The 144,179-nt window shown below is 42.6% G+C and overlaps 3 protein-coding genes across 5 annotated transcripts; all 3 read left to right on the top strand.

The window, feature by feature from the left end:
* Nucleotides 1-39,119: 39,119 nt before the first annotated feature.
* On the top strand, nt 39,120-41,203 carry LOC112251135 (GS homeobox 2-like). The gene is made up of 2 exons (XM_024421899.2): nt 39,120-39,565; nt 39,869-41,203. The coding sequence occupies exons 1-2, from the start codon at nt 39,193-39,195 to the stop codon at nt 40,207-40,209; spliced, it is 714 nt and encodes a 237-aa protein (XP_024277667.1). The 5' UTR covers nt 39,120-39,192; the 3' UTR covers nt 40,210-41,203.
* Nucleotides 41,204-44,541: 3,338 nt separating this feature from the next.
* On the top strand, nt 44,542-45,770 carry LOC112251133 (pancreas/duodenum homeobox protein 1-like). The gene is made up of 2 exons (XM_024421896.1): nt 44,542-44,958; nt 45,187-45,770. The coding sequence occupies exons 1-2, from the start codon at nt 44,598-44,600 to the stop codon at nt 45,447-45,449; spliced, it is 624 nt and encodes a 207-aa protein (XP_024277664.1). The 5' UTR covers nt 44,542-44,597; the 3' UTR covers nt 45,450-45,770.
* Nucleotides 45,771-54,393: 8,623 nt separating this feature from the next.
* LOC112251129 (platelet-derived growth factor receptor alpha-like) lies at nt 54,394-117,982 on the top strand. Of its 3 annotated transcripts, none has more exons than XM_024421881.2 (28): nt 54,394-54,675; nt 57,317-57,395; nt 57,582-57,869; nt 57,985-58,248; nt 58,785-58,915; nt 61,251-61,413; nt 61,912-62,104; nt 62,212-62,327; nt 62,481-62,807; nt 62,902-63,302; nt 63,438-63,606; nt 63,751-63,940; nt 64,176-64,291; nt 64,495-64,621; nt 64,834-65,030; nt 69,471-69,565; nt 69,918-70,050; nt 70,815-70,919; nt 111,509-111,619; nt 112,327-112,480; nt 113,053-113,210; nt 113,516-113,631; nt 114,900-115,022; nt 115,181-115,292; nt 115,444-115,543; nt 115,816-115,921; nt 117,010-117,245; nt 117,484-117,982. In XM_024421881.2, the coding sequence occupies exons 2-28, from the start codon at nt 57,338-57,340 to the stop codon at nt 117,623-117,625; spliced, it is 4,431 nt and encodes a 1,476-aa protein (XP_024277649.2). In that variant the 5' UTR covers nt 54,394-54,675; nt 57,317-57,337; the 3' UTR covers nt 117,626-117,982. The 3 variants fall into 3 exon arrangements, with proteins under 3 accessions (XP_024277649.2, XP_024277651.2, XP_024277650.2); XM_024421883.2 differs by having other exon boundaries at nt 62,508-62,807; XM_024421882.2 differs by having other exon boundaries at nt 57,320-57,395.
* The last annotated feature ends 26,197 nt before the right edge of the window (nt 117,983-144,179 follow it).

Consider the following 144,179-nt stretch of genomic DNA (forward strand, 5'->3'; position numbering starts at 1 on the left):
CTTCTTGCAAATAACTGGGATGTTGGCCTTGTCGGGTGTTCGGAGAATGTCCTGTGGCCCCTCCCTGCTTGTTGAAGAAAAATCTTTGTCTAATCCGAGGTGAGTGATCGCTGTCCTGATATCCAGAAGCTCTTTTTTTACAGTAAGATACGGTTGCATAAACATTATGTACAAAATAAGTTACAAATAACACAAAAAAAAGCATAATAGCACAATTGGTTGGGCGCCCGTAAAACTGCTGCCATTTCTTCCAGCGCCATTTTACTCAAAAAATGTTGTAAACGCCTGGAGTTTGCTAAACGACATTGACACATGGATTGGAACCAATGCAATGGTCAGATGACATGAAAATAGAGCTCTTTGGCCATGCACACCAGTGTTGAGATTAGCGTCGAAAGATGGATGCAGAAAAGAACCTCATACCCATTGTCAAATATAGTGGTAGATCATTGATGTTATGAGGCGGCTTTGCTTCCACTGGTTCTAGGGCCCTTTTAAAGGTCAACAGCATCATGAACTGTAGCCTCAGTGATGTAAGTGCCAGGATATTTTAGCCAAAAACCTGGTTGCCTCTGCCAAGAAGCTGAAACTTCCAGCAAGACAATAACCACAAGGACACATCAAAATCCACAAAGAAATGGTTAACTGACCACAAAATCAACTTTTTGCAATGGCCGTCTCATTCTCCAGACTTGAACCCCATTGAAAGCCTGTGGTTTGAATGAAAGAGGGTCGTCCATAAGAGCAGACCGATGGAAATTAAGGATCTGGAAAGAGTCTGTATAGACATAGAGGAATGGTCTAAGATCCCTCCCAATGTGTTCTCCAATTTCATAAAACATTTTTGAAAAAGGCTGGGTGCCATTATCCTTGCTAGGGGAGGGTGCTGGAGTATTGAAAACATCCTTCTGAGATGTTTTTTAATACTTGTTACTTGTTTCCCCTTTTTTTGTATACAATATTTTGCTCATTTCTTTTTATCAAGGGTGCCAATCATTTTGGACCTGACTGTATGTGTGTGTGTATATGTGTCTTTGTAAATACTAATGGCTGACAAGCAAGATAAATCCGTTTAGGGGAGGCATGCCATGCATTCCTAAAATAACTGTGTTTTAGCTTACAATTTAGTCCCTCTTGACGTCAACATAAACATACAAATACACACACACACGTTCATCATCTGATTAGGTTTATATATCCCCCCATGTAAATCAAACTAAATGACCAGCTTAAAGCGATTAAACGATCAAATGTTTTATGATAATGTGCGTGTGTTTGTGCATGTGTGTGTGTGAGTTGGTTTGCGAGTGCGTTCATGTGGTGTGTGTGTGTATGTGAGTCTCTGATGAGGGGTGATGGAAACTGCAGATTCCTACTCATCCGCTCCATGTGCTGTCTGGGAGGACAGGCCAGCTCTGTCAGCCAGAATCAACTAAAGTCCTGAATTCATTTTCATTCATGTACATTTCTAAATGGCTTCTGCTGTGTTCCTCAAACAGAGACATCACTGTGAGGAGCTGCATGTTCCTGAGTGAGCTGGGAATAGAAGGAGATACAGGGAGGAAGATGAATGCAAATAGCATGAAGTATCTATGGAAAGGGGTAGAAATTCTAAGAGGGATATTGATGGACACAAGAAAGAGGGACAGCAAGGATAAAAGGAGAAGGGAAGAGCGAGAGAGGAAAACAGATAAGATACTGATATAGAGAGAAGAAGGTGGGTTTAAAGAGAGGACGAAGGGAGAGATAAAGTCAGAGTGAGAGGGGAAAAAGAGGGAGGGCTCTGTGTTAGTCTTGGGAGACGGATGTGACACAGCGATTAGTCATGTCCCCTGTGGGGTCCGGGGGCCAGCGGCCCCTCTCTCTCACTCTCTGGGTCTGCCGGGCGCACCGCTCCACTCTCCTCCCCTCTCCTTTCTCTCCTCCACATCTGGAGTCTGTTAAACGTCACCAGAGCCAGAGCCCACGCCATGACACCTCCCCCCAAAAATGCACAGGATCAGAGCTTTTAGAGAAAAAAGTATAAACAGTCAGCATCGAATGTTCATCTCTGACAGCATCTTCATATCTCTGGAAGGAGAAAGGAGAGTGTGTGTCTGTGTGTGTTAGTCTGTGCAAGGCTTGCATATAGGCACATGTATTTCTTTATTTTTGCATTTTGTATAGTGAATGAGATAGGTAGATAAAATAGATAGGGTTTAGAATTGCCTGTTTTCTCTGCTTTATAGTTTGTGCTACAGTACACACATCTCTGACTAGGTAACCATGGCCACATCACCACAGGGCAACCACTTCGAATTGGACAAGCTGAGATGTTCAACTGAATATTTATCCAAAGCTGGTTGCATAACCATCCAAATAACCATCTGAAATTCCAGGAAAAATGAATGCATATGACAGGAGGAAAATGTATTAGGCTGCCTATACAGTATGCACTTATATGTGCAGTATATGTTTATAATGTGCATGTGGCTTTACATAAATTGTTTGTTTCTGTGTGTGTGTGTTCATGTGTGTGTGTTCATGTGTGTGTCTCTGTGTCATCAGTGTCCCGGGGGATTAAGGGTTTGCAGACACCTCTGTGAAAGTGGTTAACCTCAGGAGGCGCTGATGACAGATTTATGCACTGGTCATTCACCGGCGGAGATAAACATGACATTAATCTTGTGTTGTCAGGGAGATGACCCCAGTGTCCACCCAGAGACTGTTCCCCAACAGCCCCACATGGCAGTGAACCCCCACCAGGCAGGCTGCTAACCGGCTACAGGTTACAAGATCCAATACTTTGAGATGATCAGACAAAGTAGTGCATCAGCCATGGGGGACTGGGGAGATAAATGATGGGTTCTGGGGTTGTAGGTGCTGATCACTGTAAAATTGAGGCTTGTGTTGATGTGGGGCCATACTGTAAGTGTGTGCAGGGAGTGTCTGATACGTTATGCTTTGGGTGGGGATGTGTTTTGTATTATAATTTGTAATGGCTAGAATTTTAATGTGTGTGTGCTTTAACTTTGTCTATGTGTGTATGTGCCATGAAAGTGTCTGTGTGTGTGTGTGTGCGCGTGTATGCGTATCGCGTACGTGCATGCATGTGTGTATTGGACTCTGAGATATGTCTGTGGGGGGTCACAGGGGAGGGCGGGAGTTCCTCGGCACCAAGCCTTTAACAGTAAAACATATCAGAGGCTCTCCGTCAGAAACCTAATGACTTCAGCAGACTGAGCCTGGATTTTGGCTTTTCCTCACTGCTGACACCAACACCCATAAAACGCTGCATGTTTGGAATGCAGAACATGATTCTGTGGAAAAGAACAGCAACAGACAGATCACAGAGAAGCTTTGAACACTGACTAAAGCAGTTATATGATGATTGGGTTAGACTCTATCTCAGAACCAGACCCAGAGTAGGTTACAGTGCTGTGGTTCTGGCTTGGCTGGAGACTGAGCCCCATGTAGACTCAGAGACATAGACAGTGAAGGGGTGATGAATTAGGGCCCTGTCTTTGTGTTTGACAGGAGGCCTAGTGGTTGGTGGGTGTCCCAGGCCCGGAGGGGCCTGGACAGGAGGCTGGATGATACATGGGACGATTACTGTCAGGGTGTTTACACCATGTCAGCACACCGAACCAGTCCCCCTGACCTATAATCCTTGACCTCCAGGGCGAAGTTAGGGTCGGTTTACCAGGCTCAGAAAAAGAGGAGAACCCAAAGCCCAAACAGCCTATCAGTGATGTCCCACAGGCCTGAAACAAGTCTGAGAAGGAGGGAAAGAGAGAGAGAGAGTGACTGAGGGACTGAGTTAGTGAGAGACAAAGTCAGAAGAGTTAGCCTACTTGAAAACTGAAGAAAGTTTGTTGAGAGACTGAAAACAATAAAAGAGAGAGAATGTTTTCAGGATATGTTAGAAGAGTAGAGTCAAATAATATACAGTAATCAAGGTTTTTCATGATATCAGATTAACGGTAACATAATAGATTAAAGTTATAATCAAGATGTAATCAAGGAAAAGTAACTGAAAAAAGACAGAAAGGTGAGGGAAAGGGTGAAGAGAGTAAAATAAGGCAGGAGGAGTGGTATGCCTAAATTAGTTAACCTCCTAATAAGCAATGGTAGAAAAAGTATCCAAATGTGTACTTGAGTAAAAGTAGAGATACCTTAATAGACTCAAGTAAAAGTGAAAGTTACCCAGTAAAATACTACATGAGTAAAAGTATTTGGTTTTAAATATACTTAAGTATCAAAAGTTAATGTAATTGCTGAAATATACTTAAGTATCAAAAATAAAAGTATAAATCGTTTCAAATGCCTTATATTAACCAAAGCAGACGTCACACTTTTCATGTTTTTTAAATTTAAGAACAGGCAGGGGCACACTCCAACACTCAGACATAATTTACAAACGTGGCATTGTGTTTAGTGAGTCTACCAGATCAGAGGCAGTAGAGATGACCAGGGATATTCTCTTGATAAGTGTGTGAATTGGACCATTTTCCTGTCCTGCTAAGCATTCAAAATGTAACAAGTACTTTTGGGTGGCAGACAAAATGTATGGAGTAAAAAGTACATTATTTTCTTTAAGCATGTAGTGAAGTAAAAGTAAAAGTTGTCAAAAATATAAATAGTAAAGTACAGATACCCCCAAAAATGACTTAAGTAGTACTTTAAAGTATTTTTGCTTAAGTACTTCGCACCACTGCAAATACGTCAAGAAAGATGCCCCAGCATTGGTACATGGATGTACACCTCCAGTTCATTAAATAGATGGGAGGGGTGGGGTTTCTTATACCTCCCACTTGGTCCCTGCAGAGTTGTGGGATTTGGCTCAGGAAGGCACTGTTTTCAGAGCCACCAGTGTCATTTCAGCCCATAGCTCATTATTAGGATCCTGTAGCAGTGGGCCTTGAGGCCCAGTAACACCTGGCAAATAACACATCATTACTTCTGTCTCTATTTAGACAAGCAGCAGAGCCACAATCATGGCTATCATCATCATCCTTAGTTGTGGTATCCAGACAGCACCCTCCAAATCTTCACTCAGAAAGTTGACTAGCAGATAGACCTTGGTAATTATCCTGGCCATACCTTTAATAGGGCCATTTGATGAGATCCTGTACAGTAGGCATGATGTTAATCTCAGTAGCACCTGGCTCTGGAAGAGGAAGTTGGCAGGCTGATGGGAGGGAGGGGTGATTCAAATCAAATCACATTTTATTGGTCACATAAACATGGTTAGAAGATGTTATTGTGAGTGTAGCGAAATTTTTCAGTCTCTTGCTCCCAGCTGGGATGCACCTGTACAGACCTCGCCACTGACTGACAGAGAGGTCATCTACATTTCAAGCGGGTCCCCATCACACTCCTCGGTTCTGGGATGGGTCACCTCCTCAGGAGTCACCACAGACAGCCCCTGTCTGCAGCCTGGATCCTAGATCCCGGCCCATCTCCCACCATCACCATATTATTGGTCTGATGTTGGTTCCTACTGTCAGCTTGTCACATGGGATGTGACTTTTGGCACGATTGAAGTTAAGACTTTTGATAATGATTAATCTCTCGTGGACAGAGTCTCGAGGACAGATGAAACGGCGAGAATCGGTCAAGGCTCACGTAGAATTATGGTGCAGTAATTTTCAAGCCTGTGTGTGGATGATAAACAGTTTCTACTAAAATCCACAGGCACAAAGTAAAAATTGGTTATATTGGAAAAATGTCCTTTTTGACCATGATAAACACAGGTGAAATTAGCAGAAGGGAGGGGTTTGGTGTAGAGCGGGTATTCCCAAACTGGGGTACACTGCAGTCAGGGGTACGCACAATAATAATGTGATTCACATTCAACCCTCCTGTTATGTTACGGGTCAATTTCACCCATTTCCACTTTTGAATTGTCTAAAATACTAGTTAACCTCTCGTTTTCTCCATGAAATTAAATGACTTTTCCTCATTTAGGGTCATGAACCTAACGTCAAAATGTGGACACACTGATGTGTTGTGGAATGTCTGTGTAGATTTTGTAGACAAACATGAAGTTACGGGTCATTCTGACCCGGAGGCTTTCATGTGTATAGGTATTTGGACAGGTCCAAAATGTGTATTTAGTTTTGACTGGTTCTGGATGCACTTTTATAATTCTGTTTGGGTGAAAAGGAGCTTTCCCAAGCTTCTCTTTCTCAGAGAGAAAGCAGCAGATCTCTGACACAGACATTCAAAATGAGAACCAAACAGAAAATGTTTGTGAGAAATGAAATATGTTTAGCAAATAGTTCTTAAATATAGAGTTTTTGGAATCATATCTTCTTGTATTTCTTTCTTTCTGAAATGTCTGACAAGACAACATCAAGTTTAAGCTGTTTTTACTTGATTCTTTGACTGTCTAGAGTGTGTTTAAACTGCACGGGTCAATCTGACCCATACCACAATGGATATAATTTTTTTTCAGCAAAGCACAACCCTATGCAATGAATGTAATGCATTTTAAAAGCATGTCATGCTTTTACAACATACAGAAGTGCGCTGGTTATCAAGGGGCAAAGTATTGACACGTTTTTTTAAATTGAGAGACAAACTTAAAGTTTTCTTTACTGACCATAATTTTCACTTGTCTGACCGCTTGCATGATGATGAGTTTCTCACACGACTGGCATATCTGGGTGATGTTTTTCACTTGTCTGACCGCTTGCATGATGATGAGTTTCTCACACGACTGGCATATCTGGGTGATGTTTTTCACTTGTCTGACCGCCTGCATGATGATGAGTTTCTCACACGACTGGCATATCTGGGTGATGTTTTTCACTTGTCTGACCGCCTGCATGATGATGAGTTTCTCACACGACTGGCATATCTGGGTGATGTTTTTCACTTGTCTGACCGCCTGCATGATGATGAGTTTCTCACACGACTGGCATATCTGGGTGATGTTTTTTCTTGCCTGATTGATCTGAATCTAGGATTACAGGGACTCTCCGCAACTATATTCAATGTACGGGACAAAATTGAGTCTATGATTAAGAAGTTGGAGCTCTTCTCTGTCTGCATTAACAAGGACAACACACAGGTCTTTCCATCATTGTATGATTGTTTGTGTGCAAATGAACTCAAGCTTACGGACAATGTCAAATGTGATGTAGCGAAGCACCTGAATGAGTTGGGTGCGCAATTACGCAGGTACTTTTCCGAAAAGGATGACACAAACAACTGGATTCGTTAATCCTTTCATGCCCTGCCTCCAGTCCACTTCAGTCCTCCAGTCCACTGATATCTGAACAAGAGAGCCTCGTCGAAATTTCAACAAGCGGTTCTGTGATAATTGAATTTAATCAGAATCCACTGCCAGATTTCTGGATTTGGCTGCGCTCAGAGTATCCTGCCTTGGCAAATCGCACTGTTAAGACACTGATGCCCTTTGCAACCACGTACCTATCTGAGAGTGGATTCTCGGCCTTTACTAGTATGAAAACTAAATACAGGCACAGACTGTGTGTGGAAAATGATTTAAGACTGAGACTCTCTCCAATACAACCCAACATTGCAGAGTTATGTGCATCCTTTCATGCACACCCTTCTCATTAACCTGTGGTGAGTTATTCACCATCATTAACCTGTGGTGAGTTATTCACCATCATTAACCTGTGGTGAGTCATTCACAATTTTCGATTAACAAAAAAAGTTTTACATGTAAGATGATTAAATAAAGAGCAAAATGATTGATTATTATTATATTCTTATTTGTGTCCTGGTCCTATAAGAGCTCTTTGTCACTTCCCACGAGCCGGCTTGTAACAAAAACTCACACTCATTCTTATGTTTAATAAATGTATTGTATAGTGTGTGTGTGGCAGGCTTACAATAATGGCAAAAAACAACATTTGAGAGTGCTCTGACCCTGGTGCTAGAGGGGGTACGCAGCTGGAGGTTGAATGTTTGAAGGGGTACGGTCCTATAAAAAGGTTGTGAACCACTGGTCTAGAGTTTCCGTTTGCGAGGGAGGAGACTTCACATCATTCCTTTGCACAAAGGTAATCACAATTGTTAACGGCATTTGCCCGCAGCAGTTAAACAGGAAATGACTTTCGCTGGAGAATTGTACTTCTGGGTAACCGAGATTAGATTATGATTTAATTAACACACATACATTGACCATGATTGACCAAGACATACTGAAGTAGCTTACATCAATGAAACTTGAATAATAACTGTTTTACAGTTTTACACATCAATTCCACAGATCTGCAAAGAGAAAGTAACTCAGTCCTTTCAGTCAAGTTATTTTGGTCCTAAAACAATACTCCCTGGCACCCTAATATCATCCCCCAACATATCGGACTGTTGTATATTGTTTAAGTTAACAAAGCAGTATTGTCTCTGCATTTATAATCAGCGGCAAATTTCCATATTTCCGCTCCACTGCGATCCTTAAATCCATTAGGGTTACAAGGGGACAAATGCTGAATAATCATTTTATCTTTGAAGACTGCTTGGCTGTTTAAATTCTATATTAATCTGTGCCTAAAATGTATTTAAACGTGTCAGTAATCGAGTGAATCAGGAAGATTATAAAATCAAACAAACCAAAAACTGTTGCGGCACTAAACTTTTGAAAAGGAAGTATGCTATATATTGAAATTGTATTAAAGAGTGTTTTGCTGACCATTGGATTCAATCTGGTTGCATCACAGGAAACAAGCCCCCAGGTGTCCTCTCTCACGCATTAAAGAGGTTTCATTGTCGGGTTTTTGTTGGGTTAAAGAGACCTCATTGTCGGGTTTTTGTTGGGTTAAAGAGACATCATTGTCACGCCACTGGTAATTACTTTTCAATGGCTCTCTCTAGGAAACAATTTAACATTCCACTGAAGCACAGCAGCATAAGCCCAAAAAAATCAAATCAAAACAAAACAGTGCACAACCCAGGAAAATATCCCACAAACCCGTCATAATCAGTCGTTAACAGCTAGGTGTGTCGTTTGTAGGTCAACTTTTAGTAATGATTTATCACTGTCTGTGGTTAAAGGTTAAAATATTGTCAATGAACAAAAGCTTAGCTAGTGAAGGCTACAGAGTTGTTTACCTTCATGCTCAGATCCTGTCTCACAGAATAACGATAGAGGGCAGTGTTTCCTTTTCCAATCCAGCTTTGACTGTGGTGGTCTAAAGTCAGGTATTTTTTAACCAAATGTTTTTGCATATTATATTTTTAACTTTATAACTTGAGTGTCATAATATAATATTTGTGAAAGTGTTTATAATTTTGTTCTGACTAATAGGTCTTTATATTTCATTTGTGTGAGCCATTATAATCAGGTTGCAAAGGATGTTGCAATAGATAGATTGAAACACACCAGGCTGCTTACATATAACATATTTATTACAGACGTCATTGTTTGCTTTATTTCCAATGCAATGTTTACTGGCTTGACAGGTTCACAAGGTCACACAAACAGAGCTGTCCACGTCCATGTGCTCCTCTGTGTGTGGTTACCCAGTCATTTGATTATATGTGCTCAGCCAACATGAAAAATAGCGAATGACATGTAGATGCAGATACTATATAGCACAGTTAGCAACATGCTTGACAATAAAACAATCCACTAATAATGCTCAGTGGAAGCAGATATTTTCCGATAGTGAATGAATCAAATCAGTTTGAGTTTGAGTACATCATAACACCGTAACTCTAATGGGTCTTAACCTTGTTCAGACAAGCTTGTCCCTCACTGAATGTATCGATCATGGCTTTTCTTTATAGCGACCCCGGACAGTCTGGTTGACAGGTATAATCAGGAGGTTGACACCAGATTGTGTTCTTACTAGGATGAGGACGTCACGACTGTCCATCTTATTTTGAAGATGGATTCTTGATATCCCCCACTCTTTTCCCCTCTTCGCATTCTGCTCATTATGACTCACTGCTTCCATCTGTGCACTGCCTCTCTGAAACAACATCATTAACTCACTATTACCTCAGTCAGAACTACTGCTTGGTGTGTTAAACACTGCCCGGAAACATAGCTGTCAACAGTACCACTTGAAAGTGAAAAATGTTAAGACTTTTATCTTCATGGTCAAGGACAAAACATGTTCCTTCTCATACAAGTGTGTGTGTGCTGCTCCTACCCCGACTGGTGGAGTTAATGAACTACTCTTACTGATTTAGTACCCTAATGGGTTTAAACCTTTCTCCTGAACTGAGGATGAGAACAATTGTTCTTTAGAACCTTATTCCAGCTGCAGGTCCTTCATATGATCCATTTTTTTATTTGATGTTTCAGTCTCTCGCTCGCTCTTCAGGGTGTGTTTTTGTCTTGAGTGTGTCTGTCTCTCTTAAGGAACTTGCTATGGGTGCTGCAGTCTTTGTAAGCTGCCTCATTTACCAAGAGTGCCTCTGTCCCCTCCTGGCCCTCACAGCCATGAAAGACACAGTGCAGCCTGGGATTGATACAGTTATGGAACTAGAATTGTTATGAAAACAAAAAATATACCAGAAATCTGATCAAGAATCATGACTGTAACTGCTCAAACGTGTCTCACACTGTTGAAATTCCCTTTCAAAAGATCTTTGACAGGCCGTGATACGGCTTTGATTATGTAAAAATTGCATTATCAGACAAATGTGTATACTATACTAGCCCTCCAAAAGGGGACACAGTCAGCACATTGGATGTAGAACTTGGTCCTATCGCCTTGAAGGTAAATCAGTTATCATCTCTTCTCAACCATATTTTCCACATCTCTAATGTCTCCCATTTATGAGATGGATGGTTGTGTCAAAATATTTTACTGTAACTGTAGTTAAATTGATAGATATTTTGACACCCCCTAAACTCAAATAGTGCAGAATAATGCCTGGCAGAAGGTGGGATAGGCCACATAAACTCATGTAACTGTCACGCCCTGGCCTTAGTTATCTTTGTTTTCTTTATTATTTTGGTTAGGCCAGGGTGTGATATGGGTGATTTATGTGTTTTGTCTTGTCTAGGGTTTTTTGTAGATTTACAGTGCCTTGCGAAAGTATTCGGCCCCCTTGAACTTTGCGACCTTTTGCCACATTTCAGGCTTCAAACATAAAGATATAAAACTGTATTTTTTTGTGAAGAATCAACAACAAGTAGGACACAATCATGAAGTGGAACGACATTCATTGGATATTTCAAACTTTTTTAACAAATCAAAAACTGAAAAATTGGGCGTGCAAAATTATTCAGCCCCTTTACTTTCAGTGCAGCAAACTCTCTCCAGAAGTTCAGTGAGGATCTCTGAATGATCCAATGTTGACCTAAATGACTAATGATGATAAATACAATCCACCTGTGTGTAATCAAGTCTCCGTATAAATGCACCTGCACTGTGATAGTCTCAGAGGTCCGTTAAAAGCGCAGAGAGCATCATGAAGAACAAGGAACACACCAGGCAGGTCCGAGATACTGTTGTGAAGAAGTTTAAAGCCGGATTTGGATACAAAAAATATTTCCCAAGCTTTAAACATCCCAAGGAGCACTGTACAAGCGATAATATTGAAATGGAAGGAGTATCAGACCACTGCAAATCTACCAAGACCTGGCCGTCCCTCTAAACTTTCAGCTCATACAAGGAGAAGACTGATCAGAGATGCAGCCAAGAGGCCCATGATCACTCTGGATGAACTGCAGAGATCTACAGCTGAGGTGGGAGACTCTGTCCATAGGACAACAATCAGTCGTATATTGCACAAATCTGGCCTTTATGGAAGAGTGGCAAGAAGAAAGCCATTTCTTAAAGATATCCATAAAAAGTGTCGTTTAAAGTTTGCCACAAGCCACCTGGGAGACACACCAAACATGTGGAAGAAGGTGCTCTGGTCAGATGAAACCAAAATGGAACTTTTTGGCAACAATGCAAAACGTTATGTTTGGCGTAAAAGCAACACAGCTCATCACCCTGACCACACCATCCCCACTGTCAAACATGGTGGTGGCAGCATCATGGTTTGGGCCTGCTTTTCTTCAGCAGGGACAGGGAAGATGGTTAAAATTGATGGGAAGATGGATGGAGCCAAATACAGGACCATTCTGGAAGAAAACCTGATGGAGTCTGCAAAAGACCTGAGACTGGGATGGAGATTTGTCTTCCAACAAGACAATGATCCAAAACATAAAGCAAAATCTACAATGGAATGGTTCAAAAATAAACATATCCAGGTGTTAGAATGGCCAAGTCAAAGTCCAGACCTGAATCCAATCGAGAATCTGTGGAAAGAACTGAAAACTGCTGTTCACAAATGCTCTCCATCCAACCTCACTGAGCTCGAGCTGTTTTGCAAGGAGGACTGGGAAAGAATTTCAGTCTCTCGATGTGCAAAACTGATAGAGACATACCCCAAGCGACTTACAGCTGTAATCGCAGCAAAAGGTGGCGCTACAAAGTATTAACTTAAGGGGGCTGAATAATTTTGCACGCCCAATTTTTCAGTTTTTGATTTGTTAAAAAAGTTTGAAATATCCAATAAATGTCGTTCCACTTCATGATTGTGTCCCACTGGTTGTTGATTCTTCACAAAAAAATACAGTTTTATATCTTTATGTTTGAAGCCTGAAATGTGGCAAAAGGTCGCAAAGTTCAAGGGGGCCGAATACTTTCGCAAGGCACTGTATGGGGTTGTGTTCAGTTTAGGTGTCTAGGTAAGTCTATGGTTGCCTAGATTGGTTCTCAGTCAGAGGCAGGTGTTTATTGTTGTCTCTGATTGGGAACCATATTTAGGCAGCCATATTCTTTGGGTATTTTGTGGGTGATTGTTTCCTGTCTTTGTGTTTTATGCACCAGTTAGGACTGTTACGGTTTTCACGTTTATTGTTTTGTAGTTTGTTCATGTTTGAGTTTTCTTATTAAAGAACCATGAACCAAACCACGCTGCGTTTTGGTCCGCCTCTCCTTCCCAGGAAGAATGCCGTGACAGTAACACAATATTGCAAGTTCTGATATTGCTCAAATTTGTTAAACAAGTAGTCAGTTGTCTGCCCTACATACAGTACACAAACAAACATCATTGGGATATCTTTAATCATTTTGGAAATATAGACCTGTAAACACAGAGATAGAAATATCAACTAATAATATAAATATCAACTCATAACTATTGATGAACGTAAGCTTAACCTTTTGGTAGCTGATTAATAGACAACTTTCCATGTCTGCCTGCCAAAAATACATACAGCTACACATGTATTTTTAATGTTTTTGTTATTGTAATCGGCTCTAAGGATAACAAGTGGGCTCAGACGTTGAAATATATTTTTTTGTATCTTTAGCTTATACTCTTTGCAATTTAGTCAGGGGGGCACCACAGATTATCTTTGGTGCCTCAAATCCAATATGGCATTCAAAATCGAATAGGGCTGCCATAATACCATTTGATGGAGGTCAAATCACATGTAAATATGAATTTTGTAGATGAGAGACATTTTTTAAAAATTGTGTACAACACTAATGCCTGTAAAGACTGTTTTGGTGTAAATAAATGTTATTCTGAATCCAATATGGCCAACATAATCACACTCAAACAACTTCTCCTGCATATAAATTGCCCTAGTTTCTTTTATATAGTGCTATTCTGTCTTTAAAAGGGTTTCATAAGGCTCTTGGTATAACTAGGGGCTCAGTTCGATCCGCATCGCAGAAGTTCAGCTTTACAACATGTTTGAAATTTAAAGGCACCGTTCCCACTTTAGCGGAGACTGCATTCATGGTAAATGCTGCATACGTCAGCTCAATCAGAAATGACCTTAACATTCATATCGCAGAATCTGTTACAGATTTAATAGAGCCCTAGGACTAGAGTGGCACTACCATGCCTCTGTTGTGTTTGAATAGCTGAAGCCAACTAGCTATTCAATGGGTGTTCAAATTTTTCACGACACAAGCACACATTAGTGTAACCAAGCTCCAGGAAAGCAATCTGTAGTACAACAGTCAGCTATTCTAGTAGCGTATATGTACAGCTCTATTTCCCCTCGTTTCTCCACTGAAACTAAGTCTTTGAGATGACCAGGACATGAGTGTGTCCTGACAGCGTGAGGAGACAACGTAGCCAGTAGTGGTTGTAGATCTTGGATAAAATAAAAAATAAAATACAAAGGTCAACTCAGATAGTCCGTGTAGCGATTCTGTTAGTTATTTAGCAGCCTTATGGCTTGGGGATAGAAGCTGTTACGGAGCCTGTTGTTGTCAGACTTGATGCACCGGTACAGCTTGCCGTGCGGAAGCAGAGAGAACAGTCTATGGCTTGGATGGTTGGAGACTTTAACGATTTTCCAGGCCTTCCTTTCACACCGCTTGATATAGAGGTCCTGGATGGCAGGGAGCTCAGCCCTGATGATGTACTGGGCTGTCTTCGCCACCCGCTGTAGGACCATGCAATCAAGGGTGGTGCTGTTGCCATACCAAGCAGTGATGCCACCAGTCAAGATGCTGTCAATGGTGCAGTTGTAGAGGGCCCATGCCAAACCTTTAGGGGCCTCTTGTTTGCCGTAGATGGAATTATGTCCTTATAGGGATGTTGGGATTACTGAACAGTTTCCCAGACTAATACATGACCCACCACAGCATAAGAGCTGATTCTTCACATGCGAGTCACGTTCAGGTGTCACATGGGCTGGCCAGACTTGGGTGGAAGCAAAATAGATACAGTACATATGAGGGCAATGCATGCCAGCACATTCCAGATGTAACTTTGTCTGTTGAATGGCCTACTGGCATGTGGCAGTCCAGTTCCATGGTGTCTCTATTAACTGCCAGAGGGGGAACTGATGGTGGAGTGGACCTATCAAGGACAGTTCTGGGCTATTCAGAATGGCATTGACAATGGAGAGGCATGTTGGTGCAATGTGGTGAACACCTGCCTTATAAGCTTGTCATCTATGTGGTCAACAAGTCAACATGTTCGGTAACTCCAGCACAGACTGGAAGATTCAAGATTTCATTGACATTGGATAGGCACAATTCCTATGATATGTGAAGGCCCACTAAGTTGATGGCATTCTCTTTCCTTTTGTTGGAGCCTCCAAGTTGCCTCACTGGTCCTCAAAGAGGATTGTAACTTGGAATATTTGGTGTTGCCATGCAACGCAGTCTGCTGCCTTTTCCATATCTAGACAATGGTGTTTGAGTGTCATTATGGCAGGCCTATTGGATTTCCAACATACATTCTTAGAAAAAACCCTCCACACATGGAACCCAAAAGAGTTCTACCTGTAACCAAAAGGGGTTCTCCTATGGGGAGAGCCGAAGAACCATTTTGGAACCCTTTTTTCTAAGAGTCTAGTTGAATTACACAAACATTTTATTGAGTAGAGGTCATAAGTACAGTACACATATATGAAAGATATCTCTCATTTAAAACATGTATAGGTAATTGAACCACCATTTAACGGTATTCTGGCAGCCATATTTGATTTTGGACACCATAATGGATGGGGGGGGTAAAGCAATTGCAAGAGGTTGAAAACATAAAATCAACAGGAACATTTGACTGAAAAGAAATGGCAGTTTTCACTGTCTCAGCCCACTTGTTTCCTTAGAGATGATTAGACTACAAAAGCCACAACATCAAAAAACATGTGTAACTGCATGTATTTTTGTCAGGCAGGACCATACAGCACTGAGTGGGAGCAAATTTGACTTGAAAAGTTGTCTATTAACAAGCTACCTAAAGGCAAAGCTTACATTCATCAATAGTTAATTGTTTATATTTCCACCTATTGTATCTCTGTGTTTACAGGTTTATACTGTGCAAAGTATTCCGACCCGTTGACTTTTTCCCACATTTTGTTACGTTACAGCCTTATTCTAAAATGGATTCAATTGTTTTTTTTCCCTCATCAATCTACACACAGTACCACATAATGACAAAGCAAAAACCAAAACTGAAATTTGACATTTACAGAAGTATTCAGACCCTTTACTCAGTACTTTGTTGAAGCACCTTTGGCAGTGATTACATTCTCTAGTCTTCTTGGGTATGACGCTACAAGCTTGGCACACCTGTATTTAGGGATTTTCTCCCATTCACATCCCTGACCAAGGCCCTTCTCCCCCAATTGCCCAGTTTGGCTAGGCAGCCAGCTCTTGGAAGAGTCTTGGTGGTTACAAACTTCTTCCATTTAAGAAGGATGAAGGCCACTGAGTTCTTGGGGACTTTCAATGCTGCAGACATTTTTGGTACCCTTCCCCAGATCTGTGCCTCGACACAAATCTGTCTCGGAGCTCTAAGGACAATTTCTTCTACCTCATGGCTTGGTTTTTTCTCTGACATGCACTGTTAACTTTATATAGACAGGTGTGTGCCTTTCCAAATCATGTCTAATCAATTGAATTTACCACAGGTGGACTCCAATCAAGTTGTAGAAACATCTTAAGGATGACCAATGGAAACAGGATGCACCTGAGCTCAATTTCGAGTCTCATAGCAAAAGGTCTGAATTACTTACGTAAATAAGGCATTTCAGTCTTCTTTTTTTTTTGCTCAAATTTCTAAAAACCTGTTTTCGCATTGTCATATGGGGTATTGTGTGTAGATTGATGGAGAACATATTTTATTTAATCCATTTTAGAATAAGGCTGTAACATAACAAAATGAGGAAAAGGTCAAGGGGTCTGAATACTTTCCGAATGCACTATATTTCCAAGAGCGTTAAGATATCCCAATGCTCTTTGTTTGTGTATGCATGATAGACAACTACTTGTATTACACATTTTTGCAATATTGTGTTACATGAGTTTATGTGGCTCACCCCCCTCCAGCCAGGCATTATTCTGCACCTTTTGAGTTTAAGGGGTGTCACAATATTTATACATTTAACTACTTTTGCAGTGAAATACTTTTCACAACCATCCATTTAATAAATGGGAGACATTAGAGATTTGAAAAACTTGGTTGTGTTTTGTTCTACCTGGGGTAGGGGTATCTAAAAAAAAATGGAGGATTGGCCGTTAGCCTAATTCTCGTGTTTCTTGAACTCACATCGTAGTTTTGTGTGTTATTTATTTTTTATTCTGTATTTTATTACTATGTATATTATCTATATTATTATCACTGCATTGTTGGGAAAGAGCTCTCAAGGTAAGAATTTCATTGTAATGTTTTACACTTGTTGTATCCTGTGCAAGTGGTGAATAAACGTTACAACTTAAAACTAACATGATGATGACATCACTGCACAACGCTAAGCTTGCTTTGAAAAGTTTCCATCCGCTGGACCCATCGAGGCCCACATCATCATTATAGTCCGGTATCCAGTATGAGGGGGAGGTCACAGGGTAAAAGGTCAGTTCAGGATAAGGTCAGCCAACAAGGAATGGGTTTCACCTAGCCGCGACCTTTACAGGCAACCAGGAGAAACAGCATCACTCCAAGAGATTAGGAGGCAAATCCCTCTCCTCTTGGTAACTTGCCTCTCCCTCTGACTCTGACAAGACAAATGTGTGACTGTGACAGCTTGTACCTTAACAGGGTTGCTTCTCTGGTGTGTTTAGTATCAGTGTCCCCGTGCGTGTGTGTGTGCTGTTTTCTTACTCTGCCTCACTTCAACATCCAGAGGAGCAGACAGGACAGACAGAAAGGACAGGATGGATGACAGGACCCAGGTTGGGGCCGTGCTCTCAGGATAGCCCCAGTCCAGACTAAACAACAAACAGACTCCTCACCAGACAGGGACAGTGTTTACACAACTGCACAAGGCAGAGACAGACATATACAGTACAAGAAAAATATACACGTGCATATGCCTTGCACGTAAACACCAACACGTCACGCTAATAGATAAACAAACCTACATGCATTCATATTTGTAGGCCTACACACAAACACATACATGTAGGTAGAGCAATGTTTCCTTTGCATAATCGGCATAATTGCTTCACCATTTGAAGAGTTTTCATCTGTGACTATGTGTTTCAGTCTTTGAGAGTATGTGAATTCATCTGAGTGAGCATGTCTTTGTTGCCTAGTTGGTCTATCTGCGGGGTCTGTCTGTGTAGTCTATGCGCGTGGTCTATCTGTGTCGTCTGTCTATGTGGTCTATCTGCGTGGTCTGTCTGCTTGGTCTATCTGCGTGGTGTATCTGCGTGGTCTGTCTATGTGGTCTATCTGCGTGGTCTGTCTATGTGGTCTATCTGCGTGGTCTGTCTATGTAACTCTCTGTGGCTGTCTGGTGTGTGATGTACTAAAGGAGTCTCACTGTCATGGTAACTGCTCTGTGTCCTTGCACTCTGCCAGTAATCCAAAATCTTTGCTGTTGGTTTAGCCGTTGATCCCTGGAAGTGGTGCGGGAGGATCAGCGGTGCATTTGGAGGTACATAAATCAATGGATATGGTCATTTTTATTGTGGTTGCATTTTTCCTCTACCTCTGGAGTGGGTTTAGAGTGGTCCAGACTACTATTGTCTGCTGCTCTATAAATGCATTTCTGTATTTCCCCACGCTAAAAAAGGCCTCTTCTGAAAGTCCTCTGTGTTTACAGCCTCTATCAACAGACCACACCACTACCTCAAACCTCTATTTGCCATATATAAGAGATTTAGCCACAGACACACAGAAAAGCAGTGAAACTCTTTGCTTTGTCTAATGACAGCGAAGGTGTAAAAATAATAGTGGTTTGTGTGGAGAACATGTTTTAACACATGGAGAATTGAGCTACATTACTTAGTTTTTGGTGCTACCCAAGGATTCATTTATCTGTATTTTATTACTCATCATGGGTAATAAACTTTCTCTTTAGGGACAGTTACATTTTACACACAAACCCTCCTTTAACTGTGGTTTTGCTACGTTCCTGTGACTGTGGCTGCAGTGCATGCACTTTTCTAAAGCTACTGTATCTCTCTGAAAATGGGAGTTGCAGAAAAAGGCAGAAAAAATATAGCTGTTTGAAGTAAAGACCATTTACCTGATTAAGTTTCAGTTTAAAAACACCCTGAAACAACGCTGTTGGCAGCGTTCACACAGAACAGACAGAACAGAGATCTTGTTCCGCCACATCAGTACCAGCATGTGTCTTTGCCTGCAGCGCTGTCACTCTGTGTGGGGGCGTCCAATATACCCCAGATACACCCCTCCACCCCATCCTATCCCGACCCGCCTGTAATAAAAAGCGTTATGAATGTATGTGTCTTAATTCTGTTCTACTCATGTCTGTGGGTGGCAGAATTAGGCAAGGGGGTAGAGAGGGGCCATTTAAATAGAAAACCGTGTCCAGTTTAACCGAGCTGCTCTAAGCCGATTTTTTAGGGTCACATTGGCACCAATGGGGGATTAGTTTTGTTCAGATCAATGTCTGATTGAGATCTTTCTCTCTCCCATTGCCTCCCTCTGTCCTTGGAGAATGCTTCCAAAGTCGTGCGATTTGTACTTGGGCAAGAAGAAAGGCTCTCCCCTCCTACGGAGGACAAAGACACATTAACTCAGTTTTGCTGATTTTCTCTCCTCCAGCAGTAAAGCTCCCGGCCTAAAGGATCAAACGTATGAAGATATGACGAATGACGAATGCACCCCCACGCCTCCCTGTCCTGACTGGAGATCAGCTGTTAGTTCCACAGCTACTGTTGCAGAAGTGCAAAACAGGTGGCTGCAACAAGTGTGTCGGTCTCCAAGTATGCCTGTGAGTATTTTGTCTGGTGAAGGATGTGTGTAAGTATATGGTGTAAGTATATGTGTGATATGCCGTTATATGTTTACATGACAGTCTGTCAACCATGTGGTGTCACATTGAGGGAAAGTTTGGCATTACTTCCCACGGGGTCGTCAGACAACTTGAAACCATACCTCTGCTGTCTAGTAATGGCAAGTAGGCACAGTCCATGACATAAACAGAACTCTATACACTGGAGGGAGCAGAATGAGATCAAAAGCCCATAGTTCATATTGTTCAATATCTAAGGTATAGGTGGCAGTATAGGCTACATCCACTGGTATGTACTGTATGTTGCCATAGTTAAAGCACCAGGGTGTGTTCATCCATACTGTATCTCATAGCTCAACCTGTCATCATCCAGTCAGAAACAAACAAATAAACAAACTAAGGTAAACTAAAGTAAACGTTAATTAACGGTGGCATTGTTTTTCATTCCGTCTGTCCTCCGACCAAACACTCTCTCATTACCAAAATAAAAGACTAAATCCTAAATGTGTCAGATGGATCGTCCACTCTCAGCATTGTGTACACAAACGGACAGACTGAGACGGAAGGCATGAAAAAAATAGTTTACTCTGAAAGTTTCCCAGCAACGCAAACATCAGCAAGCTGGAATATTTGAATAAAAATGTACCGATTGTTAATCTCAGTAAATATTAAGCTGACGGGAAGATATGTTGTATAGTTTCAAAAAATGATGACTTAGTAAATGTAAAAATATCAATTTAGTTTATATTTACGGTTGAATATAAATAGTATTTCACACTATTTCATGTCAAATTATTTGAGCTTTAGCTCACAATGTTCAAAGCAGAGCATAGACTTAATTAAATTAAGTCACACATTTCAAAAGCTGCAGCTGTTTGGCCATTTCTGTCCTTTGAATGACATTGTTTGGTGACACTCCCAATTAACATTTGTGTCTGGAGTATCTTAATATACTTGTGTCTTAAACTAGTAACTCAATCAAACCTTTTGAGAAAAGAGTTTGAGAAACCGAAAGCCATTGCATGTTGAGGTGAGGTGTTCGTATTTTCCAGTTAATAGCCAGTTACAGCATTTGGAAATCTGGAAATGGTTGACCACTGGCGTACTGATAGATCAGGGTCAAATGTTAGAGGTTAAATCAGGCCGGGTCTGGAGGAGATTTGGAAAACACCCCCAGGCAATCACCTGTAACCCCAAAGTCAGGCAGCGAAACAGACCTCCTGACTAACTAGAGAGCAGAAAAACAAAGACACACCCATTCTAAAGTACAGGAAAAACCTACAGGAAAGGGGTATAAACATGGCTTCAGGTGCAAGGAACATGTACTCAAAATATATGGGGTCAAAACAAGACAAACCAAGGTGCCTCACAGGAAAACCACAACCTCAGAAAGGAACAGGAGCTAAACAACATCTCTAGAATTAGGCAACCCTTGATTAAGAGCAAGCATGGATAAATTGGCCCAAGAGGTCATTATGGGTGCGGGGGTCATTTGCAATCTGCTCACAGCTGCAGGGTTGGGTAGAAGCCAACCCTGCGTGTGTGTGTGTGTGTGTGTGTGTGTGTGTGTGTGTGTGTGTGTGTGTGTGTGTGTGTGTGTGTGTGTGTGTGTGTGTGTGTGTGTGTGTGTGTGTGTGTGTCTGTGAAGGAGATGAGGCGGCATTCAAAGACTGAAGAGAGGACACCCTTTCTGTAATTATACTGACACCACACCATAACTACTAAAATGTAATATGTATTGGTATGTAACTCAGTCAGCAGGTTCCAGTTTACACAGGGTTCAGAGTATACACAGACATTAGATCCTATAAAAAGGCTAGTCCAACATCCATACATGATCTCATTCACTTCAAAACTTCCCTTCCACTCACTTCAAATGTATATTATACAGTATATATACAAAAGTATGTGGACACCCCTTCAAATTAGTGGATTCTGCTATTTTAGCCACACCCATTGCTGACAGGTGCATAAAATCGAGCACACAGCCATGCAATCTCCATACACCAACATCAGCAGTAGAACGGCCTTAGTGAAGAGCTCAGTGACTCTCAATGTGGCACCATCATAGGATGTCAACTTTCCAACAAGTTTGTTTGTTAAATTTCTGCTCTGCTAGAGCTGCCCCGGTCAACTGTAAGTGCTGTTATTGAGAAGTGGAAAAGTCTAGGAGCAACAAATCAAATCAAATGTATTTATAAAACCCTTCTTACATCAGCTGATATCTCAAAGTGCTGTACAGAAACCCAGCCTAAAACCCCAAACAGTAAGCAATGCAGGTGTAGAAGCATGGTGGCTAGGAAAAACTCCCTAGAAAGGCCAGGTAGTCCTGGCCTGCACAGAGCCCTGACCTCAACCCCATTGAACACCTTTGGGATGAATTGGAACGCTAACAGTGTGCCAGGTCTAGTTGTCCAACATCACTGCCCAACCTCACTAATACTCTTGTGGCAGCAAGTGGAGGCAAGTCCCCGCAGAAATGTTCCATCATCAAGTGAAAAGCCTTCCCAGAATACTGGAGGCTGTTATAGAAGCAAAACGGGGACCAACTCCATATTAATGCCCATGATTTTGGAATGAGAAGTTTGACGAGCAGGTGTCCACATACTTTTGGCCATGTAGTGTATTACTGTATATAGTGGAGCCACTTATAGCATAACCACACACATCTATCTGATGGGGCAGCAAATCAGCATTTGTTTTGACTTATCTAGAGCTGGTTTTCAGTGAGAGAGAGGGGAGATGGACAGTGCACCTGTGAGCTGTCAGTGGACCAGACTCTAAGGAGAAGTGAGGAGAGAAGGGGGGATGGAGTAAAGACGACTGAGGGAAGAGAGATTGGGGAGGGAGGAGAGAGGGAAGGGGAAAGAAGCAGGGAGGGAAGAGAGAAGGGGGAGGAGGGGAGGGGGGAGGGAGGGAGGGAGGGAGGGAGGGAGGGGGAGGGAGGGAGGGAGGGAGGGAGGGAGGGAGGGAGGGAGGGAGGGAGGGAGGGAGGGAGGGAGGGAGGGAGGGAGGGGTGCAGTGAAGGAGGCGGATGTCTAAGGGGTTCCTGGGCTCTGCAAACCACTTCATTTCTCACTTGAGTGCCTCTCTTTGGGCATTAACCCCCCACCTAACCGCTTCAGATTGAAATTCCTCCACTCAGCAAGACCCTGTGCCCCCCTCGTCCCCCCGCGCTCGGCACACACCAAGGGGCATTCAAAACGCATTAACACCAAATCAATGGGAAACAGTGAAAAAAGCAAAAAATCTCCTTAGCAACATAATCTAGATGGTCTGACAAGAAGAGAAATGAAAAGACAGGAATAAGAGGGGGAGGCAGTGGCGTTTAGGAAGGGAAGAAGAATTGGACACAAAAGCTGGGCACACAGACAGCAACAAAATAGAAAATTAACACAGAAGAAACTGTTCCTTTTTCACAGGAGCACAATCAACGCCATTAAATCCCAGCCCCCCTTAAACAGCCATTAGACGGAGAAGGGAACAGGAGGGGATGAGAGGGGTGCTGGACTCTATACAGAGCTCTATAGGGAATGTAAAGTAACTGATCCCTGGAATAAACACATTTAGCTATGTGTTATGCATGCAAAGTAAATATATCAAACTAAAAACAAGTACATTAATTCAGGCTTGAAAATGTTTGATTGACAAATATTTTATTTTTATAAATCTATCAATAACTTTTGGGAAATTGGAAGTGATTTAGTGAATATATAAATTTGGTCTTGACCAAAGAGTTAATTAATTTAAATGTTTATTTATACCATTATACAATTGCCCAGCTGGAACTTAGACATAAACCATGGGAGCTTCATGGGGTGGTTCCCCGGACATGAAATCATGCAATAAAATCCCCAATTATCTTATTAACCACACACAAATGGAACATACACCTGTAAATACTTCAACTACATTAGGGAGATCCTGGAACATATCCAGTATTTATACAAACACTTTCCTCAAGTTGAAGTGCTCATTGTCTCTGGCTCTTGTCTAGCCTTTATCCAAACACACTGCCTTACTTTATGAGCTCATGGTCTGTCTCCTACAGCACAATGCGCTGGTCTGAAGCATCTCTAAGGACCTAGTCTGTCTGGGAAAGATAGAGAGGGGAGAGTAGGGGAATGGAGGAGAGATGCACCTGGGATCAGAGATGGCAGAATGGAACATCCCTAGAACTGGTTCTGACACACCAAGTTGGGCTAGTTTCGGCTGAAGAGAGGAAGAGAGACTGATGGAGCGGGAGATGGAAGGAGAAGGGGAGGGAATATTGTAGACTAAATTAATTGTGGGTTAGAACAGACCTATCTCATAATCGCGTGGGTGTGTGAATGTGTTGGTGTTATAATATGCGTTTGAATCTTGGTGTATTTCAGACTTGTGGTTTATGCATTGGTGTTTGTGTTTCTATGTGCTTCTGCTCTCTCGTCTATCTGACAGAGTAGAGGTGGATCTACTATGCTGCTGTGCATCTAACAGGGTAATTAGCATGGAGCTGGAACACTGGCCACCAGAAGCCCTGTAAATGACCCTTGACCTCCAGACATGATCAGGCCATTAAGAGGAGGGGCAGGGCTGCTTTAATTAGGAGGTCATTAAAGAGACGCCCCAGCCCCACATGGGAGCATATAAAGCCATCTCAGCACATAGACTGAATGACACATATACATACACTCACACTCAGAGGCACTTTTGGAGCTATTTATTTACACACATTTGCACTCATACATTCAACAAGTAGGGACAAAACCACTCACCTGGACACAGATACAAAATTTGACCTCACTACACAGACTGTCTGCAATAAAAGGCCTGATTGCTTGTGAATAGCAAGTAGTGAAGGTAAATTATCATTATTTCTATTACTTTTATCCCGAGAAGGTCAAACCAAAGTGACTGTCTTCTCAGAGAGAGAATAACAAAAGAACTGTTGGACATAAGTCAGCTGTAAGAAGCCGTAGACTGCCAATACTCCCAGGAACCGCCAGTGTGGGGGGGGAAGAGTAGCAAAAAGAGTGCAGAAGGGTGAAAAGGGGAGGGAGAGAGGGAGGAGAGGAACAGAGAGCAGGATTGAGGGTAGAGAGAGGTGAAACAACAATGTCAAATAAAGTATAAAGGTGGGGAAAAAATTGATGACAAGGCGAAGGAGGGAGCGAGAGAAAGAGAGAGTCCAGGGCCCTCTTTGTTCAAGTCTCTGATTTCACACTTGCACAAAGAGCTTTGGGGACGTTTCATCCTTTTCACGTTTCTTCTGCGTTTATTCAGCGTTATTCTGGAGCACAGGCAGTGTCTCTCCTGTATGAGAGAGGGTGCTGCCTGGAGAGGAGTCAGCTCCATTCACAGCTTTATAAATCACCTCAGCATGCACGGACCGTGGCCAATCGGCCAATTACACCCCCCTGACACACCGGGGCCGATAAAGAAGGCCCAGGACAATGGGATCACAGGCCAGATAAACGACCCTTTAATGAAGGCGTCCACAAAACAGGCCAAAACCGCGCGCCCCACTTACGTATTCCATCATGCTGTTGCCCTCACATTTCCTCTTGCTCAGCCGCCGCGGCAGACACAGCTGGGTGGAAGGAGAGGGAGAGAAAGAGAGGGAGAGAGAGAGAAAAAGGAGAGAAAAATGACTCTGCGCACTGACACTGCTAAGCCCCCCACCCATGGCCCCTTTCAGACTTTTGGCTGAACAAAAGCATCTGTTGCCATACTGCCCCGCTCAGACCCCCCCGTACACACACACACCCGGGTCGGCCGGAGAGCTAGCGGACGGGGAAAAAGGCAGCATTGGGCCTTATGCAGCTGCGGCTGCTCACCTTGTGGCACAGGCCATTGTTCTACCATTTCCAGGAGCTTCTCCATCCATCTTCGTGTCTGGGGGACAAATGAGAGAGAAAGTGTGTGAGAGAAAGAGTTAGAGAGAGAGAGGGGCACAGAACTGCAGCTGCCGAATGAATAGAAGAGGGGATGATGAGGGGATGAGAGAGGTGGGATTGAGAGACGGGAGAAGAGAAGGGGGGCAGCTGCAGGGTGGTCCTGCCCTCTGCTCCCCCACCTCCAGAGTCCCAGCCCACTAACCAGGACACAAACAGCCAGGCCTCTCCTCCTCTCTCCTCTTCCAAGCTGACTGACCCACTCTGGGCATAGAACAGACACCACCTTATGACACATAAGGAGACAGAGGAGAGATGGAGGGGGAGCTATAGAGAGGGGGTGGAGTTGTGGATGCATGTAATAGTGAAAGATAGAGAGAGGAGATGAAGGGAATAAGACTATGTGTAAATAGAGAGAGAAGGAGAAGAGCGGTCTCACACATACTGTATGTACACAAACAAACAAGGTTCCGCTATAATAAGTTGAGCACATAAAGTAAATTACTAGATGTTAATTATTGAGTTGTCTTAACTCTTATCTGTGTCAAAGCCAGATCTCACTAAGGCTTAAATAGTATTCTAGCCTGCTTGTCCCCAGACTCAACGATTATATTTAATGTGAGGCACAGACGAACAAACAACCTACTAATAATCGACTGAACATTTTCAAAGGAAAAACTCAAAGAGAAAAACTAGGAGTAGGGTATGGATTCAAGTGGTTATGAAGTCTCTGAAATCTCAGTTGGTTATAGTTGTAGTTATGGATATGAATATGACTTCACTGGGATAAAGTGAAAAGTGCTGTCCTAATCAACCAATTTGATTGGCTGCAAATAGTTCCTTAAAAAAAATGTATTTTATGTTTTCAAGCAGTTTAACTGTTAAGATTTACTATGAAGTAAAAAGCTGGTATTTGCCTGGTATTTACAAAGAATATACGGTATGTGAAAACAATAAGTACTTAAGAATTCATGTCAATTGGTAACTAATTAGCACCAAATGGAATGTACTGGTACTTATATAATAAGTCTCACAGAATGTAAAAATGTATTAGGCAATTATCATATTTATTTATAGGCTGAGGCTGCGGATCCGTAGGTGACCCCGCCTGTCCCGCCCCCCTGGATCCCTTTTCCCCAGAGCTGAAGATCCGAATCACGTTCTGTGCATGTGTTTCTTTACCTCTACTTTACACACACATTTTTTGTGGTCACCCCCTTCACATTTCTCACAATTGTGAATAATAATTCTTCAAGCTGTACAGGTGAAACGTCCATGCAGCAGCATCGGCATTCCAACCATTTGATCTCAGTCAGTTTCATGGGGATATACATCTAGATCTTCTTAGATATACAGTGTTGTTTCAAAGTAGCCTACAGTATTGTTTTGAATGATGTACAGTGAGAGAATTGTAGAGCAGATGCTGTTAGCCTACCTGTGTTTAGTTTAAATCAAAGCACATATTTTGCTTAGTGGCGAGAGCTGTGGAATTTTGGCCACATGAGCAGAATCATCATAAAATCTCATAAGAAATTAGGTGGTGTATTTGTCTTACAGTAATCTTATACTATGCTATTATATACAGTTCTGTTATGTAGAATACTGTCACGCCCTGACCATAGAGAGCTGTTTATTCTCTATGTTGGTTGGGGAGTGACAGTGACTAGGGTGGGTTACCTAGGTGATTAATTATCTATGTTGGCCTGGTATGGTTCCTATTCAGAGGCAGCTGTTTATCGTTGTCTCTGATTGGGGATCATATTTAGGCAGCCATTTCCCCATTGTGCTTTGTGGGGTCTTGTCTAGGTATAGTTGCCTGCGAGCACTTCATTGAGCTTCACGTTTCGTTTCAGGCTTTATTGTTTATTCTTTGAGTTTCTTTTCCTAATAAAGAGGATGGAAACATACCACGCTGCATCTTGGTCCACTCCTTATAACGATTGTGACAAATACTATCATAATGTGATATTGCAGACATTGATTCAGCTTTGATCTAACTTTATTAAGCTGCACATGCGCAGAAGATTCAGGACCTTCAGCTGTCGGGAGGAGGGGGCCAAAAAAGTCTGATCCGAAGCCACTCCATTACTTATATTCCAGGAAAATTTGGAGTCACACTCAAAATTCAAGTGGAAAACCACACTACAGGCTGATCCAACTTTGATGTAATGTCCTTAAAACAAGTCAAAATGAGGCTCAGTAGTGTGTGTGGCCTCCACGTGCCTGTATGACCTCCCAACAACGCCTGGGCATGCTCCTGATGAGGTGGCGAATGGTCTCCTGAGGGATCTCCTTCCAGACCTGGACGAAAGCATCCGCCAACTCCTGGACAGTCTGTGGTGCAACGTGGCGTTGGTGGATGGAGCGAGACATGATGTCCCAGATGTGCTCAATTGGATTCAGGTCTGGGGAACGGGCGGGCCATCAATGCCTTCCTCTTGGAGGAACTGCTGACATACTCCAGCCACATGAGTCTAGCATTGTCTTGCATTAGGAGGAACCCAGGGCCAACCGCACCAGCATATGGTCTCACAAGGGGTCTGAGGATCTCATCTCGGTACCTAATGACAGTCAGGCTACCTCTGGCGAGCACATGGAGGGCTGTGCGGCCCCCCAAAGAAATGCCACCCCACACCATGACTGACCCAGCGCCAAACCGGTCATGCTGGAGGATGTTGCAGGCAGCAGAACGTTCTCCACGGCGTCTCCAGACTCTGTCACGTCTGTCACGTGCTCAGTGTGAACCTGCTTTCATCTGTGAAGAGCACAGGGCGCCAGTGGCGAATTTGCCAATCTTGGTGTTCTCTGGCAAATGCCAAACGTCCTGCACAGTGTTGGGCTTTAAGCACAACCCCCACCTGTGGACGTCGGGCCCTCATACCACCCTCATGGAGTCTGTTTCTGACCATTTGAGCAGACACATGCACATTTGTGGCCTGCTGGAGGTCATTTTGCAGGGCTCTGGCAATGCTCCTCCTGCTCCTCCTTGCACAAAGGCGGAGGTAGCGGTCCTGCTGCTGGGTTGTTGCCCTCCTACTGCCTCCTGCACGTCTCCTGATGTACTGGCCTGTCTCCTGGTAGCGCCTCCATGCTCTGGACACTACGCTGACAGACACAGCAAACCTTCTTGCCACAGCTCGCATTGATGTGCCATCCTGGATGAGCTGCACTACCTGAGCCACTTCTGTGGGTTGTAGACTCCATCTCATGCTACCACTAGAGTGAAAGCACCGCCAGCATTCAAAAGTGACCAAAACATCAGCCAGGAAGCATAGGAACTGAGAAGTGGTCTGTGGTCACCACTTGCAGAACCACTCCTTTATTGGGGGTGTCTTGCTAATTGCCTATAATTTCCACCTGTTGTCTATTCCATTTGCACAACAACATGTGAAATGTATTGTCAATCAGTGTTGCTTCCTAAGTGGACAGTTTGATTTCACAGAAGTGTGATTGACTTGGAGTTACATTGTGTTGTTTAAGTGTTCCCTTTATTGTTTTGAGCAGTGTATATATCCTATCTAAGTAGAAATGCTAATAACTACGTTTACAACAAAAAAGTGTCTGCAAAAGAGAGAGTGATGACAGTCCGATCAAAGGCTGAGGGGGGTGATGGTAGGATCCATACACTGCAGGTGCAGAGATGTTGTCACCAAGTTTAGCCCCCCCAACCCGCTCTTATACTCCCCCCTGTTAATACCCCCTCTAGAGTGTGCTAGCAGTGTGTCACCCACCCCAAGTGCATGATAACCCACATTCACCACAATAACACTAAGCGCTCCATACCATCATCCCCATACCACTTAATCTAAACTCCACAGACTGCACTAATTTAACAGTGTACCTCGATGGAACTCCAGCATAGACAGCCAAAGCCACTTGTATACCCAAATGTCCTACTGAACAAAAGGCGTCATCCGTTACACAAAATACTTTCTTCACTAGATACTAGTCTTTGATAAAGTACTCTTTAACATACCCTCACTGGCTCTGAAGAAGTCCTTAAATCCCTCCCTTTGTAAATGTAAGAGTTAAAGCCCTTTTAAAAGCGCTCCACCACTGGGGTTTATTGTTTTTCTAATTACTATGCAGATAAGATCTAAGCCAAAGATCCCTATATCATAATTGTAGATGTATCTATTCTAGATGTACAGTAGGCCTAGATACATTTATCATATTCTGAAAACATTTCCTCTCCTGTGTATTGTTGGGCTTAAAAGAGAAGACTTTAAGAGTCTGTTTAACATTCCGGTTCGTTCACTCCTTCCCTCGTCTCGCCCCAAAGGTCTTTGTTTGGCCCGCTCCTCTAAAAGACCTGGAGTGTCAGGAGGGGCGGGGGGATCGATTTGATTATAATCGGACCATGAAAAGAACATGATCTAACTGCTTTCAGGCCGGAGTAAATTTAGGCCCACTCCTATCCCCCCCTCCCCCCTCTTATTTCAAACACAATGAAGCTGGCCAATTTAAAAAGCTTTGAATGTCTCGTCAATGACTTTGTGAATACATAGGAGAGAGATTTGGAGAGGGAGAGAGAGAGAGAAATAACGAGGGAGGGAGAGGAAAAAGGGGAAAAAGGGCCAGGGAGCAGAGATAAAAATTCCAAGAGTTGTTTAAGCGTGGGTGGGTTCATTTGCATGACAGCGATGTCTGAATGGGCCTGACCTCTCGGACCGCCCCAGCGCTAGGCCGAGCTGCAGCCTGACGCGCAGGCTTTGACCCAGCTCATCGACTCTGAATGGATACTCTGTCAAAGGGAAGAACCTTGCAGCTCTCAACCGGACCGACGGTACGGCATCTGCCTGACACCCAGCTACCTCACACACAGGTCTAACTCTGTACACTTCACAAATACACACAAGTCTACCTGTATACGAATATACAGGTCTACCTGAAACATACACATGCAACATATCTCCATCTCACTCAAACTTACAGCCTCAATCTCTCTCACACATTCACAAGCATTCACTCACGCTTGCACGCACACACACACACACACACAAAGACAAGAATAAAAGAAACATAAATATCCATTGCAACAGCTCAACAACATACATACATTTATCTCTCACACACATATACATACACACTGACAGGTGCAGAAAAGCGCTTGCACGTGCAGACACATTAACACGCTTCACTTGACAGCTCTATGATTCACAGCAACAGGCAGGTGAGAGGACATAGAGCGGGTGTAGGGGTGCGGGGGGTATAGGCACTGTATGCAGTCTGCATACAAATGTCATCCCCCCCAAACCTCCTTCATGGACACAAACACTTGGAGTTTTGACACTCTGTGCAAACACAAAGCTCAGGCGGCTTAGAAACCCCTCTCCATTTATCAGCCTGGCACAGAGCAGGGAGATGATGCAGCCTCCTGTCCCTGACCTCAGCTCTGTGCCCCTGTCTACTGAAACTAACCCCACAATAGGAGCACTCAATACTGGCACCGACTGGATACAGCTAGTGGTGAACACTATTTTTTTGTTACTTTAAAAAAAAAACTTTTTTGTTACTGATAAACTGGGGGAAACCTTACTAAATAAAGAATTAAAAGCAATTAAATTCAGGCAAAGTATGCTACAATATTTCCACATATCTTTATTGTATTAGACTACTAAAATTGTATCATAGAGTATGAGATCATTTCAGCGTGTCTGCCCTACATTCACCCTATTACTACAATAGATGATGGGTTAAAACACTAAAGAATAACTGTCCTTGCCCTCAGATGAGTGTAGACCTACTGTCCTCACTCACAGCCAGGAAAGTGGCTGAGACGGGCCCTCTAGTCGGAACCAGCTAGCCCACTAAAGGAGAGCAGCTCTTCCCCCCGGAGAATTACACCTCCCAAATGGAACGCTCCAGAGCACACAGAGCTGGATGTGTGATGCAGCTGTGCAAAAGAAACCCAGCCAGTTCATGTGATGTACCAATCTACCTACCGCACAATTAAGTGCCTGTTGTATAATAGGCTCTGCTGGGTTTGAAACACTGTATGACTTTGTATGCCATCAACCTTGATGTACTCAATCCAACTAGCTTCTACAATACCCTCCCCTACTGTAATATTATTCTCAGGGAATGGAGGTGGGGGGAAAACATCAGTGCATTACGACTTGTTAGTTTAAATTATAATGTGGACCGCAGTATGCTTCTTATCATTGGACATAATCTTTATGTATTAAGCATATCCTGTTGAAACACTCTAATCCACTAAATTTCCAATGTGTTCACACATTATCCTATACCACTCTGTTTACTCAAAGACTACTTAACAGAACTCAAATAAGATTCAAAGGGGAGCATGGGAACACACAAAGAGCATGTATTAGCTGAAATTCATGTAAACATATAAAACCTCAGATGACTTTAGGAACAATAAGACCTGATGACATACACACTAAGCCCCCCCCCACACACACAAGCTTATTTAATCCACCAACTAAGGAATTAGCTTTACTGCAAGTAAATTAACTATATTATTCACATTAACTGATGATAGACAAAATAAATGTAATGTATTTTTAGGTCTGAAAACAAAATACAGTCCAATCCTCTAATAAAAAGTTGATACAGATGTAGGATCTTAATTTGATCCTACATGGCAGGAAATGCAAACTTGTAGTGTATTCAAGGTTTAAAAAGGCTTCTGAAGTTTGCAATTCACACTTTAAAACATCAGACTTGATTTGCCCTAACGAAAAATGCATCAACTCCTACAAAAAAATGCCTATTAATTATAATCCACATAATAATTTACATGTCTTGTTGCTGTAGCAAACTGGCTCAAATTAATATCCTACATCTGTAGCAATTTGATTCTAATAACTGTTTGCTTAATTCGTATAAGCAAAGTATTATGACTTAGGCAGGATTCTAATCAAGCTGTTTTTTGGCAACTATCAGCTGTTAAATCTCACTTTATCTTAAAAGCAGAGAGTACTGTATCTTTTAGACCTCACATTGGGCCATAAAATTCAAAATGTTAAATATGCAAACAGATGTAAATGAATCATTGGAGCTGAGCTTGGCTGATAGTCATCTCTTACAAATAGAGAGAGAATAATTTCCCTCTAAGTTCTACATGGCGAAAAAGCACTTTCTAGATGTAACAGAAGAACTGAGCTTTGTTTTATAAAACAAAGACAATTTCAATTATGTCTGATTGTGCTAGCAGCTCTGTGAAATGAATACAAACGAGCAGTGAAGTGGCAACAGCTTTAAGAAAGATACAGACAAAAAAACAAATTGATGCACTCAATTGTTTAAATGAGTACAGTATGGCATAGGCCCAGTGTGGGGCTGGATCTTGACCACTAACCCCCCTCTCTTCCTCCTATTCTGCTCAGCACATCTTGCTAAGTGTCGCATTAGAATAACACAGTGGATAATAGGTGGAAAAATGCAGACACAATCTCAATTAAGAGATGTGTGACTTTGCCCATCCAGATGGGTGAAGGGTCGTTAGGAGACTAGGGATGTATGGCCTCTCCTCTCATTTGCCTCAGATATAGTTGTGTTGCCTGCCCGTGTGAAGGCCTGGGATGTGGTTGAAGGGACATGGTAGCGAACACTAACTGGCAATGATGAACATCAGCATAACGACAAACACTTCTCTGGATGAGGCTGACATGTTATCCAATCAATAGTTCATCTGAGGATGGGAAACTGCACTGAAAGAAAAATAAATCAGAAAGATAAATTATTTATTTAGAAAGAAATAAAACTTCCTCCTCATCAAAGCCTATTGTGTCAATTTGCTAAACATCACAAGAGCCTGAATCACCAGAGCATTCGCCTGCCCTTTAAAACATCCTCTAAATCCCAGTAATGGGCGTTCTATTCACTACGATATGCGATGAAAATCTGTATTTAGCTGACAGTGCACGGGCCACACATTGAAATATCTAGAAGATTTGACATATTATCATCAATCATTTTGTGCTAATCCTTTGTCTTTTTATTTGTACAATCCCCCAGCATTAACAACTGACTGATAATTAAGGAAACCTTTGTATATGACAGGACTAAATGATTGACAGGTGTAGGATGCTATAAAAGGTGTAAGAGTGAAGGCTTCCATCAGCTGGCTATGGGCTTTTCCTGAGCCCACAGGAGCAGATTGTACCCCATGCCTATTCAGCCAAGGCCTGGTGACAAAAGACATGGCCTGGCCACACATTCCAGACTGCTTCCGCTCCAGCACACAAGCTCAATCCTAGGGATTTCCCCTTTCAGAAGCAGAAAACGGTTACAATATCACCTCTTTTATGTTCTGGGAGAGATGGGTGGGGTAACTAGATGGATAGGAGAGCCTTCACTCACTCTGGGATACATTTCCTGGTTCAAAGCCAAGCAGGAAGTCAGAATCATCCTCTTGTTGTGGGGCAGGTGCTTGACAAGAGGGTGAATGGCTGAGAACCTGTAAGGATGAAATTCAGACATGCATCTATGTTGAACTTGTGAACAACCCACTGTAGAATACTCCGAGCATGCCGAGCATCAATAATACCATCCAACTGTATAGGCCAAGAAATTGTCATGACTATAAAAAATAGAGAAAATTAAACTGATCATCACTGCTATAAATTAATACACTAATTGTTCCACTATTATTTTTGCTCTCCATGGATGGAAAGACAAAGGTTCTCTCTATTACACAAATTGTGCATATTCTGTGATTGTGTGTTTTGGTGGCAGGAAATAGGGGAGACCACGATTTAAAATGAAATGTTTGGTGTATGGTGTACAGCGGCAGGCTTCAACAATGTAGCTGTTATGGTAAAAGACCACCCATTAAAAAACAGGGTCTTGATGTCCAGAGTGACCAGTAAGAGAGTGCATGTCCCCAATAATAAGTTCCCAAAGGCAGACAACAATAACCATTAACAGCAACAGTGATGACAGAACAGAGAAGCATCACAGGGCAACGTCTGAAATATCTTCTGATCAAAATGAGGATGAATATTCAGGTCTTTTCTTTAGCAACTCAAGCAAGAGGAGATTGCTATAAGGGCTATTTTATTTTCTGTAGTTCGTTTTGGCTCAGTAATGACTATTTGCTTAGTCTTTTAGAAGGAAGAGACGAGGCAGAGAGGGGGACTGGGCCCTAATAAGGGGAAGAGAGGAGGCAACCATCGGTTGGTATTTATCTCATTTTCTAGACTCTCCTTAATTGAGCATGGTATTGAAACGCAGACATATTTCTGTGTTTGTTTGTGTGGACGTCCAGACACTTCTTGCCTGACGGACACACTTCAGTCTCGAGTGTCTCGGCTAAGCAGCTCGGTGAGAGCTAGAAACGTTGCTTTAATTAGTGGGAGCCAAGCGCATCTCTTCGGTCGACAATGAGGGCCTGTAAGTGGCTTGGTTCACAAGGCTCACCCAGTGTTGTGGGTGTCACTGTCCTGAGGAGGATTGCCTGGAATGGTGTTTTCTATTTAAACGTAGGGTAAAACAGTGAATAAAGCCAGATATCGCCTATTAGAAATGGTTTGCCAGAGCAGGCCTACTAAGTTCCAGGTTTAACAATTCTGAATGAGGAGCAAAACCCTTATTTTGTTATTCAATCAAATGTATTTATAAAGTGCTTTTTACATCAGCCTATGTCACTAAGTGCTATACAGAAACACAGCCTAAAACGCCAAACAGCAAGCAATGCAGATGTCAAATTGTTATTCAGGGTTTAGTTCCACATTTAACGTTTATCTGCACAGAAATTGTGCACAGAAATATCCAAAATTCTCTCTCATAGCATAAACTGATGGATGACTTGATGCACTTAAAGAAAACATTTTTATTTCTAACTCATTTTTGTATAGAGATCAAATTATTAATTGAGATATAAATTAGATTCCACACTGAGTGGGACCATGACTCCTGCAGAATCCTATTCAACTTCTCCTACTGGCTCTTTCTCTCACACTCTCTTTTCACTGAAACCCATGAGATGGAGAGTAGCCACTGCAGCTGCTATTCACATGAACGAGATAATTGTAAATGAAAAGTCACTGCGTGGCATTATGTTGTCTGCAGGATCATTGTTCATTTTTCCATCACCATTGAAAACTATATTGAGAACCCGAGTGTTTCTATTCAGTTTTGGTATTCAGGATCTGTTGCCTGGTTACTAATAAAGGAGGAAATCACCCACTGTATTGGCCAAGATGGGCCGCAAGCCGGCCCTGTGCAACAATGCAACTTTTGTAAAAAGGCGTTGATACAACAAGTTAATGACGCTTGTTCAACAAAACATTAATGGACTTCTTCACGGTATAATATGGACTGTGAATGAGAGGGGGCTGCCTCAGCAAAGCACATTAACACGTTTGTGTGTTTTTGTTTCTGAGAAACTCAAAGCAGTGTGTCCACTCCCCCCCCACCCCACCCCACCATAAGATAAGAACATTATTGTCAGAATAGAAACCCGTGGCATATGGTTCTTATGGTATCCCTAATAACTAACAGTTTGTTGATCACAAACAAGCAAAGGCCTGGTTTATCTTCCCACTAACAAGGAAAATATCAACAGCTAATATGTGGAGGACTAAGCAGTGTGCATTAATTCCAAAAGTGTGATTTATTACTAATTTGATCTTCATTATAATTAATGGGCACATGATTAATTGCCACATCAACATGACTTGAATAGGGCTGAATGGAGTAACTGCTGAATGATTATATCGTTTGCACACAACATGGGAGAGGGAACTCATTGCAGTGGGGCCCTCTGAGCTTTATGGATTTCTGACATTCTTTCAAACTCAGACGTTTCGTTTTTAAGGGGGTAATTTGGTAACGGTCCCATTTGCTGCAGCCGCTTTTTAACTGAAGCGGACAAAGCTGTAGTCCTGCTACCCCAAGCAGACTAAAAAGAATCAAAGGATTTTTACCTTAAATGGACTAATTTTCTTCTTGAATTATGAAAGTAATGGCTAGGTAACAGCCTGTGCTCTGTACCCGACGGCTTAATGCCTGCTAAACCCTTCCACGTGGCTCGACTGGTCGTGGCAATTAGAGCTCATTATAGCCTCATAAAGGATCTCATTTGTGGGATTACTTAATAGACAATGAAATTTTATCGTGCAGAATTATGGAAAAATAATATTGGAGCTAGGATAGTGTGATGAGGGCGCGCGCCACACATCATTCCGCCTGGTTTCTCTCTCTCTCTCTCTCTCTCTCTCTCTCTCTCTCTCTCTCTCTCTCTCTCTCTCTCTCTCTCTCTCTCTCTCTCTCTCTCTCTCTCTCTCTCTCTCTGAAACTGTTCTCCGTACCATAACAACCCATTGCGCTTCTCATGTCATACACCGTGTTCACTTTATTATAGCAATTACAGTCTGCGTGACAGACGTGTTTGTTTTCTGTAATGTATACCTGTATTAAGTCATATTGTAAGTCGTTTAAAGATGCCAATTAAAATCGTATGAGCACTGGTCACCCACTGGTTGCTTCCCCAAATTAAGCAGAAAAAAACAGACAATGAATTGACCATGTTCCCCTCCCTTATACGGCTAATTTACACGTAGAGCAAACAGTTGTAAACTCCACAAAAATATAATTGTATGATCTTGGATATATGGGCCTAGTTTCATTGGAAAATGTATAGACAACGTCGTGCGGTTTATAGTCCAGTTTTACCTCAATATTGCAATCCTTAAACTGAACTCTTGTATGCATACTTGTCCTTTGCTCAAGAGACTGAATGGATGTTTACGCTTGTAATGTTTGCACAATTAAACTTCGGAAACCGCGCACGCCGCTCGCTTCCATGCGCTCTGTCTGGAGGTTCGAGGCGTTAGTCCGCAGATGAAAGTAGAAGGTAAACCCACTGGTGACCCGCCTGGAGATCAAACTCGCTAATTATTGTCACAAGATAAGGGATTAATGCATTTCTGAAATAGCTGCCTGTTTACCCGGCAGAAACCCAGCTTAATGAACACTTTCTAATTTAATTCTAATCGCTATCAAATAGTCACAACCCAGACAGAGGCATTCATAATTCTTTAATTGCTGGACCTGAAATCTTTACCAAAGGAACGCATCCAGGGTATGATTATACTGCAATTATATTTAGTCCAGGTAGTCACGAGATTTACAATTCAAATCGCATTTCCACAAATAAACTCTCACACAGAAAAGTAGATTGACTCTCATTGTCACAATATACAAGGCTTGGGCCATACAATTATGTCAAATATAAAGTAATTATCTAAGCATAGTTTTCTAATTAATTTGGTTTTAAAACAAAACGAAGAACCAACTGGAGGCATTACGCTGGTTTGAATCCCTGCTAATAGAGAGCTCATTGTTTAGGCCAACAGTGTTATGGGCGATCAAGTCTGGTAACAAACAGTACAGGAATCATCACCCATAGGCTACCCAATGCAACTGCTCACATTGTAGATAATGCATGTGTTTTGTATGTGAGTTTGCTGAGAGCTACAGTATATTCAGAGGCTGGATATGAATTGATATGATATTAGAGGTTGGTATGGGGCATGGGGCTTTTCAACTCCAATAGGCTATTGCAGATGTTTGTGATCAATTTTAGCTATAGGCCTACTGTTATATGAATATATGTAGCCCATCGGTCAAAGTTCACATTTGAATCGATCATGAACAGGTGTACAGACAATTTTTGGGACACATCAATGTTACGTCTGAATTGACCATATACACTGACTGTACAAAACATTAAGGACACCTGCTCTTTCCACGACTGACCAGGTGAATCCAGGTGAAAGCTATATGATCCCTTATTGGTGTCACTTGTTAAATCCATTTCAATCAATGTAGATGAAGGAGAGTAGACCGGTTAAAGAAGGATTTTTAAGTCTTGAGAGAATTGAGACACGGATTGTGTATGTGTGACATTCAGAAGATGAATGGGCAAGACAAAAGGTTTAAGTATCTTTTAAGGAAGTATGGTAGTAGGTGCCAGGCGCACTGGTTTGTGTCAAGAACGGCAATGCTGCTGAGTTTTTCACTCTTAACAGTTTTCCATGTGTATCAACAATGGTCCACCACCCAAAGGACATCCAGCCAACTTGACACAACTGTGGGAAGCATTGGAGTCAACATGGGCCAGAATCCCTATCGAACACTTCGATACCTTGGAGACTCCATCGCCCGACGAATTTAGGCTGTTTGTTCTGTTGCTATTCCTTAATCAATGAAACCGTTTAAATTAATTTAAAATCGGATTGTTGTTTAGATAAAATATGGATTTTTATAGTTGAAATATAGTTTTCTTCATCAAATTACATTACGGCACAGAAACAATATATTGCTTGAGATGTGGGCACTATTGTCTCAGGCAGCTGATTATGCTATAGATAAACTTTGTTAACTACTCATATTATGTTTTTTTGAGTGACTTGTTATTAACACGACGTTTCACTATATTGGGGGTAAAACGAGCGGATGTGGAGATTTTGATTGGAAGTTCTCTGAGAAATCACGTGGTTTGAGCCACTTGCAGTATACTGAAGCCCTTGGAGCCGGCTGCGCACGTGGGTGACGCTAGGGCCAGCCCTCTCCGGGGTCCCTTTTGTTTAACCATCAAACATAAGGACCTTCCGAGATCCTGAGGGCTTCAGATGAGAAACAGTCAACATCTTGTGCAAGCACCAATACTGACTGACCGCTTATCGTTCTGCAGCCATGTCTAGATCCTTTTATGTCGACTCTTTGATTATTAAGGACACCGTGCGACCCGCACCTCTAAACGAGCATCCCGGACAAGACTTCTTCATCCCCATCAGCATGCATTCGCCCACCATGATGACGGTCAACGCGCCGGTGTGCCCATCCAGGAAGACTGGCACTTTCTGCGTCTGCCCGGTTTGCGTCACGTCCCATCTCCACTCTCCCCGCGGCGGCATTTCGATGCTGAAGAGTCAGTTCCCGGGAGCGGAGCCCCAATATTGTCAGAGGATATCACACCACCAACAGTCTCCGGCGCTGGGACACGCACCTGTCTGCACGCCTACGTACAGCGTCACTGACCCCAGGAGGTACCACTGTCTCTCCATAGGTAAGAATATGTTGTGCACATCTGCATATCTGCAATTCAACGCAATGTAACAACCTGTCAATTCAACCTTTGAAATTAGAGCAACATATCTTAATTGCACCACATATATTATGCGTAATTGAATAGACTAGTACGAAATAACAAATACGAAATAACAAACATTATAATGTTTGTTATTTCGTATTAGTCTATCCAATTACGCGCAATTACACACAGTACAACCAATGCCATTTATTGCATAAAGTATGTTAGAACTGTGAATAGAACAATGATGTGGCTAAATCGTTGTGCTGTCTTCATCAGCCGCCTCTGAGAGCAATCACATCCAGAATGGCAAAAGGATGCGTACGGCTTTCACCAGCACGCAACTATTGGAACTGGAGAGAGAGTTCTCCTCCAACATGTATCTATCCCGTCTCAGAAGAATCGAAATTGCGACGTATCTGAACCTCTCGGAGAAGCAGGTGAAAATCTGGTTCCAGAACCGGAGGGTGAAACACAAGAAGGAGGGCAAGGGCACACAGAGGAGCGCGCACAGCGGTTGCAAGTGCGCAAGTGGTCACACGGACTACCCGAGGTCTGAGGACGAGGAATCTTTATCCCCTGCATCAGCGTCAGAGGAGAAAGAGATCTCCCCAATCTGAGGCCATCTCACACGATACATACTTCCATTACACTACTGGCATAGTCTACCCTTGTTCAACACGGATTCAGCAATACCAGACGACCTCATGGCCATGATATGCTACTCCCAGTCTGAGAAGAACTATTGGGAATATCTTTGGTTCCCTCTGGTTAAATCGTGTAGGCCTATTTGTCATTCGTTTTATGTTAACTGTCCAATATGAACAAATTGTGAATACATGTTTTATTTGTTAAAACATTTAGAAACATAAATGTAATGTTAAATCATTCAGGGTTCAACCAACGTCAAAGTTGTACATCCTCAGTAGTTGTCATACAATGCTTGGTATCTTTCCTCTTCCATGTGATTATATAAATATCATATTTATCCGAAGTGGCTATGACAGCCGTTGATCTACTCTGTTTCACATCTGATTTATCCACGTGAATTTGTATGTGCTTAGTAGACTATTATGTAAATAATATGTATATTTGTATTTATTTTAATAAAACTTTGGTGAGTTGTATCTCAGACAAAAATGGATGTGCTATGTTTTTTGACCGGTTGGCAGGTGTATCTTTGATTCGGCCCTTAAAGGCTATTGTTTGAGCTTTTGTGTTTGAATGATATAATTGTCAAGAAATCAACGTTGAGTCTGTATTTTGAGTAAATAGTCAATTTAATATAATAATTGCACGGATTTTCTCATGAGACCATTTCAAGGGACACATTAATGTCATCATATGCAGGTGATCAGAGACACTAATATAAACAGTATTAGATTTACATCCACGTTCACCGTCATTTACAGCCAAATGCATGTACTGTACTCTTTTTAAGATGATCAAGAATAGATTGATAGTTTTATAAATCTTGACATTTTCTGTCTGTTCTTAGAGCTGGTTTTGGCAGTGCCCTGCTCGGGTTAACCATGTTACATGTTATATTGAGTCCCTCTCTGATTAGCTAACAGGTTGATAAAAGATGTCATCAAGGAGTGCATTACCTGTTAATGAACTATACTGGCACTTAATTAAAGAGTTAAGTTGATGTTGTCTATACTTAACAACTCTCTGACTCTCTCTCTCTCTCTCACACACACACACACACACACACACACACACACACACACACACACACACACACACACACACACACACACACACACACACACACTCCCATCCCCCCAATCATAAGAAGAAAAGAAAAATAGTCCGAATATAAAAGCTGTGGCCTATGGTTCCTACGGTATCCCTAATGACTAAAAGCATAACTTTAGGGGTCAGTTTTAGATTATTATATTAGATCTGAGTTTCAGTTGAGTTATTGGCAATTTATTCGCTGGTGCATTTAAAAAACTGTATTTACATGTTAGTATATTCGTATAGCCTGACAATAGCCAAAATGGGTAATGATTCAAAGTTATTACACATTATAGCATTAGAGAAAAACGAACATGTAGCCTAACCTATACTGACCATATTTAAACCCAGACTCGAATAAAAGACTCGAATAAAAAAAATGGTGTTCTGAAATGAAATAGAGCCTAATCATTTTTTATATTTCCATTTGTTTTAAGTAGCCTTCATTAGTTATTATAATGATGATGCTATTATTATTATTAGTAGTAGTATTGTTCTTTTTTATTAACACCCTCATTATTATGACGTTATTATTGATACCTGGACTTTATTTAGAGGCTATATGAAGTACTAGGCCCATAATGTATCCTGCCCACAAAGCCCTATCGGATTAAGCCCAGGGCTAAACCGGGGTAATAGCCTCGATCATCCATGTTATGTTCGCTTTTGAAGAGATTTTGCTTGTCCAAAATGAGTTTAATTGCAGTTTCAGTCCCACGTTGGCTGATTATGCTGCAATTCCTTCGAAACCACAGAACAAGGATATATAGAACTGGGCAAAGGCTTTGACAGGTTAGATTGTCCTGTCTTGGGACTCGCATTTAGCAGTGGACCCCCGACGGCTGCAGACTCTGCGGCCTTTGAAGAGACAGCTACAGGGTTCCTCTGAGCGCGAGAGAACGATTTAGTCACTGTTTCATTAAGCACTAGTTGAACCTTTCAACTTATGGTAAATTGAGGGGGCATGCTGAAATAGAAGGACTGCGTAAGAAGGGCGATAGGAAATTAGCTAACGGTTAATTTAACTCGTTTCAGTCGGAGTTTGGGATACATTCCTAATTGAGAGGGGAAGCAGGTGAAGTTTTGGTCCCACGCAGGCCCATTCAGACCGGGAATAAATGGTCTCTTTTCACATCCCGCTGGTGATCATATATTATTGAGCGAAAGCCACCTAATGAATATATATTGAAGTTCCTATTAATCGAATTAGATTTTACCCCTCGCAGGTGTGAAAGTGAAAGACCACCGGCCCATTAAAACCGATTGACAATGAAGCTAACTGCAGTTTTGGGAAAGTCTCCCCCTTTTCAGACCGATGGGCCCTGACCTCGAACTGTCAGTCCGCTATAATAGCCTGAAGCTCATGTGTATTATACCTTCAGGCCATGGCAAGACTAGCTGGAGAGACAAAGTAAACTCTCAAAAACACTATCACAGTAGGCGTGTAGGACAGGCGCGTTTTTGGCTAAAATCAGAAGAAAAGCAATAGCATGAAGCAGTTGCCCCAATTCGTGTGGCATGACTTTCATACTTTTAATTTGCATGGTCGATTTATAAAATGTCTTAATAGAAAAGTAATGGAATTATTAGGTCTAAAGTCTAAACCGTCACTCAGCCCAAAATATTGTGGAATGTAAAATTGAGACATTGTTACTTTGGATGAGGTATGAGGCCTGTTCAAATACAATAGCCACCAAAACCAGCACTCCAAAGACGATATAATTACTATTGAAAATGTGGCAATTACGCATTACAAAAGACAATTAATACGACTGCTTTTCACCAGTGTGCAGCTGCTGTCTCGTGTGGAGATATAAGAGCAAACTCAAGTGTCAATGAGAAAAGGAGAGAAAAAGTTTTGTCTTTGCCTGCGGAGACCTCTGCTTTGGTCATGAATCTGCAAGTACAATTTTGGCCCTCGATAAATGTGACAACCCTCTCTTCTGAGTCCAAGTGCTTCGAGTGGCGATGAATCATCCCGCCCTGGTAAAGGCAGGGGTCCAGGAGTGTCCAGTGAGTTGCTTGTTTCAAATGATGATGAAACTGTGAATTCTGGACACGTGCCCCATCAATGCCGTCTTTGGTGACTTAATCTAGTGGGAGCCCGGTCACCACACAATATGTGCCATGAGCTTTTGTCATGCTCTTCAGAATAGGCCTTTTCTAAAATGTCAACCACTTTAAAATCCATTATTTTGTTGGGTTAGAGCGTGCCTCTTAAATCATCAACTGCATTTAGTCGCTGAATTAATGAATATGGCTCTCCGAAACAGAGGACAACGAACTGAATATGACGATATATATCCTTGAAATATACATACATTTCACAAAGCCCAAATTGGACACCCATGCAAAACAGTAATTATATCTTAAACACATTTCTTTTAATGGAGAGTAATGTAGGCTTTAGCCCAAGTGACTTATGAATAACTATACCACCGCAGTATAGAGATGTTATAAGCCAATTATTCGATTCAGTTGTGTCACTATCATAATGGCACGTGTGTGCATGTGTGCGTGTGTGTGTGTGTGTGTGTGTGTGTGTTTGAGTGTGTGTTTGAGTGTCTGTGTGTGTGTGTTTGTGTGTGTAACAGCATTACTAATCACTGCGCTACTTACATATGTTTCAAGTAGTTCCATAAAAGCAGCCAGTGTTTTTTTATCAGCTAAGCCAGAATGACAGCTTTACATATTTACAAAGGAAATAAATTATACACCCATTTGATTACGAAAGGTGGCCGAAGTACATGCCATGCCACAAGTCATATTGAACTCAAGCATTTGAATATGCTTCTGTGTAATTCCACCTGACACAAAAGAAACGTTGTGTGCCTCCAAGAATCTGTCCTTGTCGAAATAATATTTATGTAAATATAAATATTATTTCATTCAGTAAATATGGAACATGGTGGGTTTAAGTAACCATAAGCGATTGTAGTGCTCCAAAGTGTGCACCTGTTACCTAAGAAATAGGTTAAAAGATCGAACGTTTTCATGTTTCAGGTTAAAGATGAGGATAAAATATGTTTCATGTTCTCTTTTGTTTGTGATTCATTCCCCTCTGGAAATAACAGGTTCAACATTGCACCAGTGCAAACTTTGGTCAATCTGGCCCATAGCCAGTTATGAGTTGTGTCAGTCACGTGACTAGGGATAGGTATTCACTCATAGGTGCACTCCAAGTTGTGGCCTCACTTGAAGGATATATTGCAGGGACGTACATGGACATCCTGTAAAAATTATCGCTGGGAAAATCTGCTCAATAATGGATACCTCGGATATTTACTATGACGGTGAGCGCTTCCAACTGCAGTCACCGGAAGAGTATGACTATAACCCGCCCTCCTGCCGCTACAGCGGTGACACCGAGCAGGTACGGATCCCCATGCCCCCTTCTGCCTCTGTCGAGCACCGGAGCAAAGGAACTTTACTGCCCTACGATCTACCTCCCTGTCAGTACTCGAGGCCTGTTCAGACCCAGGAACAGGAATACCTGACAGGTCAGGGTCGTGTACCGAACGACTACCATCCAGGAGACAGCCTAGTGGTGGAGGTAGAGTCCCCGGCACAAGTGCCATTCCCCTGGATGAGGAGCTCCAGAGTTCACTCATACCAATCACTCCCAGGTGAGCAGAATACTTTATAGGTGCAATTTTATAACATACATAGTTGTGACGCGATTTTGTCTGACAGGTAAAATGATTAGACGGGAGAAAAGGTTTCACAAGGCCTCATAACTTGGCCTAACCTGAAATAAACAAGGTTATAGCATTAGCGTAAAAATGCAAACACAGTCTAGATAGATTAACTGAACAACGACACACCTTTTATATGTATGTATCTTTTAATTTAAGGTGGTTATTCCCAGAACGGGGACGAATACAAGCGGAGCCGCACCGCGTATAGCCGGGCTCAGTTATTGGAGCTGGAGAAGGAGTTCCTCTTTAACAAGTATATATCCAGGCCCCGCAGATATGAACTAGCCACCACACTTAAACTGACAGAGAGACACATCAAAATCTGGTTCCAGAACCGGCGGATGAAGTGGAAAAAAGAAGAAACGAAAAAACGAAGCCCCTCTGACCACCATGAACCGGAGTCTTCCAATAAGGATTGATAAAACGTTAGGATAGCAGCATATGACCCTGGGTTTGACATCCAGATTATTTGTTGCACTTGTCTATAAAATGATAGGCCTAAATGTGCTTAAACTTTATAGCCTACGTTAGGCCTATGATGTGGCTAGAGGGACATTTTACAATTTGAATTTGAGAGCTATTCAATTCTTTGTCTTGTGCGTATATATAATGTTGCTAAATTTGCGAGTAATTCATTTATTTGTCATGTGCATAAGCTAACATTTTGTTAAAAATTGCTCAATTTTAAATGACTGAAAATATCTGGAATTTTAATTAAAATGGATAAGAGTACCCATTTACTTCAGAATGTATTGTCTAATTTATTTTAGATACACAATAGTTGCCATTGTTAACAGCCCACTGGAAATGATTTACCTGTTCTCTGCGTTTTAAACGCATGTTAGGATAACAGAGCATACATTAATTAATTGGAGGCCTACATGCAGACTATGTATCAATGAATGACCGTGTCGAATGACTGAAAATATACCAATACGCTAGAACTAGCCAATAATATGATTAAGACATGTCTTACCTTTAGCCTACTTAATATGCAGATTAATTAACAATGCTTATAATTTTCCTCCTTGTTCCACATATAGCCTGTGTGATAGGCTATAACTAACACAAGAGGCATTTTGCCAGCAGAATGGTTGGTCTCATAAGTCTAAAAGGCACCTGCAAAGGGTTTATCTTATGGGCGTCACGACCCGTAATTTGCGGACAAATGATTTATGAGTGGTTAAGATATGATTTCGCTTTACAATTGCAGGCCAACGTTTACAAAACTTAAAGATAACAAAATACCTTTTGAAAATGAGGAACAATGCATATGGCAACATGTTCTCTTTCAGTTGGTTACCTAACTCAGAGAAAGTAAAAATAAGAAAAAGGGATGATGGCAAATACCCAGATCTAGAATGACTTTTGCCCCCCAGGTTTGAGCAAACAATTAAGTCACTGTGTCATTTCCGCTGGTCGTGCAAATGCAGGTCGCCCGCCCAGCAACACCCATCAACAGACGTCAACACAACTGAGCCAGGTGAAGTTAGACCTATAGGCCTCGGATAAATAGCCTACAAGGTACTTTTTGCAAAGTCTGTGTTGTTTGTGAAAAATCAATGTTGGCTGATATGAACAAGTCATTTGTTGATGTATTGAGGTCCATTAAAGTATATATTTTTAGAATAGACTGGGGGTTGTAACTACAAGCCCAAGTTTCCTTGTAAATTAATATCAGTTATTCAGATATCTACAGGTTGTGTTCTCTGTCATCTGGGCGAAACTTTTAAGCCAAAGAAAGATGTATACACGATATATTTTCATGTTGTTAGAATACTAAGATAAGGACATTTGTGTTTGCATGGGCTGCAGCTTTTGCGCACTGCGAAACAAATATATACTTAATTTCAACGTCTAGTTTTGATTTACATTTGGTTGAGTTGTCAACTAAGGTCAATTCAACATGAAAAAAAAATGTCCTCAAGTCATTGGAGTTATATTAAAAGTTGGATGAAAAAAATACGAAATTCCCTTATGTTGATGATGTTTTGCAAATCCAATTAGTTTTCCACGTTGAATCAACGTTATAACATTGATTTCTGTTGTTGAAATGACGTGGCAACAACAACTTCGATTCAATCAGTTTTTGCCAAGTTGGGAGACCACGTTTCAGCACGCTGGACAGGCTAGAGGGGACAGATAGCCCTATAACATGCATTGACCACTGGGTAGAGCAGGGATAGGCAAATGGCAGCCTGCGGCTGCATGCGGACCCCGGCCCTCCTTTTGAAGGCCCTCAGATATCCTTTTAAAAACGGTAAACATTTCTCTCCACCCTATGGCAAAAAATGTGTTTTATAGAGTTGCAGGAAATTAGCTTTAAAACTGCAAATTTTCCTCTCAGTCCCATGGAAAAATTGGTAGAATTGTATGAAATTTGCAAAATTGCAATATGCACATGTGGGTAGACAGACTTGCAAGCAACTGCGGCACCTCATGATGAGTTCAGATTTTTTGTGGCCCCCACCTTGACCAGAGCTGCCCATCCCTGTAAAACCTTACGTAAAAGCCAAAAGTATGTGGACACCTACTCATTGAACATCTCATTACAAAATCATGGGCATTAATATGGAGTTGGTCCCCCATTTGGTGCTATAACAGCCTTCACTCTTCTGGGAAGGCTTTCCACTAGATGTTGGAACACTGCTACGGGGACTTGCTTCCATTCAGCCACAAGAGCATTAGTGAGGTCAGGCACTGATGTTGGGCGATTAGGCCTAGCTCGCAGTCGGCGTTCCAATTCATCCCAAAGGTGTTCGAGGGAGTTGAGGTCAGGGCATTGTGCAGGGCAGTCAAGTTCTTCCACACAGATCTCAACAAATCATTTCTGTATGGACTTTGCTTTGTGCACTGGGGCATTGTCATGCTGAAACAATAAAGAGCCTTCCCCAAACTGGTGCCACAAAGTTGGAAGCACGGTATTGTCTAGAATTTCATTGTATGCTGTAGCGTTAATAATGTGTGGCCTACCACTTGTTGCTCCTAGATGTTTCCACTTCACAATAACAGCACTTACAGTTGACAGGGGCAGCTCTAGCAGAGCAGAAATTTGACGAACTGACTTGTTGGAAAGGTGGCATCCTATAGGGTGCCACATTGAAAGTCACTGAGCTCTTCAGTACAGGCCATTCTGCTGCCAATGTTTGTCTATTGAGATTGCATGGTTGTGTGCTCGATTTTATACACCTGTTAGCAAAGGGGGTGGATGTAATAGCTGAATCCACTCATTTGAAGGGGTGTCCACATACTTTTGTGTATAAAACAATGTTTTTTTCTTTGTATAGCCTATCATGCTGACCAAACCGTGCACCTGCGTGCTCCATCACGCGCATGTTGATTTTGAACCCCCACACCAGACACAATCAGGGCACGCAGGTTGAAATATCAAAACAAACTCTGAACCAATTCTATTAATTTGAGGACAGGTCGAAAATAATTTAACATTTATGGCAATTTAGCTAGCTAGCTTGCTGTTGCTAGCTAATTTGTCCTGGGATATAAACATTGGGTTGTTATTTACCTGAAATGCACAAGGTCCTCTACTCTGACAATTAATCCACAGATAAAACGGGAAAACCGAATTCCTTTCTCATCATCTCTCCTCCTTCCTCAGGCTTCTATTTTACTTCTTTGGACTTTATATGGTGGTTGGCAACCAACTTTACAGTGCATTACTACAACCGACTGGAATGTGGACGTCAGTTCATCTTTCAATCACCCACGTGGGTATATGCTCCTAAACACCAATGAGTAGATGGGAGAGGCCAAACTTGCAGCGCGTTGAGTGTCACAAATAGAACCTATTTCTATTTTAGCGCCTGGCCATGCAGACGCTTGCTGAGACGAGTGAGCAGTGTGGGTGCAATGATTGAATAACATGTATGTGTACATTTATTTTGCAACGCTCGCGCACGCGACGCGAGCGGTGTGGTCAGCATGTCAGTATTGCAGTCTGTTTGGAACTTGGAGAGCTCTCCTAAACTGCTGTTTAGAAGTCTCACCATGGTGCATTTCTATAGGTTGGTTCATTTCCGGTGTTTTACCCAAAAGGCTCAGACATTTCTGTTTCCATCTACACAGGCCGGCACCCGAGTCTTACGCCTCTATCACATCGATAGCGTCATTGCGTTTTGGTACACCAAAAGTACATTTTCAATGGAACGCTGCTATTGAATGTATGCATCAAATTGTATGCATAGAAGGATTGACAGAAATGGTAGCAGAAGGTGAATATTGAACTTTCGTTGCACACATATCCAGATGATGCTACTTACCATTTTGTGCAATGACGCTGTAGGTGTGATCGAGGATTTACACTATTATTTCTGTTACCATTTCTGTCAAGCATTCTCCGCATACAATTTGATACACTCCAACAAGCAAAAACTAAAGCAGGAAGTACCAGTGACTCGCTCAATACGCAAGTTGTCAGATGACACAGATGCTAAGCTACCAGACTTTTTTGCTAGCACAGACTGGAAAATGTTCCAGGATTCATCTGGTCAGTCACCGGCTTCATCAATAAGTACATCGATGACGTCGTCCCCACAGTGACTGTACGTACAAACCCCAAACAGAAGCCATGGATTACAGGCAACATCAACACTGAGCTTAAGGGTAGAGCTGCCGCTTTCAATGAGCGTTTATAAGAAATCCCGCTATGCCACTGACACTCGTCAGATGTGGCAGGGCTTGCAAACTATTACAGACTACAAAGGAATCCCCAGACACGAGCTGCCCAGTGACAAGCCTTTCAAATGAGCTAAATTACTTCTATGCGCGCTTCGAGGCAAGCAACACTGAAGCATGAATGAGAGCACCAGCTGTTCTGGATGAATATGTGATCACTCTCTAGATAGTCGATGTGAGTAAGACCTTTAAGCAGGTAAAAATTGACAAGGCCGCAGGGCCAGATGGATTACCAGGATGTGTATTCGGAGCATGCGCTGACCAACTGGCAAGTGTATTCCCTGACATTTTTAACCTGTCCCTGACCGAGTCTGTAATACCAACATGTTTCAAGCAGACCACCATAGTCCCTGTGCCCAAGAATACCAAAGTAACCTGCCTAAATGACTACTGACCCGTAGCCCTCACGTCTGTAGCCAGGAAGGCATTGGATGGCTGGTCATGGCTCACATCAACACCATTATCCCAGAAACCCTAGACTCAGTCAAGCTTGCCCCAACAGATCACACAATCTCTATTGCACTCCACACTGCCCTTTCCCACCTGAACAAAAGGAAAACCTATGTGAGAATTAATTACAGCTCAGTGTTCAACACCATAGTGCCCTCGAAGCTCATCACTAAGCTAAGGACCCTGGGACTAAACACCTCCCTCTGCAACTGGATCCTAGACTTCCTGACAGGCCGCCCCCAGGTAGTAAGGGCAGGCAACAACACATCTGCCATGCTGATCCTTAACACAGGGGCCCCTCAATGATGCGTGCTTAGTCCCCTCCTGTTCTCCCTGTTCACCCACGACTGCGTGGCCAAGCACGACTCCAACACCATCATTAAGTTTGCCGATGACACAACGGTGGTAGGCCTGATCACCGACAACAATGAGACAGCCTATAGGGAGGAGGTCAGAGACCTGGCAGTGTGGTGCCAGGACAACAACCTCTCCCTCAATGTAATCAAGACAAAGAAGATGATCATGGACTACAGTTATATGGCTGCACCATCGAGAGCATCCTGACTGGTTGCATCACAGCTTGGTATGGCAACTGCTCGGGCATCCAACCGCAAGGCGCTACAGAGGGTAATGTGTATGGCCCAGTACATCACTGGGGCAAAGCTTCCTGCCATCCCAAATCTCTATACCAGGTGGAGTCAGAGGAAAGTCCTAAAAATTGCCAAAGACTCCAGCCACCTTAGTCATAGACGGTTTTCTCTGCTACTGCACAGGAAGCAGTACCAGAGCTCCAGGCCTAGGTCCAAAAGGCTCCTTAACAGCTTCTACCCACAAGCCATAAAAGCCATATTTGCATTGACCCCCCCCCCTCCCCACTTTATTAACGCTGCTCATACTCGCTGTTTAAAAAAAAAAGTAATCTATGCATAATCACTTTACCCCTACCTACATGTGTCACGGCCTGACCGTAGAGAGCTTTTTATGTCTCTATTTTGGTTTGGTCAGGGTGTGATTTGGGTGGGCATTCTATGTCCTTTTTCTATGTTTTGTATTTCTTTGTTTTGGCCGGGTATGGTTCTCAATCAGGGACAGCTGTCTATCGTTGTTTCTGATTGGGAACCATACTTAGGTAGCTTTTTCCCACATAGGTTTTGTGGGTAGTTATTTTCTGTTTAGTGTTTGCACCTTACGGGACTGTTTCGTTTTCTTTATTCGCTTGTTATTTTGTATTAGTGTTCAGTTCAATAAACAAACATGAACACTTACCACGCTGCGCTTTGGTCTGACTACTCTTCCTCATCCGATGACGAAAGCCCTTACAACATGTGCATATTACCTCAATTACCTCGACTAACCTGTACTCGGTACCGGTACCCCCTTTATATATAGCCCTGTTATTGTTAGTTTATTGTGTTACTTAAAAAAAAAGTTTGTTTATTTAGTAAACATTTTCTTAACTCTTATTTTTCTTACAACCCAACAATGCAGTTGTAAGTAAGGATTTCACTGTAAGGTCTACACCTGTAGCAAATCAGTTTGATTTGATTTATTCAATGTATGCACCATACAGAACGCACAACAACTGCCTCTGCAATGCTATTCTGCAAGGCAATTGCAGTTCCATTGGAAATGAATGTATTTCTGGTGTACCATTACGCAATGACTTTGTAGGTGTGATCTAGGCGTTGTCGGGCCATGCTTGGATCTGCTCTCATGGGGCCAAAGCCAGGTCACTGGTACTTTTCAGCACTCATTTACATAACAATGACTGTCTGTGAACTTTAACACCTTCTCACAAAGCAACTTTGTTGATTATGCAGAGTTTGTTGATTTTTCTCTTCACAAGTCCTCATTGTCAGCCTTATAGCTATGGAAACACAATTTCCCTAGTATAACACATGGGTGCACTAGTGTAACAATGTTACAGTAGAAAAGCAGGAACAGTGGCATAACCATAGATAGCCTATTCTAATTCATTTCTATGGGCTTATTATAGGCTACTGAAACTACTTCATTTTGAATGATGCTGAGTTCAAACAATAAACCGGTCTGGGAAAAAACACTGTTTAGGCTCATATATCAAAATTCCTCCAGTTGAAACCATAAACATTTGAATGCCCCCTTGTGGATGTTTGCTTCTAAGTAGAAGTATGTAATTTCCACAGGTCATCTTTTCTTATTGGCAGTCAATAAATGTGGCCATCCTGATCAACAGTTCGTAACTGGGCTACACAATTCATGAATTATATTTCTGGATTGTTGCTGTAGACTGTAATAGGCCTAATGATGTATTAAGTAATGCTAGGAAATGTGTGTGTGTGTGTTTGTTTGTGCACGCGTACATGTGTCTATAGTCACTTTCTATACATAGTCACTTTACCCCTACCTACATGTACAAATTACCTCGACTAACCTCTACCCCCGCAAATTGACCCTGTATATAGCCTCGTTGTTGTTATGTAATTTTCTTGTGTCACTTTTAAATAAAAAATAAAAACTTTAAGCTTATTTTGTAAATATTTTCATAACTCTATTTTTTGAACTGCATTGTTGGTTAAGGGTATGTACGTAAGCATTTCACAGTAAGGTCTACTACACCTGTTGTATTCGATGCACGTGACAAATATAATTTGCTTTGATTTGATTTATACTCAACAGTCACTCTTGGTTGCGCATTTTTTTGCCATAGATTACATTCCACGCTGTTTAAAGATGTGGAATGCTGAATTAACGTCCAAATGTAATCATATCACATCCACAAAACGCCATTGTACTTGTTTTACAAGCGCGCAATGCGATAGAAATGAGTTAGCACGAGAAACATGGAAAGTGACTTAGATGAGCCAGTTATCACAAACAACGTTCTCAAAAGCCAGCTTGCATGACCTTTTACAGAGTTGGAAAATGTCTGAAAGAAATTGGCTACACACTAACCTTAATAGGTATACAACTGATTTTGCACCAATGCATTGGAACAGTTTTTTTTTATAGCCCACTGTATGTCGAGGCTTACTACAAATCACAATTCCAAAAAAACAATTAACTTTAAGTAAATAAGCGTACTATTTTAATGGACTGGCGTTATGAATGTGTTGTTGTAGAGGGTAAAATAAGAGGAGAGCCTTCAGTAAGGAACTCTACCAGTTTGAGGCACTAAAATGCGATTTTTGTTTGTTTGGAGAACAAGGAATACTGTTCTTTTGCGCGCTTCGGCTGAGGGAACATGTGGAAGTCATCGCGCTGAGCGGCTGGAGATATGTGTTTCTCTGCAAGGGGAGCGCTGCGGGACAGGCCGAGCACCGCTGGAAGTGCCGCTGAGAGAGGGGTTGGGGGTGGTCAGCCCCGGGGCTCCACTCCATGAAAAACGACCTGGTCGGCTGACTTGGCTCCACATCCCTGAGTGCAGTGAGATAGGTAATTCATAATGACCCTTTATCCCAGCTATTAGGCCAGCCTCAGGGCCGGGGGAGAGGGGGGGCTGGGGTCACAAAACACCTTCACAGAGTCGGCAAACAACAGAGGAAACAGTGTGCCAAACGGGCAACAAACAAAAAACACAACGAACATTTCTCAGTTTTTTTCATAAGAAATTGCCCCAAAAATAAGAATAACTGGAAATACCTCCCTCTTGGGGAATATAATGAAGTCAATATGTGGTTGACTTGAGAGAGGAAGAGAGAGTTGAGTTGTGTGTGTAGTGCCTGGTGTTGGAGCGCCCCCTGTGGGCAATGGAGGCTTGGACGTTCATGTTAGCAAGTTTCAGGTTTTGAAAAGTGCTAATGAACTGAGCACTAATGTTCGAACAAAACTCCATTCAGGTATTGTTACCATATAATTATATGTGTATACGAACAATAGCCTGTTTATAAGAAGGCAAATACATTATATCTTAATAACTCATGAAACAACATGTTTTTTGTACATTTTAATGTTACCTTTGCGTATTTGCGGAATGGTGACATTTATTTATCTATTTGAAAACATCCGTCAATGTCGCTTGATAAGTAATGTCGTTTGCTTTTCTTCGAAAATAAGCTCGACACCGGATTTTTGCGCATATTTATTTCTCGTCCCTCTTCCCTACATCATTGCCCAGCAGAGTCCAGCTCCAGTCTCACGGAGAAAACAGGACTCTTATTTTGAAAGGAATCCCAGAGCTGGAGCCTCCTGTAGGGGAGGAGAGGGGGGTCATTTCCTGAGAGTTATTTACTTTGAGCCAGATGATTAGTTTTTTGGGGAAGGACGGGCTGTAACATTGAATCAATTACTGGTCGCTGTAGCTCAAGCACATTGTGAGCGCGGCAGTGGACGCAGACGGAGGGGCGCACATATGCTTGCTCTCACAGTGAAGGATCGTGGCCATAGGATTACTACCACTGCAACACAATTGAGTAGAGGAGCCTTCACTGAGCCTTCACTGAGGCGACCGAAGCGCTTTTATGCTCCTGATTTCATTCTATTGGGATTTAAAATCAAGACACATAATCCAAGGGAATTTAAGAGGTTTGTATTTAAAAGAAATTAGCAAATATTTTTTGTTTTTGCTAAATGTTATTTTCTCAACAAGGCTATCAATTGAGAGAATTTCAAATCTGTTAAAATAAAAAGGTTATCCAACTGGACACTTTTAGACTAGTTCAATTTGTCCTCCTTAGTGAATATTCACGAAATAGCCTAGCTTCTTATTAGGATAGTACCATATTGTGAAAACTTTACCAAGAAAAAATTCTTAATCTGACCTGATCCATCCATCACACATTGGGGGCTTTCATTAGCCTAATTTCGCTACGAGAAAACGTTCCAGTAAACTTCTTGAAACTTTGAAGATGCATTAGTTTGCAGGCTATGCGTTATGCATAATGAATTATGCTTTGAACGGGATTCAGTTTTCCATTGAACATATGGTCTCACCTCCGGATGCCAAGCGGAGAGATGTCGCTGACTCGGCTGGATAAAAGCGCTCAATTTCGGCCTCACAGCTGGAGGTGTCACCTCTAGGACTGAGGGTCCATTGTGGGATGCTGCTGCCTGCCTTGACATCTAATGGAAAACACATTGGAAATTGGATTTCAAGTTGTTTTCGTTATTGCGCTTGGAATGTGTGGAATTAAATTGAATATTGTACCTTGCCATTTGCTTTCTGAGATTGGACGCAAGCTGTAGCCGAACGGAATTCAAAAGTAGATAGAACGTTTTTTTAAACCCACTAAATAAAGTATAGTAGCCTATAGAGTGGAACCAATTCCTGGTTGGATGTAATTTCAGTGCACCAGACAACATGCAAATAGCCTACATTTGCCCCCAAGATAATTCTTCATAATTAGCCTATAATTTAATGATGGCCAATATAACATGCAGAAAATATGTATGCATATTTTTAAAGATTGCAATAGAATAGTTGCGCGCTGCACGACTGTAACAGTCAAGTTAGATACAAATCTTTAAGTTTTCCATCAGTGAAACTCACTGCCTTGGATGTTTTTGAGTGTAGGCTATTGCTTGCCCCAATGCCCTCTTCATTTCAAAATGCTATATTTAGACATCTCTCTGCTATATTCCCATGGAAATCAATTCTGCACATGGGTGTTTGAATTTAACAGTTTAAGTGTCTGTGGAGGACAGAGAGCTGATCAACCATCTCTCAGCTGTTGCTCCAAAGTGTCAAGCGCAGCAGAAGGGGGTTTTGGCAGGCTGCACATTTGCTGAGACTGTAGTGTTTTGTTCGGGCGAGAAAAGAAGAAGACTGACAAGCCCTACATTTGCACATTCGGCTGGAATAGAAAATATGCGCAAACGTGTCAAAGTGTATAAATCAGGATTCCCACGCGAATATTTGTCATACAGACTTCTCTTCAAGAGGGGGGTCTCTTAATTATAGCCCCTCTAACCCTGGGTTTGGTTTGCCAGGGATAATTAGCCAGTCCCGGGTGAGATAGAGCTGACTACCTCAAATTAATCACTTAGCCCTACACTGTTAAAAGTAGCAGCAAACGTTTTGAGACAAAGGGGATTTTGATTATGGATTAAAATAATGTATTTTAATCGAGCCAATGGGAGATAACAATTAGAAGAAAATGTAAAATAATTATCCTATAGTCACAAATTAGGTTTAAACTAAGTGTTTCTATTGAATAGATTAGAGTAAAACTGGTAGGTATATAAACGTTTCAGAGTTAAGCGCGCCAGTGTTTGGAGTTGCGTCTCTCTCAGCTCGTGCGTTGATGGAATCCAGGGTCCCGCGCACCAGACAGCGAGATAACGCTCGTACCAGGGGAATGTCTGTTGACCACAGACCCATGACAGCAAGCACGATTAAACCTGGTTGGACGAGTTCTTTAACAGCCTAAAAGTTTGTTGGGTCGAGTTACTTGGTTTACAAGCCTATGGTAGCCATGTCTAGATTTTATGTTGCAGTGAATAAGTCAAGATACAAACATATTTGTTAACTGAAACATCAGAATCAATCCTGAAATTCTGTTTCGACTTTTGTAGTACATACAATTTGTGTTAATTGATGCTGTTAGACCGCACAATTCCTATAGCTCTATAGGCTTATACAGTAGCCTAATACAGTTGGCATGTTTGTAGTCTAGGCCTATACCTGGCCATTGCCACAGAAATAGGCTATTCCATTTCCGGCGAAATGACAAACAATAATGTAACTTTCCTGCTGGAGAAAGAAGTTACAGCCCACAGATGACTGCTTGATGCAGGCGAAACGTGAACTATGTCGCCCCCTAGCGACTTCAGAGCCTGAATTGAATTCCAGCTCTTCTTGGCAAATATAGACGTTGGCGCCACTTTGCTGATTCAACCATGTCCAACGTTTTTATAAACATCTTCTGAGACCAAACCAGTGTAATCATCACCCCGGCTCAACAAGATTACTCAGTGTGCGCTTTACAAGACCTGGTGTGCCACAGTAGGCTATAGTTGTTTTACTGCTGTGCTGGAGCAGTAAAAGTCCCTCTATTGATTTTAATTGATTAAATTGCAATGTTTTCCAAAAGGCTTAGGTAGTGGAGACAGTGGTATCTTCTCCCATAAATCAACACATTTTCTCTAAGCTTAGACAGATACTAGTGTTGTTTTTGCAACATCTGGTGGAACCATGTCTGACGTGCAAGTATTTAAACTCTTCCAGCAGAATTAACCATCCGTGACCATGGATGAAATGAAGACATGTCTCATCATTGGGGTTTTCTTGTTTGGGTTGTTATCAGGTAAGAAACTCATTTAAGTAAGTCAAAATGTTTCTTGGTTCTTATAACCTGAAAATATTCTGCCAGCGCACCCAACTTGCCTTTTCCTTTCGACATGTGTTTTTATCACTGTTAAATAAACAAATCTGTCCAATATTTTATATTGAAAACACTATCGACATTCAGTGAACTTGTGTTTTCCATTAGTTACCCGCGGGCTGGCCACACCGACCATTGTATCAACTGAAGATGAGTTTGTTCTCGAGCCGCTCTCGGTGTTCAACATCAGCTGCACTGGTAAAAGGAACGTTGCTTGGGTCGAGCCCCTACCGGACGACACATTCGTTTTGCCTGGATATTACACCTCCACGCTCTTCATATACAACGCTTCTGTGACACACACCGGATATTACTCCTGCAAATACCAAGACAAAGAGGGCGATGAAGAGGTGGATGGCGTAGCCAATGATGCGTTCATATACGTTTTCGTCCCAGGTAAATATAGTGAAATTGTTTGTCATATCCATGCTCTGTGATTCTATTCTATTATATGAATTCCCATATTGATAGCTTTTTGACCAAACAACCATGTTCTTGCCTTGTTCCTCAGATCCTGAGATTCCATTTGTGCCCCAGGAGCCAGATCGCATGCTAGTCCCAGTCTATCCCAATAGAACCATCATCCCATGCAGGGTGTCAGACCCTCAATCCCAGGTGGTCCTAAAGAGCGCTCCCAGTGGAGTAGAGGTGGACGCAGCTTATAAGAACAAGATCGGCTTCATTGGCAACCTGGACGCTGGATTGTACATCTGTGAGACCACCGTGAACAGCATGACAATTACGAGTGACACTTACACCGTGGAGGCCAACAAACGTAAGGAGTCCAGATGTGCATGATTTGTTTGATGACAAATGCTGCTTAGTTTTAATATCACATTGGTTTAAAAAAGCGGTCATCTTTTGTTCGTGCCTTAGAGCAGAGACATGGTTGAATAAGCATTAGGCCCAGAAAGGGGGATGATATTGAGGCCAGCTATTAACACCCTGGACTTGTTTGAGAGAGAGAGAGAGAGAGAGAGAGAGAGAGAGAGAGAGAGAGAGAGAGAGAGAGAGAGAGAGAGAGAGAGAGAGAGAGAGAGAGAGAGAGAGAGAGAGAGAGAGAGAGAGAGAGAGAGAGAGAGAGAGAGAGAGAGAGAGAGAGAGAGAGAGAGAGAGAGAGAGAGAGAGAGAGATGACATCATGTCATTAGTACTGGGGGGATGACTTCACAAAGTTGTAGTCAGACAGAGAGAATGTGATGCCATCAGCCTGCAGTGAACTCAGAGAGGGGGATACCATGCAGAGGCCTGTAGATTACCATATTGTCCCTGTTGACCGTATTGCCCCTCCCTCCCCTGGTGGTCTGTACAGAGATAGAGAACGTCCATGTGGAGGTGAAGGCCAGCGAAGAGGCAGTGAGACTAGGGGAACCCTTCAACATCACCTGTGTGGCACCTCCTGGACTGCCCAACCAGCAGCAGTGGCTCCACCCCAGGAAACAGGCAAGGCCTCACCCCCATAGCCGTGCGAAGTAGTGGTGCTGCAGCACCCCCTGTAAAATCAGAATAAAAACGTCTAGTGCAGACAAAAACATTTGTCCCCCCCTTTTCCATCAGAACAGCCTCAATTAGAGAAAATGCTATAACTCAAAATGAGAAAATGCAATAACTCAAAATGAGAAAATGCAATAACTCAAAACGAGAAAATGCAATAACTCAAAACGAGAAAATGCAAAAAAAAAAAAAAAATTTGAAAGATGTTTTGTGCAAAAGCAACATTTCCAAATTAAATAAAAGAAGCTGTGAAAACAACCCAACATGTTTCTGATAAGTTTTCAGTCCGGCTTGGATGAATATTTGATGTGGTTGTCATACTATGATGCTGATAAAGAAAGCACCTCTACAGACGGGATCTAACTGCATATTCACATTCTCTCAAGATGCTGAAATAAATAAATCATATTTCTCCACTCCTGTTCCCAAGTAAAAATGTTGCTTACATTTACTGTATCATTTTACAGCAAGAAATGCTTAATTCTGCAGGAGTTAATATTAAGTCTATGTGAGAGGTTATAGACCTAGTCAGTGTTCAGATTTCAGTTTCCATTTAACTCATCTGAACAATAGGCTACAGTTCCCTTGACGTGCCATAGGCCTATTTGAAGTTCCGTTTTGTGACTGTCGAATTTGTATAGCATCTCACAATCATTACACATAACATAGCCAGCACCGCTATCATCCTCTTTAAACACTTCCCCAAATTTTTCCCAAACATTACTTTTCTGGCCCTCCCTTCTCTTTATTTTCAACTCTCCATTTCACAGATTTTCTCTTCTTGAATAAACCTCAGACATGATCCTATTTGCCTCCTTAGATTGACATTAACCTTTTTTTGCCCATTCCCAAAAGCATTTGGCGATTGGCATGTAGGCTATTTGGCACAAATACAGTTAGGTCCTAAAGTTTAGACTTATGCACTAATGTCAGATAGCCAAAAATAATGAAAGAAAAACCTCAATGTTGCCTATAAATATAAAGTGCACAAGAATGATACATTTAAGGATTTTTTAAGGTATTGTTTTCTCTTTATTCAACCCACCTGCCCTTCATCCACACAATATTTAATGACCCTAAACCTGCCCTTCATCCATACAATATTTAATGACCCTAAACCTGCCCTTCATCAATATTTAATCCTAAACCTGCCCTTCACAATATTTAATGACCCTAAACCTGACCCCTTCATCCACACAATATTTAATGACCCTAAACCTGCCCTTCATCCATACAATATTTAATGACCCTAAACCTGCCCTTCATCCCTTCTAAATCTTCATCCACAATATTTAATGACCCTAAACCTGCCCTTCATCCACACAATATTTAATGACCCTAAACCTGCCCTTCATCCACACAATATTTAATGACCCTAAACCTGCCCTTCATCCACACAATATTTAATGACCCTAAACCTGCCCTTCATCCACACAATATTTAATGACCCTAAACCTGCCCTTCATCCACACAATATTTAATGACCCTAAACCTGCCCTTCATCCACACAATATTTAATTAAACCTGCCCTTCATCCACAATTTAATATTTAATGACCCTAAACCTGCCCTTCATCCACACAATATTTAATGACCCTAAACCTGCCCTTCATCCACACAATATTTAATGACCCTAAACCTGCCCTTCATCCACACAATATTTAATGACCCTAAACCTGCCCTTCATCCACACAATATTTAATGACCCTAAACCTGCCCCTCATCCACACAATATTTAATGACCCTAAACCTGCCCGCCCGCAGATATAACCAATATAACCGATAAAATATAAATGTAGTTCATTTAAGTTTGTGTGTCAGTGTAGATGGTAGTGTAGGTAGTGGATTGTCTGAAGTGATAGTCTTGGTGTGTGTGTGCACCTATGTCTTTGTGTGCTCTGTTCAGTAATCCCTGCAGCACGTTGTGACAGAGCGTCTGTTTTAGCGGTGGGATTCCTAAGCCCTTTTCCAGAGACAGTTAGGGTAAGACGAGCACCGGACTCCTGATTCCTGGCTTTGGTCTCAGCTGCAATTACAGGCATTTAAAGGCCCTGGGGTCCTGATTTATCTCCTGTGGACCAGCACATGTTTTCCCCATCAGCTCACAGACCGATAGAGAGACATACTGCTCTGACATACAGAATTAATCTCTAAACCTGTAAAAAGGTGGAGAAGAGCATAGAGACAAGATTTTTTATTCCCGAGAGATGGTTATAGACGGTGTATGTGTGTGTGAGTGTGTCTATAGTGTATTTCATCTTCCTTCCTTTTGTTCCTCTATCTAGGCTGTGGATGCAGTCCAGATGAAACAGACTCTGCCTGATAGAATGGTCTACACCCTCAGTATCCCAGCAGCCACCTCTCAGGACAGTGGGGTGTATGAGTGCTCCATCACCAACAACATCAGTGGAGAGATCAGAGCCAACAGGGTGGCTGTCACTGTCTTTGGTACACTCTCACCTCCTTATGGCCAATCAAAAACTCATTTTGAAAACATATGCACAATGTCTATCACTAGTCAATATCACTCAAGACATTGCTTATCCTTCAACAGCATTACTCTTTACTACCAATACCACTTAGCTGTAGATGTATTAAACAGAAATGACTTGGGGTCCATCATACTTCTTGGAATAAGTCTTTAAAAGTAGTCCCCTTGAATTCACATAAAAGCATAGAGTTAATTCATCCTGCCTATCAGTGCCAGTTTGACGTGCTAGAGGGAAGGGATGCTTTATGGGATGGCTTCAACAGCCCCAATGCTTTATGGGATGGCTTCAACATATGTGTGCCAGAATTTCATTTATCTTTTTCTGTTTCTCATCCTTCCTTCTGTGTCCCCTCTATATCACTCTCTTTCTTTTTTCTCTCACTCTCACTTTACCCCACTCTTCATCACTACCTCTCCCTCTGCTCCCCTCTCTTTTCCACCCCTTCTCTCTGTAGAAGAGAACCCCTTTGTGATGTTGGACCACAGTGGGATTGGAGTGGTGGAGTTTGTCAGTATGATGGAGGAGACAGAGTTCACCATCAGTATTGAAGCCTTCCCTGCTCCTAAAGTCACCTGGCTGAAAGATGGCATCGCCATCACTGAGAACAGCTACTTCCTCACCAAGACCAGCCTTCTGGAGGGGAACAAGTAAGATCACAACAGCTGTTTATTGCAAGGCTGTTTTTTTGTGTGTCTGTGGACCTTTGTGTGGTGTGTGCTGGACTGAGCTAAGTGGTTCTCTGCCCATCTCTCAGGCATCAGAGCACTCTGACTCTTCGGCAGCCACTAGAGGAGGACAGTGGTAACTACACCATCATGGTCCTCAGCATCCCTCACACTGCCCAGTTCTCCTTCACCCTCAAAGTGAAAGGTGAGAATAACTTCAAGCCAAGTGAAAATGCACTTTTACATGTGTGTGAACATGCATTTATGTGTTAGGAATTGTGAATGTGTCAGTGTGCGTGTATTGTCTCAGAATAATCCTAAATCTGACCATATGTCTGCCTGTGTGTGTGCCTTCCAGCCTCAGCCCCAGTGCTGTTCCAGCCAGCCTCAGCCCCAGTGCTGTTCCAGCCAGCCTCAGCTCCGGTGCTGATCCCCCAGAGAGAGGAGATGGTTGTTCCCCTCCACACCCCCTTCACTCTGACTTGCAGGGGCGAGGCCGAGCTGGCCTGGGACACGCCCGTCTACCTATCAGAGCAGACAGAGGAGGACAACAGCGGCCTGTTCGTCACCACGGTTACCGTAGAGAACGCCACTGCGGCAAACACTGGTTTCTATACCTGCTTCTACAACGGAGGGAACTCCACTGAGGAGGGAGAGGACAGCAGCATCTACATATATGTGCCAGGTATAGGGAAGACATCACTGTGGTGTTGGAGTTAAATCTATGTAAGACGTTTGAATGATTAGAAACTTACCATGCCCTCTTCTCACCCCCTCAGATCCAGAGGTGCCCTTTGTCCCCTCTCTGGTGCCCTTTGGCAACCACGTCCTGAATGGTCATGATGAGATGGAGATCCAGTGTCGCGTGTCAGACCCCAGTGCCAATGTGACCCTGGTCAACACTGATACCCAGCAGGCCGTGCCCATGACTGTCTACGACAGCAAGAGGGGCGCCGTGGGCTTCTTCAGTGCAGGAACCTATGTCTGCAAGGCCCTCGTCAATGGAGAGGAGCACCTCAGTGAGGAGTACATCGTCCACGGCTGGGCAGGGGGGTCGGAGCTGCGTGTGGAGCTGAAGGCCCTGAAGACTGCTCTCTTGGTGGGAGACACCATCACTGTCACCTGTGTGGCCCGGGGGTCTGAGATACTGGAAGACCACTGGAAGTACCCTGGAAAACTGGTAAACAACAGCACATACTGTACATAGTTATTACTCTCTTCTTGGAGAGCATATTAATTGATCCATTTGAAAATACATTTGTTTGTTTGATTATAAATGGGTCTAACTTGTGTGTGTCCCCTGTGTGTGTGTCAGGTGAACCGTGGCTTGAAGTCGGTGCGTGAGAATAAGAGGGACCAGGAGATCCAGTACATCATGACTGTCCCCCAGGCCTCAGCCAAAGACAGCGGCATCTACGCCTGCTCCATTACTGACATCATCAGCAATGAGAGCCAGACCAAGGAGCTGGCCATCACTGTCTATGGTACGTTTTTGTCACTGTTTATTAACCTAGTAACAAGGCAATAATCTTGGTCTATCATCTTGCTTGAACTGGTAGATTGTTTTAACTAGCTGTGACCTGTGCATATTTAATTAAAGGTTCTCTCTCCATTTTCTGTCCTGACAGAGAGCCCATTTGTGTCGCTGCGCCCTGTGTTCAGTTCTCAGGAGTCAGCAGACCTGGATGAGAGCAGAGAGTTCCGGGCCGACATCGACTCATTCCCCAGCGCCCAGGTCACATGGCTCAAAGATGGCCTCCCCCTCAACTATGTGGCGGCTGAGATAACCAACAGCCTCCAGCAGCTCAGCGAGACCAGGTGAAACTTCCTCTAACATGACTCAACACTGACTGAAGAGATATGATAAACCACTGTCCTGCACACTAAACTCTGTGGCTAATAACAGGTTCCCCAGTTCACCTAGGATGTTCAGATGTCTATTATTAAGGTGTGGTGTGGTGAGATGTTAGATTGGAACTAGTCTCTCATGACAGACTTAACAGCGATCACATGAGATTAGAGTGTAACCATACATGGTGTTTTGTCTCTGTAGGTACCTGAGTGTTCTGACCCTGATCCGGGCCAAGGAGGAGGACAGTGGGAACTACACCATCAGAGTGCAGAACGGGAACCAGACCCACAGCCACAGCTTCAGTCTGCAGGTCAAAGGTGAGGCAGAGGAATGCTCCAACTCCTCAATTTTCATTTACCTTTATCTCACTGACACCTGTGGTCCCATACTCCCATAACTTCCTAACCATCTCTCTTTGACCCCCTTTCTCTATTTCTCTTTTTTTCCCCCTCTTCCTCGCTTCTTCTGTCACTGTCTGTATTGTGGTCTGACCCCCTGTTCTTTCTCTGCCTGTATCCAGTACCTGCAGTCATTGTGGACCTGATGGACCTCCACCATGGCTCAGCCTCAGGCCAGTCTGTAGTGTGTATCGCTGGAGGCATGCCCACTCCTGAGGTGGAGTGGTTCATCTGCAAGAACATAAAACAGTAAGATTACCCTCGCACAACCCCACGTTCTTCCTCTTTCCCCCTGTTCTCTCACTTTCACTCCAACAATAGCCAGTTTTTTCCCTTAAAATTAAAATACACCTACTGTACATTGTTTACCTCCCTGGCCACTTCATATGCGACTATGCCCAATGTGATAATGTCATGCTATCAGGTCTCGTGTCTTTACTCTTCCTTCCTCCCCTGTCCAGCTGCGCCAATGACTCATCTCAGTGGGTGCCCCTGCCAACCAACGACACAGATATCACTGTGGAAGCGCATTTTGATCAGGACAACCAGCTGGAGAGCCAGGTGATCTTCGTGCGTCTTGAGAACACTCTGGCCGTCCGCTGCCTGGCCAGGAACGAGATGGCCGCCGTCAGCAGGGAGGTGAAGCTGGTGTCACAAGGTGAGACATACACTCACAAAGTCACACTTACACACCTCCTCTCTCAATTACAGGGCCTATAGAAAGTTTACACACCATCTCTCTCAGTTACAGGGCCTATAGAAAGTTTACACACCTCCTCTCTCAGTTACAGGGCCTATAGAAAGTTTACACACCTCCTCTCTCAGTTACAGGGCCTATGGAAAGTTTACACACCTCCTCTCTCAGTTACAGGGCCTATGGAAAGTTTACACACCTCCTCTCTCAGTTTACAGGGCCTAGTTACAGAAAGTTTACACACCTCCTCTCTCAGTTACAGGGCCTATAGAAAGTTTACACACCTCCTCTCTCAGTTACAGGGCCTATAGAAAGTTTACACACCTTCTCTCTCAGTTACAGGGCCTATGGAAAGTTTACACACCTCCTCTCTCAGTTACAGGGCCTATGGAAAGTTTACACACCTCCTCTCTCAGTTACAGGGCCTATGGAAAGTTTACACACTTCCTCTCTCAGTTACAGGGCCTATGGAAAGTTTACACACCTCCTCTCTCAGTTACAGGGCCTATGGAAAGTTTACACACCTCCTCTCTCAGTTACAGGGCCTATGGAAAGTTTACACACCTCCTCTCTCAGTTACAGGGCCTATGGAAAGTTTACACACCATTCACCTTTTTTCAAATTGTTGAGCATTACAAACTGGGATTGAAATTGATTTCATTGTAAAAAAAAAAAGTATATATGTTATCTACACAAAATAATCCATAATGTCAAAATGAAAAGAAAATTCTACACATTTTTTTTTTTACAAATGAATAAAAATTAAACAACTAAATAGTTGTTGCATAAGTAGTCATCACCCCCTTTGTTTAGGCAAGCCTAAATGAGTTCAGAAGTCAAATCTGGCTTGACAAATCACATAATAAGTTATATGGGCTCACTCTGTGTGAAAAAATAGGGGTTGACTTGATTTTGTAATGACTACACCGTCCTCTGCCTTCCATACATATAACAGCTGTCAAGTATTGAATTTCAAGCACAGATTCAACTATAGGGAGATTTTTGAAAGTCTCATAAAGAAGAGCAGTGATCGGTAGATGGGTAAAAATATCACACCAGACATTGAATATATCTTTAAGCATGGTCTGGTTAATAATTATGTTATAATAAACACGTCAAAGATGCAGTCGTCCTTCTGAACTGAGCTGCAGGACAGGATGAAAACTGCTTAGGGATTTCACCATGAGGACATTGGTCATTTTAAAACAGCTATAGATTTCAATGGCTGTAATGAATGGGGGATGTATCAACAACATGGTGGTGACAATAATGATCTATATGACAGTGAAAAGAAGAATACAAATATACAGAATAAAAATATTCCAAAACATGCAACAGGGAACTGAAGTAATACTGCAAAGAAACACTGCAAAGAAATACACTTTTTGACCTAAATGCAAAGCTTTATGTTTGGGGCAAATCCAACACAACACATCACTGAGTAACTGCCTCCTTGTTTTCAAGCATGGTGTTGGGTGCATCATGGTATGGGTATGCTTGACATCCACAAAGACTGGGGAGTTTTTCAGGATAAAAAGTGACCGGATGGAGCTAAGCACAGGCAAAATCATAGAGGAAACCTGGTTCAGTCTGCTTTCCACCAGACACAGAGAGGAATTCACTTTTCAGCAGAACAATAACCTACAACACAAAGCCAAATCTACACTGGAGTTGCTTACCAAGAAGACAGTGAATCTTCCTGAGTGGCCAAGTTATCAGTTTTGACTTAAATCTGCTTGAAAGTCTATGGCAAGACTTGAAAATTGCTGTCTAGTCATGATCCCCAACATCTTGACAGAGCTTGAAGAATTTTTCAAAGAATAATGGACAATCCAGGTGTGCAAAGCGCTCATGAGACTTACCCAAGAAGACTCGCAGCTGTAATCGCTGCTAACTGTGTTTGTAACATGTATTAACTCAGGGGGGTGAATACTTATATAATCAAGGTATATTATTGTTTTATGTTTCATTCATCTTTAAAAAAATGTTAGACATTTCTTTCCACTTTGACATTACAGAGTATTTTCTGTTGATCGTTGACAAAAAATGACAATTAAATCCATTTTAATCCCGCTTTGTAATAAAATGTGGAGAAATCCAAGGAGATGTAGACTTTCTATAGGCCCTGTACAACATACATGGTTGGTATAGTGTGGTGACTAGATTCACAGTATCTTAGTTTGCCTGCTGCCGTATATTTTCTTCCTGCCATAGTCTCCTCTTTTAATAGCTAGTTTCTTCCTGTAGTTGCGCCCCTTTGTGAAACTTGATGTGTGATAGGCATTGAAGAGACTGGGCTGGGCTGTCAGTGTTGAGGTAGCTGTCTGGTAAATTGTCTGTGGTAGGGCAGCTGATCACAGACTTTTATTATGTAGATGTGTGTTAGCCTGGGATACTTTTACTGTGAAAAGTAAAGCCCAGGTAGCTTAGTACATTTGGCCCCTCAAGCTGTGCCCCCCTACCCCGCACCTCTCCCTAAACCCTTCAGCAGACCTTTTGGTCCTGATAATCTGGAGACCCCACTGGCTTGGTTTATTGGGTGTGAGTCACCATGCTGAACTATGCCATTTAAATAGGGTATTTGGATTGCCATGGTGAAGTTCTTTATATTTTACCTCATGTTGGGTTCTTCAAATAATTAATCAAACTAACATTCCCATATTGACTTACATTGACTTCTCCATGTTGTTTTCTCTCTATGGCATTCTCCATGTTGTTTTCTCTCTGTGGCATTCTCCATGTTGTTTTCTCTCTGTGGCATTCTCCATGTTGTTTTCTCTCTCTGGCATTCTCCATGCTGTTTTCTCTATGGCATTCTCCATGTTGTTTTCTCTCTGTGGCATTCTCCATGTTGTTTTCTCTCTGTGGCATTCTCCATGTTGTTTTCTCTCTGTGGCATTATCCATGTTGTTTTCTCTCTGTGGCATTCTCCATGTTGTTTTCTCTCTCTGGCATTCTCCATGTTGTTTTCTCTCTCTGGCATTCTCCATGTTGTTTTCTCTCTGTGGCATTCTCCATGTTGTTTTCTCTCTGTGGCATTCTCCATGTTGTTTTCTCTCTGTGGCATTCTCCATGTTGTTTTCTCTCTGTGGCATTCTCCATGTTGTTTTCTCTCTGTGGCATTCTCCATGTTGTTTTCTCTCTGTGGCATTCTCCATGTTGTTTTCTCTCTGTGGCATTCTCCATGTTGTTTTCTCTCTGTGGCATTCTCCATGTTGTTTTCTCTCTGGCATTCTCCATGTTGTTTTCTCTCTGTGGCATTCTCCATGTTGTTTTCTCTATGGCATTCTCCATGTTGTTTTCTCTCTGTGGCATTCTCCATGTTGTTTTCTCTCTGTGGCATTCTCCATGTTGTTTTCTCTCTGTGGCATTCTCCATGTTGATTTCTCTCTCTGGCATTCTCCATGTTCTTTTCTCTCTGTGGCATTCTCCATGTTGTTTTCTCTCTGTGGCATTCTCCATGTTGTTTTCTCTCTATGGCATTCTCCATGTTGTTTTCTCTCTGTGGCATTCTCCATGTTGTTTTCTCTCTATGGCATTCTCCATGTTGTTTTCTCTCTCTGGCATTCTCCATGTTGTTTTCTCTCTCTGGCATTCTCCATGTTGTTTTCTCTCTATGGCATTCTCCATGTTGTTTTCTCTCTGTGGCATTCTCCATGTTGTTTTCTCTCTCTGGCATTCTTCATGTTGTTTTCTCTCTGTGGCATTCTCCATGTTGTTTTCTCTCTGTGGCATTCTCCATGTTGTTTTCTCTCTATGGCATTCTCCTTGTTGTTTTCTCTCTGTGGCATTCTCCATGTTGTTTTCTCTCTATGGCATTCTCCATGTTGTTTTCTCTCTCTGGCATTCTCCATGTTGTTTTCTCTCTCTGGCATTCTCCATGTTGTTTTCTCTCTCTGGCATTCTCCATGTTGTTTTCTCTCTGTGGCATTCTCCATGTTGTTTTCTCTCTCTGGCATTCTTCATGTTGTTTTCTCTCTGTGGCATTCTCCATGTTGTTTTCTCTCTCTGGCATTCTCCATGTTGTTTTCTCTCTGTGGCATTCTCCATGTTGTTTTCTCTCTCTGGCATTCTTCATGTTGTTTTCTCTCTGTGGCATTCTCCATGTTGTTTTCTCTCTCTGGCATTCTCCATGTTGTTTTCTCTCTATGGCATTCTCCATGTTGTTTTCTCTCTGTGGCATTCTCCATGTTGTTTTCTCTCTATGGCATTCTCCATGTTGTTTTCTCTCTGTGGCATTCTCCATGTTGTTTTCTCTATGGCATTCTCCATGTTGTTTTCTCTCTGTGGCATTCTCCATGTTGTTTTCTCTCTGTGGCATTCTCCATGTTGTTTTCTCTCTGTGGCATTCTCCATGTTTTGCTCTCCATCTCATGTGTGTGTGGTGGTTCTCCTCCTGAACAGGCCCCCACTCTGAGCTGCCTGTAACTGCTGCTGTTTTGGTGCTGCTGGTCATTGTCATCATCTCACTCATTGTCCTGGTCATTATCTGGAAACAGGTACAACAGATCACCACTGCCCCTCACACACGCACAAACTCGCTCACTCACTCACTGACTCAGTCTCTCAATGACTCATTAAATCAGTCACCTACAATTTGTCTTAGAGCAGTGTTTCCCAACTCTGCTCCTCCAGTACCACCAACAGTACACATTTTAATTGTAGCCCCAGACAAGCACACCTGATTCAACTTGTCAACTAATCATCAAGCCCTCGATGAGTTCAGTCAGGTATGTTTGCACTGGGATACAACCAAAATGTGTACTCTTGGGGGACTAGAGGACCGGAGTTGGGAAACGCTGCTCTAGAGCCTATGCATGGATCTGTTTATCTATGTCCTCTATCTTACAGAAGCCTCGCTATGAGATCCGCTGGAGGGTGATAGAGTCAGTGAGCCCTGATGGCCATGAGTACATCTATGTTGACCCCATGCAACTGCCCTATGACTCCAGATGGGAGTTCTCTCGCGATGGGCTCGTACTGGGTAAGAGCCGACTGCACTGCTTCCTTTCTCTGTGGTCTTACTGTGGTCATGTTCCGGTCAGAGTGTCACATCATCATGGTTGGGTGGTCGTGTTCTAGTCAGGCTTTGGTCTGGATGTCTCCCTCTGGTCTTTGAAGTGAGGATGTGATAAGGCCATCTGGCCTGGTAGAAAGGGGAGGTTGGGGCGTGCTGCCTGGGTATGGGGTGTGACTCACTGACCAAAGGGAATCTCACTCACTGGGTAACTGGGGAAGTCACAGATGAGAGGGCAGAGGCAGACGTGTGTGTCAAGTAACATTTTATTTTATTTGTCACATGGTTCGTAAACAACAGATGTAGACTAACAGTGAAATGCTTACTTATGGGTCCTTTTCCAACAATACAGAGTAAAAGATGAAGATACAAAATATAAAATAGAAATAGAAATAGTGACACAAGGAATAAATACACAGTGAATAACAATAACAAGTAAACATGGCTATATACAGGGAGTACCAGTACTGAGATAATGTGCAGGGTTACGAGGTAATTGAGGTAACTGTGTACTGTAGATATAGATAGGAGTAAGGTGACTAGGCAACAGGATAGTATCAGCAGAGTATGTGGTGAGTGTGAAAGTGTGTGTGTGTGGCGTCAGTATGCATGGTGTGCATAGAGTCAGTGCTTGAGAGTGTGTGTGTGTGTGTTTGCCTGTCTGTCTATGTTTGTGTATTTGTTTACCCTCCATGTTAACTGATCGTGTGCCATGTCTGGTGTGTCTGCAGGTCGTGTTCTGGGCTCTGGGGCGTTTGGGAAGGTGGTGGAGGGAACTGCATATGGACTCAGCCGCTCCCAGCCCGTCATGAAGGTGGCTGTGAAGATGCTGAAACGTGAGTTGACCACAGACAGCTATAGTTGACCACATGCAGCTATAAAATTGACCACAGACAGCTATAGTTGACTACATACAGCTATGGAGTTGACCACATACAGCTATAGTTGACCACAGACGGCTATAGAGTTGACCACAGACAGCTATACAGACAGCTATAAAGTTGACCACAGACAGCTATAGTTGACCACAGACATCTATAGTTGACCACAGACATCTATAGGTGACCACAGACAGCTATAGAGTTGACCACAGACAGCTATAGAGTTGACCACAGACAGCTATTGAGTTGACCACAGACAGCTATAGAGTTGACCATAGACAGCTATAGAGTTGACCATAGACAGCTATACAGACAGGTATATAGTTGACCACAGACAGCTATAGAGTTCACCACAGACAGCTATACAGACAGCTACAGAGTTGACCACAGACAGCTACAGAGTTGACCACAGACAGCTATAGAGTTGACCACAGACAGCTATAGAGTTGACCATAGACAGCTATAGAGTTGACCACCAGACAGCTATAGAGTTGACCATAGACAGCTATACAGACAGCTATAGAGTTGACCACAGACAGCTATAGAGTTGACAGCACAGACAGCTATAGAGTTGACCATAGACAGCTATACAGACAGCTATAGAGTTTGACCTATACAGACAGCTATAGAGTTGACCACAGACAGCTATAGTTGACCACAGACAGCTATAGAGTTGACCACAGACAGCTATACAGACAGACAGCTATAGAGTTGACCACAGACAGCTATAGAGTTGACCACAGACAGCTATAGAGTTTGACCACAGACAGCTATAGAGTTGACCACAGACAGCTATAGAGTTGACCACAGACAGCTATAGAGTTGACCACAGCTATAGAGTTGACAGCTATAGAGTTGACCACAGACAGCTATACAGACAGCTATAGAGTTGACCACAGACAGCTATAGAGTTGACCATAGACAGCTATACAGACAGCTCCATAGAGTTGACCACAGACAGCTATAGAGTTGACAGACAGCTATAGAGTTGACCACAGACAGCTATAGAGTTGACCACAGACAGCTATAGAGTTGACCACAGACAGCTATAGAGTTGACCACAGACAGCTATAGAGTTACCACAGACAGCTATAGAGTTGACCACAGACAGCTATAGAGTTGACCATAGACAGCTATACAGACAGCTATAGAGTTTGACAGCATGACAGACAGCTATAGAGTTGACCACAGACAGCTATAGAGTTGACCACAGACAGACAGACAGTTGACCTACACTATAGAGTTGACCACAGACAGCTATAGAGTTGACCACAGACAGCTATAGAGTTGAGTTGACCACAGACAGCTATAGAGTTGACCACAGACAGCTATAGAGTTGACCACAGACAGCTATAGAGTTGACCACAGACAGCTATAGAGTTGACCAGTTGACCACAGACAGCTATAGAGTTGACCATAGACAGCTATAGAGTTGACCACAGACAGCTATAGACAGTTGACCATAGACAGCTATAGAGTTGACCACAGACAGCTATAGAGTTTAGACAGCACAGACAGCTATAGAGTTGACCACAGACAGCTATAGAGTTGACCACAGACAGCTATAGAGTTGACCACAGACAGCTATAGAGTTGACACAGACAGCTATAGAGTTGACCACAGACAGCTATAGAGACAGCAGCTATAGAGTTGACCATAGACAGCTATAGAGTTGACCACAGACAGCTATAGAGTTGACCATAGACAGCTATAGAGTTGACCACAGACAGCTATAGAGTTGACCACAGACTATAGAGTTGACCACAGACAGCTATAGAGTTGACCATAGACAGCTATAGAGTTGACCACAGACAGCTATAGAGTTGACCACAGACAGCTATAGAGTTGACCACAGCTATAGAGTTGACCACAGACAGCTATACAGACAGACAGCTATAGAGTTGACCACAGACAGCTATAGAGTTGACCATAGACAGCTATAGAGTTGACAGACAGCTATAGAGTTGACCACAGACAGCTATAGAGTTGACCAGCTAGACAGCTATAGAGTTGACCTATAGACAGACAGCTATAGAGTTGACCACTATAGACAGCTATAGAGTTGACCACAGACAGCTATAGAGTTGACCACAGACAGCTATAGAGTTGACCATAGACAGCTATAGAGTTGACCACAGACAGCTAGAGTTGACCACAGACAGCTATAGAGTTTAGACAGCTATAGAGTTGACCAGACAGCTATAGAGTTGACCACAGACAGCTATAGAGTTGACCATAGACAGCTATAGAGTTGACCACAGACAGCTATAGAGTTGACCATAGACAGCTATAGAGTTGACCACAGACAGCTATAGAGTTGACCACAGACAGCTATAGAGTTGACCACAGACAGCTATAGAGTTGACCATAGACAGCTATAGAGTTGACCAGACAGCTATAGAGTTGACCACAGACAGCTATAGAGTTGACCACAGACAGCTATAGAGTTAGAGTTGACCACAGACAGCTATACAGACAGCTATAGAGTTGACCACAGACAGCTATAGAGTTGACCACAGACAGCTATAGAGTTGACCACAGACAGCTATAGAGTTGACCACAGACAGCTATAGACAGCTATAGAGTTGACCACAGACAGCTATAGAGTTGACCATAGACAGACAGACAGCTATAGAGTTGACCACAGACAGCTATAGAGTTGACCACAGACAGCTATAGAGTTGACCATAGACAGCTATGACCACAGACAGCTATAGAGTTGACCACAGACAGCTATGACAGACAGCTATAGAGTTGACCACAGACAGCTATAGAGTTGACCACAGACAGCTATAGAGTTGACCACAGACAGCTATAGAGTCACAGACAGCTATAGAGTTGACCACATAGACAGCTATAGAGTTGACCACAGACAGCTATAGAGTTGACCATAGACAGCTATACAGACATAGAGTTGACCACAGACAGCTATAGAGTTGACCACAGACAGCTATAGAGTTGACCACAGACAGCTATAGAGTTGACCATAGACAGCTATAGAGTTGACCATAGACAGCTATACAGACAGCTATAGAGTTTGACCACAGACAGCTATAGAGTTTGACCTATACAGACAGCTATAGAGTTGTTGACCACAGACAGCTATAGAGTTGACCACAGACAGCTATAGAGTTGACCATAGACAGCTATAGAGTTGACCACAGACAGCTATAGAGTTGAGTTGACCACAGACAGCTATACAGACAGATAGAGTTGACCATAGACAGACAGCTGACCACAGACAACTATAGAGTTGACCATAGACAGCTAGAGTTGACAGACAGCTATAGAGTTGACCACAGACAGCTATACAGACAGCTATAGAGTTGACCATAGACAGCTATAGAGTTGACCACAGACAGCTATAGAGTTGACCATAGACAGCTATAGAGTTGACCATAGACAGCCTATAGAGTTGACCAGACAGCTATAGAGTTGACCATAGGCAGCTATAGAGTTGACCATAGACAGCTAAAGAGTTGACCATAGACAGCTAAAGAGTTGACCACAGACAGCTATAGAGTTGACCATAGACAGCTATAGAGTTGACCATAGACAGCTATAGAGTTGACCAAAGACAGCTATAGAGTTGACCACAGACAGCTATAGAGTTGACCACAGACAGCTATAGAGTTGACCATAGACAGCTATAGAGTTGACCACAGACAGCTATAGAGTTGACCATAGACAGCTATACAGACAGCTATAGAGTTGACCATAGACAGCTATACAGACAGCTATAGTTGACCACAGACAGCTATAGAGCTTAGAGTTGACCATAGACAGCTATACAGACAACTATAGAGTTGACCACAGACAGCTATACAGACAGCTATAGAGTTGACAATAGACAGCTATAGAGTTGACCACAGACAGCTATAGAGTTCACCACAGACAGCTATAGAGTTGACCACAGACAGCTATAGAGTTGACCATAGACAGCTATACAGACAGCTATAGAGTTGACCATAGACAGCTATACAGACAGCCATAGTTGACCAAAGACAGCTATACAGACAGCTATAGAGTTGACCACAGACAACTATAGACAGCTGATACAGACAACTATAGAGTTGACCACAGCTCTGACAGACAGCTATAGAGTTGACCACAGACAGCTAGAGTTGACCACAGACAGCTATAGAGTTGACCATAGACAGCAGCTATAGAGTTGACCACAGACAGCTATAGAGTTGACCACAGACAGCTATAGAGTTGACCATAGACAGCTAGTTACTATAGAGTTGACCACAGACAGCTATAGAGTTGACCATAGACAGCTATACACACAGCTATACAGACAGCTATAGAGTTGAGACAGCTATAGAGTTGACCATAGACAGCTATAGAGTTGACCACAGACAGCTATAGAGTTGACCACAGACAGCTATAGAGTTGACCATAGACAGCTATAGAGTTGACCACAGAGCTTGACCACAGACAGCTATAGAGTTGACCATAGACAGCTATAGAGACAGCTATAGAGTTGACCACAGACAGCTATAGAGTTGACCACAGACAGCTATAGAGTTGACCATAGACAGCTATAGAGTTGACCACAGACAGCTATAGAGTTGACCATAGACAGCTATACAGACAGCTATAGAGTTGACCATAGACAGCTGTAGAGTTGACCACAGACAGCTATAGAGTTGACCATAGACAGCTATACAGACAGCTATAGAGTTGACCACAAACAGCTATAACTAGTTGATTACCACAGACAGCTATAGAGTTGACCATAGACAGCTATAGAGTTGACCACAGACAGCTATAGAGTTGACCACAGACAGCTATAGAGTTGACCACAGACAGCTATAGAGTTGACCATAGACAGCTATACAGACAGCTATAGAGTTGACCACAGACAGCTGTACAGACAGCTATAGAGTTGACCACAGACAGATATACAGACAGCTATAGAGTTGACCATAGACAGCTATACAGACAGCTATAGAGTTGACCATAGACAGCTATAGAGTTGACAGACAGATATACAGACAGCTATAGAGTTGAGACAGCTATACAGACAGCTATACAGACAGCTATAGAGTTGACCACAGACAGCTATAGAGTTGACCACAGACAGCTATAGAGTTGACCACAGACAGCTATAGACAGACAGCTATAGAGTTGACCATAGACAGCTATACAGACAGCTATAGAGTTGACCAGATAGCTCTACAGACAGCTATAGAGTTGACCACAGACAGCTAGAGTTGACCAGACAGCTATAGAGTTGACCACAGACAGCTATAGAGTTGACCACAGACAGCTATAGAGTTGATAGACACTAGACAGCTATAGAGTTGACCACAGACAGCTATAGCCATAGTTGACCATAGACAGCTATAGAGTTGACCACAGACAGCTATAGAGTTGACCCTATACAGACAGCTATACAGACAGCTATAGAGTTGACCACAGACAGCTATACAGACAGCTATAGAGTTGACAATAGACAGCTATTCAGACAACTAAAGAGTTGACCACAGACATCTATAGGTGACCACAGACTGCTATAGAGTTGACCACAGACAGCTATAGAGTTGACCATAGACAGCCACAGACAGCTATAGAGTTGACCATAGACAGCTATACAGACAGCTATAGAGTTGACCACAGACAGCTATAGAGTTGACCACAGACAGCTCTACAGACAGCTATAGAGTTGACCACAGACACAGACAGATATAGAGACAGCTATAGAGTTGACTATAGACAGCTATACAGACAGCTATAGAGTTGACCACAGACAGCTATAGAGTTGACCACAGACAGCTATAGAGTTGACCACAGGCAGCTATACAGACAGCTATAGAGTTGACCACAGACAGCTATAGAGTTGACCACAGATAGCTATAGAGATGACCATAGACAGCTAGAGTTGACCACAGACAGCTATAGAGTTGACCACAGACAGCTATAGAGTTGACCATAGACAGCTATACAGACAGCTATAGAGTTGACCACAGACAAGCTATAGAGACAGCTCTACAGACAGCTATAGAGTTGACCACAGACAGATATAGAGACAGCTATAGAGTTGACCATAGACACTATACAGACAACTATAGAGTTGACCACAGACAGCTAAACAGACAGCTATAGAGTTGACCATAGACAGCTATACAGACAGCTATAGTTGACCACAGCTATAGAGTTCACCACAGACAGCTATAGAGTTGACACCACAGACAGCTATAGAGTTGACCATAGACAGCTATAGAGTTGACGACAGACAGCTATAGATTTGACCATAGACAGCTAGTTACAGACAGCCTATAGAGTTGACCATAGACAGCTATACAGATACAGAAGCTATAGAGTTGACCACAGACAGCTATAGAGTTGACCATAGACAGCTATACAGACAGCTATAGAGTTGACCATAGACAGTTAGTTGACCACAGACAGCTATAGAGTTGACCATAGACAGCTATGAGTTGACCACAGACAGCTATAGAGTTGACCATAGACAGCTACAGAGTTGACCATAGACAGCTATAGAGTTGACCACAGACAGCTATAGAGTTGACCATGACCACAGACAGCTATAGAGTTGACCATAGACAGCTATAGAGTTGACCACAGACAGCTATAGAGTTGACCATAGACAGCTATACAGACAACTATAGAGTTGACCACAGACAGCTATAGAGTTGACCATAGACAGCTACAGAGTTGACCATAGACAGCTATAGAGTTGACCACAATAGACAGCTATAGAGTTGACCATAGAGTTGACAGCTATAGAGTTGACCATAGACAGCTATAGAGTTGACCATAGACAGCTATAGAGTTGACCATAGACAGCTATAGAGTTGACCACAGACAGCTATAGAGTTGACAGACAGCTATAGAGTTGACCATAGACAGCTATAGAGTTGACCAGACAGCTATAGAGTTGACCACAGACAGCTATAGAGTTGAGCACAGACAGCTATAGAGTTGACCTATACAGACAGCTATAGAGTTGACCATAGACAGCTATACAGACAGCTATAGTTGACCACAGACAGCTATAGAGTAAACCATGACAGCTATACAGACAACTATAGAGTTGACCACAGACAGCTATACAGACAGCTATAGAGTTGACAATAGACAGCTATTCAGACAACTAAAGAGTTGACCACAGACAGCTATAGAGTTCACCACAGACAGCTATAGAGTTCACCACAGACAACTATAGAGTTGACCATAGACAGCTATAGAGTTGACGACAGACAGCTATAGATTTGACCATAGACAGCTATACAGACAGCCATAGTGTTGACCAAAGACAGCTATACAGACAGCTATAGAGTTGACCACAGACAACTATAGAGTTGACCATAGACAGCTATACAGACAACTATAGAGTTGACCACAGATAGCTCTACAGACAGCTATAGAGTTGACCACAGACATCTTAGGTAACCACAGACAGCTATAGAGTTGACCACAGACAGCTAGTTGACCAGAGACAGCTATAGAGTTGACCACAGACAGCTATAGAGTTGACCATAGACAGCTATAGAGTTGACAGACAGCTATAGAGTTCACCACAGACAGCTATAGAGTTGACCATAGACAGCTATACACACAGCTATAGAGTTCACCACAGACAGCTATAGAGTTGACCATAGGCTATAGAGTTGACCATAGACAGCTATAGAGTTGACCATAGACAGCTATAGAGTTGACCACAGACAGCTATAGAGTTGACCATAGACAGCTATAGAGTTGACAGACAGCTATAGAGTTGACCACAGACAGCTATAGAGTTGACCATAGACAGCTATACAGACAGCTATAGAGTTGACCACAGACAGCTATAGAGTTGACCATAGACAGCTATAGAGTTGACCATAGACAGCTATAGAGTTGACCACAGACAGCTATAGAGTTGACCATAGACAGCTATAGAGTTGACCACAGACAGCTATAGAGTTGACCATAGACAGCTATACAGACAGCTATAGAGTTCACCACAGACAGCTATAGAGTTGACCATAGACAGCTATAGAGTTGACCATAGACAGCTATAGAGTTGACCACAGACAGCTATAGAGTTGACCATAGACAGCTATAGAGTTGACCATAGACAGCTATACAGACAGCTATAGAGTTGACCACAGACAGCTATAGAGTTGACCACAGACAGCTATAGAGTTGACAGACAGCTATAGAGTTGACCATACAGACAGCTATAGAGTTGACCACCAGATATACAGACAGCTATAGAGTTGACCCTAGACCATACAGACAGCTATAGAGTTGACCACAGACATCTATAGGTGACCACAGACAGCTATAGAGTTGACCACAGACAGCTATAGAGTTGACCACAGACAGCTATAGAGTTGACCATAGACAGCTATAGACAGCAGAGTTGACCACAGACAGCTATAGAGTTGACCACCTACAGACAGCTATAGAGTTGACCAGACAGACAGCTATAGAGTTGACCATAGACAGCTATACAGACAACTATAGAGTTGACCACAGACAGCTATACAGACAGCTATAGAGTTGACAGCTATAGACAGCTATACAGACAGCTATAGAGTTGACCACAGACAGCTATAGAGTTGACCACAGACAGCTATAGAGTTGACCACAGACAGCTATAGAGTGACCACAGACAGCTATAGAGTTGACCACAGACAGCTATAGAGTTGACCATAGACAGCTATACAGACAGAGTTGACCACAGACAGCTATAGAGTTGACCATAGACAGCTATACAGACAGCTATAGTTGACCACAGACAGCTATAGAGTAAACCATAGACAGCTATACAGACAACTATAGAGTTGACCACAGACAGCTATACAGACAGCTATAGAGTTGACAGCTATTCAGACAACTAAAGAGTTGACCACAGACAGCTATAGAGTTCACCACAGACAGCTATAGAGTTGACCACAGACAACTATAGAGTTGATAGACCATAGACAGCTATAGAGTTGACGACAGACAGCTATAGATTTGACCATAGACAGCTATACAGACAGCCATAGAGTTGACCAAAGACAGCTATACAGACAGCTATAGAGTTGACCACAGACAGCTATAGAGTTGACCATAGACAGCTATACAGACAACTATAGAGTTGACCACAGATAGCTCTACAGACAGCTATAGAGTTGACCACAGACATCTTAGACAGACAGCTATAGAGTTGACCACAGACAGCTAAACAGACAGCTATAGAGTTGACGACAGACAACTATAGAGTTGACCATAGACAGCTATACAGACAACTATAGAGTTGACCATAGACAGTTATAGAGTTGACCATAGACAGCTATACAGACAACTATAGAGTTGACCACAGACAGCTATAGAGTTGACCATAGACAGCTATAGAGTTGACCATAGACAGCTATACAGACAACTATAGAGTTGACCACAGACAGCTATAGAGTTGACCATAGACAGCTACAGAGTTGACCATAGACAGCTATAGAGTTGACCATAGACAGCTATAGAGTTGACCATAGACAGCTATACAGACAGCTATAGAGTTGACCACAGACAGCTATAGAGTTGACCACAGACAGCTATAGAGTTGACCATAGACAGCTATAGAGTTGACCACAGACAGCTATAGAGTTGACCATAGACAGCTATACAGACAGCTATAGAGTTGACCATAGACAGCTATAGAGTTGACCACAGACAGCTATAGAGTTGACCATAGACAGCTATACAGACAGCTATAGAGTTGACCACAGATAGCTATAGAGTTGACCATAGACAGCTATAGAGTTGACCACAGACAGCTATAGAGTTGACCACAGACAGCTATAGAGTTGACCACAGACAGCTATAGAGTTGACCATAGACAGCTATACAGACAGCTATAGAGTTGACCACAGACAGCTGTACAGACAGCTATAGAGTTAACCACAGACAGCTATTGACCACAGACAGCTATAGAGTTGACCATAGACAGATATACAGACAGCTATAGAGTTGACAGCTATAGAGTTGACCACAGATATACAGACAGCTATAGAGTTGACCCTAGACAGCTATACAGACAGCTATAGAGTTGACCACAGACCTATAGACAGCTATAGAGTTGACCACAGACAGCTATAGAGTTGACCACAGACAGCTATAGACAGACAGCTATACAGACAGCTATAGAGTTGACCACAGACAGCTATAGAGTTGATACAGACAGTAGACCACAGACAGCTATAGAGTTGACCATAGACAGACAGCTATAGAGTTGACAGACAGCTATAGAGTTGACCCAGACAACTATAGAGTTGACCACAGACAGCTATAGAGTTGACCATAGACAGCTATACAGACAGCTATAGAGTTGACCACAGACAACTATAGAGTTGATACAGACAGCTATGACAGCTATAGAGTTGACCACAGACAGCTATACAGACAGCTATAGAGTTGACCATAGACACAGACAACTATAGAGTTGACCACAGACAGCTATAGAGTTGACCACAGACAGCTATAGAGTTGACCACAGACAGCTATAGAGTTGACCATAGACAGCTATAGAGTTGACCACAGACAGCTATAGAGTTGACCATAGACAGCTATACAGACAGCTATAGAGTTGACCACAGCTATAGAGTTGACCACAGACAGCTATACAGACAGCTATAGAGTTGACCACAGACAGATATAGAGACAGCTATAGAGTTGACCACAGACAGCAGCTATACAGACAGCTATAGAGTTGACCACAGACAGCTATAGAGTTGACAGACAGCTATAGAGTTGACCACAGACAGCTATAGAGTTGACCACAGACTAGACAGCTATAGAGTTGACCATAGACAGCTATAGAGTTGACCACAGACAGCTATAGAGTTGACCACAGACAGCTATAGAGTTGACCACAGACAGCAGACAGCTATAGAGTTGACCACAGACAGCTATAGAGTTGACCACAGACAGCTATAGAGTTGACCACAGACAGCTATAGAGTTGACCATAGACAGCTATACAGACAGAGTTGACCTAAACAGACAGCTATAGAGTTGACCACAGACAGCTAGTTGACCACAGACAGACAGACAGCTATAGAGTTGACCACAGACAGCTATAGAGTTTGACAGCACAGACAGCTATAGAGTTGACCAGACAGCTATAGAGTTGACCATAGACAGCTATACAGACAGCTATAGAGTTGACCACAGACAGCTATAGAGTTGACCACAGACAGCTATAGAGTTGACCATAGACAGCTATAGAGTTGACCACAGACAGCTATAGAGTTGACCATAGACAGCTATACAGACAGCTATAGAGTTGACCCAGACAGCTACAGTTGATACAGACAGCTATAGAGTTGACCACAGACAGCAGTTGACCACAGACAGCTATAGAGTTGACCACAGACAGCTATAGAGTTGACCACAGACAGCTATAGAGTTGACCACAGACAGCTATAGAGTTGACCATAGACAGCTATAGAGTTGACCACAGACAGCTATACAGACAGCTATAGACAGCTATACAGACATAGAGTTGACCACAGACAGCTATAGAGTTGACCACAGACAGCTATAGAGTTGACCACAGACAGCTATAGAGTTGACCATAGACCTATAGATGACAGACAGCTATAGAGTTGACCACAGACAGCTATAGAGTTATAGACAGCTATAGAGTTGACCACAGACAGCTATACAGACAGAGTTGACCACAGACAGCTATAGAGTTGACCATAGACAGCTATACAGACAGCTATAGAGTTGACCACAGACAGCTATAGAGTTGACCACAGACAGCATGAGCTATACAGACAGCTATAGAGTTGACCACAGACAGCTATACAGACAGCTATAGAGTTGACCACAGACAGCTATAGAGTTGACCATAGACCTATAGACAGCTATAGAGTTGACCACAGACAGCTATAGAGTTGACCATAGACAGCTATAGAGTTGACCACAGACAGCTATAGAGTTGACCATAGACAGCTAGTTACAGACAGCTATAGAGTTGACCACAGACAGCTATACAGACAGCTATAGAGTTGACCACAGACAGCTATAGAGTTGACCATAGACAGCTATAGCAGACACAGACAGCTATAGAGTTGACCATAGACAGCTATACAGACAGCTATAGAGTTGACCACAGACAGCTATAGAGTTGACCATAGACAGCTACATACTAGAGTTGACCACAGACAGCTATAGAGTTTGACCACAGACAGCTATAGAGTTGACCACAGACAGCTATAGAGTTGACCACAGACCTATAGAGTTGACCATACAGACAGCTATAGAGTTGACCACAGACAGCTATAGAGTTGACCACAGACAGCTATAGAGTTGACCATAGACAGCTATACAGACAGCTATAGAGTTGACAGACAGCTATAGAGTTGACCACAGACAGCTATAGAGTTGACCATAGACAGCTAGAGTTGACCACAGACAGCTATAGAGTTGACCACAGACAGCTATAGAGTTGACCACAGACAGCTATAGAGTTGACCACAGACAGCTAGTAGAGTTGACCATACAGACAGCTATAGAGTTGACCACAGACAGCTATAGAGTTGACCATAGACAGCTATATGACAGACAGCTATAGAGTTGACCACAGACAGCTATAGAGTTGACCATAGACATACAGACAGCTATAGAGTTGACACAGACAGCTATAGAGTTGACCACAGACAGCTAGTTGACCATAGACAGCTATACAGACAGCTATAGAGTTGACCACAGACAGCTATAGAGTTGACCATAGACAGCTATAGAGTTGACCACAGACAGCTATAGAGTTGACCATAGACAGCTATAGACAGCTATAGAGTTGACCACAGACAGCTATAGAGTTGACCACAGACAGCTATAGAGTTGACCATAGACAGCTATACAGACAGCTATAGAGTTGACCATAGACAGCTATACAGATGACCACAGACAGCTATAGAGTTGACCACAGACAGCTATACAGACAGCTATAGAGTTGACCACAGACAGCTATAGAGTTGACCACAGACAGCTATAGAGTTGACCACAGACAGCTATAGAGTTGACCATAGACAGCTATAGAGTTGACCACAGACAGCTATAGAGTTGACCATAGACAGCTATAGAGTTGACCACAGACAGCTATAGAGTTGACCATAGACAGCTATACAGACAGCTATAGAGTTTAGACCACAGACAACTATAGAGTTGACCATAGACAGCTATACAGACAACTATAGAGTTGACCACAGACAGCTCTACAGACAGCTATAGAGTTGACCACAGACAGCTATACAGACAGCTATAGAGTTGACCACAGACAGCTATAGAGTTGACCACAGATAGCCCCATAGACAGCTATAGAGTTGACCATAGACAGCTATAGAGTTGACCACAGACAGCTATAGAGTTGACCACAGACAGCTATAGAGTTGACCATAGACAGCTATAGAGTTGACCATAGACAGCTATAGAGTTGACCATAGACAGCTATAGAGTTGACCACAGACAGCTATAGAGTTGACCACAGACAGCTATAGAGTTGACCATAGACAGCTATACAGACAGCTATAGAGTTGACCACAGACAGCTATAGAGTTGACCACAGACAGCTATAGAGTTGGCCACAGACAGCTATACAGACAGCTATAGAGTTGACCACAGACAGCTATAGAGTTGACCACAGACAGCTATACAGACAACTATCGAGTTAACTACAGACAGCTATAGAGTTGACCACAGACAGCTATACAGACAGCTATAGAGTTGACCATAGACAGCTATACAGACAACTGTAGAGTTGACCACAGACAGTTATAGAGTTGACCATAGACAGCTATAGAGTTGACCACAGACAGCTATAGAGTTGACCATAGACAGCTATACAGACAGCTATAGAGTTGACCAAAGACAGCTATAGAGTTGACCACAGACAGCTATAGAGTTGACCACAGACAGCTATAGAGTTGACCATAGACAGCTATAGAGTTGACCATAGACAGCTATAGAGTTGACCACAGACAGCTATAGAGTTGACCATACACAGCTATAGAGTTGACCACAGACAGCTATAGAGTTGACCATAGACAGCTATACAGACAGCTATAGAGTTGACCACAGACAGCTATAGAGTTGACAATAGACAGCTATAGAGTTGACCACAGACAGCTATAGCTATAGAGTTGACCACAGACAGCTATAGAGTTGACCATAGACAGCTATAGAGTTGACCACAGACAGCTATACAGACAGAGTTGACCACAGACAGCTATAGAGTTGACCACAGACAGCTATAGAGTTGACCACAGACAGCTATACAGACAACTATAGAGTTGACCACAGACAGCTATACAGACAGCTATAGAGTTGACCATAGACAGCTATACAGATAACTATAGAGTTGACCACAGACAGCTATAGAGTTCACCCCAGACAGCTATAGAGTTCACCACAGACAGCTATAGAGTTGACGACAGACAGCTATAGATTTGACCATAGACAGCTATACAGACAGCCATAGAGTTGACCATAGACAGCTATACAGAAAGCTATAGAGTTGACGACAGACAACTATAGAGTTGACCATAGACAGCTATACAGACAACTATAGAGTTGACCATAGAGTTGACCACAGACAGCTATAGAGTTGACCATAGACAGCTATAGAGTTGACCACAGACAGCTATAGAGTTGACCATAGACAGCTATACAGCTATAGAGTTGACCACAGACAGCTATAGAGTTGACCATAGACAGCTACAACTATAGAGTTGACCATAGACAGCTATAGAGTTGACCATAGACAGCTATAGAGTTGACATAGACAGCTATAGAGTTGACCACAGACAGCTATAGAGTTGACCATAGACAGCTATAGAGTTGACCACAGACAGCTATAGAGTTGACCATAGACAGCTATAGAGTTGACCATAGACAGCTATAGAGTTGACCACAGACAGCTATAGAGTTGACCATAGACAGACAGACAGCTATAGAGTTGACCACAGACAGCTATAGAGTTGAGCACAGACGGCTATAGAGTTGACCACAGACAGCTATAGAGTTGACCACAGACAGCTATAGAGTTGACCATAGACAGCTATACAGACAGCTATAGAGTTGACCACAGACAGACTATAGACCATACACAGCTATAGAGTTGACCACAGACAGCTATAGAGTTGACCATAGACAGCTATACAGACAGCTATAGAGTTGACCACAGACAGCTATAGAGTTGACCACAGACAGCTATAGAGTTGACCACAGACAGCTATAGAGTTGACCACAGACAGCTATCAGTTGACCACAGACAGCTATAGAGTTGACCATAGACAGCTATACAGACAGCTATAGAGTTGACCAGCTATAGACATACAGACAGCTATAGAGTTGACCACAGACAGCTATAGAGTTGACCACAGACAGCTATAGAGTTGACCAGACAGCTATAGAGTTGACCACAGACAGCTATACAGACAGCTAGAGTTGACCACAGACAGCAGCTGACCACAGACAGCTATAGAGTTGACCACAGACAGCTATAGAGTTGACCATAGACAGCTAAACAGACAACTATAGAGTTGACCACAGACAGCTATACAGACAGCTATAGAGTTGACCATAGACAGCTATACAGACAGAGTTGACCACAGACAGCTATAGAGTTCACCACAGACAGCTATAGAGTGACCATAGACCACAGACAGCTATAGAGTTGACCACAGACAGCTATAGAGTTTGACAGCTATACAGACAGCTATAGAGTTGACCACAGACAGCTATAGAGTTGACCACAGACAGCTATAGAGTTGACCATAGACAGTTATAGAGTTGACCATAGACAGCTATAGAGTTGACCATAGACAGCTATACAGACAGCTATAGAGTTGACCATAGACAGCTATAGAGTTGACCATAGACAGCTATAGAGTTGACCACAGACAGCTATAGAGTTGACCACAGACACAGTTGACTAGACAGCTATAGAGTTGACCATAGACAGCTATAGAGTTGACCTATAGACAGCTATACAGACAGCTATAGAGTTGACCATAGACAGCTATAGAGTTGACCATAGACAGCTATAGAGTTGACCACAGACAGCTATAGAGTTGACCACAGACAGCTATAGAGTTGACCATAGACAGCTATACAGACAGCTATAGAGTTGACCACAGACAGCTATAGAGTTGACCACAGACAGCTATAGAGTTGACATAGACAGCTATAGAGTTGACCACAGACAGCTATATGACCACAGACAGCTATAGAGTTGACCATAGACAGCTATAGAGTTGACAGACAGCTATAGAGTTGACCACAGACAGCTATAGAGTTGACCACAGACAGCTATAGAGTTGACCACAGACAGCTATACAGACAGCTATAGAGTTGACCACAGACAGACAGCTATAGAGTTGACCACAGACAGCTATAGAGTTAGAGTTGACCACAGACAGCTATAGAGTTGACCATAGACAGCTATACAGACAGCTATAGAGTTGACCACAGACAGCTATAGAGTTGACCACAGACAGCTATAGACCACAGACAGCTATACAGACAGCTATAGAGACAGACAGCTATAGAGTTGACCATAGACAGCTATAGAGTTGACCACAGACAGCTATACAGACAGCTATAGAGTTGACCACAGACAGCTATAGAGCTGACCACAGACAGCTATAGAGTTGACCACAGACAGCTATAGAGTTGACCACAGACAGCTATAGAGTTGACCATAGACAGCTATACAGACAACTATAGAGTTGACCACAGACAGCTAAACAGACAGCTATAGAGTTGACCATAGACAGCTATACAGACAGCTATAGTTGACCACAGAGAGCTATAGAGTTCACCACAGACAGCTATAGAGTTCACCACAGACAGCTATAGAGTTGACCATAGACAGCTATAGAGTTGACCACAGCTATAGATTTGACCATAGACAGCTTACAGACAGCCATAGAGTTGACCATAGACAGAAAGCTATAGAGTTGACCACAGACAGCTATAGAGTTGACCATAGACAGCTATACAGACAACTATAGAGTTGACCATAGACAGTTATACAGACAGCTATAGAGTTGACGATAGACAGCTATAGAGTTGACCACAGACAGCTATAGAGTTGACCATAGACAGCTATACAGACAACTATAGAGTTGACCACAGACAGCTATAGAGTTGACCATAGACAGCTACAGAGTTGACCATAGACAGCTATAGAGTTGACCACAGACAGCTATAGAGTTGACAATAGACAGCTATAGAGTTGACGATAGACAGCTATAGAGTTGACCACAGACAGCTATAGAGTTGACCATAGACAGCTATAGAGTTGACCATAGACAGCTATAGAGTTGACCATAGACAGCTATAGAGTTGACCACAGACAGCTATAGAGTTGACCATAGACAGCTATACAGACAGCTATAGAGTTGACCACAGACAGCTATAGAGTTGAGCACAGACGGCTATAGAGTTGACCACAGACAGCTATACAGACAGCTATAGAGTTGACCATAGACAGCTATACAGACAGCTATAGTTGACCACAGACAGCTATAGAGTAAACCATAGACAGCTATACAGACAACTATAGAGTTGACCACAGACAGCTATACAGACAGCTATAGAGTTGACAATAGACAGCTATTCAGACAACTAAAGAGTTGACCACAGACAGCTATAGAGTTCACCACAGACAGCTATAGAGTTCACCACAGACAACTATAGAGTTGACCATAGACAGCTATAGAGTTGACGACAGACAGCTATAGATTTGACCATAGACAGCTATACAGACAGCCATAGTGTTGACCAAAGACAGCTATACAGACAGCTATAGAGTTGACCACAGACAACTATAGAGTTGACCATAGACAGCTATACAGACAACTATAGAGTTGACCACAGATAGCTCTACAGACAGCTATAGAGTTGACCACAGACATCTTAGGTAACCACAGACAGCTATAGAGTTGACCACAGACAGCTATATAGTTGACCATAGACAGCTATAGAGTTGACCACAGACAGCTATAGAGTTGACCATAGACAGCTATACAGACAGCTATAGAGTTCACCACAGACAGCTATAGAGTTGACCATAGACAGCTATACACACAGCTATAGAGTTCACCACAGAGAGCTATAGAGTTGACCATAGACGGCTATAGAGTTGACCATAGACAGCTATAGAGTTGACCATAGACAGCTATAGAGTTGACCACAGACAGCTATAGAGTTGACCATAGACAGCTATAGAGTTGACCATAGACAGCTGTAGAGTTGACCACAGACAGCTATAGAGTTGACCATAGACAGCTATACAGACAGCTATAGAGTTGACCACAGATAGCTATAGAGTTGACCATAGACAGCTATAGAGTTGACCATAGACAGCTATAGAGTTGACCACAGACAGCTATAGAGTTGACCATAGACAGCTATACAGACAGCTATAGAGTTGACCATAGACAGCTGTAGAGTTGACCACAGACAGCTATAGAGTTGACCATAGACAGCTATACAGACAGCTATAGAGTTCACCACAGACAGCTATAGAGTTGACCATAGACAGCTATAGAGTTGACCACAGACAGCTATAGAGTTGACCACAGACAGCTATAGAGTTGACCATATCCAGCTAAACAGACAACTATAGAGTTGACCACAGACAGCTATACAGACAGCTATAGAGTTGATCATAGACAGCTATACAGACAGCTATAGTTGACCACAGACAGCTATAGAGTTCACCACAGACAGCTATAGAGTTCACCACAGACAGCTATAGAGTTGACCATAGACAGCTATAGAGTTGACGACAGACAGCTATAGATTTGACCATAGACAGCTATACAGACAGCCATAGAGTTGACCATAGACAGCTATACAGACAGCTATAGAGTTGACCACAGACAACTATAGAGTTGACCATAGACAGCTATACAGACAGCTATAGAGTTGACCATAGACAGTTATACAGACAGCTATAGAGTTGACCATAGACAGCTATAGAGTTGACCACAGACAGCTATAGAGTTGACCATAGACAGACAGCTATAGAGTTGACCACAGACAGCTATAGAGTTGACCATAGACAGCTACAGAGTTGACCATAGACAGCTATAGAGTTGACCACAGACAGCTATAGAGTTGACCATAGACAGCTATAGAGTTGACCATAGACAGCTATAGAGTTGACCACAGACAGCTATAGAGTTGACCATAGACAGCTATAGAGTTGACCATAGACAGCTATAGAGTTGACCATAGACAGCTATAGAGTTGACCACAGACAGCTATAGAGTTGACCATAGACAGCTATACAGACAGCTATAGAGTTGACCACAGACAGCTATAGAGTTGAGCACAGACAGCTATAGAGTTGACCACAGACAGCTATACAGACAGCTATAGAGTTGACCATAGACAGCTATACAGACAGCTATAGTTGACCACAGACAGCTATAGAGTAAACCATAGACAGCTATACAGACAACTATAGAGTTGACCACAGACAGCTATACAGACAGCTATAGAGTTGACAATAGACAGCTATTCAGACAACTAAAGAGTTGACCACAGACAGCTATAGAGTTCACCACAGACAGCTATAGAGTTCACCACAGACAACTATAGAGTTGACCATAGACAGCTATAGAGTTGACGACAGACAGCTATAGATTTGACCATAGACAGCTATACAGACAGCCATAGTGTTGACCAAAGACAGCTATACAGACAGCTATAGAGTTGACCACAGACAACTATAGAGTTGACCATAGACAGCTATACAGACAACTATAGAGTTGACCACAGATAGCTCTACAGACAGCTATAGAGTTGACCACAGACATCTTAGGTAACCACAGACAGCTATAGAGTTGACCACAGACAGCTATAGAGTTGACCAGTTGACCACAGACAGCTATAGAGTTGACCACAGACAGCTATAGAGTTGACCATAGACAGCTATACAGACAGCTATATAGTTGACCATAGACAGCTATAGAGTTGACCACAGACAGCTATAGAGTTGACCATAGACAGCTATACAGACAGCTATAGAGTTCACCACAGACAGCTATAGAGTTGACCATAGACAACTATAGAGTTGACCACAGACAGCTATAGAGTTGACCATAGACAGCTATACACACAGCTATAGAGTTCACCACAGACAGCTATAGAGTTGACCAGACAGCTATAGAGTTGACCATAGACAGCTATAGAGTTGACCATAGACAGCTATAGAGTTGACCACAGACAGCTATAGAGTTGACCATAGACAGCTATAGAGTTGACCATAGACAGCTATAGAGTTGACCACAGACAGCTATAGAGTTGACCATAGACAGCTATACAGACAGCTATAGAGTTGACCACAGATAGCTATAGAGTTGACCATAGACAGCTATAGAGTTGACCATAGACAGCTATAGAGTTGACCACAGACAGCTATAGAGTTGACCATAGACAGCTATACAGACAGCTATAGAGTTGACCATAGACAGCTGTAGAGTTGACCACAGACAGCTATAGAGTTGACCATAGACAGCTATACAGACAGCTATAGAGTTACCACAGACAGCTATAGAGTTGACCATAGACAGCTATAGAGTTGACCACAGACAGCTATAGAGTTGACCACAGACAGACAACTATAGAGTTGACCACAGACAGCTATAGAGTTGACCAGACAGCTACAGAGTTGACCATAGACAGCTATAGAGTTGACCACAGACAGCTATAGAGTTGACAGACAGCTATAGAGTTGACCACAGACAGCTATAGAGTTGACCACAGACAGCTATAGAGTTGACCAGACAGCTATAGAGTTGACCACAGACAGCTATAGAGTTGACCATAGAGTTGACCACAGCTATAGAGTTGACCACAGACAGCTATAGAGTTGACCATAGACAGCTATACAGACAGCTATAGAGTTGACCACAGACAGCTATAGAGTTGAGCACAGAGCTATAGAGTTGACCACAGACAGCTATACAGACAGCTATAGAGTTGACCATAGACAGCTATACAGACAGCTATAGTTGACCACAGACAGCTATAGAGTAAACCATAGACAGCTATACAGACAACTATAGAGTTGACCACAGACAGCTATACAGACAGCTATAGAGTTGACAATAGACAGCTATTCAGACAACTAAAGAGTTGACCACAGACAGCTATAGAGTTGACCACAGACAGCTATAGAGTTCACCACAGACAACTATAGAGTTGACCATAGACAGCTATAGAGTTGACGACAGACAGCTATAGATTTGACCATAGACAGCTATACAGACAGCTATAGAGTTGACCAAAGACAGCTATACAGACAGCTATAGAGTTGACCACAGACAACTATAGAGTTGACCATAGACAGCTATACAGACAACTATAGAGTTGAGCTCTACAGACAGCTATAGAGTTGACCACAGACAGCTAACCACAGACAGCTATAGAGTTGACCACAGACAGCTATATAGTTGACCATAGACAGCTATAGAGTTGACCACAGACAGCTATAGAGTTGACCATAGACAGCTATACAGACAGCTATAGAGTTGACCACAGACAGCTATAGAGTTGACCATAGACAGCTATACACACAGCTATAGAGTTGACCACAGAGCTATAGAGTTGACCATAGACAGCTATAGAGTTGACCATAGACAGCTATAGAGTTGACCATAGACAGCTATAGAGTTGACCACAGACAGCTATAGAGTTGACCATAGACAGCTATAGAGTTGACCATAGACAGCTGTAGAGTTGACCACAGACAGCTATAGAGTTGACCATAGACAGCTATACAGACAGCTATAGAGTTGACCACAGATAGCTATAGAGTTGACCATAGACAGCTATAGAGTTGACCATAGACAGCTATAGAGTTGACCACAGACAGCTATAGAGTTGACCATAGACAGCTATACAGACAGCTATAGAGTTGACCATAGACAGCTATAGAGTTGACCACAGACAGCTATAGAGTTGACCATAGACAGCTATACAGACAGCTATAGAGTTCACCACAGACAGCTATAGTGTTGACCATACACAGCTATAGAGTTAACCACAGACAACTATAGAGTTGACCACAGACAGCTAAAGAGTTCAGCACAGACAGCCATAGAGTTGACCATAGACAGCTATACAGACAGCTATAGAGTTGACCACAGACAGCTGTACAGACAGCTATAGAGTTAACCACAGAGACAGCTATAGAGTTGACCATAGACAGATATACAGACAGCTATAGAGTTGACCATAGACAGCTATAGAGTTGACCCAGACAGATATACAGACAGCTATAGAGTTGACCCTAGACAGCTATACAGACAGCTATAGAGTTGACCACAGACATCTATAGGTGACCACAGACTGCTATAGAGTTGACCACAGACAGCTATAGAGTTGACCACAGACAGCTATAGAGTTGACCATAGACAGCTATACAGACAGCTATAGAGTTGACCATAGACAGCTATAGAGTTGACCACAGATAGCTCTACAGACAGCTATAGAGTTGATCACAGACAGATATAGAGACAGCTATAGAGTTGACCATAGACAGCTATACAGACAACTATAGAGTTGACCACAGACAGCTAAACAGACAGCTATAGAGTTGACCATAGACAGCTATACAGACAGCTATAGTTGACCACAGAGAGCTATAGAGTTCACCACAGACAGCTATAGAGTTCACCACAGACAGCTATAGAGTTGACCATAGACAGCTATAGAGTTGACGACAGACAGCTATAGATTTGACCATAGACAGCTATACAGACAGCCATAGAGTTGACCATAGACAGCTATACAGAAAGCTATAGAGTTGACGACAGACAACTATAGAGTTGACCATAGACAGCTATACAGACAACTATAGAGTTGACCATAGACAGTTATACAGACAGCTATAGAGTTGACCATAGACAGCTATAGAGTTGACCACAGACAGCTATAGAGTTGACCATAGACAGCTATACAGACAACTATAGAGTTGACCACAGACAGCTATAGAGTTGACCATAGACAGCTACAGAGTTGACCATAGACAGCTATAGAGTTGACCACAGACAGCTATAGAGTTGACAATAGACAGCTATAGAGTTGACCATAGACAGCTATAGAGTTGACCACAGACAGCTATAGAGTTGACCATAGACAGCTATAGAGTTGACCATAGACAGCTATAGAGTTGACCATAGACAGCTATAGAGTTGACCACAGACAGCTATAGAGTTGACCATAGACAGCTATACAGACAGCTATAGAGTTGACCACAGACAGCTATAGAGTTGAGCACAGACGGCTATAGAGTTGACCACAGACAGCTATACAGACAGCTATAGAGTTGACCATAGACAGCTATACAGACAGCTATAGTTGACCACAGACAGCTATAGAGTAAACCATAGACAGCTATACAGACAACTATAGAGTTGACCACAGACAGCTATACAGACAGCTATAGAGTTGACAATAGACAGCTATTCAGACAACTAAAGAGTTGACCACAGACAGCTATAGAGTTCACCACAGACAGCTATAGAGTTCACCACAGACAACTATAGAGTTGACCATAGACAGCTATAGAGTTGACGACAGACAGCTATAGATTTGACCATAGACAGCTATACAGACAGCCATAGTGTTGACCAAAGACAGCTATACAGACAGCTATAGAGTTGACCACAGACAACTATAGAGTTGACCATAGACAGCTATACAGACAACTATAGAGTTGACCACAGATAGCTCTACAGACAGCTATAGAGTTGACCACAGACATCTTAGGTAACCACAGACAGCTATAGAGTTGACCACAGACAGCTATAGAGTTGACCACAGACAGCTATAGAGTTGACCACAGACAGCTATAGAGTTGACCACAGACAGCTATAGAGTTGACCATAGACAGCTATACAGACAGCTATATAGTTGACCATAGACAGCTATAGAGTTGACCACAGACAGCTATAGAGTTGACCATAGACAGCTATACAGACAGCTATAGAGTTCACCACAGACAGCTATAGAGTTGACCATAGACAACTATAGAGTTGACCACAGACAGCTATAGAGTTGACCATAGACAGCTATACACACAGCTATAGAGTTCACCACAGAGAGCTATAGAGTTGACCATAGACGGCTATAGAGTTGACCATAGACAGCTATAGAGTTGACCATAGACAGCTATAGAGTTGACCACAGACAGCTATAGAGTTGACCATAGACAGCTATAGAGTTGACCATAGACAGCTGTAGAGTTGACCACAGACAGCTATAGAGTTGACCACAGACAGCTAAAGAGTTTCTACAGACAGCTATAGAGTTGACCACAGATAGCTATAGAGTTGACCATAGACAGCTATAGAGTTGACCATAGACAGCTATAGAGTTGACCACAGACAGCTATAGAGTTGACCATAGACAGCTATACAGACAGCTATAGAGTTGACCATAGACAGCTGTAGAGTTGACCACAGACAGCTATAGAGTTGACCATAGACAGCTATACAGACAGCTATAGAGTTCACCACAGACAGCTATAGAGTTGACCATAGACAGCTATAGAGTTGACCACAGACAGCTATAGAGTTGACCACAGACAGCTATAGAGTTGACCACAGACAGCTATAGAGTTGACCATAGACAGCTATACAGACAGCTATAGAGTTGACCACAGACAGCTGTACAGACAGCTATAGAGTTAACCACAGACAGATATACAGACAGCTATAGAGTTGACCATAGACAGATATACAGACAGCTATAGAGTTGACCATACACAGCTATAGAGTTGACCACAGACAGATATACAGACAGCTATAGAGTTGACCCTAGACAGCTATACAGACAGCTATAGAGTTGACCACAGACATCTATAGGTGACCACAGACTGCTATAGAGTTGACCACAGACAGCTATAGAGTTGACGACAGACAGCTATAGAGTTGACCATAGACAGCTATACAGACAGCTATAGAGTTGACCACAGACAACTATAGAGTTGACCACAGATAGCTCTACAGACAGCTATAGAGTTGATCACAGACAGATATAGAGACAGCTATAGAGTTGACTATAGACAGCTATACAGACAGCTATAGAGTTGACCACAGACAGCTATAGAGTTGACCACAGACAGCTATAGAGTTGACCACACAGCTATACAGACAGCTATAGAGTTGACCATAGACAGCTATACAGACAGCTATAGAGTTGACCACAGACAGCCATAGAGTTGACCATAGACAGCTATACAGACAGCTATAGAGTTGACCATGACAGCTATACAGACAGCTATAGAGTTGACCACAGACAGCTATAGAGTTGAGCACAGACAGCTATAGAGTTGACCACAGACAGCTATAGAGTTGACCACAGACAGCTATAGAGTTGACCATAGACAGTTATACAGACAGCTATAGAGTTGACCATAGACAGCTATAGAGTTGACCACAGACAGCTATAGAGTTGACCATAGACAGCTATACAGACAACTATAGAGTTGACCACAGACAGCTATAGAGTTGAGCACAGACAGCTATAGAGTTGACCACAGACAGCTATAGAGTTGACCACAGACAGCTATAGAGTTGAGCTATACAGACAGCTATAGACTTAACCACAGACAGCTATAGAGTTGACCATACACAGCTATAGAGTTGACCACAGACAGCTATAGAGTTGACCACAGACAGCTATAGAGTTGACCATAGACAGCTATACAGACAGCTATAGAGTTGACCACAGACAGCTATAGAGTTGACCACAGACAGCTAAAGAGTTATAGAGTTGACCATAGACAGCTATACAGACAGCTATAGAGTTGACCACAGACAGCTATAGAGTTGACCACAGACAGCTATAGAGTTGACCATAGACAGCTATACAGACAGCTATAGACTTAACCACAGACAGCTATAGAGTTGACCATACACAGCTATAGAGTTGACCACAGACAGCTATAGAGTTGACCATAGACAGCTATACAGACAGCTATAGAGTTGACCATACACAGCTATAGAGTTGACCACAGACAGATATACAGACAGCTATAGAGTTGACCACAGACATCTATAGGTGACCACAGACTGCTATAGAGTTGACCACAGACAGCTATAGAGTTGACGACAGACAGCTATAGAGTTGACCATAGACAGCTATACAGACAGCTATAGTTGAACACAGACAGCTATGAGTTGAGAATAGACAGCTATAGACAACTATAGAGTTGACCACAGACAACTATAGAGTTGACCCACAGACAGCTATACAGACAGCTATAGAGTTGACCACAGACATCTATAGGTGACCACAGACTGCTATAGAGTTGACCACAGACAGCTGTAGAGTTGACGACAGACAGCTATAGAGTTGACCATAGACAGCTATACAGACAGCTATAGAGTTGACCACAGACATCTTAGGTAACCACAGACAGCTATAGAGTTCACCACAGACAGCTATAGAGTTGACCACAGACAGCTATAGAGTTGACCATAGACAACTATACAGACAGCCATAGGGTTGACAATAGACAGCTATACAGACAACTATAGAGTTGACCACAGACAGCTATACAGACAGCCATAGTTGACAATAGACAGCTATACAGACAACTATAGAGTTGACCACAGACAACTATACAGACAGCTATAGAGTTGACAATAGACAGCTATACAGACAACTAAAGAGTTGACCACAGACATCTATAGGTGACCACAGACTGCTATAGAGTTGACCACAGACAGCTATAGAGTTGACCATAGACAGCTATAGAGTTGACGACAGACAGCTATAGAGTTGACCATAGACAGCTATACAGACAGCTATAGAGTTGACCACAGACAACTATAGAGTTGACCACAGATAGCCCTACAGACAGCTATAGAGTTGATCACAGACAGATATAGAGACAGCTATAGAGTTGACTATAGACAGCTATACAGACAGCTATAGAGTTGACCACAGACAGCTATAGAGTTGACCACAGGCAGCTATAGAGTTGACCACAGGCAGCTATACAGACAGCTATAGAGTTGACCACAGACAGCTATAGAGTTGACCACAGATAGCTATCGAGATGACCATAGACAGCTGTAGAGTTGACCACAGACAGCTATAGAGTTGACCACAGACAGCTATAGAGTTGACCATAGACAGCTATAGAGTTGACCATAGACATCTATAGAGTTGACCACAGACAGCTATAGAGTTGACCATAGACAGCTATACAGACAGCTATAGAGTTGACCACAGACAGCTATAGAGTTGACCTTAGACAGCTGTACAGACAACTATAGAGTTGACCACAGACATCTTAGGGAACCACAGACAGCTATAGAGCTGACCACAGACAGCTATAGAGTTGACCAGAGACAGCTATAGAGTTGACCATAGACAGCTATACAGACAGCTATAGAGTTAACCACAGACAGCTATAGAGTTGACCACAGACAGCTATAGAGTTGACCACAGACAGCTATAGAGTTGACCAGAGACAGCTATAGAGTTGACCATAGACAGTTATACAGACAGCTATAGAGTTAACCACAGACAGCTATAGAGTTGACCACAGACAGCTATAGAGTTGACCATAGGCAGCTATACAGACAGCTATAGTTGACCACAGACAGCTATAGAGTTGACCATAGACAGCTATAGAGTTGACCACAGACAGCTATAGAGTTGACCACAGACAGCTATAGAGTTGACCATAGACAGCTATAGAGTTGACCATAGACAGCTGTAGAGTTGACCACAGACAGCTATAGAGTTGACCATAGACAGCTATACAGACAGCTATAGAGTTGACCACAGATAGCTATAGAGTTGACCATAGACAGCTATAGAGTTGACCATAGACAGCTATAGAGTTGACCACAGACAGCTATAGAGTTGACCATAGACAGCTATACAGACAGCTATAGAGTTGACCATAGACAGCTGTAGAGTTGACCACAGACAGCTATAGAGTTGACCATAGACAGCTATACAGACAGCTATAGAGTTGACCACAGACATCTATAGGTGACCACAGACAGCTATAGAGTTGACCATAGACAGCTATAGAGTTGACGACAGACAGCTATAGATTTGACCATAGACAGCTATACAGACAGCCATAGAGTTGACCATAGACAGCTATACAGACAGCTATAGAGTTGACCACAGACAACTATAGAGTTGACCATAGACAGCTATAGAGTTGACCACAGACAGCTATAGAGTTGACCATAGACAACTATAGAGTTGACCATAGACAGTTATACAGACAGCTATAGAGTTGACCATAGACAGCTATAGAGTTGACCACAGACAGCTATAGAGTTGACCATAGACAGCTATACAGACAACTATAGAGTTGACCACAGACAGCTATAGAGTTGACCATAGACAGCTATACAGACAGCTATAGAGTTGACCACAGACAGCTATAGAGTTGAGCACAGACGGCTATAGAGTTGACCACAGACAGCTATAGAGTTGACCACAGACAGCTATAGAGTTGACCATAGACAGCTATACAGACAGCTATAGACTTAACCACAGACAGCTATAGAGTTGACCATACACAGCTATAGAGTTGACCACAGACAGCTATAGAGTTGACCACAGACAGCTATAGAGTTGACCATAGACAGCTATACAGACAGCTATAGAGTTGACCACAGACAGCTATAGAGTTGACCACAGACAGCTAAAGAGTTCAGCACAGACAGCCATAGAGTTGACCATAGACAGCTATACAGACAGCTATAGAGTTGACCACAGACAGCTATAGAGTTGACCACAGACAGCTATAGAGTTGACCATAGACAGCTATACAGACAGCTATAGACTTAACCACAGACAGCTATAGAGTTGACCATACACAGCTATAGAGTTGACCACAGACAGCTATAGAGTTGACCATAGACAGCTATACAGACAGCTATAGAGTTGACCATACACAGCTATAGAGTTGACCACAGACAGATATACAGACAGCTATAGAGTTAACCATAGACAGCTATACAGACAGCTATAGTTGAACACAGACAGCTATAGAGTTGACAATAGACAGCTATACAGACAACTATAGAGTTGACCACAGACAACTATAGAGTTGACCCTAGACAGCTATACAGACAGCTATAGAGTTGACCACAGACATCTATAGGTGACCACAGACTTCTATAGAGTTGACCACAGACAGCTATAGAGTTGACGACAGACAGCTATAGATTTGACCATAGACAGCTATACAGACAGCTATAGAGTTGACCACAGATAGCTCTACAGACAGCTATAGAGTTGACCACAGACATCTTAGGTAACCACAGACTGCTACAGAGTTCACCACAGACAGCTATAGAGTTGACCATAGACAGCTATAGAGTTGACCATAGACAACTATACAGACAACTATAGAGTTGACCACAGACAGCTATACAGACAGCCATAGGGTTGACAATAGACAGTTATACAGACAGCTATAGAGTTGACCATAGACAGCTATAGAGTTGACCACAGACAGCTATAGAGTTGACCCGAGACAGCTATACAGACAACTATAGAGTTGACCACAGACAGCTATACAGACAGCTATAGAGTTGACAATAGACAGCTATACAGACAACTAAAGAGTTGACCACAGACATCTATAGGTGACCACAGACTGCTATAGAGTTCACCACAGACAGCTATAGAGTTGACCATAGACAGCTATAGAGTTGACGACAGACAGCTATAGAGTTGACCATAGACAGCTATACAGACAGCTATCGAGTTGACCACAGACAACTATAGAGTTGACCACAGATAGCCCCATAGACAGCTATAGAGTTGATCACAGACAGATATAGAGACAGCTATAGAGTTGACTATAGACAGCTATACAGACAGCTATAGAGTTGACCACAGACAGCTATAGAGTTGACCACAGGCAGCTATAGAGTTGACCACAGGCAGCTATACAGACAGCTATAGAGTTGACCACAGACACCTATAGAGTTGACCATAGACAGCTATAGAGTTGACCATAGACATCTATAGAGTTGACCACAGACAGCTATAGAGTTGACCATAGACAGCTATACAGACAGCTATAGAGTTGACCACAGACAGCTATAGAGTTGACCTTAGACAGCTGTACAGACAACTATAGAGTTGACCACAGATAACTCTACATACAGCTATAGAGTTGACCACAGACATCTTAGGGAACCACAGACAGCTATAGAGTTGACCACAGACAGCTATAGAGTTGACCACAGACAGCTATAGAGTTGACCATAGACAGCTATAGAGTTGACCTTAGACAGCTGTACAGACAACTATAGAGTTGACCACAGACATCTTAGGGAACCACAGACAGCTATAGAGCTGACCACAGACAGCTATAGAGTTGACCAGAGACAGCTATAGAGTTGACCATAGACAGTTATACAGACAGCTATAGAGTTAACCACAGACAGCTATAGAGTTGACCACAGACAGCTATAGAGTTGACCATAGGCAGCTATACAGGCAGCTATAGTTGACCACAGACAGCTATAGAGTTGACCATAGACAGCTATAGAGTTGACCACAGACAGCTATAGAGTTGACCACAGACAGCTATAGAGTTGACCACAGACAGCTATAGAGTTGACCATAGACAGCTGTAGAGTTGACCACAGACAGCTATAGAGTTGACCATAGACAGCTATACAGACAGCAATAGAGTTGACCACAGATAGCTATAGAGTTGACCATAGACAGCTATAGAGTTGACCATAGACAGCTATAGAGTTGACCACAGACAGCTATAGAGTTGACCATAGACAGCTATACAGACAGCTATAGAGTTGACCATAGACAGCTGTAGAGTTGACCACAGACAGCTATAGAGTTGACCATAGACAGCTATACAGACAGCTATAGAGTTGACCACAGACAGCTATAGAGTTGACCATAGACAGCTATACAGACAGCTATAGAGTTGACCACAGACAGCTATAGAGTTGACCACAGACAGCTATAGAGGTGACCATAGACAGCTATACAGACAGCTATAGAGTTGACCACAGACAGCTGTACAGACAGCTATAGAGTTAACCACAGACAGATATACAGACAGCTATAGAGTTGACCATAGACAGATATACAGACAGCTATAGAGTTGACCATACACAGCTATAGAGTTGACCACAGACAGATATACAGACAGCTATAGAGTTGACCATAGACAGCTATACAGACAGCTATAGTTGAACACAGACAGCTATAGAGTTGACAATAGACAGCTATACAGACAACTATAGAGTTGACCACAGACAACTATAGAGTTGACCCTAGACAGCTATACAGACAGCTATAGAGTTGACCACAGACATCTATAGGTGACCAGAGACTGCTATAGAGTTGACCACAGACAGCTATAGAGTTGACGACAGACAGCTATAGATTTGACCATAGACAGCTATACAGACAGCTATAGAGTTGACCATAGACAGCTATACAGACAGCTATAGAGTTGACCACAGACAGCTATAGAGTTGAGCACAGACGGCTATAGAGTTGACCACAGACAGCTATAGAGTTGACCACAGACAGCTATAGAGTTGACCATAGACAGCTATACAGACAGCTATAGACTTAACCACAGACAGCTATAGAGTTGACCATACACAGCTATAGAGTTGACCACAGACAGCTATAGAGTTGACCATAGACAGCTATACAGACAGCTATAGAGTTGACCACAGACAGCTATAGAGTTGACCACAGACAGCTATAGAAAGAGTTCAGCACAGACAGCCATAGAGTTGACCATAGACAGCTATACAGACAGCTATAGAGTTGACCACAGACAGCTATAGAGTTGACCACAGACAGCTATAGAGTTGACCATAGACAGCTATACAGACAGCTATAGACTTAACCACAGACAGCTATAGAGTTGACCATACACAGCTATAGAGTTGACCACAGACAGCTATAGAGTTTACCATAGACAGCTATACAGACAGCTATAGAGTTGACAATACACATCTATAGAGTTGACCACAGACAGATATACAGACAGCTATAGAGTTGACCATAGACAGCTATACAGACAGCTATAGTTGAACACAGACAGCTATAGAGTTGACAATAGACAGCTATACAGACAGCTATAGAGTTGACCACAGACATCTATAGGTGACCACAGACTGCTATAGAGTTGACCACAGACAGCTATAGAGTTGACGACAGACAGCTATAGATTTGACCATAGACAGCTATACAGACAGCTATAGAGTTGACCATAGACAGCTATACAGACAGCTATAGAGTTGACCACAGATAGCTCTACAGACAGCTATAGAGTTGACCACAGACATCTTAGGTAACCACAGACTGCTATAGAGTTCACCACAGACAGCTATAGAGTTGACCACAGACAGCTATACAGACAGCCATAGGGTTGACAATAGACAGCTATACAGACAACTATAGAGTTGACCACAGACAACTATAGAGTTGACCCTTGACAGCTATACAGACAACTATAGAGTTGACCACAGACAGCTATACAGACAGCTATAGAGTTGACAATAGACAGCTATTCAGACAACTAAAGAGTTGACCACAGACATCTATAGGTGACCACAGACTGCTATAGAGTTCACCACAGACAGCTATAGAGTTGACCATAGACAGCTATAGAGTTGACGACAGACAGCTATAGAGTTGACCATAGACAGCTATACAGACAGCTATAGAGTTGACCACAGACAACTATAGAGTTGACCACAGATAGCTCTACAGACAGCTATAGAGTTGATCACAGACAGATATAGAGACAGCTATAGAGTTGACTATAGACAGCTATAGAGTTGACTATAGACAGCTATACAGACAGCTATAGAGTTGACCACAGACAGCTATAGAGTTGACCACAGGCAGCTATAGAGTTGACCACAGGCAGCTATACAGACAGCTATAGAGTTGACCACAGACAGCTATAGAGTTGACCACAGATAGCTATCGAGATGACCATAGACAGCTGTAGAGTTGACCACAGACAGCTATAGAGTTGACCACAGACAGCTATAGAGTTGACCATAGACAGCTATAGAGTTGACCATAGATATCTATAGAGTTGACCACAGACAGCTATAGAGTTGACCATAGACAGCTATACAGACAGCTATAGAGTTGACCACAGACAGCTATAGAGTTGACCTTAGACAGCTGTACAGACAACTATAGAGTTGACCACAGACATCTTAGGGAACCACAGACAGCTATAGAGCTGACCACAGACAGCTATAGAGTTGACCAGAGACAGCTATAGAGTTGACCATAGACAGCTATACAGACAGCTATAGAGTTAACCACAGACAGCTATAGAGTTGACCACAGACAGCTATAGAGTTGACCACAGACAGCTATAGAGTTGACCAGAGACAGCTATAGAGTTGACCATAGACAGTTATACAGACAGCTATAGAGTTAACCACAGACAGCTATAGAGTTGACCACAGACAGCTATAGAGTTGACCATAGGCAGCTATACAGACAACTATAGTTGACCACAGACAGCTATAGAGTTGACCATAGACAGCTATAGAGTTGACCACAGACAGCTATAGAGTTGACCACAGACAGCTATAGAGTTGACCATAGACAGCTATAGAGTTGACCATAGACAGCTGTAGAGTTGACCACAGACAGCTATAGAGTTGACCATAGACAGCTATACAGACAGCTATAGAGTTGACCACAGATAGCTATAGAGTTGACCATAGACAGCTATAGAGTTGACCATAGACAGCTATAGAGTTGACCACAGACAGCTATAGAGTTGACCATAGACAGCTATACAGACAGCTATAGAGTTGACCATAGACAGCTGTAGAGTTGACCACAGACAGCTATACAGACAGCTATAGAGTTCACCACAGACAGCTATAGAGTTGACCATAGACAGCTATAGAGTTGACCACAGACAGCTATAGAGTTGACCACAGACAGCTATAGAGTTGACCACAGACAGCTATAGAGTTGACCATAGACAGCTATACAGACAGCTATAGAGTTGACCACAGACAGCTGTACAGACAGCTATAGAGTTAACCACAGACAGATATACAGACAGCTATAGAGTTGACCATAGACAGATATACAGACAGCTATAGAGTTGACCATACACAGCTATAGAGTTGACCACAGACAGATATACAGACAGCTATAGAGTTGACCATAGACAGCTATACAGACAGCTATAGTTGAACACAGACAGCTATAGAGTTGACAATAGACAGCTATACAGACAACTATAGAGTTGACCACAGACAACTATAGAGTTGACCCTAGACAGCTATACAGACAACTATAGAGTTGACCACAGACAGCTATACAGACAGCTATAGAGTTGACCATAGACAGCTATAGAGTTGACGACAGACAGCTATAGATTTGACCATAGACAGCTATACAGACAGCCATAGAGTTGACCATAGACAGCTATACAGAAAGCTATAGAGTTGACGACAGACAACTATAGAGTTGACCATAGACAGCTATGCAGACAACTATAGAGTTGACCATAGACAGTTATACAGACAGCTATAGAGTTGACCATAGACAGCTATAGAGTTGACCACAGACAGCTATAGAGTTGACCATAGACATCTATACAGACAACTATAGAGTTGACCACAGACAGCTATAGAGTTGACCAGACAGCTACAGAGTTGACCATAGACAGCTATAGAGTTGACCATAGACAGCTATAGAGTTGATCATAGACAGCTATAGAGTTGACAATAGACAGCTATAGAGTTGACCATAGACAGCTATAGAGTTGACCACAGACAGCTATAGAGTTAACCACAGACAGATATACAGACAGCTATAGAGTTGACCATAGACAGATATACAGACAGCTATAGAGTTGACCATACACAGCTATAGAGTTGACCACAGACAGATATACAGACAGCTATAGAGTTGACCATAGACAGCTATACAGACAGCTATAGTTGAACACAGACAGCTATAGAGTTGACAATAGACAGCTATACAGACAACTATAGAGTTGACCACAGACAACTATAGAGTTGACCCTAGACAGCTATACAGACAGCTATAGAGTTGACCACAGACATCTATAGGTGACCACAGACTGCTATAGAGTTGACCACAGACAGCTATAGAGTTGACGACAGACAGCTATAGATTTGACCATAGACAGCTATACAGACAGCTATAGAGTTGACCATAGACAGCTATACAGACAGCTATAGAGTTGACCACAGATAGCTCTACAGACAGCTATAGAGTTGACCACAGACATCTTAGGTAACCACAGACTGCTACAGAGTTCACCACAGACAGCTATAGAGTTGACCATAGACAGCTATAGAGTTGACCATAGACAACTATACAGACAACTATAGAGTTGACCACAGACAGCTATACAGACAGCCATAGAGTTGACAATAGACAGCTATACAGACAACTATAGAGTTGACCACAGACAACTATAGAGTTGACCCTAGACAGCTATACAGACAACTATAGAGTTGACCACAGACAGCTATACAGACAGCTATAGAGTTGACCATAGACAGCTATAGAGTTGACGACAGACAGCTATAGATTTGACCATAGACAGCTATACAGACAGCCATAGAGTTGACCGTAGACAGCTATACAGAAAGCTATAGAGTTGACGACAGACAACTATAGAGTTGACCATAGACAGCTATACAGACAACTATAGAGTTGACCATAGACAGTTATACAGACAGCTATAGAGTTGACCATAGACAGCTATAGAGTTGACCACAGACAGCTATAGAGTTGACCATAGACATCTATACAGACAACTATAGAGTTGACCACAGACAGCTATAGAGTTGACCATAGACAGCTACAGAGTTGACCATAGACAGCTATAGAGTTGACCATAGACAGCTATAGAGTTGATCATAGACAGCTATAGAGTTGACAATAGACAGCTATAGAGTTGACCATAGACAGCTATAGAGTTGACCACAGACAGCTATAGAGTTAACCACAGACAGATATACAGACAGCTATAGAGTTGACCATAGACAGATATACAGACAGCTATAGAGTTGACCATACACAGCTATAGAGTTGACCACAGACAGATATACAGACAGCTATAGAGTTGACCATAGACAGCTATACAGACAGCTATAGTTGAACACAGACAGCTATAGAGTTTGACCTATACAGACAACTATAGAGTTGACCACAGACAACTATAGAGTTGACCCTAGACAGCTATACAGACAGCTATAGAGTTGACCACAGACATCTATAGGTGACCACAGACTGCTATAGAGTTGACCACAGACAGCTATAGAGTTGACGACAGACAGCTATAGATTTGACCATAGACAGCTATACAGACAGCTATAGAGTTGACCACAGACAACTATAGAGTTGACCACAGATAGCCCCATAGACAGCTATAGAGTTGACCACAGACAGCTGTACAGACAGCTATAGAGTTAACCACAGACAGATATACAGACAGCTATAGAGTTGACCATAGACAGATATACAGACAGCTATAGAGTTGACCATACACAGCTATAGAGTTGACCACAGACAGATATACAGACAGCTATAGAGTTGACCATAGACAGCTATACAGACAGCTATAGTTGAACACAGACAGCTATAGAGTTGACAATAGACAGCTATACAGACAACTATAGAGTTGACCACAGACAACTATAGAGTTGACCCTAGACAGCTATACAGACAGCTATAGAGTTGACCACAGACATCTATAGGTGACCACAGACTGCTATAGAGTTGACCACAGACAGCTATAGAGTTGACGACAGACAGCTATAGATTTGACCATAGACAGCTATACAGACAGCTATAGAGTTGACCATAGACAGCTATACAGACAGCTATAGAGTTGACCACAGATAGCTCTACAGACAGCTATAGAGTTGACCACAGACATCTTAGGTAACCACAGACTGACAGAGTTCACCACAGACAGCTATAGAGTTGACCATAGACAGCTATAGAGTTGACTATAGACAACTATACAGACAACTATAGAGTTGACCACAGACAGCTATACAGACAGCCATAGAGTTGACAATAGACAGCTATACAGACAACTATAGAGTTGACCACAGACAACTATAGAGTTGACCCTAGACAGCTATACAGACAACTATAGAGTTGACCACAGACAGCTATACAGACAGCTATAGAGTTGACCATAGACAGCTATAGAGTTGACGACAGACAGCTATAGATTTGACCATAGACAGCTATACAGACAGCCATAGAGTTGACCGTAGACAGCTATACAGAAAGCTATAGAGTTGACGACAGACAACTATAGAGTTGACCATAGACAGCTATACAGACAACTATAGAGTTGACCATAGACAGTTATACAGACAGCTATAGAGTTGACCATAGACAGCTATAGAGTTGACCACAGACAGCTATAGAGTTGACCATAGACAGCTATACAGACAACTATAGAGTTGACCACAGACAGCTATAGAGTTGACCATAGACAGCTACAGAGTTGACCATAGACAGCTATAGAGTTGACCATAGACAGCTATAGAGTTGACCATAGACAGCTATAGAGTTGACCATAGACAGCTATAGAGTTGACCATAGACAGCTATAGAGTTGACCACAGACAGCTATAGAGTTGACCATAGACAGCTATAGAGTTGACCACAGACAGCTATAGAGTTGACCATAGACAGCTATAGAGTTGACCACAGACAGCTATAGAGTTGACCATAGACAGCTATACAGACAGCTATAGAGTTGACCACAGACAGCTATAGAGTTTAGACAGACGGCTATAGAGTTGACCACAGAGACCAGACTATAGAGTTGACCATAGACAGCTATAGAGTTGACCACAGACAGCTATAGAGTTGACTATAGACAACTATACAGACAACTATAGAGTTGAGACCTATACAGACAGCCATAGAGTTGACAATAGACAGCTATACAGACAGCTATAGAGTTGACCACAGACAACTATAGAGTTGACCCTAGACAGCTATACAGACAACTATAGAGTTGACCACAGACAGCTATACAGACAGCTATAGAGTTGACCATAGACAGCTATAGAGTTGACGACAGACAGCTATAGATTTGACCATAGACAGCTATACAGACAGCCATAGAGTTGACCGTAGACAGCTATACAGAAAGCTATAGAGTTGACGACAGACAACTATAGAGTTGACCATAGACAGCTATACAGACAACTATAGAGTTGACCATAGACAGTTATACAGACAGCTATAGAGTTGACCATAGACAGCTATAGAGTTGACCACAGACAGCTATAGAGTTGACCATAGACATCTATACAGACAACTATAGAGTTGACCACAGACAGCTATAGAGTTGACCATAGACAGCTACAGAGTTGACCATAGACAGCTATAGAGTTGACCATAGACAGCTATAGAGTTGATCATAGACAGCTATAGAGTTGACAATAGACAGCTATAGAGTTGACCATAGACAGCTATAGAGTTGACCACAGACAGCTATAGAGTTGACCATAGACAGCTATAGAGTTGACCATAGACAGCTATAGAGTTGACCATAGACAGCTATAGAGTTGACCACAGACAGCTATAGAGTTGACCATAGACAGCTATACAGACAGCTATAGAGTTGACCACAGACAGCTATAGAGTTGAGCACAGACGGCTATAGAGTTGACCACAGACAGCTATAGAGTTGACCACAGACAGCTATAGAGTTGACCATAGACAGCTATACAGACAGCTATAGACTTAACCACAGACAGCTATAGAGTTGACCATACACAGCTATAGAGTTGACCACAGACAGCTATAGAGTTGACCACAGACAGCTAAAGAGTTCAGCACAGACAGCCATAGAGTTGACCATAGACAGCTATACAGACAGCTATAGAGTTGACCACAGACAGCTATAGAGTTGACCACAGACAGCTATAGAGTTGACCATAGACAGCTATACAGACAGCTATAGACTTAACCACAGACAGCTATAGAGTTGACCATACACAGCTATAGAGTTGACCACAGACAGCTATAGAGTTGACCATAGACAGCTATACAGACAGCTATAGAGTTGACCACAGACAGCTATAGAGTTGACCACAGACAGCTAAAGAGTTCAGCACAGACAGCCATAGAGTTGACCATAGACAGCTATACAGACAGCTATAGAGTTGACCACAGACAGCTATAGAGTTGACAATAGACAGCTATAGAGTTGACCACAGACAGCTATAGTGTTGACCACAGACAGCTATAGAGTTGACCATAGACAGCTATAGAGTTGACCACAGACAGCTATACAGACAGCTATAGAGTTGACCACAGACAGCTATAGAGCTGACCACAGACAGCTATAGAGTTGACCACAGACAGCTATAGAGTTGACCATATCCAGCTAAACAGACAACTATAGAGTTGACCACAGACAGCTATACAGACAGCTATAGAGTTGATCATAGACAGCTATACAGACAGCTATAGTTGACCACAGACAGCTATAGAGTTCACCACAGACAGCTATACAGACAACTATAGAGTTGACCACAGACAGCTATACAGACAGCTATAGAGTTGACAATAGACAGCTATACAGACAACTAAAGAGTTGACCACAGACAGCTATAGAGTTCACCACAGACAGCTATAGAATTCACCACAGACAACTATAGAGTTGACCATAGACAGCTATAGAGTTGACGACAGACAGCTATAGATTTGACCATAGACAGCTATACAGACAGCCATAGAGTTGACCAAAGACAGCTATACAGACAGCTATATAGTTGACCACAGACAACTATAGAGTTGACCATAGACCTATACAGACAACTATAGAGTTGACCACAGATAGCTCTACAGACAGCTATAGAGTTGACCACAGACATCTTTGGTAACCACAGACAGCTATAGAGTTGACCACAGACAGCTATAGAGTTGACCACAGACAGCTATAGAGTTGACCACAGACAGCTATAGAGTTGACCACAGACAGCTATAGAGTTGACCATAGACAGCTATACAGACAGCTATATAGTTGACCATAGACAGCTATAGAGTTGACCACAGACAACTATAGAGTTGACCACAGATAGCTCTACAGACAGCTATAGAGTTGACCACAGACATCTTAGGTAACCACAGACAGCTATAGAGTTGACCACAGACAGCTATAGAGTTGACCACAGACAGCTATAGAATTGACCACAGACAGCTATAGAGTTGACCATAGACAGCTATACAGACAGCTATATAGTTGACCATAGACAGCTATAGAGTTGACCACAGACAGCTATAGAGTTGACCACAGACAGCTATACAGACAGCTATAGAGTTGAACACAGACAGCTTACTTCGTGATTGATGAAACAATGGCAGTCATTGATGGATCTTGTTGATGATGTATTGATTGTGTGTGATTGACCGATAGGTGCTGTGTGATTGATTGAAGGTTGATTTATTGTTTGTCTGTTTGGCGTTGCAGCCACGGCCCGCTCCAGTGAGAAACAGGCCCTGATGTCAGAGCTGAAGATCATGACTCACCTGGGCCCTCACCTCAACATCGTCAACCTGCTGGGGGCCTGCACCAAGTCAGGTGACTACACACACATGCACACACACACACTTACAGATGCAGTGGTGTAAAGTACCTAAGTGAAAATACTTTAAAGTACTGCTTAAGTCATTTTTTGGGGTACTTTACATTACTATTTTGGGTACTTTACTATTTATATTTTTGACTACTATTACTTTTACTAAGTACTCTTTACATTTTGAATGCTTAGCTGGACTGCAAAATTGTCCAATGTCTACATCCCTGGTCATCCCTACTGACTCTGGCAGACTCACTAAACACAAATGCTTCGTTTGTCAATTATGTCTGAGTGTTGGAGTGTGCTATCAGTCATTTTTATTTATTTAAATGGTGCCATTTGGTTTGCTTAATATAAGGGGTTTGAAATGATTTATACTTTTACTTTTGATACTTAAGTATATTTTAGAAATTACTTTTATTTTACTGAGTCATTTTCTATTAAGGTATCTTTACTTTTACTCAAGTGTAACCATTGGGTACTTTTTCCGCCGCTGCAGATATGCTCACACACACATATGGTTTTGACAGTCAAGAAAGGCAGTTGCCATTACTCTCTGGGCCGTTGGTGGGTGTGGTATTTTAATAGTGTTTTTATGAGTGTAAAGGCTTGCCCTCTTGGCGTAGCTTTTAGCCTTCACGAGCCTCTGATAAGTTAAGCCAGCAGACTGACACTTGTGTCTCTTTCTCTCTCCTCTCTTCCCATGCAGGCCCCACCTACATCATCACTGAGTACTGCTTCTATGGAGACCTGGTCAACTACCTGCACAAGAACAGAGAGAACTTCCTCAGCTTGCACTCAGAGAAGAGCAAGAAAGACCTGGACATCTTTGGCATAAACCCTGCAGATGAGAGCAGCAGGAGGTAAAGAGACATAAAATCAGCTGCAGAAACACGCATGGACGCACACAGGCACGGACGCACACAGGCACAGGCGCGCACACTCACATGCACTAGCACGCACACACACCCCCTATGTCGTGTGTCCCCCTCCTCAGTTCCTGCTCCAACTCTCCCCACTCAGTCATTCTGTCTCATTGACAGCACTCTACTGCAGGCTCTCAGTAACATAACGTAGCCCTACCCCAGTCTTCCACATGGCTGAGGAGGTAATCTGGTGTCTTCCACAAATCAAATCTGTGTCTGAAGTGGTGCTCGGCTTTCAGCCTAATCATGACTGTTGTTTGGTACCTGTTAATGGTCTCTGTCCAGGCGAGCATGGGGGAAACAGTGGGAGAGGCCTGCCTGTTCCTGTCTGCTCTGCTGATCTGTGTTGACAGATGACTTACAATGACCACATCTCAAAATGACCACACCATCAACTGCACCCTTTGTAGGGGGAACCTCAGTATATACATTGGGTGTTCTTTGAGAATGGTGATTCTACCATGGTTGTTGTCTTTCTACCAACCTTCTCCCTCCCTCCTTCCCTGCAGCTATGTGATCCTGTCCTTTGAAAGTGGTAAGGGGGACTACATGGAAATGAAGCAGGCAGACACCACGCAGTACGTGCCCATGCTGGAGATGAGTGATGCCTCCAAGTACTCCGACATCCAGAGGTCTGAATATGACCACCCACCATCACAGAAGGGTGGTGAGTACATAGTCTGACAGTCTCTCTCTCTTTCTCTCTCTCTCTCTCTCTCTCTCTCTCTCTCTCTCTCTCTCTCGGCGCAGGGTTTTAGTTAGCGCTGGTTGGGTTGGTTGAGGGGTCCAGCCTGTAATTATATAGAGAGGGTAATTGTAGCAGTTGTATTTCTCCCTCCCATTAGGAAAAGCCAGGTTACAGCAGCCAGTTCTATATTTACATGCACCTAAACATACAAACACACACTTTATTCACTCACTCATAGACCGACTGAAGCTAAATGTCTGTATATGTGTGTTTTTCTGATCCAGATAATGAGATGGACAACCTGCTGTCAGAAGACGGCAACGAGGGCCTCAGCACCACAGATCTGCTCAGCTTTACCTACCAGGTGGCCAGAGGCATGGAGTTCCTGTCCTCTAAGAACGTGAGTGGGACCAAGGGCTGGGAATGACTGGAGATCAGTGGGACATGATGTTAGGTCAGTGCAGTGGGCTGGGGATAACAGGCCAATGTCATACAATACAATAGCTCTACTGAGACCAAGGTCTCTTTTACAGATGAGCCCTGAATTACAGAAATTACACACATCAAAATCTAAGCAGAAAGAAAAACACAGTCATAAAAAACAAAATGCATTCATCAGTAATAAGGTCCTCAATCAGCTTTGTGAATTGCCCAGAGGCACCAAAACAGGCTGTACATTTCGTCTTGATGTTCTGGTGGAGATCGGGCAATTTCAAGTATTGATTGGGGACTTATTTGTGGAGGAATGTAACTTTTTTCTTTGTCATTTGTGATGTTTTATTTGTGCTTCCCATGACTGTGTTTTTGTATTTTAATGTATATATGTAGGTTGGGTATAATGTGTATATTTATGTTGTGTATATAAAGGGCGCATGTGTAAAAGAGAGCTAGGTCTCAATATGTCTTCCCTATTAAAATATAGGTAAAAAGAAACAAAACAAACGTCCACTTTAACAACATTTATTAGATTTTTACACAAATAAGGTGCAATAAAACTAAAAGCTGATTTACCTAACTCAGGAGAGACCTAGGGAATTTCCAGAATATATCAACAAGAGATACAGAAGTGAGCCTAGGATGCCATAGCCATCTTTTATTGGCCTGACTTTGCAACGAAGGAAGGAAGTGATGGTCACATGATTCCTTTGGCTTAGCAGAAGCTAGTGTCACTGGCAAGCTTGTTCTGACCTCTCTGTTGGTACACAACAGGGAGTGGGTCGGTTGCCACGTCAACCCTGCCGTCTGTATGTTCCAGTGGTAACCACGGTAATGATGGCAGGCAGGTTGTGGGCTGCTGTTGTGCTTGATGACAGCTGTGAAAGCCAAGAGGTTGGCTAAATCAGGGGTTGTGTGATAAGCGGCCCTGTGAAGGCTGAGCTCACTGCTCAGGAGACAGGCCAGGTCTTTATATAGAACACCCAGTAGGCTGGAATTACACTGGGTACAAAGAAGCTATAAGCTCCTCATACAGCCTCCTAGTTATTATCCCTGAATATCCCCTGGCCAGGAGTGGTCAGTCAAGGCTGTCTCTTAGGCTGGCCTGTTGATATAAAGCCACCCTGTAAAACATGAGGAGGAAAGAATGAATAAATGGAAAGGGAGAACATACAAATAGTTTCTTTGAATTGAGATTAAATAAATTCTCTGTGTGTCTGTTTTGCTGTACAGTGTGTGCATCGGGACCTGGCTGCTAGGAACGTCCTGCTCTCTCAGGGGAAGATAGTGAAGATCTGTGACTTTGGCCTGGCCAGAGACATCATGCATGACAACAACTATGTCTCCAAAGGCAGCGTTAGTATTTCTCTATGACCATACTGGCTGTTTGTGTCCCCTGAGCATAGACATGTATCCTGCTTGTTCATGTTAGCACTCCATTATGTTCCACTATTGTAGTGTCCGTTATATGAGTGCTGTGTGTTTGATCCATCTGCTGTGTGTGTTGACCATAGACCTTCCTGCCAGTGAAGTGGATGGCTCCTGAGAGTATCTTTGACAACATGTACACCACCCTCAGTGATGTCTGGTCCTACGGCATCCTCCTCTGGGAGATTTTCTCTCTAGGTGAGGCTAAGCTGACCCCAAATCTGTGACAAAGACACATCTTGAGAAGCATGTTAAGGAGACATCTGACTCCAGATCCGTGTGTAGATACAGTGTTGACAGTGTTACTGCTGTTTGCTGGTGTACTGATGGCAGTGTGTTTGTGTTAAAGGTGGCACCCCATACCCAGGGATGGTAGTGGACTCCAGCTTCTACAACAAGATCAAGAGTGGCTACAGGATGGCCAAACCTGAGCACGCCCCCGCTGATGTGTATGTACATATATTTTTTTATATAATTATACATTGTGTTGTGTACATTATGTTGAAACACTTTTTATGACAAAACAATTTTTAAAACACTGGATCAGATAACATTGTCCCATATGTCATGCAAATACTATGGAACGCTACTACTGCTGTGAATGCACAGTACTAAACTGTGATATACAATACAATTATATGACTGTTATACCATGGCATTTCACTCCCTGTATTGTTTGTCCCGTTCTCTCTGTTTAACTAGGGTGTTTTCCTCCCTCCAGGTATGAGATGATGATAAAGTGTTGGAACAGTGAGCCTGAGAAGAGGCCTTCCTTCCTCAGCCTGAGTGAGAGTGTGGCTTCACTGCTGCCCTCCGGCTACAAGAGGGTGAGCGTTTCTTCAGTATGAGCTCTGACCTTACAATCTCTCCCAGGGTTCCTCACCCCTGCTTTCTAATGTCCCTCTCTCTTTAATTCCTGACCCTGACCTCCAACGTTTGGACCTACTCCTCCCTCTTAATGTTTCTTGTCCTTTCTAATCAGTTTCATCCCCCTTTTACCTTACCTGACCTATCCTATTTTTACACAGAAAGGGAGTAAGTGCTTCAACAATACTCTTTCTCCATACTTTTCTCACACTTTTCCTAGCCAGTGCGCTCCCCCTAGCCTTGGGGCTTGTTATAGTTCTACAGTACTAACAAAGTGAAGTTCATCTAAAACCAGGCTCACAAACTCCAACCACTTCCCCCAACGCTGCCATTGTAGTGTGTTTCTGTGGGCTCTGCCAGTTGAGGCTGTTTATGTGGGCGCTGAGTACTGTGCATTTCCGTTGTATTAAAGCCCAGCTCTGGCGATGATTAGAGTGCTAATGCTCCAGCTGGCGGTCAGTGACCAGCCCCAACTACAGTACTGACGCAGTCAGCAGCAGCAGCCCCAGGTCTCTCCTCCACCTCCCCTCCCCTTCACTGGCTAGGCTAACTATAATGAGCCTATTAAACAGCACGACACACATGGCACATCAAACCTCCTCCTCCCTCACTATTCTGTTTTGCTGGTCCAGGAGAGTGGAGGAGTTAGCTCCTGTTTTAGCACCTCAGGCTGGGGTTGGGTTGGCTGGGCTAGGGTGGGGTGGGACGGGAGATCACCACCAGGCTGACTGATTGAGAACACACACCACTGACAGCTGGTTTAACTGGTTCAACTGATAAATCTGTTTTAGGATTTGATTTATGAGTTGAAGTGATTTATGTTTTGTGATTATGAAGGGGATGCTACTGTTTTGGAGGTACTGTATGGGAGGTACCAGAGCAGTAAATAACTATTGAGTACTCCAGGCCAAACATGTTTTATTTACACTCTTGTTTTTTTTAAACGGTTAGACATATAGCTAAGTTTTCTGCATGGTACTGTAGACATGATTCAATGCTCCTCGATACTGTAGGTTAATGTTCATTGGGCTTTCTCTCTGTTGTGCAGTGCTTCGAGAGGGCAAGCCATGAGTTCCTGAAGAGCGACCATCCAGCAGTGACCAGGGTCCAGGTGGAGAGTGATGACACCTACATTGGGATCACCTATAAGAGTCAGGACAAGTTGAAGGACAGGGAGAGTGGCTTCGACGAGCAGCGCCTCAGCTCTGACAGCGGTTACATTATCCCCCTCCCCGACCTGGACCCTCTGTCTGATGATGAGTACGTCAAGAGGAACCGCCACAGGTAGGCTACCACCTTAATCTCAGACATGTGTATCTTCAATCTCAGATTCTTATATGTGGTATAGGTTGATAACACCGTTTTACAACCTAACGTGCTAGTTCTGTTTACCAAATGCAAACATCCAGCAAACAAGATAGATATCCTTTATATTTATTTAATGGTCTCCTCCTGTTTACTATACCCTATCACTCACTTAACTGTTTAGTAACACTGACCTGTTCCTCTCTGTCCTGTGAAGCTCTCAGACATCTGAAGAGAGTGCCATAGAGACAGGCTCCAGCTTCACGCTGGCCAAGAGAGAAGGAGAGACCCTGGAGGACATCAGCTTGTTGGATGAGATGTGTTTGGACTCAGAGCTGGTGGAAGACAGTTTCCTGTGAAAGGCCTGGAGAAGCCAAAAGCCTGCTAAAGAGAGGGAGAGAGGGGGGAGAAACACACCTGAACACAGACTCTCAGACCACCCAAAGACCCCTCCTCGCAACCCCCTATCTCGAACCCTCCTCATCCTCCGCCCATACACCTCCATTCCTCTCAGGAGGACAGAGCAAAACCACTTCACTGCTTGGACGAGTCTGTGGCCAGATCATGGTACGCCTGCCGTTTTCCTCATCAGACTGACAGCACCCCTTGTGGGGCTGGAGGGACGAGCAGCATGGATGGATGCAACACTAATGACTCATCACTACCATGTGGTTACAGAGTCTCTATGGAACGGTAGTGTTGGATGGGAATAAGAGCACATGAGGAGAACATGGAGGAAGATTTTTATATAAACGTATAAAACCTTATTGTAATGGGCATTCCCAACAGCATCATAAGCAAGGATGGATGGAGGGATCAGAATGCATCAGGCGTGAAAGTCAAAGACCCAGAATGACGGGCAGTTTATCTCAGCCATGCAGAACCACTACAGACAGACCCACTATTTAAACCACATCACACCAGTGCCAGCAAACAGACCAGTATGAGGCCAGCTACACAACAGACGGCTTTACTTCACAACCCACCTACCTGCAGAATATGTACCACAGTATATCTGATGCTGGCACAATCAGTAGCAATACACTGTTACATGTTTTTGTACTTGCCCATATGGCATATGTTGTCAATAGCAGTATAGCAGTACATTTTTTTTTGCCTGGTTGAATAACCAGGCAAGCAAGTCATATATATATATATATATATATATATATATATATAACTGACTTGCCTGGTCAGTTAAAAATAACAAATTCTTATTTACAATGATGGCCTAATCCGGCCAAACCCGTTTGGGACTCCCAATCACGGCCGAATGTGATTCAGCCTGGATTCAAACCAGGGACTGTAGGGACGCCTCTTACACTGAGATGCAGTGCCTTAGACTGCTGCTCCACTCGGGAGCCTAAGTGTGTGTGTATATATATACATACACTGGGGGAAAACATTTCTTTTTCAAGGATTTCACTGAATTACAGTTTATATAAGAAAATCTGTCAATTTCAATGAGTTGATTAGGCTCTAATCTATGGATTTCACGTGGGTGGGCCTTGGAGGGCATAGGCCCACCCACTTGGCAGCTTGGCCCACCCACTGGGGAGCCAGGCCCAATCAATCAGAACTTTTTCCCCACAAAAGGGCTTTATTACAGAAATAAATACTCCCCCCTCTCTCAGTGGAAACCCGTTCTCTGGAATGATGAATCACGCTTCACCATCTGGCAGTCCAACGGGTAAATCTGGGTTTGGTGGATGCCTGGAGAATGCTACCTGCCCCAATGTGTAGTGCCAACTATAAAGTTGGATGAGGAATAATGATCTGGGGCTGTTTTTCATGGTTCGGTAAGAGTTCCCTTCACTGGAACTAAGAGCTTAGCCCGCTACAGCATACAATGACATTCTAGACAATTCTGTGCTTCCAACTTTGTGGCAAAGGTTTGGGGAAGGTCCTTCCCTGTTTCAGCATGACAACACCCCATGCACAAAGCGAGGTCCATACAGAAATGGTTTGTTGAGATCGGTGTGGAAATACTTGAGTGGCCTGCACAGAGCTCTGACCTCAATCCAATCCACAGACATGTGACTAACAGAAATGGAATAATGGGTCCCTGAACAAAGGGAGGGTCAAAATCAAAAGTAACAGTCAGTATCTGGTGTGGCCACCAGCTGCATTAAGTACTGCAGTGCATCTCCTCCTCATGGACTGCACCAGATTTGCCAGTTCTTGCTGTGAGATGTTACCCCACTCTTCCACCAAGGCACCTACAAGTTCCCAGACATTTCTGGGGGGAATGGCCCTAGCCCTCACCCTCCGATCCAACATGTCCCAGACATGCGCAATTGGATTGAGAACCGGGCTCTTTGCTGGCCATGGCAGAACACTGACATTCCTGTCTTGCAGGAAATCACGCTCAGAACGAGCAGTATGGCTGGTGGCATTGTCATGCCGGAGGGTCATGTCAGAATGAGCCTGCAGGAAGGGTACCACATGAGGGAGGAGGATTTCTTCCCTGTAACTCACAGCGTTGAGATTGCCTGCAATGACAACAAGCTCAGTCCGATGATGCTGTGACACACAGACCCAGACCATGACAGACCCTCCACCTCCAAATCGATCCCACTCCATAGTACAGGCCTCGGTGTAACGCTCATTCCTTTGACAATAAACGCGAATCCGACCATCACCCCTGGTGAGACAAAACCGAGACTCGTCAGTGAAGAGCACTTTTTGCCAGTCCTGTCTGGTCCAGCGATGGTGGGTTTGTGCCCATAGGCAACGTTGTTGCCAGTAATGTCTGGTGAGGACCTGCCTATCTTTATCAGTCCAGCCTCTATCAGCCTATTGCGGACAGACTGAGCACTGATGGAGGGATTGTGCGTTCCTGGTGTAACTCAGGCAGTTGTTGTTGCCATCATGTACCTGTCCCGCAGGTGTGATGTTCGGATGTACCGATCCTGTGCAGGTGTTGTTACACGTGGTCTACAACTGCGAGGATGATCAGTGGTCCATCCTGTCTCCCTGTAACTCTGTCTTAGGTGACTCACAGTACGGACATTGCAATTTATTGCCCTGGCCACATCTGCAGTCCTCATGCCTCCTTGCAGCATGCCTAAGGCACGTTCAAGCAGATGAGAAGGGACCCTGGGCATCTTTTTTGTGTGTTTTTCAGAGTCAGTAGAAAGGCCTCTTTAGTGTCCTAAGTTTTCATAACTGTGACCTTAATTGCCTACCGTCTGTAAGCTGTTAGTGTCTTAACGACCGTTCCACAGGTGCATGTTCATTAATTGTTTATGGTTCATTAAACAAGCATGGGAAACAGTGTTTAAACTGTTTACATTGGATTTGACAAATTATCTTTGAAAGACAGGGTCCTGAAAAAGGGATGTTTCTTTTTTTGCTGAGTTTACATGTAGGTATAATTATTAAAGTGACTATGCATAGATAATAACAGAGTAGCAGCAGCGTAAAAGAGGGGTGGCAATGCAAATAGTCTGGGTAGCCATTTGAGTAGATGTTCAGGAGTCTTATGGCTTCGGGGTAGAAGCTGTTTAGAAGCGTCTTGGACCTAGACTTGGCGCTCCGGTACCTCTTGCCGTGCGGTAGCAGAGGACAGTCTATGACTTGGGAGCGAGGAAGTCTTTGACAATTTTTAGGGCCTTCCTCTGACACCTGTTATAGAGGTCCTGGATGGCAGGAAGCTTGGTCCCAGTGATGTACTGGGCCGTACACACTAGCTCTCAACCTGCTACACTACAGCCCCGACGATTAGAATGGGGGAGTGCTCGGTCCTCGTTTTCCTTTAGTCCACAATCATCTCCTTTGTCTTGCTCACATTGAAGAGGTTGTTGTCCTGGCACCACTGCCAGGTCTTTGACCTCCTCGCTATAGGCTGTCTCATTAATATTGGTGATCAGGCCTACCACTGTTGTGTCATCGGCAAACTTATTGATAGTGTTGAAGTCGTGTCGTGTGTGTGTGTGTGTGTGTGTGTGTGTGTGTGTGTGTGTGTGTGTGTGTGTGTGTGTGTATTTGTGAATAATGGGTTGAGGAAGGAGATGATATAGGTTTTAATTGAAGAATAAGGCTATCTTCACCTGGCTTGTAACTTTACCACTCTCCAAAAGACAACATTTGTACACCAACATGTAAACCATTGTCTCTCTTTCACATGCAGAGGTATGTTTAGGAAAGGCCCCAGTTGGATTGTAATGTAAATAGTGGTAGAGTGTTTTTATATTTGAGAGAAGAACTGGAGGTAACATGCCAGTATTATATGCAACTTTATGTGAAGCTCCATTTGAACATGTGAAACCCATCTTTCAACACTCTCGACTCTTTTCTGTAACCATTAGGATATTACAAAAATAATAATAATAATATCTGTTACATCTTGGAATCTGTCATTTATGTACATTTTGAAATGGGAATATGTTTTATTCAAATTGTAAAATGAACTCAAGCTAAGTATGAGTGACATTGAACCTGGGCGAAAATACATGTATGTGTATTAGTACAGCATGCAAGAACATTTTTTTTCAAGCTTTGAGATTATGCCATTGTAATAATAATAATGCATTTATGTTAATAATAAACACAGAGCATTATTCGCTGCAGATAATGGAAGAGAACCAGAGAGAAAAACCACATAGTCATCTGATTTGGTTGTTTGACAGCTCCTGTGCTTCTCAAAGCCAAGAAGCTGGAAGAAGTACATCATCTTCCAAATCAGAGGGGACATTATGTATGTGTTGTTGTGATTTAGCTAATGTTATATCTACAGCCATGATGCCGTCCTGTAAAGAGACAACAGTAGGGTGTTCTATCCATGTAAAATACACTAGTTGAGATATATAACGTGATATCATACATCATTATGTGTATGTTTAATCTTGCAGTATCTTCTACTAGCGGTCCTCACTGCCTCTCTGTCTGTCTTTATGGTTGACTGTGCAACCTGGACTCAGGGGTAGACGTAACATAGTAAATGCTATTACAAAACACTTGATTAGTATGATATGTTATGTTTCGCATGGTATGTGGTAATTTGTGGATGTCCATTATCCAATTCATATGACATGTTAAGAATTACAATTTGTATTCGTACGATATGTTACGAATATGCAGTTTGTACGTATTACGAATTCCAATTTGTTGTGGCTAATTTTAGCTAGGTGGCTAACATTAACTAGGTGGCTAACATTAGCTAGGCAAGGGGTTAGGAGTTAGGTTAAAGGGTTAAGGTTAGCTAACATGCTATTTATTTGCAACGTCCCGACCATCCATCCTGATCAACCGACCTACTTTCATACGTAACCTTCTGTCATATGTAACCACACCAAACTTAACATATCATACTAATTTGGGTATCCCGGATTTACATCTACTATGTTACGTCTACTCTATGAGACCAGGCTGGACTTAGACGTTCTCTGCCATCACCTTAAAACTGTTGCACTTTTTTCTATTGTCCTTGTATTTGATGTGAGAGGAAGGGCTTGTTTTAGCTCTTGAAGTATAATCCATGGTACAGTAAATATAGTTAGTTAGCCCTAATACTCAGAAGTTATCCTCATGTTTCAATATGCATTATGTACAGTCAGATGATTTATATTTCAATAAATGATTTAATAGTGTCTCTTGTCTGGAAATCTGTTTTCCTTTCTTTCCTTTAGTATCTGTTTGTCACACACACACACACAGTTCATCAAAGCCAATTCCTCCTTTGGTCATCTCTCCTTCCAGCTCTCTGCTGCCCATGACTGGAATGAATTGCAAAAATCTCTGAAGCTGGAGACTCACATCTCCCTCACTAGCTTTAAGCACCAGCTGTCAGAGCAGCTTACAGATCACTGCACCTGTACATAGCACATCTGTAAACAGCCCATCTATCTACCTACCTCATCCCCATACGGGTATTTATTTATTTTGCTCCTTTGCACCCCAGTATCTCTACCTGCACATTCACCTTCTGCCGATCTACCATTCCCGTGTTTAATTGCTATATTGTAATTACTTCGCCACCATGGCCTATTTATTTCCTTAACTTTCCTAATTTGCACTCAACGTATATAGACTTTTTGTTTTCTTTTGTTCTACTGTATTATTGACTGTATGTTTTGTTTATTCCATGTGTAACTCTGTGTTGTTGTATGTGTCGAATTGCTACGCTTTATCTTGGCCAGGTCGCAGTTGCAAATGAGAACTTGTTCTCAACTAGCCTACCTGGTTAAATAAAGGTGAAATAAATGTAAAAAATAAATAAATTCCATGGTAACAGTGGTAACTGTGGTAACAGTGGTTAAACTAAACATTTTAATAGAGAGATTGGTATTATAGTTTGGCAGGTGAGAGAAGGGGTCAGAGGTTAGTTTCCCTGGAAGACATCACTTCTGATTTTCGAAGGCTTTGACCAGGGTTAGTGCTATCTGGGATTCTTGGGACATCCCTACTCTTCACAGTACGTGTAGACCCACGACCACAAGCAAATGGCTCGCTTGTTGGTGTGCTCGCAGTATATAGCAACAAGTTCAGTTGTGCATCAAGAATTCAGCGTAGCAAGTGTGTATGTAGGTCTGGTTATTAAATGGGTAAATAGTTTAACACATTCTCAATTTCATGAATTTATTCACAGGCAAATAGGTACAGTGCCTTGCGAAAGTATTCGGCCCCCTTGAACTTTGCGACCTTTTGCCACATTTCAGGCTTCAAACATAAAGATATAAAACTGTATTTTTTTGTGAAGAATCAACAACAAGTGGGACACAATCATGAAGTGGAATGACATTTATTGGATATTTCAAACTTTTTTAACAAATCAAAAACTGAAAAATGGGCGTGTAAAATTATTCAGCCCCCTTAAGTTAATACTTTGTAGCGCCATCTTTTGCTGCGATTACAGCTGTAAGTCACTTGGGGTATGTCTCTATCAGTTTTGCACATCGAGAGACTGACATTTTTTCTCATTCCTCCTTGCAAAACAGCTCGAGCTCAGTGAGGTTGGATGGAGAGCATTTGTGAACAGCAGTTTTCAGTTCTTTCCACAGATTCTCGATTGGATTCAGGTCTGGACTTTGACTTGGCCATTCTAACACCTGGATATGTTTATTTTTGAACCATTCCATTGTAGATTTTGCTTTATGTTTTGGATCATTGTCTTGTTGGAAGACAAATCTCCGTCCCAGTCTCAGGTCTTTTGCAGACTCCATCAGGTTTTCTTCCAGAATGGTCCTGTATTTGGCTCCATCCATCATCCCATCAATGTTAACCATCTTCCCTGTCCCTGCGGAAGAAAAGCAGGCCCAAACCATGATGCTGCCACCACCATGTTTGACAGTGGGGATGGTGTGTTCAGGGTGATGAGCTGTGTTGCTTTTACGCCAAACATAACGTTTTGCATTGTTGCCAAAAAGTTCAATTTTGGTTTCATCTGACCAGAGCACCTTCTTCCACATGTTTGGTGTGTCTCCCAGGTGGCTTGTGGCAAACTTTAAACAACACTTTTTATGGATATCTTTAAGAAATGGCTTTCTTCTTGCCACTCTTCCATAAAGGCCAGATTTGTGCAATATACGACTGATTGTTGTCCTATGGACAGAGTCTCCCATCTCAGCTGTAGATCTCTGCAGTTCATCCAGAGTGATCATGGGCCTCATGGCTGCATCTCTGATCAGTCTTCTCCTTGTATGAGCTGAAAGTTTAGAGGGACGGCCAGGTCTTGGTAGATTTGCAGTGGTCTGATACTCCTTCCATTTCAATATTATCACTTGCACAGTGCTCCTTGGGATGTTTAAAGCTTGGGAAATCTTTTTGTATCCAGATCCGGCTTTAAACTTCTTCACAACAGTATCTCGGACCTGCCTGGTGTGTTCCTTGTTCTTCATGATGCTCTCTGCGCTTTTAACAGACCTCTGAGACTATCACAGTGCAGGTGCATTTATACGGAGACTTGATTACACACAGGTGGATTGTATTTATCATCATTAGTCATTTAGGTCAACATTGGATCATTCAGAGATCCTCACTGAACTTCTGGAGAGAGTTTGTTGCACTGAAAGTAAAGGGGCTGAATAATTTTGCACGCCCAATTTTTCAGTTTTTGATTTGTTAAAAAAGTTTGAAATATCCAATAAATGTTGTTCCACTTCCTGATTATGTCCCACTTGTTGTTGATTCTTCACAAAAAAATACAGTTTTATATCTTTATGTTTGAAGCCTGAAATGTGGCAAAAGGTCGCAAAGTTCAAGGGGGCCGAATACTTTCGCAAGGCACTGTATATGCTCTAAACCACTCTGGTGACAAACAAATATTGTTGCCCTGTCTACAATCGTTCACATGCCTGGGAATACCCATTCAACTAAGTAAAAACATTTTGAAAATGTAAAAAAAACAATGTATTATTAGCTAGCTAGCTAGTGCAGGCTAACTCAAATGAGCTGCTAAGGTAGCTACAGTTGAAGTCGGAAGTTTACATACACCTTAGCCAAATACAGTTAAACTCAGTTTTTCACAATTCCTGATATTTAATCCAATTAAAATTCCCTGTTTTAGGTCAGTTAGGATCACCACTTCATTTTAAGAATGTGAAATGTAAGAAATATAGGAAAGAAAATTATTTATTTCTTGCATCACATTCCCAGTGGGTCAGAAGTTTACGTACACTCAATTAGTATTTGGTATCATTGCCTTTAAATTGTTTAACTTAGGTCAAACGTTACAGTTAGCCTTCCACAAGCTTCCCACAGTAAGTTGGGTGAATTTTGGCTAATTCCTCATGACAGAGCAGGTGTAACTGAGTCAGGTGTGTAGGCCTCCTTGCTCGCACACACTTTTTCAGTTCTGCCCACAAATGTTCTATGGGATTGAGGTCAGAGCTTTGCGATGGCTACTCCAATACCTTGACTTGGTTGTCCTTAAGCAATTTTGCCACAACTTTGGAAGTATGCTTGGGGTCATTGTCAGTTTGGAATACCCGTTTGCGACCAAGCTTTAACTTCCTGACTGATGCCTTGAGATGTTGCTTCAATATATCCACATAGTTTTTGTACTTCATGTGAAGTGCACCAGTACCTCATGCAGCGAAGCACCCCCACAACATGATGTTGCCACCCCCATGCTACGGTTGGGATGATGTTCTTCGGCTTGCAAGCCTCACCCTTTTTCCTCCAAAGATAAAGATGCTCATTATGGCCAAACAGTTCTGTTTTTGTTTCATCAGACCAGAGGACATTTCTCCAAAAAGGTTGATCTTTGTCGTAATGTGCAGTTGCAAACAGTAGTCTGGCTTTTTTTATTACGGTATTGGAGCAGTGTCTTCTTCCTTGCTGAGCGGCCTTTCAGGTCATGTCGATATGGGACTCGTTTTATTGTGGATATAGATACTTTTGTACCTGTTTCCTCCAGCATCTTCACAAGGTCCTTTGCTGTTGATCTGGGATTGATTTACACTTTTCTCACCAAAGTACGTTAATCTCTAGGAGACAGAATGCGTCTCCTTTCTGAGTGGTATGACGGCTGCGTGGTCCCAAGGTGTTTATACGTGCGTACTATTGTTAGTACATATGAACGTGGTACCTTCAGGCGTTTCGAAATTGCTCCCAAGAATGAACCAGACTTGTGGAGGTCTTCAATTTTTTTCTGAGGTCTTGACTGATTTCTTTTGATTTTCCCATGATGTCAAGCAAAGAGGCACTGAGTTTGAAGGTTGGCCTTGAAATACATCCACAGGTACACCTCCAATTCAAATGATGTCAATTAGCCTATCAGAAGCTTCTAAAGCCATGACATCATTTTCTGGAATTTTCCAAGCTGTTTAAAGGCACAGTCAACTTAGTGTATGTAAACGTCTGACCCACTGGAATTGTGATACAGTGAATTATAAATGAAATAATCTGTCTGTAAACAATTGTTGTAAAAATCAGTTGTGTCATGCACAAAGTAGATGTCCTAACTGACTTGCCAAAACTATAGTTTGTTAACAAGAAATGTGTGGAGTAGTTGAAAAACGAGTTTTAATGACTCCAACCTAAGTGTATGTAAACTTCCGACTTCAACTGTAGCTAGTTATCTAGCATACTTTACATACTGTATAGCTAGTTAGCTAAGTGAATTAAATATGACCAGCTACCTAACTAAATATTAACTAGCTAAACACAAACTCAAAATGCATGTGTAGGTAGCTAGCGAACAACCATGTAAAAGGGTGAAAGGATAGCAGCTCCAGCTGTTAAAGAAGGAAGAGAGTAGGCTATTCTGATATGGCAGGTACTTTTGTGTAGTTCAAAATCAAATTAAATCAACATAAGTGTTATATGTCGCATGACCGGATACTACAGGTGTAGACCTTTACAGTGAAATGCTTACTTACAAGCCCTTAATTAACAATGCAGTTTAAGAAAAAAAGTGTGAAAGTATTTACTAAATAACTGAAGTAAAAAATGAATTAGATAAAAAATAAGAAAAATAGAAAATAACAAATAATTAAGGAGCAATAAATAACAATAGCTAGGCTATATACAGGTGGTACCAGTACAGAGTCAATGTGGTTAGTCGAGGTAATTGAGGTAATATGTACATGTAGGTCGAGGTAAAGTGACTATGCATGGTTAATAAACAGAGAGCAGCAGTAGTGTAAGAATGGGGGTGGGGTGGGGATAATGCAAATAGTCTGGGAAACCATTTGACTAGCTGTTCAGGAGTCTTATGGCTTGGGGGTAGAAGCTGTTAAGAAGCATTTTGGATCTAGACTTGGTGCTCCGGTACCACTTGCCGTTCTGTAGCAGGGAGAAAAGTCGATGACAATTTTTAGGGCCTTCCTCTGACACCGCCTAGTATAGAGGTCCTGGATGGCAGGAAAATTGGCCCCAGTGATGTACTGGGCTGTAAGCACTACGCTCTGTAGTGCCTTGCGGTCGGAGGCCGAGCAGTTGCCTTACCAGGCAGTGATGCAACCATGCTCTCGATGGTGCAGCTGTATAATTTTTTTGAGGATCTGAGGACCCATGCCAAATCTTTTCAGTCTGCTGAGGGTGACTAGGCATTGTCATGCCCACTTCACGACTGTCTTGGTGTGTTTGGACATGATAGTTTGGTGGTGATGTGGACACCAAGGAACTTGAAGCTCTCAACCTGCTCGACAATAGTCTCGTCGATGAGAACGGAGGCATGCACAGTCCTCATTTATCTGTAGTCCACAATCATCTCCTTTGTTTTGATCACGTTGAGGGAGGGGTTGTTGTCCTGGCACCCCACTGCCAGTTCTCTGACCTCCTCCCTGTAGGCTGTCTCATCATTGTCGGTGATCATGCCAACCACTGGTGTGTCGTCGGCAAACTTAATGATGGTGTTGGAGTCGTGCTTGGCCATGTAGTAATGGGTCAACAGGGAGTACAGGAGGGGACTGAGCATGCACCCCTGAGGTGCCCCTGTGTTGAGGATCAGCGTGGCAGATGTGTTGTTGCCGCCACCCGGCGGCAGCCCGTCAGGAAGACCAGGATCCAGTTGCAGAGGGAGGTGTCTAGTCCTAGGGTCCTTAGCTTAGGGATGAGCTTTGAGTGTGGTGTTGAGTATGGTGTTGAACGCTGAGATGGAGTCAATGAATAGCATTCTCACAAAGGTGTTCCTTTTGTCTAGGTGGGAAAGGGCAGTGTGGAGTGCGATAGAGATTGCATCATCTGTGGATCTGTTGAGGCGGTATGCAAGTTGGAGTGGGTCTAGGGTTTCTGGGATAATGGTGTTAATGTGAGCCATGACCAGCATTTCAAGCACTTCATGGCTACAGAAGCCACAGGTCGGTAGTCATTTAGGCAGGTTACCTTAGTGTTCTTGGGCACAGGGACGATGGTGGTCTGCTTGAAATGTCAGTGAAGACACTTGCCAGTTGGTTAGCGCATGCTCGGAGTACATGTCCTTGTGAATTGACGTGTTTAAAGGTCTTACTCTCGGCTACGTAGAGCGTGATCGGCTACGTAGAGCGTGATCACACAGTTGTCCGGTACAGCTGATGCTCTCATGCATGCTTCAGTGTTGCTTGCCTCTAAGCAAGCATACAAGTTAGTTAGCTCATATGGTAGGCCTGTGTCACTGGGCAGCTCGCGACTGTGTTTCACTTTGTAGTCCTTAATAGTTTGCCAGCCCTGCCACATTCGACCAGCATCGGAGCACTACGATTCAATCTTAGTCCTGTATTGATGCTTTGCCTGTTTGATGGTTAGTTGGAGGGCATAGTGGGATTTCTTATAAACATCCGGGTTAGAGTCCCGCTCTTTGAAAGCTTTAGCTCAGTGCGGATGTTGCCTGTAAATCCATGGCTTCTGGTTGGTGCATATATGTACGGTCACTGTGGGGACAACGTCATTGATGCACTTATTGATGAAGCCAGTGACTGATGTGGTGTACACCTCAATTTATTTATTTTTTAAACCTTTTTTTTAACTAGGCAAGTCAGTTAAAAACAAATTCTTATTTTCAATGACGGCCTAGGAACAGTGGGTTAACTGCTTGTTAACAGAACTACAGATTTGTACCTTGTCAGCTCGGGGGTTTGAACTTGCAACCTTCCGGTTACTAGACCAACACTCTAACCACTAGGCCACCCTGCCACCCCAATGCCATCGGAAGAATCCCGGAACATATTTCAGTCTGTGCTAGCAAAACAGTCCTGTAGCTTAACATCTGCATCCTCAGACCACTTTCTTATTGAGCGAATCACTGGTACTTTCTGCTTTAGTTTTTGCTTGTATGCAGGAATAGAGTAGATATATAATAGAGTTATGGTCAGATTTGCCAAAGGGAGGGTCGAGGGAGAGCTTTGTACATGTCTCCGTGTGTGGAGTAAAGGTGTTCTAGAGTTTTTTTCTTCTGGTTGCACATTTAACATGCTAGTAGAAATGAGGTAAAACCGATTTAAGTTTACCTGCTATAAAGTCTGCTGCCACCAGGAGCGCGTCTGTTTGTAGTGGTGAATAGAAAGCTACGAAAAATATAGATTAAAACTCTCTTGGTAAATAGCGTGGTCTTCAGCTTATCATGAGATACTCTACCTCAGGCGAGCAAAACCTTGAGACTTCCTTAATATATGATTTCATTCACCATCTGTTATTTAACAATAGACACAGACCACCACCACTTGTCTTACCGGAGGCAGCTGTTCTATCTTGCCGATGGGCCAAAAACCCTGCCAGCTGTATGTTAGCCATGTCATCAATCAGCCACGACTCAGTGAAACATAAGACATTACAGTTTTTAATGTCCCGTTGGTAGGATAGTCTTGATTAGAGCTCATCTATTTTGTTATCCAATGATTGCATGTTCGCTAATAGGACTGATGGTCGAGGGGGATTACTCACTTGCCATTGGATCCTTACAAAGCACCACGACTTACATCCCCGATATCTCCGTCTCTTTTTCATGCGATTTGGGCATTGTCGGGTGTCTGAAGTAAATATTTTGCGTCTGACTAAAGAAAAAATCTTTGTCCAGTGTGAGGTGAGTAATCGCTGTCCTGATATTCAGAAGCTCTTTTTGGTCATAAGAGACGGTGGCAGAAACATTATGTACAAAATAAGTTACAAATAATGCGAAAACCCCCGCACAATAGCACAATTGGTTAAGAGCCCGTAAAATGGCAGCAATTTCCTCTGGTGCCATATATAGCGTATATAGTGTTCCAGTCCCTAGAAAGAAAAACTGAGGACAGAGATAATAGCAACACATTCAGTGCTGTTTAATTATAATTAAGCCTGTATCTTGTGATATTTTCTGTCCTCAAATACAGAGAGATGTGACAGCCTGTCTGCAGATGAAGAGGTCCCAATGAAGAGCAGTGGCTTCAAGTCCTGGTCATGGGGACTCAAAGGGGTGTACATTTGATTTTTTGCCTTAGCACTACACATCTGATTCAAGTGATCAGATACACATCATCAAGCTTCAGGTGGTATTCATGTATTCATTTGTGATGCAATCCTTGCTAATGTCACAACCTACACATTCACATATGCGTGCACATGCATCTATAGTGGGGCAAAAAAGTATTTAGTCAGCCACCAATTGTGCAAGTTCTCCCACTTAAAAAGATGAGAGAGGCCTGTCATTTTCATCATACTGTAGGTACACTTCAACTATGACAGACAAAATGAGAAAAAAATCCAGAAATCACATTGTAGGATTTTTTATGAATTTATTTGCAAATTATGGTGGAAAATAAGTATTTGGTCACCTACAAACAGGCAAGATTTCTGGCTCTCACAGACCTGTAACTTCTTCTTTAAGAGGCTCCTCTGTCCTCCACTCGTTACCTGTATTAATGGCACCTGTTTGAACTTGCTATCAGTATAAAAGCACCTGTCCACAACCTCAAACAGTCACACTCCAAACTCCACAGAAGATGATAGCCTTTTCTCAGGAGTCCCAAAACATTAAATAACACAAATTACAATTTCCTACTCATGTTTAAACACCCATTAAGCTAGCTAATGTTAGCTAGTCAGCTAGCTTTCTAAATAGCGCTTTTCATAAATGTAAATGTATGTATAATCGTTTGTCTCTACATTAACTAACATATTCCTCTCAACTTGACAGTTTTTTGCATAATTCGTTATGACATTACAACTACTTACATATGTTACCATCCTAGTATTTTTCTCAGCCATCTTTGCTGAAGAAAGTCTCCCTTTTTGGGTCGTATGGCGTCAAATTCGTCATAGGATCCACTCGATATGATTGGTCATTGCCCAGCGTTCGGTGCGGGTGATTTGCATAAAGTTTGGAAATGCAGAACTTTTTCAGAGCCTCCCACGCCACGTTCGCACCGCCCAACGGTCCCTGCCCACTCCGCTTCTCACTGCTTTCCTTCTATTGAAAATGAAAGGTGTCCCCTGCTAATGTACACTAAAATGGGAAGTGATGTTTCACGTTGCGATGCTGCCCCTAGTGTGCACGGGTCAAAACGTATCACCGTTTTACATTTCTACTTCAATGGGATGACATCCCAAGGATCCCACATAGACTTTTCCATTTACCAGCTACTTATTCTTTGTTTTCTAACTCAACTTTGAATTTTATTTCGTTTTTATCAGGAAATGCCTCGCTTCATCTACTGTCAGTTTGTAAACTTGCATTGTCGCGTTTAGCCTACAAAAAGTACACTACAGTGCATTTGGAAAGTATTCACACCCCTTCCCTTTTTCCACATTTTATTTTGTTACAGCTTTATTCTAAAACGGATTAAACAAATAAAAATCCTCATGAATCTACACACACTACCCCCGTAATGACAAAGTGAAAACAGGTTTTTAGAAATGTATTATGTATTAAAACTGTAAAACAGAAATATCTTATTTACATAGGTATTCAGACCCTTTGCGATAAGACTCGAAATTGAGCTCAGGTGCATGCTGTTTCCATTGATCATCCTTGAGCTGTTTTTACAACTTGATTGGAGTCCACCTGTGGTAAATTCAATTGACTGGACATGATTTGGAAAGGCACACACCTGTCTATATAAGTTCCAACAGTTGACAGCGCATGTCAGAGCAAAAACAAAGCCATGAGGTTGAAGGAAATTGTCCGTAGAGCTCTGAGACAGGATTGTGTTGAGGCACAGATCTTGGGAAGGGTACCAAAAAATGTCTGATTATGGAACCACCAAGACTCTTCCTAGAGCTGATCGCCCAGCCAAACTGAGCAATCAGGGGAGAAGAGCCTTGGTCAGGTAGGTGACCAAGAAACTGATGGTCACTCTGACAGAGCTCCCAAGTTTATCTGTGGAAATGGGTGAACCTTCCAGTAGGACAACCATCTATGCAGCACTCCACCAATCAGGCCTTTATGATAGAGTGGTCAAACGGAAGCCGCTCCTCAGTATAAGGTACATGACAATTCCCACTTGGAGTTTACCAAAAGGCACCTAAAGGACTCTCGGACCATGAGAAACAATATTCTCTGGTCTGATGAAACCAAGATTGAACTCTTTGGCCTGAATGCCAAGTGTCACATCTGGTGGATACCTGGCACCATCTGTACGGTGAAGCATGGTGGTGGTAGCATCATGCTGTGGGAATATTTTTAAACTGCAGGGACTGGGAGACTAGTCAAGATCGAGGGAAAGATGAACGAAGTAAAATACAGAGAGATCCTTGATGAAAACCTGTTCCAGAGCGCTCAGGACCTCAGACTGGGGCAAAGGTTCACCTTCCAACATGACAATGACACTAAGCACACAGCCAAGACAACGCAGGAGTGGCTTCGGGACAAGTCTTTGAATGTCCTTGAGTGGCCCAGCCAGAACCCGGACTTGATCCTGATCGAACATCTCTGGAGAGACCTGAAAATAGCTGTGCAGCAACGCTCCCCATCCAACCTGTCAGAGCTCGAGATGATCTGCAGAGAAGAATGGGAGAAACTCCCCAAAAACAGGTGTGCCAATCTTGTAGTGTGATACCAAGAAGACTCGAGGCTTTAATCGCTGCCAAAGGTGCTTCAACAAAGTACTGAGTAAAGGGTCTGAATACTTATGTAAATGTAATATTTCAGTAATAAAAAAACGAAAAACACGTTTTTGCTTTGTCATTATGGGGTATTGTGTGTAGATTGATGAGGAAAATGTTTTATTTATTAAATTTTAGAATAAGGCTGTAACGTAACAAAATGTGGAAAAAGTCAAGGGGTCTGACTACTTTCCTAATGCACTGTATATATACAAAATTATGTGGAAACCCCTTCAAATTAGTCTATTTGTCTATTTCAGCCACAGTCGTTGCAAAAAGTGTATAAAATAGACCATACAGCCATGCAATCTCCATAAACAATAAATAAACATTGGCAGTAGAATGGCCTTACTGAAGATCTCATTGACTTTCAACGAGGCACCGTCTTAGGATACCACCTTTCCAATAAGTCAGTTTGTAAATTTCTACCCTGCTAGAGCTGCCCCGGTCAACTATAAGTGCTGTTATTGTGAAGTGGAAAGTCTAGGAGAAACAATGGCTCAGCCTGCTAAGTGGTAGTCCACACAACTTCACAGAACAGGAGAGCAGAGTAATGTAGAGCATAAAAAATGATCTTGCAACACTCACTACTGTGTTCCAAACTGCCTCTGGAAGCAATGTCAGCACAATAACTGTTCTTCAGCAAAATAATTGTTCATTGGGATTTTCATTAAATGGGTTTTAATGGCCGAGCAGCCGCACACAAGCCGCTGGAGTGGTGTAAAGCTTTCTGCCATTGGACTCTGGAGTGATGAATCACGCTTCACCATCTAGCAGTCCGATGGACGAATGCGGGTTTGGTGGATGCCAGGAGAAGCTACTTTCCCAAATGCATAGTACCAACTGTAAAGTTTGGTGGAAGAGGATTAATGGTCTGGGGTTGTTTTTCATGGTTCGGGCTAGGCCCTTTATTTAGTTCCACTGGAGGGAAATCTTAATGCTAAAGCATACAATGACGTTCTAGACGATTTTGTACTTCCAACTCTATGGCAACAGTTTGGGGAAGGCCCTTTCCTGTTTCAGCATGACAATGCCCCCATGCACAAAGTGAGGTCCATAAAGAAATTGTTTGTCAAGATCGGTGTGGAAGAACTTGACTGGCCTGCACAGAGCCCTGACCTCAACGCCATCGAACACCTTCAGGATGAATTGTAACACCGACTGTGAGCCAGGCCTACTCGCCCAACATCAGAGCCCAACCTCACTAATGCTAGTCCCTGCAGAAATGTTCCAACATATTGTGGAAAGCCTTCCCAGAAGAGTGGAGGCTGTTAGAAAAACAAAGGGGGGACCAACTCCATATTAATGGCCATGATTTCGTAATGAGATGTTCGATGAGCAGGTGTCCACATACTCTTACATGTAGTGTAAGATCTTACCACTCGAGGAGATTGGATCATTAGAACATGGACATTGGATGGAACCATTTTCCTGCAGCGGTAATTAGGCCTACAGCTGCCTGTATGTAATTATTGCTATGTTTTAATCTTTGCTGCTAATAAGCGTTTACACGCATTTATGAACATTTGAAATCCCAACTGTGCTAGGATGGCTATCAGGAACTTTTGACTAGGTTAGCCACATTGAGGTATATGGTTAGCGACTACAAAGGTAAGAACTGTATGCGTTCCAATAGAGAATGATAGATGTCTCTAGTGGCCTAAAGTCTATTTTAGCATGGGCAAAACCATTTTAAAGTAGTAAAAGTAGTCGCCTGGGTGGGGATTCCTATGGGTTGAAGCCTCAATGACGCTGCCCATGCTGTCACAGATGCTATAATGGCACAGATATAAAGATGAGTCCTCTATCTATCTCTATGATGCTCTCCATACCTGTACATGCTACTTCCTGGTCACCTCACCTGTCTGGAGACGAAAGAAACACACACATGTTTAGGCAAGGTGCTGGCTAGCTGAGTAGAACACTTGAAAAAGAAGAAGGAGAGCCGCACATTCTTGGAGCTCAGAGGTAATTATTGAATAACCTAATAACCAACGTTTCGACAGACAAGCTGTCTTCATCAGGATATAATGACAAACACTGCTATGTTTAGACCGAAGGCAGCAAGGGTCTTTAAATTCGAGATCCAGGCAGCCTCTCATTTTAACAATACATTGTCAAGGTCACCCCCTCGATGCTGATATAACAAAGGGACGAAATAGAGTGGTTCGCTTCCACCTCACCTGTCTGTCTTGTACAAATGACCAGTGACTCATGACCCAACAGTGCCCTATAGTTTACAAATTCAGTGGACTACAAAAAAACAAACTACAGACCAGCTTACACAACATGACGACCAACCAAACCATACTACGACCTACCAAACCATACTACATGAACCTTGCCGCAAAACATCAAAATAAAAAATACCCCTATTCACTTTGTACAACCAAGTCTCAAATATTCGAACATAATGCTGGTGTATCTGACATTGGTTATTGATGTAGTGTTGTCACTCCACTTCATATAACCGCCATGACACAATTTCATGAACAGAATACACTGAATACAGTCTCAGATAAGGCCTCTAGGGAGCATGATAGTTTCCCCATATAAGGATAACATCCAGTAGGTAAGTTCATTCAGATGATGTATCTGTCATTATAAATGCACATTTTTAATTTTCACTATTGTTTAGCTGTCACAATGATATTTTCAACAATGGGCATAAATTGTTTTTTTTAGAATGTGTGAATAAGTAAATCCACCAGAGGGCGGTATTACATAAGTCATTCTTAGATACAAAAAGCACTTCCAGTTTTATGCTTGAGAAACGGGGATCATTTATATATTTGCTCAGTTTTTAAACCTACAATTCATAAAATGACTTTAAGTCACACATATGTTTGTTGTGTGTTTAATGTGCGTGTGGTACACATTGTTTACCCCAAAAAATAAATGTTGAAAAAGTATTTTTGGTTAACTTTTGAACATCTGAAATATACTTTGCCCAAATGTACTTTACTCCATAATGTTTACATGTTGTGAAGTCTCAGGTGCTAAAGCTTTGGAGCAATAGTTGTGAGCATGGCTGGAATTATCTGTGGGAGTTAGGGGTCTAGCCCGCCCTAGCGTACCTCCTTGCCCGTCCAAGTAAAATATTGAAATATTGATCATTTGTTTGACCGAGACGTGATAGAAAGACAGAAAGACGCATCAATCTCAGATAAAGTATCAGAGTGAGGAAAACAGTGCCCCTCTGTCTCCGTATGGGTAGACAGACAATGTATCTGATCTGTCTGGACAAAAATAGTGTGTCATGTCCTACTATTTCTGTCCAGACAGCATCAGATACATGGGTTACATATAGTAAGCCAGAGGGGCGCTGTTTTCCTCGCTCTGATGCTTTATCAAAGTTTATTTCTCACGTGCGCTGAATACAACAGATGTAGACCTTACAGTGAAATGCTTACTTACAGGCTCTAACCAATAGTGACCAAAAATTTGGTGGAAACTGAGCTGCACTTCCTAACCTCCTGCCAAATGTATTACCATATTAGAGACGCATATTTCCATCAGATTACACAGATCCACAAAGAATTCGAAAACAAACCCAATATTGATGAACTCCCATATCTACTGGGTGAAATACCAGTGTGCCATAACAGCAGCACGATTTGAACTGTTGCCACAAGAAAAGGGCAACCAGGGAAGAACTAACACCATTGTAAATTCAACCCATATTTATGTTTATTTATTTTCTCTTTTGTATTTTAACTACTATCACATTGTTAAAACCCTCTATATAGACATAATATGACATTTGAAATGTCTTTATTCTTTTGGAACTTTGTAATGTTTACTGTTCATTTTTATTGTTTATTTCACTTTTGTTTATTATCTACTTGATTTGCTTTGGCAATGTTAACATATATTTCCCATGTCAATAAAGCCCTTGAATTGAATTGAATAGTTTCAGAAGAGAGGAAGAGGTGAATTGAGAGGGATCATTCTCACCAAAATATGCAGACCTAAACTTGTCGCTTGCCTTCCCGCATTTGGGACAACAACTCCCATTGTTAGGGTGGATACATGAACATCTCGTCATCTCGACATGCGAATTGTAAAAAAAATCTTGGCTTGTGCACAGTGCACTGTTCTGATGCTGGCTTCCCCTAAAGTAAATTGATGTTTTTCCAAAATTATAGAATTACCCCTGTCTAAATCAAACAAATCTAAATACTTCACCACAGAACATGACTTAGCCGCAGAGGAAAATATTTGTGGATTGTTTAAAATTACAAGTGTGTAGGCCTATGCCTATTTCATTGGGAAGCCCACAATTTGGGAAGCATGCGTGGCAATAGGCCTAGCTGATTATTGAGTTGTGGCTGTCACTGAAAAGCTTAAAAAATATGTAGAAAGATAATGTGTCTTGAGCATAACTCCAGAATGCGCTCAGCATTCTTACGCATTTGTTATTTCATTGTGTGAATTGCTTGCCCTTTGTTTATTTTGATCAGTTCCCCATTTCATAGTATGTCACCAGTAGGCCTAGTAAATGTACCAGTATTCCCCTTTTTTAGTTACATTAATTTATTTTAATGCATGTATTAATTACAGTAATTTAGCATTCTTATTCGCAGAGTGGAAACATTGTTTGCAGAGTTAACAACCTGCTACACTTGTTAGAAATAAGTCATAACTATCATTTACAAGTTTTGTACATGTTTTAATTGTCTTTTGTTTGGAGTGCTCAATGCGAGCAATGAGCATGTCTGGTTTCTCTGTCCTGAAAATACCATTTTTTATTTAACCTTTAACTAGGCAAGTGTAACGGCCGTTGGTGGAAGAAGGTGAGGACCAAGGTGCAGAGTGGTACGTGTTCATCTTTTTATTTGGAACTGAACACTGAATACAAAAAACAACAAATAGAACAACCGAAACAGTTCTGTCTGGTGCAGACACACAAAAACAGAAAACAACTACCCACAAACACAGGTGGGAACAGGCTACCTAAGTACAGTTTACAGAGGAGTATAGAGTGCAGTGATGTGTCCTATAAGGAGCATCAGTGGCAAATCTGATGGCCGAATGGTAAAGACCATCTAGCCACTCGAGAGCACCCTTACCTGCCGATCTATAGATTACGTCTCCCTAATTTAGCATGGGTAGGATGGTCATCTGAATCAGGGTTAGTTTGGCAGCTGTGGTGACAGAGGAGCAATTACGATAGAGGAAACCATGTCTAGATTTAACCTTAGCCTGCAGATTTGATATGTGCTGAGAGAAGGACAGTGTACCATCTAGCCATACTCCCAAGTACTTGTATTAGGTGACTACCTCAAGCTCTAAACCCTCAGAGGTAGTAATCACACCGGTGGGGAGAGGGGCATTCTTCTTACCAAACCACAACCTTTGTTTTGGAGGTGTTCAGAACAAGGTTAAGGGCAGAGAAAGCTTGTTGGACACTAAGAAAGCTTTGTTGTAGAGCGTTTCAGGGAGGGGCCAGCTGTGTATAAGGCTGTATCATCTGCATATAAATAGATGAGAGAGATTCCTACTGCTTGAGCTATGTTATTGATGTAAATTGAGAAGAGCGTGGGGCCTAGAAACAAGCCTTGGGGTACTCCCTTGGTGACAGGCAGTGGCTGAGACAGCAGATGTTCTGACTTTATACACTGCGCTCTTTGAGAGAGGTAGTTAGCAAACCAGGCCAAAGACCCCTTAGAGACACCAATACTCCGGCCTACAAGAATGGAATGGTGTACCGTATCAAAAGCTTTGGCCAGGTCAATAAAAATAGCAGCACAACATTGCTTTGAATCAACGGCAATGATGACATCATGTAGGAGCTTTAAGGTTGAGGTGACACATCCATAACCTGAGCGGAAACCAGTTGATTATTGACACGTTTTTCCAACACTTTTGATAAACAGGGCAAAATAGCAATTGTCCTACAACAGTTAGGATCAGCTTGATCTCCCCTTTGAAATAAAGGACTCACCATGGCTGCCTTCCAAGCAATGAAAACCTCCACAGAGAGGAGAGACAGGTTAAAAAGTTCAGACATAAGCTTGGTGATGATAGGGGCAGCAACCTTAAAGAAGAAAGGGTCTAAACCATCTGAACCAGATGCTTTTTTGGGGTCAAGTTTAAGGAGCTCCTTTAGCACCTCGGACTCAGTGACCACCTGCAGGGAGAAACTTTGTGGCAGGCCATGGGAAAAAAGAGGGGGGAGCATCAGGGATAGTCACATTAGAAGGATGGAAGATGAGGAAATATTGGACAGGCAAGGAGGCATGGCAGAGTCAAATAGGAATCTTGACTAAAGTACTCAGTGTCAGTGCACTTATTTTGAATTTGCCTGTACGAGAGCCAGTCAGTCTGAGTATGTGTCTGCCGAGGAATTTGCCAGATGGAATTATTGAGTTGGAGTACCTCTGCCAGATCATGATCGAACCAGGGGCTGAACCTGTTGTTAATATTAATTTAATTTATGGGCGGGTATTTGTTAACGATACCACTGAAAATATCAAAAAGAAGATCCAAGAGTCTTCGACAGAGGGGATCAAGCGTATTCTATACCAATTTACAGAGGCCAGATCATGAAGGAAGGCTTGCTCATTCAAGTTTTTTAGCAAGCGTCTATGACAAGTCAGGAAAGGTCGTTTCACTGAGTAGCCATTACGAACACAGGCTGTAAAACAGTGATCACTAAGGTCATTACAGAAAACAACAGACTGATACCTATCAGGATTATTTGTAAAGATAGGGAGGGGAGTCCCATTGCTTTAGGATTTAGTCAGGTGGTTTAATCATGTCCCAGTTTCGGGTTACCTAGCAGGACAAATTCAGACTTAGTGTAAGGGGCCAGGAGAGAGCTTAGGGCATTTAGGGCACAGGCTGGTGCTGATGGTGGCCGATAACACCCAACAACAGTCAACAAAGAGTTATTTGAAAATGTTATGCGTAAAACCAGCAAATCAAATTGTTTGGACCCAGACTTGGTGGAGACAACCGAGCACTGAAGGTGTTCCTTGGTAAAGATTGTCACTCCACCACCTTTGGAAGATCTGGCTTGCCGAAAAAGGTTATAACCAGTGTCATGTCTTTGGCTATGCCGGATTAAGTGATATGACATGCTATTCTATAAAATACTTTCTCTGTAATTAATATCACCTGATTGAGCTAATCATGTAAATGTAATTAACTAGAAAGTCGGGGCACCACAAAATAATATTTATAGAGCTGTTATCTTCCGACTAAACTCTTAAAGACCTAGTAATATTTTACATCAATAGCAATCAATATTAATCGTCACCTTATTTCAGTCTCATCTGAAAGTTGAAATTCTTGGTTATCTTCACAAACCCTGGCTAACAAGTTGAATCAGCAATATAAAAATGGGTTTAATTATTTATTTACTAGATACCTAACTAATCACACAGAATTATATATACACAGAATGAATCATACCTTGATGACAAATTATGTCATAAAGGAAATCGTCCCTAGCGGACAGAACAGATATGACAGCTGGTTACCCAAAGAAAAGGGGGTTGGGCTTGAGTGAAAGAGGGGGAAGACTGAAAAACAAAGGGAGAAGCGATGTCTCTATTGTAAATACAGTATCTTATGCATTCTAAATTACCGCCCATTTGGAAAAGTAAAATGCAATAAATATTTACTCTGAGCTGCGTTTCAATAAGTTGGTGGTAGATGGAAGGCCGTGTTGCCCAACAGAGTCCTTTGAAAAGTGTCTATGGTGGTGAACGGGATACGTTGTAGTGTCGTCGTTATGTGGTAGACGGGATACTCTGTCTGTCCTTTCCTAGCCCACGTTTTTAGCTGCTGTTGCTAACTCAACGGCTAGGAGCTATCACTTCTGTAGTGAATAAGAGTTCAAAGTTCATACCATTCGCAAACAAAGCTCACGCTGAGGTTGGCTTTGTTCTGTAGTTATTGTCTGAACCATTCTGACATCGGATCGTCATCCTAATGTACCCGGAACAGTTGACATGTTAGTCCTTTTAATGTATGGACCGTCGTCCTCACATCCTCAGAACAGGAGGTTACATTTTCGTCAAGGCTTTATATAGTGGAGGGAGAAGGGTGTGTTTTCATAGTTTACAGCCCATGTCTCTTCACAGGGGCGGGTCACTGTTTGAGCAGAGCTCTAACATTATGAAAACCCAAATCTCTCATTTGGAAGCTAAAATTACATTTAATCTTTTCACCAATAATTTTATATTCAAACATTTAAATTGAACAACAATTCCATGTGAATCCGATAACTACAATGTGCAGACTTTCCACTGTAGAGTTTGTCATCCTATCATTGATGAGAATGTCTCAGATGACAACCGAACTGACATCATATTCATTAAGTACCACCCCATATGTTCAACTGGTCGGATTACCAAAATATGGTTCATTTCCCCCCAACTTCTGATGTTCCCAGAATCTCTATATTAACCAAGGGATTTTCAAATGTCACATCAGTAGGGTAGAGAGAGGAAAAAGGGGGGAGATGTATTTATGACTGTCATAAACCTACCCCTAGGCCAACGTCATGACACCAGAAAGGTTAACATCAGTGTTCAAAACACTCTCCATGCCTCAGTAATGACCAACACATATGGATTGTAGCTGTGATCCCACACATTCAATTGATCCATTTTAGGTAATAAGCTTCTGATGTTAACGTGCAGAAAACCCAGGCTTTTACAAGAGTAGAAATCAGTGATGCAGATATGAGAGCACAAATCAGAATTAGGTCTAGCAACAGTAGATGGGACAGAGTGTACACACACATTTCCAGATATAATCAGCAGTAATACAATCATGGCACGGCAGAGGACAGGGAGAGCTCTACAGAGTTGATTTACAACATTTGAATGTTCATTAGATGGCAACAAGATCATATTGTACAGCAATTTTTCAGGTAACATGAATACAAACCGGTAAAGAGATGGTTAGAATAGGATGGGAGGCCAAGAGTCCATGTAACCAGAGTCCCGATTTTGTTAACAAACATAGACTGTCCCACGATTGGGTAAACAAGCAAGTTCATAGTCAACAAAGCACTTCGGAGTCATGAGGCAAATTGCATAAAGCACAAGCGAAAAATATAACAACCTGGGGCTAGCCATTTTAAGTTCAGTCACTCGCCTCAACAGTGCATGTGTACTTGCGGCGAGCGGAAGCTCGGGAGAGAGGGGGAGTGTGGCGGGGGTACCTATACCAGACGGGGAGAAAGGCCAGGGCAGACGATGAACAGGTCGCAAGGTGGAATCCAAGCAGCAGTGCAGCAGGCAACGGAGGTAGGTGTCACACCCACTTGGGAGAAGCTTTTTTCGGGAGGCATATTCCTTGTAGAAAATCCCGTCGGAGGCCCATCCACCTGATTAGTTCTGGTGCTGGCCCTGGTTGTGAGGTTCACTAATAGTCCATTGTTCACAAGCACAGCTATCAGTTTGTGAGGCATCCATTTATCAGTGTATATCTGGGTCAATGTGAAAAAGACTGAATGCTAAGTTTCCGGGAATGGGTCCAGAGAGATAAGTTGTCTGAGCCGGTAGATTCCGGAGAGTGAGGTGTCTGTGTTTTTCTCATGGAGTCTGCAAAGTGCTCTGCTCGAGGTAAGGCCAAGCAACCCAAAACTCACCTCTAGGGCTCGCGGATATGGCCTAAAAATTATATCTTGATTTTCTCAAAATTGTATTTGTCACATGCACCGAATACAACATGCGTAGACTTGACCATGACATTCTTACTTGTGAGTCCTTTCACAACAATGCATATATATAATGTGGCTATATATAAGAAGTACTGGTTACCGAGTCAATATGCAAGGGTATTTAAGTTAATATGTGCATGTAGGTAGAGGTAAAAGTGACTAGACAATCAGTGTTACAGGCTTTTCCATTTGTATTTCGAGGTTGGACATTAGCATGTGGGGCAAATCGATTGGTGTCGATTGGTGTCCTTTGTTGGTTTGTCATCTCGTTAGTCATCTGTGCTGGCCCAGTGCTCCAGTTGACTGGAGAGATGTGGAGGGTTAACACCTTTAGTTGACTCTCCCTATTTGATTTCTTGACAAACAATACCTGATCTTCTCTGTTTTCGTTTTGCTCCACCACTTTGGTTTGCTTCCTGTCTTTAAAGGGATAGCCCCCTTTTTAAAGGGATAGGGAGAGCCCCTTTTTTTCAAGTTTCACCTATAATGACATACCCAAATCTAACTGCCTGTTGCTCAGGCCCTGAAGCAAGGATATGCATATTCAAATCAAATGTATTAATATAGCCCTTCTTACAACAGCTGATATATCAAAGTGCTGTACAGAAACTCAGCCCAAAACCCCAAACAGCAAGCAATGCAGGTGTAGAAGCACGGTGGCTAGGAAAAACTCCCTAGAAAGGCCATAACCTAGGAAGAAACCTAGAGAGGAACCAGGCTGAGGGGTGGCCAGTCCTCTTCTGGCTGTGCCGTGTGGTGATTATAACAGAACATGGCCAAGATGTTCAAAT

The sequence above is a fragment of the Oncorhynchus tshawytscha genome, linkage group LG05, assembly GCF_018296145.1.
Source record: "Oncorhynchus tshawytscha isolate Ot180627B linkage group LG05, Otsh_v2.0, whole genome shotgun sequence".
Lineage (NCBI taxonomy): Eukaryota > Metazoa > Chordata > Actinopteri > Salmoniformes > Salmonidae > Oncorhynchus > Oncorhynchus tshawytscha.

Coding starts and splice junctions, on each gene's coding strand:
- LOC112251129 (XM_024421881.2), top strand. CDS start 57,338: ATGGATGAAATGAAGACATGTCTCATCATTGGGGTTTTCTTGTTTGGG. Junction 57,870..57,984: donor CATATACGTTTTCGTCCCAG/GTAAATATAGTG, acceptor CTTGTTCCTCAG/ATCCTGAGATTCCATTTGTG. Junction 58,916..61,250: donor GGCTCCACCCCAGGAAACAG/GCAAGGCCTCAC, acceptor TCCTCTATCTAG/GCTGTGGATGCAGTCCAGAT.
- LOC112251133 (XM_024421896.1), top strand. CDS start 44,598: ATGGATACCTCGGATATTTACTATGACGGTGAGCGCTTCCAACTGCAG. Junction 44,959..45,186: donor CTCATACCAATCACTCCCAG/GTGAGCAGAATA, acceptor TTTTAATTTAAG/GTGGTTATTCCCAGAACGGG.
- LOC112251135 (XM_024421899.2), top strand. CDS start 39,193: ATGTCTAGATCCTTTTATGTCGACTCTTTGATTATTAAGGACACCGTG. Junction 39,566..39,868: donor GTACCACTGTCTCTCCATAG/GTAAGAATATGT, acceptor TGTCTTCATCAG/CCGCCTCTGAGAGCAATCAC.